This window comes from Oreochromis aureus, linkage group 4 (genome assembly GCF_013358895.1).
Source record: "Oreochromis aureus strain Israel breed Guangdong linkage group 4, ZZ_aureus, whole genome shotgun sequence".
Taxonomy (NCBI): Eukaryota; Metazoa; Chordata; class Actinopteri; order Cichliformes; family Cichlidae; genus Oreochromis; species Oreochromis aureus.
In genome coordinates, this window is record NC_052945.1 from 16410768 (window position 1) to 16554946 (window position 144179).

Here is a 144179-nt window from a genome sequence, read left to right on the forward strand (position 1 = left end):
TAGAGTGGATGGGTTTTCATGTGCGGTTGAATTAAGCTGTTGCCTAGCTGCAGCATAGGGGTCTTGTGGTTTCACAAAGGGATTCTTTGAGACTGGGGGATAAAGTTTTGGTGGTTGCTCACTATCTGGGGGGGCTGAGGCAGGGGGAGGTGGCTGATAAGGAGGGGGGTTTACTGTCTCAGTAGCTGGTTTTTCGCTCTGTTTGTTTTGCTTCTCTTTTCTCTTATCCTCACGCCTTTTACTTTCCTCCTGCCATGGTACAAAAAAGCTCACATATTCAAACATTCGCAAATCCTTTTTCTTTCCGCTAGTTTTCCCTATTTCTTCCTGCAGGCACTTGTGCAGCTGTTGTATTGGGGCGGGGTTGGCAGTCCCGTCCCAGGCAGTGCAATTAGTTTTGTTTTTGGGGTTTCTCCATCTATCTGCACTTATTTGACCTGCACCTGGGTGTTTTCCCTCCATCCACTGTTCGTCGGGTGTTAATTCGGGTTTTGTGGATTTGTTGCCCATTTCTAATTTTATTTAGTCGATGCAATATTTATATTTTTATTTATTTATTAATACTATTTTATTGATTTATTAATACTATTTTTATTGATTTATTAATATATTTTTATTGATTTATTAATACTACCAACACACACACTGTGAGACGTTCTGGCACTAGAGTCAGAGGAGGTTTATTAAGTCAGCCTTCTACCCTGAACTAAATTCAGGGCGGACTTAATTTTTATGCGTTGATGCGCAACCTTTCTCTTCCTCACCATTCAGTACTCACAGGAAAACACTAGGAGTAGTGCAGGAGCCTAGAGTTCCTATTCAATGAAGCACTTACTCCTCAACAAACATTCAGCGCGCTTTAAAAAACAAAAATCCTATTTTTATTTGACACTCTCGTTAGTGAAATAAACCACTAGCTACCAACCTTTACTTTTGTTGCGGAATGGGCCCACACAGGGCGAATTATCCCGTCTTACACAGGCGAGCGTTTACGTGCGGGTCCACACAGGGCCCGGTCCACACAGGACGTTTTACAATGGGACACGTCTGTCCTTTTGGTCCACACAGGACCTTCTACTTTGAGCAGTGTCAGCCTAAAAATCGATTATTCAACGCAAAGTGTTTCTGGCTGCTTTATATTCACCTTCAATGTTGCGCTGTGTTCTTTTTCCCGGCGTCACCGAGTCCTGTCGTCGTGGACCTGTATAAGACACTGGCCAATAGGCGAATTTACGACTCTGGGCTTTTCCTTGCTTCGCTAGAAGCGGTGGTTTACAGTGCAGGTAGTCACGACGTCAGGATCCGGCGGCTCCGTCTGTGAATAGTTAGATGATATAATAATATCAATCAATAAATCCGGCTCAAAGGACCAATTAAATGTCAGTGGTAAGACATTATAAAACACATTGAAGGAATACAAAACAGTCAGAGTTTTGTTCAGAGAACTACGTGCGCACGGGTGAGTGATCGGGCGATACTCACCCCGAGGCTTTGGAGTCAGCTTTATTTATACTCAAGCATGTTTGCGTCACAGACACATGTAGGAAGAGATAACATACCACTCCTTACACAAGCATAAAACATATACGTTCAACTGTCAGTAAGGAACTGGTCAAGCCTATCTTAAGGGCAACAGAAGCCAGTTGGTTCCTGTTCCCAACGGCAGACTCAGCAAACTCAGCAAAGGTGAGGTTTCCTGTGGCACCCTCCTTATGCCAGTCATTTTCAGAAGTCAGCAAGGCTCACGTGCATGTGTAGTGGCAAGATACATGTAGTATAAAATATATGAACATCATTGTACATTCGCAAACCTATTTTAGGGAAAGCATGTTATTTAATAAGACATTAAACAAAATCTCTTAACAGTTAAGAAGCCGGGAGCTTAAGAGAGATCGCACACATGCTTACAAAACACATATATATCACATATAACCTAGAACCAGAGTTAAGCATAGGCCTGAATGTATTGAGCAAACATGTTGCACTGGAGCTTTCTTGACAACAGGTGACGCGGGGAGAGGACCAGCCCCTGGAGACTGCAGAGGCCAGAGTCCATTGCCTTTTTTGGAAGAAGATGCCAAAAAGAGGAACCTCGATGTTGCATTTTATGCTTAAAATACATGAATGTTCTGTACATGCAAATTATGTGCTTGTGGCGCTAGAAGGGGCGTCATAATACCCTGATGCTATAAAAGCAGTCTGAAGTATAATTTTGGTGAAGACCCTTGCTGACATGTGCAGTGACTGTCTTCCCGCGCGAAGACTTCAATAAAAGATCGCTTTGACCCAAATCTTCTGGACTGTCTTGCCTTTGTACTCTCCACCAATTCTGAACCCTTAACACAACCCTTACACTGGTCTTTACCTTCAGTGTATACTGTTTGTAGGTAGTACAGTCTGTTGTACTCATATATTGGGAACCTTGTACCGTCTTTGTGTCGCAGGGTGTCTTTTCCTTGCTTGAAGATCACAGTTGCTCCATTTGAGGTAGCTGCTTTCACAGAGATGTCTTGTGGATACGATGGGATGTACAGTGCCTGTTTCAAGGTTGTTTTGTGGCACTGCCCCCTGCTGTCCATCAAGCAAAACTCTGCCTCCCTTCTTTGCTCTGCAACTCCAGTGCACTTAGTGCCGTCAGCCAACTCTACGTAGTGTGACTTGGGCTGGAAACTGTCGTCGAATCTTCTGAACTTCGTTATATCTGTAACAATATGCGAAGTTGCCCCTGTGTCCACCATCAGACCCTTTTTGTTGATGCCATGCTCTGACTGGAACGCTGCATCCTCGCTGCTTACCCGGAATGCGTAGTTTTTGCTACCCGACTCCTCGGAAACTTTCCGTGCATTGTCCTGCCGCCGTTTCCGTCTGCAGGTTGAGTCCCGATGGGTGGTGCTTTTACACTCGCTACACCACTGCTTGCGCTGACACGTCCTGGCTTTGTGTCCCTTTAGTCCGCATCTGAAACACACTATGTCTGCGTTGCCGGCCCCACGGTCATTCCATTTTTCAAACGTGGGATTGTCGCTCGGTCGTGCACGTGCTTTCATGATGTTGTCATCTGATGCTGCGGCGTGCATTTTCTCTGTGTCTTCATAGCTTCTCAGTTTAGTTTTAAATTCAGCAAAAGTCACTTCAACTTCACTTTGTGTGACATGGATAGCAAACGGTTTGAATGATTCTGGCAGTCCCTTCAAAACCATTGCTACCAATAGTCCATCACTCAATGTTTCTCCAGCATTCCTCAGGGCTGTGATTATTGTCTCTGCTCATATCACATACTCAGTCACACTCTCACTGCTGGGCTTTTGGAGCGAAGTGAGTTCTGTATACAGGCTAATTATACGAGGCTTTCCTTTACCTGCGTAATAGTTTCTTAGAATCCCCAGCACCTTCCGTCCATCATCCGCTGCTTCTCGCATAACAAGAGACAAACTTTTGTCATCCAGAAACTGGATCAGCTCCGCGTAGACCTCTGCATTCTTTGCTCTGTCTTCTTCTCCCTCCGCGTCGGCAGGCTGCTTCAAAATAATGTCTCTTAAACCTTGCAAATGAAGGTGGCCCAAAAATTTCGTCTCCCATAGTTCGTAATTCTTTTCGTCTCCATCAAAAACTAGCCGAGCCCAACGGCTATTTGACTCAGCGGCTCGTAGGCTCATGGCGCTAGCATGGTATGCTAATCCTCACCGAGTGCGCAGTACGTTGTGGCGTTTCTCTTGGTGGCAAAAACACATGGACTCATGGAAAACTTCTTAGCTCCCTGGGCCCATAACCTGTTGGCAGAGATATGAAAATGCGCAGGAAAATCTGATGTGCATGGCAAACTTCACCGAAGATACTTAGGGAGGAATAAACACACATCAGCCTTTGGCCATTTTGATGAACGCGTACGCCCCCTAGAGCGCGCCAACTTTATTAACAGCCACACAAATGTAAAGCACACATCAAACATAGAATAGAATAGAATAGAATAGAATAGAATTCAACTTTATTGTCATTGCACATGCACAGGTACAGGGCAACGAAATGCAGTTTGCATCCATCCAGAAAATGCTTTAACCGTGATATAGATATATTACAATATATATTAGCAATAATATAGATGTGTAAGTATATTACAGAAATGGGTCTATTATGGTATGTTATAATGTACACGGTGTGAAGTATGTTATGAATATTCTATAACTATAAGTATGTACAGGCTGTAGTGAGTACAAGCTATGTACAGGCTATGAACAGGATATAAATATGAAATAAAAACTATACAGAAATCTGAGATATACAGTTATATAGAAATGTGAACTATGCAAGTTATAAACAGTTGTAGGATTAAAAATTATCATATGTACAGAATGATATTTACACAGAACTATACAGTAGTGCAATTAGGATAATTGTGATAGTGATAAAGTGCTAGTGGTTGTGGGTGTGTGTATGTTCAGTCCATGAGTTTAACGTGGGTCAGATGTCAGGAGGCAGAGTTCAGGAGTCTGACAGCTGTGGGAAGAAGCTGTCCGGTACCTGGTGGTCTTAGTCCGGAGGCTCCTGTAGCGCCTCCCAGAGGGCAGGAGGGTGAAGAGTCCATGTGATGGGTGACTGGGGTCTCTGATGATTTTCCCAGCCCTTTTCAGACACCGCTTCCTGTAGATGTCCTTTATGGCAGGAAGTGGTGCTCCGGCGATGCGCTGGGCAGTTTTCACGACCCTCTGCAACGCCTTCCGGTCCGAGGCAGAGCAGTTCCCGCACCAGACTGTTATACAGTTGGTCAGGATGCTCTCGATGGTGCAGCGGTAGAAGTTCACCAGGATGTCTGAGGACAGGTGGTTCTTCCTCAGAGTCCTCAAGAAGAAGAGGCGCTGGTGAGCCTTCTTGACCAGCTTGGAGCAGTTGGTTGTCCAGGTGAGATCCTCGGAGATGTGGACTCCCAGGAACTTGAAGCTGCTCACACGCTCCACAGCCATCCCCTTAATGTGGATGGGTGGATGTGGGTCAGCATTCCTCCTGTAGTCCACGATGAGCTCCTTAGTCTTCTCGGTGTTAAGCAGCAGGTTGTTTGTGTCGCACCACTCAGCCAGACGATCCACCTCCTCCCTGTAGGCGGTCTCATCGTTGTCACTGATGAGGCCAATCACCGTGGTGTCATCTGCAAACTTAATGATGGTGTTGGAACCATCAGCAGGTCTGCAGTCGTGGGTGAAGAGGGAGTAGAGGAAAGGGCTCATCACACAGCCTTGTGGTACACCGGTGTTCATTGTGATTGTTGATGAGCAGCGGTTATCCAGCCGGACATGTTGAGGGCGGTTGGTCAGGAAGTCCAGTAACCATTTGCAGATGAGGGAACTGATGCCCAGGTCTGTCAGTTTCCTGATGAGTTGTGATGGGTGGATTGTATTGAATGCTGAACTGAAGTCTATAAACAGCATTCTGGCGTAGGTGTTGTTGTTGTCCAGGTGTGAGAGGACAGAGTGCAGTGCGATGGAGACTGCATCCTCTGTGCTCCTGTTCTGGCGGTATGCAAATTGGTGGGGGTCCAGGGTGGGGGGGAGACAGGATTTGAAGTGTGCTAAGACCAGCTGCTCTAAGCACTTAGCGATGATGGGGGTGAGTGCTACTGGGCGGTAGTCATTGAGGCTAGATGGGTTGGAGTTTTTGGGTATCGGGACGATGGAGGTGGATTTGAAGCAGACCGGTACCACAGCGTGGGCCAAGGACAGATTGAATATGTCTGTGAGCACTCCTGCAAGCTCCCAGAACACGCTCTGAGAACACGCCTGGGATGCCATCAGGACCTGCAGCCTTGTGGACATTGATCCTACTCAGCACCGCTCCTACATCGGTGGGGGAGAGAGTCAGAGGTTGGTGGTCTGGCGTCATGTCTGTTTTGGTTGTGGGGTTCCCTCGCTCAAAACGAGCATAAAAGTTGTTGAGCTCGTTGAGGAAGGAGATATCAGAGGATGCGGGGGAGGGTTTGGTGGTCCTGTAGTCTGTAATGGTCTGGAGTCCTTGCCACATGCGTCGGGGGTTGGAGTTGGAGAAGTGTTCTTCTACCTTCTTTTTGTAATCGTGTTTGGCTTTTTTGATGCCCTTCTTTAGATTAGCCCTGGCTGTACTGTAGGCGTGTGCATCTCCTGACCTAAAAGCAGTGTTGCGGGCCTTCAGGAGGAGACGAACATCCCGGTTCATCCAAGGTTTCTGGTTGGGGTACATGGTGATCCGTTTCTGGGTGGTGACACTGTCTGTGGTTTCGGAGATGTAATCCAGTACAGATGAGGCGTACTGGTCCAGGTCTGTGTGGGTGAACATATTCCAGTCTGTGTTTTAAATCTGTCCTGGAGCACTGCGTCTGTCCCCTCTGGCCACACTTTAATTGTCCTCACAGCAGGTTTCACACGTTGGATGAGTGGTGAATACCTAGGTGTGAGGAACAGGAGAGATGGTCCGATTGTCCAATGTGGGGGAGGGGTGTTGCTTTGTAGGCTCCAGCCAAGTTGGAATAAACATGGTCTAAAGTCTTGTCTCCTCTGGTGTGGCAGGAGACATGTTGGTGGAATCTGGGGAGGACTGTCTTTAAGTTGGTGTGGTTGAAGTCGCCAGCAACAATAAAAGCAGCCTCGGGGTGTTTATTCTGGTGTTTGTTAATGGCTGCAGAAAGTTCTTTCATGGCCAACCTAGCATTAGCGTCGGGGGGGATATACACTGCAGTGAGTATGATCGAAGTGAGTTCTCTGGGGAGATAATAAGGTCTGCATTTGACCATTAAAAACTCCGCATTAGGTGAGCAGTGACTCTCAGTAGTAGTGGAGTTCATGCACCAAGCATTGTTAATATGCTTGGTGCATGAACCATTTGACTGTCTCCATAATTGAGAGCATTTTCTCTCCTCATGTCAACATGGTTTTTGCTCGATTTCTTTTTTCCCACCTGTTTCCTGTTTGTGTCTCACTGCTTACTTCACATCTCCCTCAGCAGCCTTTTCCTGCATTACTTTCTACAAAAGGTGAGCAGTTTGAACTTTTAATCTGAATTTAATATCAGTGTCTCTGATTATATATGCATTAAAGGAGAAGTTTGTCACAATGTCTAATCTTTAAAGCAGTACTGTCTGGTTAAATGTTACATTTTGAGTTTGAGTTAAATATTACGATGAGGATATAGAATCGCCAATTAACCTAAACACACTAACTGCACGTCTTTGGACTGTGGGAGAAAGCCAGAGTACCTGCAGAGAACCGAGGCAAACATGGAGATAACACGTAAACTCAAAACAAAAAGTCCCCCAGCCAGATGGTGGTGTGAGACAACAGTGCCAAACATGAAACATCGTGCTACCTGTACATGGACCCTTTTGGTTCAATATTCACCAATTTGTTTCTTGTGTCAGATTGTATGATGTGTTGGTTCTTTGTTTAGTTATTATTAAGTTATACTGCTGACATACAGCAGTACAATTATAGATGCTGAAATAATTCAGTAGTAACATTTTTAGGAAGTTTTGGGGAATTTGCTATCTTTTTTTCCTGTTCCTGGTATCTACAAATTCTTGGGGGAAACATTTTCACTTTAGCTGACACAAAAATGAAGGTGTGGATCAAAACAACATACAGTAAACAATTAGTGGAACCAGTGTATAAAACTGAAATATGTAGTAATAATTCATTGAACAATCACTACCATGATTATAACTCTTTTTTAAACTCTCTTATTTAAAGCATGCCTAAAAAATGTTTTCATGACTGAATCAGTTAACCTATATTTAAAATCTTGTTCAACAGGAAATTGTACTGCCTGTTCATGAACCCTTTTGGTTCAATATTCACTAATTTGTTTCTTGTGTCAGTCTGTTTGGTGTGTTGGTTCATTGTCTAGTTATTTTTAAGGTATATCTATCTTCCCTGATTAGCTTCTATGTCCATGTCTAATGTTGTCTGACTCTAACCCTGAGAGAGCTTCTCATTCTTGTTCTTGTTCTCTAAAACTTCAAGAAGAACTATGGATGTGATCAACTGGTCCCTAAATGCAATTGACACTATATTCTCGATGAGAGGCCAGGGTTCAGGAGAGTCCAAGTGTCCTGTAGGGACGTTCCCTGCTGGATACACCATGGACGGGAGGCAGAAATGGCGCATTGTGTGCCTAACGGGACTGTCTATTGAGGACATTGAAGACGCCAACCTATTTGGAACCATGATAACGGGGTTCTTGCTGATCGGAGCTGGCTTGGCCCTGGCTTATCGGAAATTGAAGAAAGCGGTGACAGCTGTTCAAAACCCCCAAGGCTAGCCGCTATGATCGAAGGTCTGGGAAGTGCTGTGAGTACTCAGACTCTTCTTATTGAACGTGATATGGAAAAGATCTTGGAGAAGCTCCCGGCTCTTGAATAAGATAAGATAAGATAAGATAAGATAACCTTTATTAGTCCCACACGTGGGAAATTTGTTTTGTCACAGCAGGAAGTGGACAGTGCAAAAGTTATATAGCAAAATTAGAATACAATAAGAATAAAATACTGTACACAACTGTACAGAATAGAATAAAATAAAATGCTATATACAGTAGAATAAATACAATAAAATATACAATAGGATAAAAATAGAATGCAAATGCTCTATAGAACTGAGTAAAAATACAACTATGTCAGAAAAAGAATATTGCACTTAGTATTATTACACATGTGTGGATGTGTGTGTTTGATCAGTTGAAGTCTTTGTTGTGGAGTCTGACAGCAGTGGGGAGGAAAGACCTGCGAAATCTCTCCGTCCCACACCGTGGGTGCCGCAGCCTGCCACTGAAGGAGCTGCTCAGTGCTGTCAGAGTCTCCTGCATGGGGTGGGAGATGTTGTCCAGCAGTGATGACAGCTTAGCCACCATTCTCCTGTCACTCACCACCTCCACTGGGTCCAGAGGGCATCCTAGAACAGAGCTGGCCCTTCTAATCAGCCTGTTCAGTCTCTTCCTGTCCCCGGCAGAAATGTTGCCACCCCAGCAGACCACACTGTAAAAGATGGCTGAGGCCACCACAGAGTCATAGAAGGTATTCAGGAGTGGGCCCTCCACTCCAAACGACCTGAGTCTCCGCAGCAGGTGATTGATACACCTGGTGACCAGTGATGGACATTAAGAACAGCTGTAAAAGTCAAATGCAGTCTGTTTGTCCTAAAACAATACAACCAACATCTTTCATGCCGCAATGCCACCTGCGCAGGCTGCGGACTGTTGATTTTCGCCTAATCGGGCGACACTTTCTCAGGCTGAACACAGGACAGACATTCTCACACGCACGCACACACGTACACTGCCACTGATACGCGAACTCACCCCCCACCCTTCCCCGAATCCAACACCTCCCATCTGATGTAGACTGCGGCTCAGCTTCGGATGCACGATCGCGGTGTCCCAGATGCAGCTATGCGCATTGGCCTATTCCCCCCCGTTGCTTGTCTTGTGTTTCATGGTGTTAAGGTGGGAAGATATCTGTGATTCTTTTGTGCTCTGGAGTTTTTGTTTTCTTCTCATACTGATTCCCTCTTGGGAACCAATATGAGCTGAGTTTCTGTTTTTTCTCCTCGACTGCCCTTTGTGTTATACATTTCACTGTGTTTCCTTTATGCCACCTAGTCTGACCTGTCTGCCCAATGTGATGTTTGTGTATTGTATGTACGGTCAGCAAGGTCCAATTTTCAATACAGGCAACTGCAAGCGACAAATAAAGACATTCATTCATTCATGATTCGGTAGTAAACTAAAACTATCCAAGTTGAGACCAACAAAGACTGATATTTTTAGAAAGTTTTGGTGACTTAGCTACGTTTTTTTTCCCTGTTCCTGGTATTTACCCATTCTTGGGGGAAACTTTCACTTTAACTGACACAAAAAGGAAGGTGTGGATCAAAACAACATACAGTAAACAATTAGGGGAACAAGTGTATAAAACTGAAATATATAGTGATAATTGATTGGATAATCACTACCATGATCATAACTTGTTACTTTTTGTGGGCTGCTCCACCGGGACCACTGTCCAGGGTGCCGGAAACTGCCTTCCTGTCAGCAGCTCGTAGGGCGTGAAACCTGTGGATTTATGGACCTCTTTGAAACTCTTTTTTAAAGCATGCCTAAAAAATTTTTCATGACTGAAACAATTAACCCATATTTAAAATCCGGTTCAACAGGAAAAAGATCAGTGATTTGGAGACAGACAAGAGGGAGCTGGTTGGCTGGAAAGAGCTCTTTGATAAATGCCATCATCAAAAAGAAGAATCTTTTACCCTCAGGAAGTGTCAATGCCTGCACCTCAGTCATGGTCAAAGTGGAAGCTAACACACGTAGCACAAAGTATGAGGCAGAAAATGAGTTCATCACAAAGGATGAGTTCTCAAAGTTTGATTTGTTCTTGAAGCTAAATCATGTGTTACACTGCAGTTCTTGGGGCTTAAGGTTGGGTACATACTAGAGATGGCACGATACCACTTTTTTTTATGTCCGATACCGATATCATAAATTTGAATATCTGCCGATACCGATATGAATCCGATATAGTGTGTTTTTTAATCAATAAAACTGTTTTTTTAATATCTTGCTGCATTTTGTATAAGTTCATACTCAAGTTTAAATAAACAACAACACTAAAGCTATTCTGTTATACCTGTATGTAAAAAATACACTGCGCCCAAAATATTTCATAGTTCAGCAACACTGATCAATCTAATAAATTTAAACCTATTCCATCCTCCCTATTCTGGTATTTTAAAGAGTACTTAGCAGAAATATTAAGCAACCTAACTAATAGGGTTGCAAATTCCCAACAAAAAAAGAAATAGGGAACCACCCCCCACCCTCTACCTCAAGATGCGTAATCGACGTAATCAACTTTAATTTGATGCAGTGTGAAAAAAAATGCACAGAAATAAATTATTTTTCAAGAATAATTAAATAGATTCAACATCTTTCTTCTACAGAATTGCAGAATTCACAGATGGTACTTTCCCAAAGGAAAAAGTACTATAGCTTACTAGGGTATACAGTTACTATATACAGTAATGGACTTCTGTACATTTTACATCAGATTAAAACTTTGGGTGTAAGATTCAGATAATTATTTATTAAAAGCTCGACATTTTAAATGAGAATAAGAAAGAAAAGTATGTCTCTGTGCCCCCTTTTCCCCGTTCATGCACTATCGGCCCCCCTGGCTAAACTTTGCTAGATCCGCCCCTGCACAGTTACCAGCCGTCAGCTACGTAGAAAACGATCCTGGTGTAGAAAGTAATATTAAATAAATTCTAACAACAGCTTATCAAGGTTAAACGTGCTGCTGTTGTTCAGCCGCTGGTTTCCTCTTTCTGGTGCAAAGTGGGCCAAAAACAAAGAAGAGAGACGGACTCGCGACAGAAAAGCCGATCAGCTGATCATTAAGCAGTTTCATGAAGTAGCGGCAGGAGAGGGAGGGAGAGAGAGGCAGTCGCTCCATATATCGGTTGTTAAGCTTAACATGGGGATGCTTTACAAACATTCAGAGATGAACTTACACACTTGCTTTACTTCTCTCTGCGATAACTTCCTCGGAGATGAAATGCTGGTTTGGTAGTGAGGCTCCAAATACACACAGCCGCTCTATCACGTGAGCACACTGCTCCAACGTGCTACGGTTATGAGCCGAGTTACACCGTGTGGCAAGTTTTGTGAGGTGCTTTTTTGATATTTAATGGATCGGATTACATTTTTTATTTCTGGCCGATATCCGATCCAGTAATTTACGTCAGTATCGGACCGATACCGATACGTAATATAGGATCGGTCCATCTCTAGTACATACTAGAGATGGCACGATACCACTTTTTTATGTCCGATACCGATACCGATATCATAAATTTGGATATCTGCCGATACCGATATGAATCCGATATAGTGTGTTTTTAATCAATAAAACTGTTTTTTAATATCTTGCTGCATTTTGTATAAGTTCATACTCAAGTTTAAATAAACAACAACACTAAAGCTATTCTGTTATACCTGTATGTAAAAAAATACACTGCACCCAAAATATTTCATAGTTCAGGAACACTGATCAATCTAATAAACTTAATCCTCCCTATTCTGGTATTTTAAAGAGTACTTAGCAGAAATATTAAGCAACCTAACTAATAGGGTTGCAAACTCCCAGCAAAAAAAATAGGGAACCACCCCCCACCCTCCACCTCATGATGCTTAATCGATGTAATCAACTTTAATTTGATGCAGGGTGAAAAAAAAATGCACAGAAATAAATTATTTTTCAAGAATAATTAAATAGATTCAACATCTTTCTTCAACAGAATTGCAGACTGCACAGACGGTACCTTCCCAAAGGAAAAAGTACTATAGCTTACTAGGGTATATTAGACTTAACAGTTACTATATACAGTAATGGACTTCTATACATTTTACATCAGATTAAAACTTTGGGTGTAAGATTCAGATAATTATTTATTAAAAGCTAGGCATTTTAAATGAGAATAAGAAAGAAAAGTATGTCTTTGTGCCCCTTTTCCCTGTTCATGCCCTATCGGCCCCCTGGCTACACTTTGCTAGATCCGCCCCTGCACAGTTACCAGCCGTCAGCTACGAGAAAAGGATCCTGGTGTAGAAAGTAATATTAAATAAATTCTAACAACAGCTTATCAAGCTTAAACGTGCTGCTGTTGTTCAGCCGCTGGTTTCCTCTTTCTGGTGCAAAGTGGACCAAAACAAAGAAGAAGAGATGGACTCCCGACAGAAAAGCCGATCAGCTGATCGTTAAGCAGTTTCACGATTGAAGTAGCCGCAGGAAGGTGAGGGAGAGAGAGAGTCAGTCGCTCCATATATCGGTTGTTAAGCTTAACATGGGAACGCTTTACAAACATTCAGAGATAAACTTACACACTTGCTTTACTTCTCTCTGGGATAACTTCCTCGGAGATGAAATGCTGGTTTGGTAGCAGGCTACAAATACACACAGCCGCTCTATCACGTGAGCACACTGCTCCTATGTGCTACGGTTATGAGCCGAGTTACGCCGTGTCGCAAGTTTTGTGAGATTTTTTTTTGATATTTAATGGATCGGATTACATTTTTTATTTCTCGCCGATATCCGATCCAGTAATTTAGGTCAGTATCGGACCGATACCGATACGTAATATCGGATCGGTCCATCTCTAGTACATACCTCAATAAATGGCATGTCATCTATTTTTGTAGGAGTGGAAAGATGAGTTGTGGTCATTTCGTCACTTTCTTGACAATAATGAAAATCAGGAAAAGGAAGATGAGGATTATCATGATGCTGCTGAAAAGCTGTCAGCACTGTACGGATCAGAATGGAGAAAGTCCTTTGAAAACCTCATGGACCGCAAATATTTCAAAGAAATTCCAGAATTTCTCCAATCCAGGCGGAAGATTTTGACATGTGAATCAGTAAGACAACAACTCTCGTATTACTACTATAACAGACAGCCATTATAGACTACACACTGGGGATGCTGGGCAATGCACACAGGTGAAACTAGGACAACCTGGACACAAAAGGGAACTGACCAAATTAACACAAGACTAAGAATTGGAAACATAACTCACTTCTGAAAACAGAATGCAGCACAGATTCAAAAGTCTAAAAAACACAAAACACTGAAAACAGATCCAGTGATTGCAACGAAACAGATCTTACCGAGATCCCATAATCACATTTAGATAATCACATATCCAGAAAAAAAAGATCTGTTCTTGTAATAACTGTGGTTAACAGGACCCAAGACTGGTCCAGGTCCATTATGTAGAGCAGTGTTTCCCATCCACTGTGAGAAATGTTCAGGTGTGCTCTAATTACCAACTGCTAGTAAATCAGAAGAAGAAGAAATTACACAACAGTCATGCTGTGAGTGAGACGACGCAGCGCATAATAACAATAGATAAATATTTGAAAAGAAAAAGTAGTCAATCTGACCCTGGTCCTGGAGAAAATTCCAACCCAGATGAAGGCCCTAGCAAGAGTAAGGCCTTCAGAAGTAAGCTAAAAAGGTATATTGGAGACAAACCGAACCAATTCCGCTATACCAGGTGCGCGGAAAAATTATCAATATGGTTTTTTGTCTTTTTTCCTTTGGTGGTGTGCTGTGTGATTTTTCTGATGTGAAATATGTGCCGTGACTCCAAAAGGTTGGGAAACACTGATGTAGAGCATGATTTATTAATTTTTTTACATCGCAGTAAGAACGCTTACCTCTTCACACAACAGTGATCAGTTCCTTGTTCTAACCTACTCTTACCCTTTTTAAATCGCTCTGTAGAAATTCACTGCTGAGCAAAGTCAGCAAAGATTGAATCAAAGTGGCCACAAACTTTAGTAAATCAGTGTCTGACAGTCAGTTGTGTCAGCAATGGCATAAAGTGGTGTAAAACCCTGACATTCAAAACATGCCAAGTTATCTGCTTTAGTGATCCCTTGTAAGTAAGGGAGCAGCCTAAAGTAACTTATTAATGTCTCAAAGTGGTGGACAACTTTGCAAAATACACAGATCAAGTAGTTTCTGCTAATAGTAATACTAACTGTTTGAGACCAAGAGTGTACTTTTAAATAGAGAATAAAAACTTGAAACTATCAAATGGTTGATTGTTCTAAAAAGGATTTCACATCTGATTTTTTATGTCACTGACTTTTAATGGTTTTTGTAAAGCACTTTGCAAGGACTGAAATTAGACTGCACTGCTTGTATTATTTATTGCAGGCTAATGAACTTTCTGCAAAATTTGTCAACTACACAAGAAGTGATTCAAAACAAGGAGAAGGTAATGAAGGAAAAACATGGTTTTGGCCACTAGTGAAGTGTGTGACTGTCAGGGTGCCAAACAATCCTCTTCTCCAGCATGTCACACTTGTGGACCTTCCTGGAAATGGTGACTGTAACAAGAGCAGAGATCAGATGTGGAAAGGGGTAATTCGCATTTACTGTTCTTTGTTTATGCTGTGTTGTCTGTAAACAGTCATCTTTCTATTAAGCACTGAGACATGTTATTCTCCTTTCAGATAGTTGGAGATTGTTCTACTGTATGGATTGTGACTGAAATTAATCGAGCAGCATCAGAGAAAGAGGCCTGGGAGATCCTGGAAAGTGTCAGTAGTCTGATTGGAAATGGTGGCGAATGCCAGCAAATTCATTTTATCTGCACCAAGTCTGATCTATTCCTGAAACTGCTGGATAAACAGACCCTCACTCAAGAACGAGCTCGCACAGCGCTATTTGTTGCACTTGCCGCAAGGGAAGTAGCTGCCTCCGAACTACTTCAACTAGCTTCCCTCTGCAGGCTGCTTTTATTGGTTACACTCATGAATATGCATTTACAAATACATGTGACATACCTAAGCAGGCATATCTAAACAACATCTGTGTCTGTATTATGTGTGTGTGTGTGTGTGTGTGTGTGTGTGTGCGCGTGTGTGTGACTTCCTGCTCACAAAAGGGTCAACTCCACTAACCCAGTTTATAGAATATTCTTTATTGTCATTGTCATACGTACAATGAAATTGAGAGATGTCTCTGATCAATGCAACATTCACGAAATAAATACTTAAAAACTATGTTGTAAATACTAAAAACTATATTGTAAATACTGTAGAAAAATAAAATAAAATACAATCTTCTCATACAGTAAATGCACCCAAGCAATCCAGGCCTAATGCCACATACAATCATTCGACATAAGTTGATATATCACTCAACAATCAAACACTCAGTCAATTATGTTAGCGTATCCAACAAAACATGTTTAAGACATTCCAACAGCGGGGCATAAATAACAGCAGGGGCAGTGAACGTCATCTACTTTTAGTAGCATTGAGACAGGATATTGCAATTGGGTAGAAACTGTGTTTGAGTCTGTTAGTCCTTGTGTATATTGTTCTATACCGTTTACCTGAAGGTAACAGTTCGAACATGGAGTGTCCAGGGCTTAATTCCTGTAACGGTCTGCTATACACAAGCACAGTTGAGATCATAAAGGGCAGGAAGTTAAACATCCTCACTATACCATCTGACACGCTGGGGAGGGGAACAGAAACAAAGGAATGTCTTTGATCCTGCTGTTTAGGACAAGGCTTACAACTTGAAGCACAACAATGACAACATTTAATGAAATCACTCTAACAAACACAGAGTTGAGCCTTTGTTGTAATGAATTCAGAACATTTGGGTCAAAAGGAGTCTCAGAAGCAGATACAATTTGATAAAGTTTACTGAAGATTGTGGGCTGAGTAACAAAGAGAGAGGGAGGGGAATAGTGGAGAGTGGGACAGGCAGGGGAATTTACACTGTCCTTCATGTGACAGGTGAGACCTGGGTCTGGGAACTGCCCCTGGTACGCATAAGCTCAGGTGTGGGCAATTAGGTATTCTCTAGCAAACCTGAAGCTGCGAGTGCTTGGTCCAAGCCGGGCAAGTTGGCACTTTTAACTTCTTTTTATGAAAGCTTGATGCGGGCCCCCTAGCCTTCTGTTAGAACGGTAGGTCAGGAAATGTACCATTTGAGTTCTGGCTGTTTGGCAGAGATTTACAGTTATTTGCACCCTTGTAGGTGGAAAACATTGCGTTCCTGTGAGAAACGTGTAGTGGACTTCACCGCCACTGACCAACATTTATTAGGGTGTGACCCGAACTTGTGGACAGGTGACGAAAGCAATACAGTTGGAGGGATACTCCCGGTGCATTTTACTGTCCAGTGCGAGTCATCTCCTGCTTTTATTTACAGAGTACCGAGCTGCTGCTTTGCCGAGTGGATTTCTAGCTGCGGGCAAAAGACCCGACACATCAGTGTATTTCAATTTGTTTTAACCTGGTGTAATTCGACAGACTGTGACTTCTGCGGCTTCTGTTGTCGATTTTGTTTGCTTGTTTTATTTTGCTGTATCAGTAGGCACCTCAGATATTGATGGTCTTTTAGTGTTTTACCCTTTTTTTTATATATATATATATATATAAAAAACACCCAGCACGCCCCTGTGGGCGGTTTATCCTTCAAGCTCGGGTCCTCTACCAGAGGCCTGGGAGCTAGAGGGTCCTGCGCAGTATCTTAGCTGTTCCCAGGACTGCGCTCTTCTGGACAGAGATGTCCGATGTTGTTCCCAGGATCTGCTGGAGCCTCTCGCCTAGCTTGGGAGTCACCGCACCTAGTGCTCCGATTACCACGGGGACCACCGTTACCTTCACCCTCCACATCCTCTCGAGCTCTTCTCTGAGCCCTTGGTATTTCTCCAGCTTCTCGTGTTCCTTCTTTCTGATGTTGCTGTCATTCGGAACCGCTACATCGATCACTACGGCCGTCTTCTTCTGTTTGTCTACCACCACTATGTCCGGTTGGTTAGCCACCACCATTTTGTCCGTCTGTATCTTGAAGTCCCACAGGATCTTAGCTCAGTCATTCTCCACCACCCTTGGGGGCATCTCCCATTTTGACCTTGGGACTTCCAGGTTATACTCGGCACAGATGTTCCTGTACACTATGCCGGCCACTTGGTTATGGCGTTCCATGTATGCCTTACCTGCTAGCATCTTGCACCCTGCTGTTATGTGCTGGATTGTCTCTGGGGCATCTTTACACAGCCTGCACCTGGGGTCTTGCCTGGTGTGATAGACCCCAGCCTCTATGGATCTTGTACTCAGAGCTTGTTCTTGTGCTGCCATGATTAGTGCCTCTGTGCTGTCTTTCAGTCCAGCTTTGTCCAGCCACTGGTAGGATTTCTGTATATCAGCCACCTCCTCTATCTGCCGGTGGTACATACCGTGCAGGTATATATATATATATTGTTGCAGACGGTGAAGGCAATGCGTGGAAAACAAATCCTTTTTTTTGTCTTGCCGCGTTTTGCATGTACCGCGGTGGGCCTGAGTGAAGACGGCAGTGAAGATTTGCCTTTTTATAGTGTTTTGCCCAGTTGAGGCTCAGTGTGAGTTGCCATCCCTTTTAACGTGTGTGATATGTTGATTTGTTTTTAACAGGCACACAGTCAGTTAAAATGGGTTTAATTTTAATACAAAATAGAAGTAAACGTGTAACAGCGGCGTGCCTACGGCTCTGTCCTATGTTAAATTGGTACCTATCACAGGTCACAAACTGGCGTTGTCGGACAGGACGAGCCTCTAGGTGTACACAGCGATTAGTCAGTTGGTTTGTATAAAATCCTTCTTTTTTATTTTTATGTGTGTGTGTTTTTAAACTGTTTTACATTTGTATTTATTATTTTTTTTTAGGCAAAGCAGCAGCTGGTAATTCCTGGTGGTAACAAAGTGTAATCTGCATTTAAACACAGTAGGCACACTTACTGGCGAGGGTTTTTTTTTCTTTTACAGTTTTATTATGGAGTCGCAATCAGTCATTTCTAGCCCCCGTAGACCTCATGACTCTACCCCTATGAAGGGCTCTCCTTGGGAGAGGTTGGTTTATATCCCTAGAGAGAGGTCTTGCCCAATGTTTAGTGGAACTGGGGAAATTAGTGTCCAGAGTTGGGTGGAGGAAATCAAATCTGTGATGCGCACTCGTAGACCTGCCCGTATTGATAGAGTCCATTATATCGATGATCATTTGACTGGTGATGCTCGTGAAGAAATAAAATATAGGTCCCGGCAAGTAATAGAAGATCCCTGACCGTATTCTTGATATTCTCCTTAGCCAGTATGGTTGCCCCTGTCTTTTATTGCTGTTAAGGAAGAAACATTAACCAGATTCAGGAATATTATGTGTTGGAAGTCCATGAATTGTTTTGGCCTCGCAATATTTTTTTAAATGGTTTCTAGTTATGCATTAAGCTTGTGCATGTGTGTAAGCAGTCCTGTGTTTCTTCTTGGTAGTCAATGTCTCTTTCAGTATCTGGAGTCCTGAGCTTTAGTGTGCTGTTCTTTCTAACCTTGCGAGTGCAGTTTGTGGATGTAAGTGGAATCAGCTGGCTGGTAACAGGTTGGTAGCTGGATCTCTGATGAAATGGTGTCAGATTCTCTGCAGGGATGGCAGGTCTCTTGCAGTCAGAGTTTTCACTGTAGCTGCCCACTTGGAATTACCACTCATAACGCAGAGAGCTTCGACTGATGCAACTTTATTCTCTCGTCTTTAAACCACTGACAATATGGCACCGTGAAAACTATAAAGATGCACAAACAAATACCATTAAACATTTAAGTAGAAAGTGCAGAAATGTTCACATTTTACTATAGAAACTTATTTTGATTAACTCAAATAGTCACATTGACATAAATCAATAGTTTTTAAACTATTTATGTTATAGCATTTAATAAAATGAATTAACGACAACCTTTCTGCCTCTTAAATACATAAACAATCATTCGCAATCATTAAACCAACCTCTTTCTGCTTCCAAGGGTGCTAATCATGCTGAACCAACTAGCCAACCTCCTCCATGCGCATCTCTTAGCCAGTCTTTCCACACCACAAACAAATGACATGCATATACACAAAAAACGAATTCAACCACATTGTTTAAACTTTCAAAGCTATAGCATGTGACAGGTAAATAAAATACATAGTTTTGCAGTATTTTCAAAAAATAAAGGTTTTTACCCACTCTGAAGCAACGTTTCACTGAGAACAGAACAGGAAGTCTGACGCAATAAAAAAGGAAGTGCTAAGGTACTCTTCAAAATAAAAGCGCAAAGTAAAGTGGCTTTGCCGGCATTTACACATTGTACTTTAGGGTTTACAGTGTAAGGTGGTGGTCTGGGGGAGAGTACTCAATGACTGGCAGGCAGGACACAAAATCAAATATTTAGAGAGAAATTGGGAGTTGTTCTCGGTTTACAAACACGGCTGAGAGGGAGTCTGTAGTGAACAGATAAGTATTTTGGTGAGAGGCTCTGACAACCCAGGTTAGCAAGTAGGAGTATGAGAGGATATTACCCAGACCAGACATTTAAAACTAGAATGCAACAAACTGGAGGACCACCACCATCAGGAAGAGAAACATTGCCACAGCCAGTCTTTAAATACAATTTACATGTTAACAATGAGTTACAGGTGTGCAACAGTGAGGGAAAGCTCAGCTTGGTCAGAAGGGAGATTCCCACATTTTCACCTAAAGGCCAAGAATAAATCAAAATCACCCAGCCTGCCCCAGATTATTGATGGTGATGGTGATGATAATAGTGATGATGGTAACAGTACATATGCACATTTCTTGTAGTTCATCAGCTGATATCCATGATCAGATAATTAAAAGAAACATTCAAGCCAAGGATGGAGTAAGGAAAGAATTCAACAAGAGAAGCAAGATTAAGGTGAGTTTTATAGGCTGACAGAAAATAATACAGACTCTCCACAGTTGTAAGGAATAAAATATTTTTTCTTCAGAAACACTTCAGTGATGACAGTTTCAAAGTGTTCACAGTGAGCTCCAAAGAGTTCCTAAAAGGGAAGCATCTAAGTCCAGAAGAAACTGGTAGGTGAAGTCTTGATGCACATGTTGTTTTAGTTTGCAGTGACTGAAAGAGAATTATGTAATTTGAATCAAAGTATGTAATGTCAAACTGTGGCACTCAAACTTCTCAACAGAAATACCCAAACTTAAAGGATTTTTGCAAGAGCTCAATGACTGTCACTCAGAGACAGTAAACTATGTGAGTGGAGCTTATGGGATTCTGTCTTTGATTGAAGGTGCCAGGCGCAGAAAAGAGGTGAGGTCAAGTTATCTATGTGGAACAATATTTTACTGACAAATTTAAAACTTCAAATGTTTCCATAACTCTGACACCTAACAAAATTTTAGTTTTCAATATTTTGTTTTTTACAGGAACTGAGTGAAAAAAATATCAAAATGATGAATGAAAATAAAAAGTTGTATTTATGTTATTACTGCTTTAATAGAAAATAAATATACTGTTTTCATTTCAGGGTGCTGGAAAAGCAGATGATGTATGTAAAGTTCTCGAGAAAAACATGACAGAACAACTTGATCAAGTGAAAAAAGCAGTTGAAAAAGCGATCAAGGATTTTGAACAGTGTCTTACAGAAGGGGTTAAAAATTCCAAAACCTCTGATGAAAAACTGAAATCCTTTTTGGACCATGATGTATGTATCTGAATTATAATTAACATCATAGCAACAGATTTTGCACTTTATACGAGCATGTGTTTAGAAATGTTTTCCTGATTTGTTTCAGAAACAGCCTAGTTTTTTCAAGACAGTGGAGGCTGTGGTTAGGAAAGACGGCATGCACAAAACAAAAAAAGGGGAACACATAAATCTCAACACAGTATTAGCTTCATGCTTGACTGACAGCATTGATGAAAAATTCAGAAAGACCTTCCCGTAAGAATAAACAAATTTTAAACTGTACACTATACTTAAAATGATTAAAACAAACTTGTCAATACTGCCATCATGAAACATTTTTTTCAGAAATGATGTTAAAGGCGGATCTTTCAATGGAGTCATCAGTAGATTTTCACTTGACACAAAGTCACTGATTCAAAAATACCAAGATGTCAAACTGCAGCTGATATTTCTCCAGACAGAGGTACGACATGAAACAATCCAGTTTATCAGTCCATTATAGCAGAATTGACCTATTCACTCTTCAAATACTAATTTTGTTTATTAACTGATCCATGTTTCATGTTTTTAAGGAGGATAAAATTAAGGCAAAACTCAACAAAATAATCCTAAAGGGGAAGAAAGTAATCTACAACAGTCTAACAGAGACATCTGAGAAAAACATGAAAAAGTGCTATGAAGGTAAGAAGATGGTCAACTTGTCACTATAATAAATCACAATTGTACATAAAAAAATGTTTTGACAAACTTTTTTCTTTTCTTGTAGATGCACGAAAAATTTCAGGGAATGATGCACTGAAAAAAATGAGGAAGACTATTGAGACACATGTATCCTCAAATAGGAACATTTATGAGGACACAAAAGAGACCATGATGAAGAAGATGAATATATTGATGATTTATCAAATTATAACATATAATGAGACCAAGTTGTGGGTTTTCTTTCTATATTTGAGTGTTTTTGCTCAGTCTGAACTTTCTCTAAACATTAGTGAGGTGGCTGTTAACATTTGTATTTTTCAGCATTACAAAGATTTAGTCTGCAATGATGAGCTGAACTGAAGAACTTAAAGCATAAACTGGCCACAAGAACTCTAAACAAGAACAAGAACTCTTCTCATTAATTCAGATTTTTCAGTTGTTTTAAACCTCAATATGTGACTCTGTGAAAAGTAATAAAAGCTCTGATGTTTATTTAGATGATCATCTGCAAGGAACTGAAGGAAACCATGGACCACTCCATTAAACTCTCACTCAAGGCATCAGCTTTGAGTGAGAATCTCCCAGGTAAAGAGAATATAGACTATGAAAGTAAATATTAAACATATGTTTTTATTTATATATTTGTTTGTTTTTCAGATGTTTCAAAGCATCTTGAAACTGTGCAGCAACATTACAATGAAGGTAAGTGTAGTCAAGAGGAAGAAATAACATCATAGTAACCAGGTAAATATATAAATGTTATTTCATGTTACTTTAACAGTTCCTGTGAATTCTCAAAGAAAAAGGGTGAAGTGTTTAGTGTCAATAATAAGTTTTTCATAATTTAAAGATCAGAAATAGCCATTTTAAATTACATATGGCCATTTAAGCTGTCCATTTGTATTTTCATCAGCTAGAAAGAACCCAGCTGGTTCTTATCTAATATCGTACCAGGTAATGTTATGCAGTGTTAAAGTATGACACCACAATGTTAGATCTACTTTAAAAGAAGTTTACAAGAAGCTGCTAAACAACTGCTAACAGTGGTGACACCAGAAGCACTATGAACATAAAAGTTCAGGATATGCTTCCCTGAATATTGTCTACAGTCTTTGGACAGAAGTGATTTATCGACTCCTATTGGACTGACAGCTGAGGTAAACATGCTGAATTTGTTATTGCTGAGCACAGATGAAGTATTTGAATAATTTCACCACTTATATTTTGTATTATTTTACCCTTTTTACATCCGAGTCACCTCAAAAATGTTAAAATAAAATGTTTCCAAGAATGATTTTCTATACAAACAGTAACAGAAACAACAGATATTAAGATTTTCTATTCTAGGGTGAGGAGCTTTCAAGACATTTTAAAGCACATTTTAAGTACTGACACTTGTACTGTTTGCCTGAGTAGCTGAGTGTTAAAAATCTTTGTGCTTATTATTACTGGATGTTTCAGATTTGCTCCACACAGTAACAGCAGAAACCTGATGACCCACTCAACATCTCTGAGGGAACACTGACCAAAAGCACGAGGTCTCTGGATATCACCACAGACATTTTTGTCAAGTTGTGTTGCCTGCTGTCTTTGAATGTTGTGTTTGACTTTTAATGAATTTGATGAAATTAGATTTTTTAGTGCAGGTTAAGTGGTGATTTTGAATATAGATGTGCATCTGAGCAAATATATTATTATTATTATTATCATTATTATTATTATTATTAATTATTAGAATTGTGTTTCTCTGTTAGCCGTGCAACAAAGTTATTATAGTTTTGTATTTTGTCATTCATTTTTATTTTATTTATTTTTGACTTTTTGTTTTTATTCCTGTTTAGTTTCAGTAAGTTTCAAGACTGTTTTTGTTTTAATGTATTTTTTGTTGTTTGAAAATGTTTAGTTTTAGTTCAGTTTTATTACTTTTATAATTTTTTTTAAATTTTTGTTGTATTTAGTGCAAATGTCAGAGGCAAAACTGAGGAAAACCAGTGCAGGTATTACCATAGAAACATTTCACTTTTTGAAAACAGTTGACCCATTTGTCTTGTACATGTCCAGTGTCTTAAACACGTCCATCAATGCAATGTCAGGCACATTGTAATAACATTTTTACCAAACTAACAAATACTAAAACTAAAACTATTTCCTCTATAAACTAATCTGTATTTCAAATTACTTCAGTAATTAATTTCTGTTTGTTGTTTTTATTTTATTTAACTAAAATATTCATATCTAGTTTTAGTTTTAGTTGAGTGGAATAACCTTAGCAACCTGTTCAGGGTGTACTCTGCCTCTCGCCTGACAACTGGGAAAGACTCCAGCAACTCCGAATTGGATAAGCAGAAGAAAATGGATGGATGGAGATTTTTAAGTATTAATTCCTCGCAGGGTTTTTAAGGTTTTAATTATGAGAGTCTAAATCAAATGGCCAGCACTCTGTCCAAAAATGTTTTGGTCTCTTTTTTCCCCCCTTTTGTTGTATTTGTTCATTATTTGTAGACCCTAGTTATACAGAAAATTATACAGCGGTAGAACTACAATATTACAGATTTTAATTTTAGTGCTTTAAACCACAGGAATACTGTGATATTCAGACTCTTTTCAGTTTTAAGGATTCAATTTATGTTTTTCTTTCTATAGCACATTTTATTTCCCTTGTAGTAAATTTGAATATTATAATTTAATGTCTTTAGTCATGATTCATTCATTTTCATGATGTATTTCTCAGTTTTATTGAGATTTCCATAGCACATGACTTATGTATACCATAGTGCAAATGGTATTAATTAATTACATTTCTAACATAAATATTATTTACTGTAATACAATGGTTTAATTTGGTTGTCATTTGAGTAATAAAGCAGCAGCAAAAAATAAGTCTCTGCTTCTGCTTTAGCTATTATATCATATTGTTTTCTGTTGTTTCTATTCTGTATTGATTCTATAGCTGTAAGATGTAAACATGATTTTTCAAACCCTGATCTTATTTTTTCTGAGCCTAAAAATAAGCTGCCTGCCAAAAAGTATTTTGCAGCACCACAGTAGTTTGTAACATACAACAAAATTATCTATGAATTGTAAAGACTGAACCATAAACCAAGTCAAATGATTGTGGATCCTGCTTCCTCTGAAGGTGTTCTTGTCTGGGTGGCCTTACAGGTCATCTACAATCCTCCAGTCACATCTGTTATCAGCAGCTCTCTTCTATAATCTGTGTACCTGGTAACTAACTGGGTTAAAGTTTAGTGGCCTGGAAAATAGGGCCCAAGGATCTGTTAACTTTTATAGCCAAAGTAACCTTTTATAACCTTTTGTGTGATATTAATATAATATAATAGAGGTGTCAGGGACCTGGGTCTGAGCGACCCAGGGTCCATGCGATCCAGGGTCCATGAGCAGTTGGGGTCCATTTATTTTTCTGCACTGTGCTGCCTTTCCCGTGTTCATGCTTGTGTGTATATGGAGGTATGTCTGTGCGCGCGTGTGTTGGTGCAGTTGTGATAGGCACCTTCAGGCTTGGTGGGTGTGGCCCTGCCAGGTGGCTGGCCACACCTGACACTCATCACACACACCTGGAGCTGATCAAGCCTCGTTGGGCAGCTACTTAACAGTGTGGCTGAGTGCTCCTTGACGCGGGATTGTTGTGTGAGACTCCATGTCAGTTTTGTAGAATTACAAGTTCAGTGTGTATATGCCCGCCATTACAAAGTGTCCTGACGGCTGCCTCTATTATTTTCCCCCCAGGAGGAGCGTGGAACGGTAGAGAGCAGCAAGCACGGAGAGTGCAGAGACACGGGAGCGGAGAGCACTAAAACTGACTTTTTGGGAGAAGACACTGCACGGGAGTCGAGGGAACGCACTGGAATTTATTGTTATGTAACATTCTCTTCACTGTAAATAAACGCACTGCTTTCATCGCACCAAGTCCTGCATTTCGGTCCAATTTCCCCACACCTCCACAGTCTGCCACAAAGACCGTGACAACAGGTTTTTACTTTTACTGTTTCAAAAAGGGTTAAAAAGGGAATTTCTGTGGAGGTATGTAAAGACGACAGGAGAGGTCTGAATATGTCTCACTCCAACTTTATTAACAGCACTCCACATACAGAACTCCACATACAAAAAGCGCCAAACCTCCACCCCAGCACTTCCCTTAACCCTGGGTGTGAGTGGAGCCACCTGGTGGTCCGCCACACTTCCACAATTTAGACTTTTTGAATGCAGAATATTAAATTAAAGGCATTTAGTAGGAGTAAAGGAAAAGATCAATCAAGTAATAATAATAATCACTTAATAAAATCACTTGATTTTGTATGCATCTAATTAATGTACTCTACTGTAGATTCCTAATACTGATCTTGGGAGGAATGAGAGAAAGGAGGATGGGCTCATCCAGGCCTGAAGATACATTTCGTTAGCTTCATAGCATAATTGCCTAAGTCACTTTGACCAGACAATGACTTAGGCACTTATGCTATGAAGCTAACGATTTATTTCTGTTCCCTGTCAATATAATCCAATAGGAAGGTAGTAAGTCTATAGTGTTCTCCGATTACTTTGCAATCCAACATTGCAGAAAAAAGCCAAAAGTTATCATTTGTAAGTTCAGAGTGTTCGGCAGCACCTAATCCCTTTGGCGTTTTTTTGCTGTAATTTCCAACTGTGAACTCCCAAGTCTGGATTTACTGATCGTGTTCTCTACCCATTGCTGGAAACTAGAGGAAGAATCCTGAATGCTCCTAAGTGACCTCGAGCATTCTTGGCCATTTGATCATATGCATGATCTCCTCCCCCCTGCCCTTCTTCCTCTTACCAAATGTGGTAAGAAGAAGAAGGAGGGGGGAAGATGGGTATCCCATCCCATTGTTTCTCTCGCATGTGAATACACCTTCCTTCATACACTTCATCTATAATCATATATATTCTATATATTCTATTAATTACACATGAATCTTGTACGTTTACCAATCACAACATACTTAATATAACTTCTTTCTTAATCATACACGGTAAACTCAGAGATTCTCACATCTCTCAGACTTCCACACTCTCACACACACAGAGAGACAGAAGGATGAGCAGCGTAGTCAAAAACACTCCCGCAATCTAGGTGAAAAATTCAGGCATCAAATAATTTTATTACTCAAACTACACTTTCTATTTCATCATATTGATTAAATTTAAACATGATTAACCATTAGCAAAATAACATCTAAGTAAACTCAGTTTTATCACTCTGCCACACAATTCCCATTAAAGGGCTGGATGTTAAGTCCTTCTTTTCCACATTTAGACAGAGATGAACCGAGGGATCTCATTGTCTTTGACTCTTTGAATATGGAAGGAAAATCATTTGTTTCAGTTCTATCACATCACAAACTGCAGATATTTTATGTGGCCCTACAAATGTATGTTTTCATCTGCTGTCCCTTTTTGTGTTTTACAATGTAAATACATTAACATTAAAACGAATAGCGCAGGGAGGAAAAGAAGGCATGTTTGTGTGAACCACAATCATTTTATGTAGCGATACAACATTTGAGCATGTTAAATACGCCATTCTAAAAACACAAACACTGATTAAGCAACAACTTTCAGCCAAGATTTATAAATTATTTTTCCTTCATACTGTCAGTGAATCTACTAGCTATACACCATAATTCAGCAAGTCAAACTTAACAGTTGCATTTATCTATTGTGGGATGGTTGTGGCTGGCCCGATGACTGTGACAGAAAATAGTGGCAATTTCTATTTTTTTGATACTTTTGAGGATTAAAGATGGTATTAATAATTTTTTTGTTCATCACTCAACATCGTTTCACTCCTCTGTTAAAAAGTAAAACAAAAAAGAAAAACAAAACATTTGCTCCGAGGCAGGTTGTTACCTGTCTGCCAGCCACACCCTTCTGCGCTGCACAAACACCTCCTCTTCCTGGTTTTCTCAGTTCACCGTTCTGCTTTTCCCTGCACCCGCTTTACTCATGTTGGATTTACCTTTTCTATTATATGTATAGATGCGGTTTCAATTGTGCAGTCACACAGTTCCAATTTGATTTTAACCGTATCTGTTTGTGGACTTTGCTTTTTGCTCGATTTTTATTTTTATTTTTTCCTGTTTGTGCCTCACTGCTTCCCTCACATCTCCGTCAGCAGCCTTTTCCTGCATTACTTCTAACAAAAGGTGAGCAGTTTGAACTGCTGAATCTGAATTTAATATCATTGTCTCTGATTATATATGCATTAAAGGAGAAGTTGGTCACAAATGTCTAATCTTTAAAGCAGTACTGTCTGGTTAAATATTACATTTTATATTTCAGTTTCAGTTTCATTTCTTGGTCATGGATGATTTCGTAAGAAACAAACTGCTTGAATGGGGGCTAAGTGAGTGGGTGGAGAAATTTAAAGGTAAAGTATTAACGTGAATCCGTGATGGGTACAGATATTGATTCCGATGTGATCTGTTAACTGTAAAACAGCTCATAGATCTGTGCTGATTGCTTTTTCACTCATTAACAAGAATTTCTGAAGCAAGTTGAGAATAAACTTTATCTCTGCAACTTTATTTTTAACTGCAGATGAACAAATCGATGCTGAAAGTCTGTGTGAGCTTGATGATCGAGAAATTGATAATTTGATCACAAAAGCTGGACCAAGAGTGAAATTCAAGAAGAAACTCAAGCTGTTAAAGGTAATTAAGTTTTTTTTTTTAATGTTGCTATATACAGAGGTGAATTTTTGTTAGAATTATCTGTATATTTAAAAATGCACTGGCAGTAATAATCAGTGATGGAAACAACAGTGACAAAAGTAACGCTGTTACTTTTTTCAGTAACTAGTAATCTAACTATTTGCTATTTCTATCGTTACAACGCTGTTACTGTTACTAACAAGAAAATGTGGTGTGGACGTGTTACAGTTTTTCAACACACAGATGGTTGAAGCTGTCTTCAGCTAATTTATAGTGGAGACTTTAAATTAGATAGGTTTTCTCCTAAATACTATTGCTATGTTTGCTGCAGGAAGAAACTGTAAAAGCTGCATTTTCTAAGGAGCAAAAACAAAAAACTCCACCCTTTCTATGGGCTTAAATTGTGGTCATAAATATTTTGTACTTGTAAATCAAATGTGTAGTTGTGAACTCAGTTTTGTAACCTTGTAAACCAGAATATCTGACATTTTTAGGTTTGTGCATCTATTTGTGTGTGTGTACAAAAAAAAAAAAAAAAATATGGATTTTTTTTAAGTAACGTAATAGTGACTTTTCCTAGTAATAATTTACTTTTAAAATATTGTAACTCAGTTACTTCTTCAAAAAACTAATTGAGTTAGTAACTACTAACTATAACGAATTAATTTTTCAAAGTAATTTGCCCAACACTCGTAATAATATCTAGCGCAATTTTTGTTAACTCTTTACTAAGATGGATTTGCAATGTTTTGATCGTGCTAGAAAGAACAAAACACAAATCAAGAAACAGTCATTTCTTTTCAATTAAGTTACAAACTATTTTGTTGCCTTGAGATTCAGTATCTATATGAGAAATACAGTTTTTAGTACATGTTTAAGTGCTCAGTATTGTATTCGGCTTTGCACTTTTTATCTGCAGCTTGAACAGGAGCATGAAGAAGCAGCTGGTCTGGTTCAGGTAAGGATTTTACTGAATTTCAGACATATTAGCCAACTGCCTGAGACAAAGGAAAGCTCCATTTTGTTGCCTGTAGGGTAACATACTGATTTTTATATTAATTTTAGTACCTCCGATTGACATAACCGAATGTCATTACTGCCGACGTAAATTACAGTTTTGCCGAATTTATGTTTACCTTTCAGTTTTACATTTCCCTCAGTGTCACCTGTTCTGGTCGTCTTTGCTGGTGTCTCTAGCTTCAAATGTGTCAGAACAGAATCACCAATTACCAGAGTTTGATGCCTGGCAGGTGTTTCAAAAAGTGGGGAAAAACAGTTAGACACATGAACAGGTTGGTGGTGTGCCAGGGGCTTCTGTTTAAGACTATGCTTCCTCATCATCATCACCCAGTCATCCTGTTTCCCCGGCTGCTCGGGACAATCTGCCAGTGGGAGCTAACTGGGCCTACACTACCTTTGGCTCCACCGGCTAAAGGGGCCTGGCTAGCTATGTGATTTTTGAGGGTGTGAAGCAGTCTCCAATTCTGTGATCCTGGCCTCCTGTGTCTCACTGGCAGTAATTATTTGTAGAGTAATTTTATTAATTCTTAACTAATATAGATTTGAACTGTTTTTACTGTTGTAGGAAGAACAAACCTCAAATCAGGAAACAGTCATTTCTTTTCAAGTCAGTTTAAAACTGTTTTTTCTTTCAGATTTAATGTCCATATGACAAATACAAATTTTAATACATGTTTAAGAGCTTAATATTAAACACTGCTTTGCACTTTTTATCAACAGTGTGAACAGGAGCATGAAGAGGTACCTGATGTGGTTCAGGTAAGGGTTATACTGAATTTCAGACATTTAGGCCAACTACCTGAGACAAAGTAAAGCTCCATTCTCTGGTCTACAGAGACTGACCACACAGAAACCAATAAATGACTGAATCTAAAAACTTAATTCATAGAAGGTTGGAGAATATACATTTTGCCCAGCTCGGGGAATCGCCAACAATCTCTGTAGGTCTTTGTGACTGGGACTTAATAGAATTGTCTCATAGATGTTTACTAAGAAAAAGGTAATTTATAATATATTCTTCATCAGTCTGCTGGTTGAAAACATAACTGCATTTAAGTTTGTTGATTGTAAAACTTGTATGTTAGTGTCCTTTAAATGTTGTTAAAGAGCAATGCCAATGCAAATAGTGATAATTTCCTGTATAACTCATATTCATCCTCAGGTCTTGCCATCCACAAGTGATACAGGTGAGACACATGCATCGTATTTATTGCATCTCATATTAGTCTGTGATTTAAAGGCACCAATATTTTTTTGCAATCGACATAACTTTCCTAAGAATAAATTACAATGCTGAGAGAAACACGTTTTTTGTTCTTATTTTTTGTTGTTTTTATCCAATCAGGAAAGAGAAAATCAGACCTTCAAAGTGATGCCAGCAGGTTGCAGTCACCAGCTAAGCGACAGCGTCAGTCAATGCCAGGATTTGCAGGTATTTATGTTTCTTCTAAACAGTGTCATGGTTTAAGCCACTATAGGGTTAAATTTCTGTGCAGCACAATTTGTCCAACATGTGAGTTTCATCTTTGCTAGAAATTACTTTTTCTTTGGCCTGTTGTCAAAATTTAACAGTCACATGATGCATGGTATAGTAAGTTTGATTGGTAAGTGGTCACATTATGCTCCTCATATACTCTAATTCACACAGGTTTGTTTTGTTTTTTTTAAACATGAGATTTTACATTTTCTGGTTATTCTAGTCTATAATTCCTTCTAAATAGTTTTTTACTTTTTTGTCCACAGAATCAATACTGTCTGATGTAAAAAACATCATGACATTTGTACATGCCAGACTAAATGACCAAGACAAACTCAGTGCTTTCTTGAAGTAAGTATTTAGTTTTTTTCATATTTTGTAATGTATGGGCCTGGTTCCACTCCTGATCATGTGACAGTTTCACAAATAGATCAAAGAGAGATTGTTTTTAAAGAAAGCAAAGATGCACCAAATATCTGTAAAACATCCTCAAAAGCTGTTAGTTATGTGTAATTTAGTCACATACAGAAGATGGTCCCCTTTTCAAGAGTCTTGACACACACAAAAATAAGCAGTATATTCAGATAATCACAGCAATTAAAATAATTCAGTCCAAACAAACTTTCTGAATGTCACACTCGTTACAGCAAGAAACAGTCACAGGAATGAGTAACCACATTGATGAGGATTTAGAATCAATACTAATTGCATGTCTTTGGACTGTGGGAGAAAGCCAGAGTACCGGAAGCGAACTGAGGCAAACATGGAGATAAACTCAAAACAAAAAGGCCCCCAGCCAGATGGTGGTGTGAGACAGTGCTAAATGTCATGCCATCGTGCTGCTAATACTTGATCCCTTTTGGTTCTTTGCTTTCTTGTGTCAGATTGTATGACACAGACTGCTGACATACAGCAGTACAATTATAGATGCTGAAATAATTCAGTAGTAAAATAAAACAACATACAGTTAACAATTTGTGGAACCAGTGTATAAAACTGAAATATCTAGTAATGATTCATTGAATAATCACTACCATGATTATAACTCTCTTTGAAACCTTTTGACGCATGCTTAAAAATGTTTTCATGACTGAATCGTTTAACCATGTTTAAAATATTGTTCAACAGGAAAAAGATCAGTGATTTGGAGACAGACAAGAGGGAGCTGGTTGGTGTCTTTGGTAAAACTGGGGCTGGAAAGAGCTCTTTGATAAATGCCATCATCAAAGAGAAGAATCTTTTACCCTCAGGAAGCATCAATGCCTGCACCTCAGTCATGATAAAACTGGAAGCTAACACACACAGCTCAGAGTATGAAGCAGAAATTGAGTTCATCACAAAGGAGGTAAAATAAATTCTCAAAGTTTGTTTAGTATTTGTGTTACAGTGCAGTTCTTGGAGCTTAAGGCTGGGTACATACCTCAATAAATGGCATGTCATCTATTTTTGTAGGAGTGGAACGATGAGTTGTGGTCATTTCGTCAGTTTCTTCGCAATAAAAAAAATCAGGACAAGGAAGATGAGGATTATCATGATGCTGTTGAAAAGCTGTCAGCACTGTATGGAGAAGACTGGAGAAGGTCCTTTGAAAACCTCATGGATCGCAAATATTTCAAAGAAATTCCAGAATTTCTCGAATCCAGGCGGAAGATTTTGACATGTGAATCAGTAAGACAAAAACTCTGACATTACTACTATAACAGACAGCCATGATAGACCACACACTGGGGATGCTGGAAAGGACACACAGGTGAAACTAGGACAACCTGGACACAAAAGGGAACTGAAAAAATTAACAAAAGACTAAAACTAGAATCATAACTCACTTCTGAAAATAGCATGCAGCATAGATTCAAAAGTCCAAAAAACAAAACACTGAAAACAGATCCAGTGATCGAAACAGATCTTAGTGAGTTTCCACAATGATCTTTAGATGATCGCATTTCCAGAAAAAAATCTATTCTTGTAATAACTGTGATTAACAAGACCCAAGACTGGTCCAGGTCCGTTATGTAGAGCATGGTTTTTATTTTTTTAAATCGCAGTAAGAGCCTTTACCTCTTCACACAACAGTGATCAGTTCCCTATTTTAACCTAGTTTTACACTTTAAATTGCTCCGTAGAAATTCACTGCTGAGCAAACCCATATGTAAAAGATATATATATCTTATAAAGTTTGTATCTGTCTTGTGTGAAACTTGTATGAAAAGCATACAAGAGTGAAAACAGATATAAGATCCCTTGAAAAATTATATAAATGAAACTTGTATGTTTTGGATACTTCCTAAAACAATATATGAAAGTAATGAGAAAGTGGCCACTCTCATGAGTAAATCATATAAGCCTTATATGATTCACTATATGAAGCAAGCCAAATCTGTTTTTTCTATTTCTTTTCCATATGGGAAGTCAGCAAAGACTGAATCAAAGTGGCCACAAACTTAACTAAATCAGTGTAATTAATGTCTCAAAGTGGTGGACAACTGTGCAAAATGCCCACATGCTAATAGTAATACTTACTGTTGAGACCAAAAGTCTACTTAGTGTGATTTAAATAAAAAAATTTTTAAATAAATCATAAAAATCTATTTTCATTTTGGTTTTGAATTAAAAAAACAAAACTATATTGTCCTATACTTCTGTGATACACATGATTGTACATGACACAATCAGATCATTTAAATCTAAAATTGAAAACTAATTATTCAGCTTTTAGTGATTCAATTTCTTTTAGTATTTTTTTATGTCACTGACTTTTTAATGGTTTTTGTAAAGCACTTGCATTGAGGACTGAAATTAAACTGCACTGCTTTTACTATTTATTGCAGGCTAATGAACTTTCTGCAGAATTTGTCAAGTACACAAGAAGTGATTCAAAGCAAGGAGAAGGTAATGAAGGAAAAAAGTGGTTTTGGCCACTAGTGAAGTGTGTGACTGTCAGGGTGCCAACCAATCCTTTTCTCCAGCATGTCACACTTGTGGACCTTCCTGGAAATGGTGACTGTAACAAGAGCAGAGATCAGATGTGGAAAGGGGTAATTCACATTTACTGTTCTTTGCTTATACTGTGTTGTCTGTAAACAGTCATCTTTCTATTAAGCACTGAGACATGTTATTCTCCTTTCAGATAGTTGGAGATTGTTCTACTGTATGGATTGTGACTGAAATTAATCGAGCAGCATCAGAGAAAGAGGCCTGGGATATCCTGGAAAGTGTCAGTAGTCTGATTGGAAATGGTGGCGAATGTCAGCAAATTCACTTTATCTGCACCAAGTCTGATCTTCTTGATGATTCAGATGATCTGTAAGTATTTTTTGAATGCTGATCAATTACATGATGTTTCCATATAAGATCAACGCAGGCTAGAGAAAAAATGAAGCACAGGGTTGAGCCTTTGTTAGAACATTTGGGCCAAAAGGAGTCTCAGAGGCTGATACAATTTTATAAAGTTTACTGAAGATGGTGGACTGAGTAATAAACAGAGAGGGAGCGGAATAGCGGAGAGTGGGAAAGGCAGTGGTAGAGGGACAGCAAGAGAGAAGAGGGTGAGCAATAACTGGAGAGCAGGAGGAGAAAGAGATGAAACTGACATCATAGTAGCTTTAATGTATGTTGCACATAATCTATGAGATTATAGGAAATCATGCATATCCTGGTCCTTACAGTCGAGTAATTCAACAATTTTACATTGTAAAGCAAAAGTGCCATTACACAGTCCTTCAGCAACAAAGTTAAAGTAGTTGCTGTGACAAAAAAAAGAATTTGTATGTAAGCATGTCAGCGTGTGGTGACGTCACGATCCAAGTAGAACATGGTGGTCTCTCTCCGAGTGCTTTAAGAATAAATGCTACCAGTCTCCGATATTTGCGAGTTTGTTTGTTTTTTTAACAGTCAAAATAAATACATTAAACAAATAACGTCATATCATTATAAACTGGATCCGCAAGGCAGACCTGCACAACTAATGTGATGTTTAATAGGTTTATCTACAATGAAAGAAATATATAAAATGAACTGGTGAATTAGTGGAGAGCAGCACCCTAAGGTGGCAGAGAAGCAGTGCCACAGCCAGTTTTTAAACACAATTTAGGCGATGACCATGAGTTACAGGTGTGCGACAGCCTGGGAAAGCTCAGCTTCGTCAGAAAGAGAGCCTCCCATATTTCCGCCTAAAGGCCAAGGCTACGTCCACACCTACATGGGTATTTTTGAAAACGCAGCTTTTTCTATGGGTTTGGGCTTTTCGTCCACACGTAAACTGTGTTTTGTATCACTAATAACTGAGATTTTTTAAAAACTCGTGCCAACATGGAGATTTTTGAAAACTCAGTTTCTGCGTTTAACTGGAATACAGAGATTTCGTCACAATTCCCAGAATTCACAGCGCGGCCCAGCCAATTCCAGTTTCCCACTCTTGCTGGGTCACAAAATAAACTTTCAAGATATTTTCAGGTGAGAATGTAGCTGTGTAAACTTCAAGTATGTGCTTGGTTTATCAAAACATCACATATTTGCAAAAGTGCTCCGACTTTTTCGGAGACGTCTGTTACCCACCAGCTCGATAGCTCGAGAACAGCGAACTCCTGGCACATTGTTTTCAAACCTCCCCTGGTCTTTCGCTACTCAGGTTAAATATGATATATAAGTCACTTAGACGACTGAAATTTTTATTGTTTGTTTTTTTTTATGTTATGTTATGTTATGTTATATTATGTTATTTGTTTGTGAGTAAATCATTTTGGCTGAGATTAAAATTATTAGATTAAATAAAACTTTATTAATCCCTCGGGTGGGTTCCTCCTGGGTTTTTACACAGCTGAATAAACGTCAAACAGAAAACTGATTAAACAGAAGTGTGAGATGATCGAGAATTTACTCCAGTGTCCTGCTATATGTTAGATAGCAAAGACGGCTGAGGTTATTAAACTCCGAGACAGCTGGTGACGCAAAACTGAAGGCTAGATCGTCAAATTTCACAGCCACTCACTTCCGGCCTACCCGGCCTCCTGAGGACCCGGCCCATGTAGACTGCGAAGGCCGTCTACAGCCCATGAATTTGGTGAACTTCGGACATGGCTTCTACATTAAACACAAGCCAAATCCCGATACCAACGCGTCATTGTTTTTGAATAAATTTAATTTTTTAAAATTAAATATTTGTATGCTGTATGCATCTTGTCTATTCCTAAATTGTGAGTCTACACCAGCCATATTTCACTGCGCTGCAATTTATGATTTTGAATCACTCAGACTAATGTGAAATTGTAAACTCCAAGAGAGCCAGTAAGGCAAAATCCAAAATACTGTCTTTAGTTATTAAAATTTCAAATAATGAAGGCACTTGAAAAGTAACACAAAATTAGCTGCCTTTCCAGAAAAACAAAAACTTTTCAGAAGTATTTAAGGTTTTGTGTTTACTCGTTCCCTCCCAGGCTTCTAGACTTCTGATTTGCCAATATTTCTAGAAGGTTAGGATTTGGCATGTTCTTGACAGCGTTTGACTTTGTTTTTGCGTTTACATGTGAACAGAGATATTTTTTTTAAACTGCGGATGTGGATGGGTTTTTTTAAACGAAGACAGAAAATCTCAGTTTTCAAAAATACCTGTGGACATGTGGATATAGCCCAAGAGTAAATCAAAACCACCCAGCCTGCCCCAAATTATGATACTAGTGATGATGGTAACAGTACATATATGCAAATTTCTTGTAGTTCATCAGCTGATATCCATGATCGAATAGTTAAAAGAAACATGCAAGCCAAGGATGGAGTAAAGAAAGCATTCAACAAGCGAACCAGGATTAAGGTGAGTTTTATAGGCTGACAGAAAATAATACAGACTCTCCACAGTTGTAAGGATGCTTTAAAATTAAATCATCTTTCCCCAGAAACACTTCACTGATGACAGTTTCAAAGTGTTCACAGTGAGCTCCAGAGAGTTCCTAAAAGGGAAGCATCTAAGTCCACAAGAGACCGGTAGGTGAAGTCTCAGTGCACATGTTGTTTTAGTTTCCTCTGACTGAAAGAAAAATTATTTATTTTGAATTATAGTGTGTAATGTCAAACTGTGGCACTGAAATTTCTTCTTAACAGAAATAACCAAACTTCAGGGATTTTTGCAAGAGCTCAATGACTGTCACTCTGAGACAGTAAACTATGTGAATGGAGCTTATGGGATTCTGTCTTTGATTCAAGGAGCCAACTCCAGAGGAGTGGTAAGGTCAAGTAAAAGATACACAGCAACATTCTCTTACATTCTGGGATTTCTCAATTGTCTTTGTGTTTCTTATTTAGTTTTTTTTTTTTTATTTAAGAATTTATGGGTTATTAATTGTCTCATGTATTTTTGCTGTTATATTTAGTTTCTCAGGTTCTTATTGCAGAAAAGTGATTTTTAAAACCAACTGAATTCAAAAACCTATAAGAAACGACAAGTAGTTTTTATGGTTTTATTCAAATATTTTTCAGGATAGCAAAAAAGGTGAGGTGTGTGCAGAACTTGAGAGAATCATGAACCTCCAACTTGAAAATGTCCGAAAAGAAATGGAAGAGACCTATATGGCTTTTGAAAAATGTCTTAATGATGGCGTTGAGAAATCCAAACGTTCATATGGAGAAAAACTCAAGAACTTCTTGTATCGTGTATGTATTTTAAATATAGTTACAACAAAACAACAGATTTGACAGGAGTATGTATTTAAATTATTCTGTTTTCTTTTTTGTTTTAGGGAAAGAAGGGTGGTGCTTTTCACAGGGTACTGAAGTGTGTCGTTGAGAATGGTGGCGTCCACAAACCAAAGAACGGGACCCTAATAAACCTTAACATGAAGTTGGCTTCAGGTCTGATTGACAGCATTGATGAAGAATTCAGAAAGACCTTCCCGTAAGAAAAAACAATTTCTAAACAGTCACATAATATTATTCAAGATAATTTATAACATTTAAACTTGCCAATTCTGCCATTAATAACCACAATGTTTATATGTTTTAGAAATGACTCAGAACGCGGAGCATTCAGTGGAGTCATCAATGAATTTTCTCTTAACACTGATTCTCTGACTGAAAAGTACAAAAGTGCTGAACTGCAGTTCAGGTTTCTCAAGACAGAGGTAAGAGATGAAACTTTACTGTCTAAACTAATGGACAGTAAAAGGAAAAATGTTTTATGACTTGATGTGATTTAAAATGATGTTCATCCGTATTTCATGTTTTGTGTCTAAGGAAGAAAAAATTAAGGCAAAACTGAACAGAATGATGCGGAAACAGAAGAAAAGAGTCTACAGCAGTCTGATAGAGACAATTGAAGACATTATGGAAGAAGGCTACAAGAGTAAGAAATAAGATCAGAGATTCACAACTTGGCACTAAAACACATAGTTATATTTATCATTATTCAGTAAGAGAAATCTGATTGGAGCTTTCTGTCTTATTGTAGAGGCTGCAGAATTTGAAGGAGAAGGCGTGCTGTACAACATGAGGGAGACTATTGAGAACCATGTGCACTCAAAGAAGGACATGTTTGAGCTGGCAAAAAATACCATGTTGGAGAAGTTGCACAGTTTGATGGTTTGTCATGTTTTATGAAGAAATATTATGACCGTATTTTGTTATAATTCACCCAAAGGCTTTTTCTATGTTTAGCTGGAATAGAGTTACACAAAAATGTATGTTTCCATTTATATTTTAAATCCAGCCTGAGAAACCGAATTTCCCGGAGGAACCCACCCGAGGGATTAATCAAGTTTTATCTATCTATCTAAACCTGTAAATGTAATTTTATTTGACTTCAACACATTTTGATCTGTGATAAGTAATTACAATTTTTAAAATAGGTAAACATCCTGGAGATTCTGAAGAAAATTATGAAGGAATCCATTGAACGTTCATTTAAAACTGATGGGAGCTCACTCCCAGGTAAACAGGACAGTTTGCTGTAATTACATTTGATAAAACTTCCTTCCTTTTCTCTTTATCTTTACAGTCTTGCAACTGATAGCACAGTCTGTTTACCTATTTGTCTATCTATTTTTAAATTAACTTATAAATTACTGAGTGACACTGTGACTCTGGCGGGAAACAATTAAAAAATGTTTTGTTTTTCAGATGTTTCAACAGAACTTGAGATGGTGAAGAAATATTGTGATCAACTTGCAGCCAGTCTAGACGATGAAACATCACTGGGTAAATCCTTAAATGTCATCATCAGTATTACATTAAATGTTTTAAATTAAAAAAAATGTCCTTAATGGAACCAGTGGAAACCAAAGTTTCTATTTGTTATCGCTCTTTGTTAAACCTTTTTTTCTGTTTTGGATGTTTCAGATTTGCTGACTGGGTAGAAACAGCAGAAGTCTGGACACAAACAGGTTTTCCCAGAGGAAGTGCTGATTAAAACAAAAAATCATCTTTGATTGATTTTGTCTCAATCATTTTCAGTTGTTTTTGTGTGGTCTATTTAAAAGTTGTTTGGTGACATTTGATTTTGATTTTGAGAATGTCTGTATCTTTAATGATTCAAATCTTGAGGCTGACAGAGAAGTTTGAGGAAAAACTGAAAGAGATTTACATTACATCACTCTACATATATTTCAAATCTATTTTAATGTTTTTATTTTATGAATTAAGTTATGGCTCATTCAGATGCCAATGACAATTATATAGCACATTTCATTACATGTAATATCAGTCTACTTGACACAGAAGACAAAAACATGGTAACACTTTATAATACAGCCCACAACTAAGGTGTAATTCCCCTGTAATTAAATGGAATATCAATGTATTTTATCTAAAATTACAATTAAAATTGTGATTGTATTTACCTACAAATATTTAAAGGTAGGGATTTCTGAAATGTTTAGTACTATAATCTAATGAATCCTAAAATTGATCTTGTAAACTTTGAGACAGGATTGGTCAGTTAGGGTAAGTAGCTCCATCTCCATGCAGCTACAGGACTAGTTTTATCCCTCTACATTGTGTCCATCTTTTTCCTCAATTTCAGTAGTTCTTTTCACTGTGGAATTAATTGTCTGATTATGAGATTAAAAATAGTTTTTCATCTCAACCTTTCACACTCAAATATGTGTTTTTGACAGGTTTTCATACATTAGAGCCACAGCAGAGGGTGTTTTTCTTGAAAACAATATCTGAATTAGGATAAGATGGATTTGTGTATGAGAAACACAACTTGTCATAGATTTATTTGTAAAAGTTTTGTTTCAAGGACACATTCATACTTCTTGTCATGCTCTTTAATTGTAAGTTTCTTGCTCACAACAACATTTCTGACCTGTCATCTATGTTTATTCTTCACAAAAAAATATTACATAAACATTGTTTTGGCAGTAACATCAGCAGACTCTGTTGTGATATTTTGACAACATTGTGTGCTGTTAACAGAATTTGACCTCTGTCACACCTAACAGCCATTGTTGTTGTTATGCAGGTCTTTCCAAGTATCCTGTGCCATTTGTGTCCCCACAAAAGAACTGGGTGTATTTTGTATAAAAATATATTAACACATTATTTCTAAAAGCTTGTCTTAAAATGTTAATCCTAATTTTCCTTTGCAATAAATTCTACATTTCAGGAAATATTCTTTTCTTTTTTTAGCATGAGTATCCTAAAACGGCATCATTTTTGTTTAAGTTCAGTTGTTAATATAAGTTATAAAAATCTGACAAAAACATTTGACCTTCTTCATTACAGTTTTACAGCCACACTCATAATATTATAGCCTGATGTTATTTTATTCCACTAAGACATTTTTCAATGCTTAAAGTCATTGAAATAACTCCCTGAATAGTCTTTACTCCCATGATGCCAGGTCTCTCTTGAAAATGAGATTTTTAATCTCAATGAGATTTTTTACCTGGATAAATAAAGGACTAATAATTACTCTTATGGAAATCCTTCTGAATTGGAATTGTTTTTTGTTTTTTGTTGTTTTTGTTTGTTTACTTTCTTTTGTTTTTTGAGGGAAATTGTCAAAACAAAAAGAACCAGAATAAATATCAATCTTTTCTCAACCTTTTCCTCCATTTTTCTGAATGATTCACAAATGTGTTAAAGCATACCCTGTCCACCTTCTTATGGTTATTTACAGTATAAACTGATACTGCATCTCATAAGTCAGTGATTCTTAACCACTGGGCCGTGAGCCACTCCTTGAGGGCTGGAAAAAATTTTTATTTTACACCTGTGTCCCTGTCCATTATAAATAATTTCACTTTCAATACAGCTTCCCACCACTTGTTGGGGGTTGTTTAATCAGCCTCAATAAGCAAGCAGAAGAAGATAGTCTGCCCGCTGTTTACAAATAGCAAAATATATGGAGAAGTTCTTAAAATGCAAAAATGAAGATAAAAGTGACAACCCCCCTTCCCAAAAGGCAACATTTTTGCGCAAGTACAACCTTGACTTCCTGAAGTATGTGTTTGTGAACGGAGGAAACGAGGCGGACCTGAGAGCCCAGTGTGCGAAGTGTGGACTAATGCTACCCAACGAAGCAGTGAACTGATTTTACCTGTTGCTGTATATATGTGCCATGAACTGATCGGAGAGGCTGCTGCAAAGAAGCTACTGACCATCCCACTCTCAAACGACACTGTGAGCCACCGTATTACAGACATGGTCTTAGACATACAGCATCAGCTTCTGGAAAGACTAAAAAGTACTACATTTTTCTCTTTGCAACTAGACGAGTCCCTTTTTTTCTTGTCTCTTTTGCTGTAGTAAAATTGAATTATTATTATTTTTATTATTAAGCTTGATTGAACCTTTCAATTTCTACTTGCAGTTTGATTTGTTTCATGAATTGTTGACCTGTTTGGCATTTTTTTTATGTCCAGGTTCACATACAAGTAATAAATAAATGTCTTTGTGATTATTACATTGCATTACATCATCATCCTGTTTATTTGGTTTTAGTTGTTAAAATGAAGTACATTTGATTTAGTTATTAAATATAAATCAAACCAAAAGCAACCTCAGTTTATTGAATACAGTGTTAACATCTGAATGGGCCCTGGGCCACTTTGTAGTGAAAAAGTTGGGCCCCGAGTAAAAAAAAAAAAAAAAAAAGGTTAAGAACCCCTGACATAAGTAATAATGACTAATTTAAGCATTAAATGTCTTCCTTATGCATGAGCTTCATTTGAAAAATTTGGGTTTGTCAACACCCCCAAAAATCATAAATAAGTAACAAACCAGTATATATATATATATATATCTATATACCTATATATCTATATGTCTATCTCTTTATATCTATATACAGATATAGATAGATACAGATACAGATATATAGATATAGCAGCTGGATGGTGTAGTGTTAAAACTATGCAAACTGTATAAGTGAGCAGATTCCTAACATGTTGAGCTGTCTGTTGTGATGACCTCTTTTTTCTTCTTTTTTAATGTTTTGTTTTCCAGTTTACTGTAAGTATACATAAAACAATGTTTTTGTCTTGTTTTTAACCCATAACATTTGTAAAGTTTTATCCCTTTGGGTTGTGTAAGACAAAAACAAAACACTGTCTGGCAGGTTGCTACCGCTCTTCCAGCCACTCCCATCTGCGCTGCACAAACACCTCCTCTTCCTGCTTTTCTCAGTTCTCCGTTCTGCTTTTCTCTGCTCCCGCGTTACTCATGTTGGATTTACCTTTCTATTATATGTATAGGTGCAGTTGCACCTGAGCAGTCTGAGCCACACAGTTCCAGTTTGTTTTTAATCGTATCTGTTTGTGGACATTGCTCTTTGCTTGATTTTTATTTTTCCCGCCTGTTCCCTGTTTGTGTCTCACTGCTTCCCTCTGTTAAGGGTTCAATATTGAGAGAAGAATCCATAAAAACCACAGATCCAGGCGTGTGCAATTTAGACGGCATTTTAATGAACACATGTGTGAGTTCAACAACCCAATCAGTGTTGAACTGTCTTTCTCATATTCAGACAACTGTTTTATGGGGTTAAGAATTGTACAGCCCCCTTTTCTGTTACTAGGCAGATTTACGTCACACCAAAACCACAATGACTTTTAACATAGAACATCATCTTCGTGTCGACGGCTGATGCTTCCTGTCTCCATTCTCGCTGTCGCTTATCTCCCGGAACATCAGTTGCACTTCCTCTAAGTACTTGACACACTTCTGCATTTCTGCCCTACCAAAATAGACCTGTTATGGTGTGTGTGTGAGTGCGTACACGTGCAAGGGCGCGTGCATGTTGTGTACTGCGTACGTGTCATGACCTCTCACTATTTGTCTGTCTGTGCGTGCAGAGTTTGCATCTGCTTTTCTGATCCTTAGTTGACCTTAAACTGAACTTTCCCCTATCAGTGATTCCTCTAACTAAGTGTGTGTTAATCAACGATACATGCATAACACCCTGCTCTTTGGCTTGCAGTCACTCTGCTTTCGGTTTCACTTCTGCAAAACATGCTCTGCAGACGCGTTTCGTTTCCTGTCTCATTTTAGCCCAGAGAGTATTTTCCTGTCTCTGCCCTCTACACAGAGATCATAAAAGCATTAATAACATTTAAATTATAGATTCAACAGAACCATTTAAAATGGTTCTTCTTTGGACCTGTAATAAAGACTAATATAATACCAATATATTTGAACATCTGAATGCATCTAAATGCAACCTCACTATTAATACTGAAATGTTAATGATGATTATAAAAATAGCAGCAACTAATAGCAGGACAATATTTCTATTCCTGACACTCCCTCTCTTGACCTCTTGACCACAAGAGGTCACCATACTGTGTGTTAGGTCACTCCTTGGCCCATTCAGCTGCTCCCCTGTCCATCCCAGACATCATGGACATTAGGATCACTGTTCTTAGCTCTGACCCTCTCTTGGCATCCTGTGACTTAACAAATCAGACAACCTCATGTCATCTAGGTGGTCTTAGTTATAAAATGCCCGCTCCCACTTGAGAACACTTCATGCTTAAGTGGTCTCTGCTCCTCTTCTGGGTCCCACTCTCTTCTGGGCCTCCTGCAAAGGAAACAGAACCCTTCCTCCCTAGTACGGCTTCCCTGCCTTATGTCCCTCAATTGTCTTCTTCATTCAAACCTAATGTTACTCAAAACATGAACCTAATTTTGTATTTGGTTTTTGACTTTTATTTTCAAATCTTAATCAACCGTACTCAGCATTTGTAAAACTCTTCAAGCACTGCCTTCAAGAGAATCGAAGGAAGCACGTCTCTGCATGTGCTTCCTCTTTGCTCCTTATCTGATCACCAACATCCTGTGCACAAAACTGTCACTGCTGCAAGGGCCTCTCATCTAAAGTCACCTCTCACAAGCAAAATCATCATAAAATCATTATAAGGGCTTATTCTACTAAAAGGATCAAAGAAAAACAACCATTTTAATCAACTAAGTTTAAGCATATAATCAATTACTCCTAAATAACTTTCATCATAGCTAAAAGCTCCCTAGGAACAACTTCTGTGTGTTGACACTAACTTCATTTTAACACTCACAGTTCCTGTGTTATAACCTGTTGTAATATATCATTTTATTTCATTTTACTACTCTTACTGTAATGGTACATTCTAATTATATTTTATCAGTCATTATATTTTATCAGTTTTAACCAAAATACATAAGCTTTTCCCCCCTTGGACCTGGTTTAAAGCAAAAACTTGATCCCTTCAACAAGTATTTGTTATCCTGTAACTGCATTTTATATAAGAGGACTAATTTAGAACTGCATGTGTTATCTCCATATTTTACATGTCACACAGTTTAGTTACAAACAAAACTCCTATTCAGTTAAATGCTAAATGGATTTCAGGCCTTTTGCCTGGAATCAATACTGTCATGTGTCTTAATGAACTCTATATGTCTGTAAGCGTGTGCAATCCTTCAAAACTCAGGTCATTCTCACAGTAGATTGGCTAATCATAACGTTAACCAAAAGTTTATGACCCTCAAGAGACGACTCTCTGAGCCACAACTCCGTCAAAGGCACAAAAATGCAATGTGTATGAAAAATCATTTCTACATATATAATCTCCAATATTATTCATTTGAGTCAGCGAGACTTTTAACATCCTCATATAAAAGCTCTCCTCTACCCTAAAGCCTACCTTATAACAACATTCTAGCATTATGTCACTGTTACAACTTATCCTAAAATCAAAAGAAAAATCCCACATTTTCTACTCATAAAATGTTCACTATTTTCCCAAAGCATATCCTTTATTCCCACAGTTTCCCCTTTAAGTTTTGTATACAACTTCTTATGAACACCGCATTTTATCTTCTAAACCTAATTCAGTTCATTTTAATCCTTTCTTTTAACAAATCCTCAGTTTTACTATATCTAGATTATCAAACAACCCCAATCATTATAAAATCCTAGTAAAACCCTTTCAAATTAAACAAATTAAATCTTAAATCCCTCTCTTTTTGACACATCTCATGTGGCAAAAACTCAACATGCTCCACCCAAGCTTAACAAATTAAAAGGAAAAAAGGTTAGTCATTTCATTTCCCAGAACAGCTCAGCAATTCTCCTCTCCGGTGTTTTGCTTCAGCCCTGAAAACCTGTGTTTAAAGAACAAAATCAATTTAATCATCATGTCAAATCTCCTTCACTCGTTGCTCCATGCAAGGTCTGGATCCTTGGAACTTCCTGAAAACAAAACCTGTAGTTTACATTTCATACTCAACTCTCCCTTTATGATCCCGTCTATGTCATAACAAAAATAAACTTGAACAGAACAGTTATTAATCCTGAGTTACCTCAGTTAATGGTAACTTGAATCTCATCAAACAATGTTTCCCTTTTAGCATTTAGCATTCTCCCAACAATATAATGTAATCCCATAATCTAACCCCGTAAAAGAAATTTTCTCAAAGCAAACATCAGCATCCCAAAATCAGCCTCCCAGATTTAAGTCTCCCACTTGTCCTGCCTATGGCAAAAGCAAAACAAAGCATCCCCTTTCTTTTCCTCACATGATAAATCTGTCCACATTTATTCATTCCCACCTTAGTCCAGTCACTCACATTCACTCACATGCATTCACATGATATTTTTGCTGATCTGCAGCCTCCTGCGCACGTCATCAGATGCTCCACATCAGCAAAATGAGCTCAATCATTTGTTTTATTTCGTTTTCCTTTTTAGGAAAATAGTTCGCTATATACTTTTGACTGGATTGAATCGATCAATCCATTTTTAGACAGAGACTTGCCGCCAATCAGTCTCTGATTGTAATCAATTATAATTCTGTAATGCCCACCTGATTTCCGTACTTGGTAATTTTGTCAACGCCGTCCGTTCACTCTCTTCCAGGCCTGCTTAGAACAAAATGAAAAAGAGAGCTGATTATTAGCTCATCAAAGTACAAAACAAAATCACCTGACAGGTTTTTTCTAAGTGCACTGTTATAAAAACTATGGGCCCTTTTAGACATGTCCATGTTTATCAAAACTCCCTCTATTAAAAATAAAACAACAACCTCAAAAATCTTCAACAATCTGAAATTTCACCCGTTCGACACACTGAAAACCTCGCCAAAAGCTGCACCGTTTCGTACACAACAATAACCCCGGTTAGGCACTTTACCATACTCAGATTCAGCCTAACACCTTACAACAATGTGTCAACACTAATTTATAGACCTCCTAATCAAATTTGCACCTCTGAACAATCTACCCCTCCTTTAAGGCCTCAATCACACACACACACAGGAAGTGTTAAGAAAAAATGAAGAGAGGAAGTGTCTCTGCTCATAGACTCACAGCTCAACTGCCAACTTGACAAGAAAAATACATGTTTACACCTTATCACATTATTGAACGATTTTCATATTCTTTCTATACTAATCACTTACTTTGATCAATCAGTGCAAGAGCACTCCTGAGTCACTCTTATAGACACTTTTCTTTTGTTTTTCCATCTATTTTATGAACCATTCACACCATTCTCTCACTCATACAAGCAGCAAGCAGATCTTCATTGCATATGCTTATGTTCTTAGCCAGGTTTTTAATCAATATCTGTTCATTAAGCTTCAGGAGCTTGTCTTTATAAGGTTAATGCATTTTCTGTTTGTGTGTGTATGGGTATATGTTATTTTGCATCTATGACTTCACAGTCTCCCAGACTTCTTCCCAACTCTCCAGTTAAGCAGTCAGTTTTCTTTTTCCCGAGTTACTAACCCACATTTTGATTTCCCACCTTAAATTACCGCCCTCCTGGTCTTCAGCCAGGAGCTGGGGCTTGCTTTTCAGGTTCCTGGACACATCATGCTGTGAACAATTCAACCAGAAACTTGCCTTAACATATCCATTCATGTTAACCTGTAATTTCTTCAGACTCCTGCATCTGGAGAATTGGCCTGGGTCTGCTTTTACCCTGAAAATAACAAACTAAGACATTTTCATTATTATCACCAGTGGTTAAATAACCCATTTCTCTATCTCTGATCAGAAACACCAATTATGCCATGCATGTAAGCGTGTTCTTCCTGCATTTTATGTTAATTGGGTGTAAACTGCTTCTTCATTAAATTAATTCATTGAGTTCTTCGTTGCCTTGTGATGTATTCATGTTAATGTACACTACGTGTAAGCTGTTTCTTCATTGCATCCTATATATTCATATTTAATTTATGCATTTCACCACTGAGCTTTAGATTCAAACTATCTCACTTCTGATTCATTTCAAAATAATCTCACATGTAACAATTTGTATGTGTGTTTTCTATTCATTAAGGTAATGACAATTATTTCTTTCATTATTCTTACCTTTTCTAATGTTTACCTCTTTGTTATGCTATGGTGGACATCCCTAAACAATTCATGAGTTCAGGTTTCAATTTTCAATCCAATCATCTCCTATCTTCTCGAGTCAAACTCGTCCAGCTTCATCTCTCACTGGTCCTCTCTGCACAATGTCCTGTTCGGGCTTCAAAGCTCCCGCAAACACAGTCTCAACTCAGCTGTTGTCTTCTTCTCTGTTTCTTTACAGTCTTTCTTTCAGATTAAGTCCCAGCATGGCAAAATATCACTCAATGTCCAGTGCTCTTCCACAATTCTTTATCCCACTGTTCAACTGCCCAGCCTGTATTTTCACAGTACATGTTACATTACTCTTACATGCTGCTGCTGGTCGTCAGTCGTCATCAGGGTTAATGGATCAGTGGCACTGCCGTTTGCCTGCTGTATTCAAGTTCACGATGTTCTATCGGTCTTCATCAGGCGATTGACTGTCCTTTGAACTTCTTCTCCGCTTCAGGGACAAAGTGAGAGATCCAGCCGCACAATTTCGAGCCAAAAACTGGCTTATTCTCCCAATTCTTTTAATCTACTTTTCTGCTGCTGAACTCAAGGTTGCAAAGTTGAAAGACGCCCACCTGTATTGACCATATAATTAGTATTATATTCATTTTTTCTTAAAGGCTTCATTTGCTCCCATTTCCTCGTCTGTCTCTCTGTGTTCTTTCTGCACACACTCAGTTCCCATATATGGGCATGCACAGTTCCTGTTCACTATTTCCTGTTGCTGCAGCCCCGATACACAGAGCAATATTTCCTGTTCCTCAAACTAATCTAACTCCTTTGTTTTTTGTTTTCTTGAATTAAAAACACTTTCAAACTTTAGCACATCCTACTTTTTCATCACCCAAGAAATATATTTCACACTCCTTTATTCCATACACACCTTTTAAATGCTCTAACCTCTTTCAGACGCCATAAATCGTCTCACACGCACTGCCTTTCTCTCACTCAGAGAACTCACGCAGAGTCACTCAAATCAAATACTGACAGCATTCACACAGTTAAAATCACACAAAATACGCTTTCATACGAGTATTTTGGACATGCCTTCCATGATCAGAAAGAGCAAGTCAAAAGAAAAAAGAAAAAGAAAACTGAAACCTCTCGTTGTCTCACACACAACTTCTCACCAGACACACATAACTGAAAATAAAACACACCAGCCTTTATGGCTCAAAATATATACCTCTATCAAAATTCAGTCATTTTCTAATCATCCACACTAATATATTCACACTGTATTTACACTCTCATAATAAGCAAAACCAACCTCTTATATACAGGCATTTAGCAAAAAGCTCTCAGTCCTCTCAAAATTGAAACCACCCTCTCTGCGCGTCACTGCTGCTCATTTGCATTTACACACACCATCCGTGCACATCCGGCTGTGCATTACTGACACAGAGACTGATCTTACTCATAGATCTCATATTTTATATTACAGACGTCTTATTAATTACAACTGCACAGATTTCAGGCCTCTTAACACCTATATAATTTTGATAAATTTACGTAACGGCTCCAACCGATAAGTCCTAGACTTTTTGCTCAATTCACCGGACCAGCTCCAACCGTTCCGTCCACATTTCTAGCCCTAACTTAATTTACAGGTAGCCAAAAAAGCGCAAATAGGAGACTCTAACTCCTAGCAATTTCAGAGGTTCCCAAGTTCTCTCCCGCTGTCGACGGTACTATCCCTACTGTCCAGTAGGTCTAAGGTCAGCGTCCTGCCTTAGCGCAAGCGTTACCAAGGAGAAAATGCGCTTCTTAACAGACGCCGCTGTCGTTCTACAAAGATTTAGAATAATTTGAACCAACCATCTACACTCCCACACAGGAGTAAGAATCAGGCAGACCTATCCTTGTGGACATAGGGGCTCCAACCCACAAAATGACCATCACAAAATAGAGTCCATGACCCATAGGGCTCCAACCCTCAAAACAACCAAATTCCTAGCACACTAAATTAGCAGCTCCCACTGCTTTAATTCTCTCAACGGCTCCGACCGTTCTTAATTCTCTCAGCGGCTCCAACCGCTTTTAACTTTCTCAGTACTGTACTTTATTACTTTCATTATCACCAAAATCAAAACAGACTTTCCCCAGTAATTTTCAGTGAGTAGACTTTAATTTCTCATGTCCAATCTGGCACATTTTGGAAAATTCAACAGGTATGTGCCTTACCTTTTGTTTAAGCCGGCTTATGTCCACTCACTTCAGACCACTGACTCCTATCTGCCCATCCAATCACCACAGACCCTGGATCTCTCCATCTACACCAAAATTAATTCCCTCTCTTCACGGAACGAGCCCCCAAATGTTAAGGGTTCAATATTGAGAGAAGAATCCATAAAACCACAGATCCAGGCGTGTGCAATTTAGACGGCATTTTAATGAACACATGTGTGAGTTCAACAACCCAATCAGTGTTGAACTGTCTTTCTCATATTCAGACAACTGTTTTATGGGGTTAAGAATTGTACAGCCCCCTTTTCTGTTACTAGGCAGATTTACGTCACACCAAAACCACAATGACTTTTAACATAGAACATCATCTTCGTGTCGACGGCTGATGCTTCCTGTCTCCATTCTCGCTGTCGCTTATCTCCCGGAACATCAGTTGCACTTCCTCTAAGTACTTCGGCACACTTCTGCATTTCTGCCCTACCAAAATAGACCTGTTATGGTGTGTGTGTGAGTGCGTACACGTGCAAGGGCGCGTGCATGTTGTGTACTGCGTACGTGTCATGACCTCTCACTATTTGTCTGTCTGTGCGTGCAGAGTTTGCATCTGCTTTTCTGATCCTTAGTTGACCTTAAACTGAACTTCCCCTATCAGTGATTCCTCTAACTAAGTGTGTGTTAATCAACGATACATGCATAACACCCTGCTCTTTGGCTTGCAGTCACTCTGCTTTCGGTTTCACTTCTGCAAAACATGCTCTGCAGACAGGCAGTTTCGTTTCCTGTCTCATTTTAGCCCAGAGAGTATTTTCCTGTCTCTGCCCTCTACACAGAGATCATAAAAGCATTAATAACATTTAAATTATAGATTCAACAGAACCATTTAAAATGGTTCTTCTTTGGACCTGTAATAAAGACTAATATAATACCAATATATTTGAACATCTGAATGCATCTAAATGCAACCTCACTATTAATACTGAAATGTTAATGATGATTATAAAATAGCAGCAACTAATAGCAGGACAATATTTCTATTCCTGACACCTCACATCTCCCTCAGCAGCCTTTTCCTGCATTACTTCTAACAAAAGGTGAGCAGTTTGAACTTTTAATTTGAATTTAATATCAGTGTCTCTGATTATATATGCATTAAAGGAGAAGTTGATCACAAAAGTCTAATCTGTAAAGCAGTACTGTCTGGTTAAATATTAAATTTTATATTTCAGTTTCATTTCTTGGTCATGGATGATTTTGTAAGAACCAAACTGCTTGAATGGGGGGCTAAGTGAGTGGGTGGAGAAATTTAAAGGTAAAGTATTAATGTGAATCCCTGATGGGTACAGATATTGATCCTGATGTGATCTGTTGACTCTGAAACAACATCTGATAATATAGATTCTTGTGATTTTGTCCAAACTGCACAAAATCTTTTTAGACATAAAAGTGAGTTAGATTAAAACTGAAGAGCATTCACCTATTTCACTCATTTAACAAGAATTTCTGAAGCAAGTTGAGAATAATCTTTATCTCTTCAATTTTATCTTTAACTGCAGATAAAGAAATTGATGCAGACAGTCTGTATGATCTTGATGATCAAGAAATTGATCATGTGATCACAAAAGCTGGACCAAGAGTGAAATTCAAGAAGAAACTCAGGCTGTTAAAGGTAATTAATTTCTATCATTTCTATTTTAGTGCATAGAGGTTTGAATTATCTAGATATCATATGTAGTGGGATTTTTGTTAATACTTCACTGATTTGGATTTAAAATCTTTTGATTGTGGTAGGCATAACAAAACTCAAATTAGGAAACAGTCATTTCTTTTCAATTGAGTTGTTTTGTTGCCTTGAGATTTAGTATCTATACGACAAATGACATTTTTAATACATGTTTAAGTGCTCAATATTGTACACAGCTTTGCACTTTTATCTGCAGTGTAAACAGGAGCAAGAAGCAGCTGATTTGGCTCAGGTAAGGATTATACTGAATTTCAGACATTTGGGCCAACTGCCTGAGACAAAGTAAAGCTCCTTCTCTGGCTGATAGAGACTGAATCTAAAAACTTAATTCATAGGGGGTTGGTTAATATACATTTTAACCTAGCCTAGCAACTACAACTTGCTGTAGGGGTTCACCGACCTCTACAGGTCTGCATGACTGTGACTTAATTAGGAAAAAGAATTGTCTCATAGGATGAGATGTTTACTAAAAAGCAGGAATGTAATTATAATCTATTCTTCATCAGTCTGCTGGTTGAATAATTATCTGTATAACTCATATTCATCCTCAGGTCTTTCCATCCACAAGTGATACAGGTGAGACACATGCATCATATTTATTGCATCTCATTAATCTGTTTTAAAGGCAGCACTATTTTGTACAATCAAACTTTGAGAACAACTTTCAATGCTGAGAGAAACTTTTTTGTTCTTTCTTTTTGTTTTGGCCAATCAGGAAAGAGAAAATCGGATCTTCAAAGTGACCCCAGCAGGTTACAGTCACCAGCTAGCGACAACGTCTGTCTGTGTCGGGATTTGTAGGTATTTACATCCCTTTCTGAACAATTTTACAGTTGAAGCCACTATAGGGTTAAATTTCTGTGCAGGACAATTTTTCCAAAATATAAAATGCCGGTGTGGCAGGAATGAGGCATGACGTGACCACAATTCTGCATTCTCCAACATATACTTTTATCTATGGTTGCTATTCTAATACACTTCACACATATACCACAACAACAACAACAACAACAACATTACAGGACCCTACACCATTCTTAAGCTAGCGTGAGTGATTACGATGCCACGCAGGTGCGTCTGCCTTCCCTGTCGCGACACCGCCGACCACGCCCCGCCACAGTCGGTTTCTGCTTTGGTGTTAGAAATTACTTTTTCTTTGGGCTGCTATCAAATTTTAACAGTCAGCATGTTGCATTGTATATTAATGTCTGTCGGTAAGTTGTCACATTATGCTCCTGATATACTCTAATTCACACTTTCTGTGAATTTTGTGAACAAAATTTTTGTTGTTGTTATGAGACTTTACATTGACTAAATGCTAGTTTAGAAATCCTGCTAAATAGTTCTTTACTTTCATGCCCACAGAATCAATCATACTGTCTGATGCAAAAAGCATCATGACATTTGTACATGCCAGACTACATCACCAAGACCAACTCTGTGCTTTCTTGAAGTGAGTATTAAGTTTTCATATTTTGTAATGAATGGGCCTCAGTTTTTTATGTTTTGTAATATATGTGCATGGTTCCACTCATGACCATGTGCAGGTTTCACAAACAGATCAGTTTATTTTTACATTCTACTCAAATCCTTTTTGGTTCAATATTCAACCATTTATTTCTAGTGTCAGTCTGTTTGGTATGTTGGTTCTTTATCTATTTTTAATCTCCTCGGACCTGGCGTCCACATATGTGGACATCACATTTTGGGTTGTCTAGACCAAAATACTAAATTCTGCTCTACAAGGGCCTGATATCCACTTACGAGGACATATACATATACTGCCACTGTTCTATCAAAATTAAAACGAATGTCCTTATATGTGGATCACAATTTTTTAGAAACAAAAATCAGGTAAAAAGAAAATATCAGGTAATTCTTTGTTTTTACATTCATCAGGTCCCAATCAGCCCAAATAGCAAAGAGAAATTAAAAATGCATGCCATGAAAGAGTTCGGGTCTTCAGAAGTTAAGTTGTACTTCTGACTAACAACCATACAAATTATAGATGATTTACTGCTTTAGTAGCACTTGAACATCTGAATTTTGATGTGTATCCCACTTAGACTTATAAAATATGTCATCCACTAGCTCTTGGGGAAACATCAGCACTTTTGCTGACAAAGAAGGAAGCTATGGACCAAAACAACAATAAACAATGAGCTGAATAAGTGTATAAAACTGAAACGTCTAATGATAATTCTTTGGATATTCTATAATGACATATATACTATAATGACTATCACTTTTCTTTTATGCATTAGTGATGTCAAAATATTGTTTTAAACCTTTTTAATTACATTTGAAAATGTTTTCATGACTGAATCGTTTCACCATATTTAAAATCTTGTTCAACAGGAAAAAGATCAGTGATTTGGAGACAGACAAGAGGGAGCTGGTTGGTGTCTTTGGTAAAACTGGGGCTGGAAAGAGCTCTTTGATTAATGCCATTATTGAAGAGAAGAATCTTTTACCCTCAGGAAGTATCAATGCCTGCACCTCAGTCATGATTAAATTGGAAGCTAACACCTACAGCTCAAAGTATGAGGCAGAAATTGAGTTCATCACAAAAGAGGTAAATTGAATTATAAAAGTTTCATGTTTACTTAAAACCAAATCATTTGTTACAGTGCAGTTCTGGGGGCTTAAGGCTGGGTACATGCCTCAATAAATAATATGTAAAAATGTTATTTTAGGAGTGGAACGATGAGTTGTGGTCATTTCATCAGTTTTTTTGCAAAAATGGAGATCACGAAACGGAAGATAATGATGATTATCTTGATGCTGTGGAAAAGCTGTCAGCAGTGTATGGAGAAGAATGGAAACAAAAGTCTTCTGAAAACCTCATGGAGAGCAAATATTTCAAAGCAATTCCAGAATTTCTCCAATCCAAGAGGAAGATTTTGACATGTGAATCGGTAAGACAAAAACCCTCATATTGCATTATATCTATCATATATATACAGCAAAATTAATTAAGTAGTTGGCTTTTTCACATGTTAAGTTTTTAACGACTTTTCAATTGTATTCATAGAAATCCACTACTGAGCACCTTTGGCAAAAGGGAATCAAAGGGATAGAAATTTTAGCAAGTTAAGTCTGACAGTTGGTTGCATCAGGAAAGGCAAGGGCGTAAAACCCTGTCAATCAAAACATGCTGAGTTACCCGCAGAGGTGACCCCTTGTAAATAAGGGAGCAGTGTAAAGTAGCTTTTAATGTCTCAAAGTTGTGGACAACTATACAACATGCCCACATGAAGTTGTTTCTGCTAAGAGCAATACTAGTTATAAAGAATGTAAAACTTTTCTTAAATAACTTCTTAAATAAATTTAAATTGTGGCTTGCAATGATCCTTTTCTTAATTATCAAATGGTTGATCGTTTTAAACAGTTCAAGAAAGCAACAATTTCCATAGAATTTCACGTTACCTGAATTTCCCTCAGTACCCCTCAGAGTGGGGAACTGTCTTGGTCCAATATAAAACAAGGGAAGCTACATTATCCTATACTCCTGTGATAGACATACTTGTACAGCTTGTACACAATCTGATCATTTAAATCTAAAATTAAAACTAATTACTCAACCTTTAGTGGTCCAGTTTCTTTAATTAATTGTTCTTTTGTCATCTTTTATGTCACTGGCTTTTTAATGTTTTTTGTAAAGCACTTGCATTGAAGACTGAAATTAAACTGCACCACTTTACTTTTGTTTTTTATTGCAGGCTAATGAACTCTGTGCAAAAGTTGTCAAGTACACGAAGTGATTCAAAACAAGAAGAAGGTAATGAAGCAAAAAGTGGTTTTGGCCACTAGTGAAGTGTGTGACTGTCAGGGTGCCAAACAAGCCTCTTCTCCAGCATGTCACACTTGTGGACCTTCCTGGAAATGGTGACTGTAACAAGAGCAGAGATCAGATGGAAAGGGTAATTCACATTTACTGCTCTTTGCTTATACTGTGTTCTTGTGCAAACAGTACTGTCATCTTTTGATGAAGCACTGAGACATGTTATTCTCCTTAAAGATACTTGGAAATTGTTCTACTGTGTGGATTGTGACTGAAATTAACCGAGCAGCATCAGAGAAAGAGGCCTGGGAGATCCTGGAAAGTGTCAGTAGTCTGATTGGAAATGGTGGCAAATGTCAGCAAATTCATTTTATCTGCACCAAGTCTGATCTTCTTGATGATTCAGATGATCTGTAAGTACATTTTGCATGCTGACCAACTACAGGGTGTTTCCATTTAAAATCAAGCTAGGTGAGACAAACAATAAAGCACAGCGTTGAGCCTTTTTGTAATGAATGCAGAACATTTGGGTCAAAAGAAGCCTCAGATGCTGAGACAATTTTATAAAGTTTACCAAATAAGGTGGACTGAGTAATGAACAGAGAATTGCCCGGTCAGAAGGAAATTGAGTTATTTAAGAGAGGCACAGGCAAGGGTTTGGAACAGCAAGAGGGCTGAAGAATAAAATAAGAGAGGGAGGAGAAAGAGATGCAAAGATGTCATCATGGTAGCTTTATGTATGGGTACAAAATCTATGAGATTATAGGAAACTTCCTAACAAATCATGGTCCAATGAGAACATGCTGACATGTCTCATAATGCTTTAAGATTAATAACAATAATAATAGTGTGCAAAAGCCACCTAGGCAAAGCTCAGCTTGGTCACAAAGGAGTCCCTCACATCTCCACCTAAAAGCCAAAACCACACAACCTCCTACAAACTGATGATGGTGGACAGAACATATATATATATATATATATATATATATATATACATATATATATTTACATTTCTTTTAGTTCATCAGCTGATGTCCATGATCTAATCACTGAAAGAAATGTGCAAGCCACGGATGCAATAAAGAAAGAATTCAACAAGCAAAGCAAAATTAGGGTGAGTTTTGTAGCCTGTCAGAAAATCTAATGCAAAGACTCTCCAAGAATGCTTTCAAATCAAATCACATTTTTCCCTAGAAACACTTCACTGATGACAGTTTCAAAGTGTTCACAGTGAGCTCCAAAGAGTTCCTAAAAGAAAACTACTTAAGTCCAGAAGAAACTGGTAGGTGCAGTCTCCTTTGAAATAACTGAAAAGTATGGGGGCCAGAAGTGACCAAATTAACTAATAAAATATACCATTAGGCCAATAAGCCAAAACAACAATTAATTAAATGCCCAATCATTTCATTTAAAACATGTAATAAATTATTTATTCAAATGTTTATTTAATTAATTATACATTTAATCAGCTAATTATTGACACATTTAATTAATTATTTAATTATGTATTTCTTACATTTATTTTGGCACTCTTGGTCCTGGCACTGTCTTCATGAATTTATTTTAGCTGTCAGTCTCACCCATCAACTTTAGGGGGGCGGGGTTAAGGCTGTTCGAGTCAAAACCATAGCTGTGGCCTGACTATTCTTTAAGTGGGCGTTTCTCTGCGCCAACAAGGACATGTAAAACCTAACTGAGCTGTACTTTGAAAAACCCAGTTTGTGTGTCACCAAATACACTTTAAATATTTTTTAGCCGAGAATGTAATGTTTTAATCTTCAGATATCTGGTTGGTGTGTCAAGATAGAGCCTATTTGCAAAAGTGCTTCAATGATTTGAAAATGTCTGTCCAGCCCAGTCTCACGACAAAGTGTGTGATAGGCCTGCTCGCAAGTGCTCGAGCTGTTATACCGCCGACAAAGCTCAGGTCCTGGTGCACAACTGTCATAACCCCAGCTGACTGGAGGTTGAACACCAACTTCCTTTACTGAGGTTATATCTGTCGGGTCTTTATCTCCTGATGCTCCTATGTGTCATACTTGTTTCAGTCGCCAATTCTTAATTAAAACTAACATTAAAATTATGTTTAAGGAGGAGAGAGAGCAAATAAATCTGATGAACTTTGACTTTTACATTCAATAACCAGTGTCACCTGTGCATAAACGCATAATCTTTTTTTTTTAAAAGAGATAACGGCGTTGGTGTTTCCCTCATATATTAACTGTCAGGTTTAAGTGTATCAGGCTTATTAGACACTGTGAAACATACAGACTTCACAATGTTCAACTAAAATTTTCATTGTGAATATTAATCATGAAGGTAAACAAGCAGTCCAGCTGCTGTCTTTGAGCCCTGTATACCAAGAGCGAGATCAGCATATCCAGGATATTTTTCAGTGTTCTGGAATCACTGACCCTAACACTGGGACCAGGATAAATGCTCACACAAAGCTGGTTGTCAGCTCTCTAAGTTAACCCAGGGTTTCCCAGGGCAGGCACAAAGTGTTGGCAGCATCAAATTAATCTAACGGTCATATACGTCACAGGTCATATCGGTATTCTTTTACAGAAAATCATCTTTATCAGACTATTCCAAAGAGGTGAGAGCTAAAACTTTAAAACTTTAATCAGAGCCGATCCGATTTGCTTAGTTGTAAATGAAACAGTGAAGTAAACATGGCCCGACAGACAGAACCTGAGTAAATTATGTCTGGTGTTTAATCTCCACTGAGAGCTAAAACTCAGCAGAGGTATTAAAGCTGTGTGCCGTTGATTTGATATCAGCTGCTGATAAAGTGGGTTCGCCTATGAGGTGCTCTGTAGTTTTCTAAGTGTCCATCACTCTCTGTAAATCCCGTTTGTCATGTTTAACCCACGTCAGTCACTCTGAGGGAAACAAGCTCCAGCAGCTCTGCGCTCAGGAAAAAAACTACATTTGATTATCTTGTGCAGAATATTGCTCCGACATTACGTTATATCAAGCAGCAGTGCCCACGTTAAACTGTGACGATCACCATTTAACGTGAGTCTGTTCCCGAATCAGCAGCAGGTGCTAAACAGCTGACAGGTGAGCAGCATGTATGCAGGTAAACTGAGGGTCCATCAAGCAGATCGCTGGTGCTGTGAGGAAAAAGTCGGCTTGTTATTTATGTTACAGAAACACAGAGACACAAGACCAGGTGGAATTTTAATTAAAATAATTTCACTGTTGTATGAAGATAATATTGATCCGTGTATGCATTTGTAGGAGCTGGAGAGGATGGAGACCTTTGCTGACTGTTAGCAAAGCTAGCGACTTCTCCAAAAACATCGGAGAACTTTTGCAAACATATTCTACGTTGACAACCTGACCTGATACATGAAGATTACGCCACTAAATTCTCAGCTAAAACAATATTAAAAGTACAGTTTATGACAGAAAAAACGGGGTATTTTAAAACTTTGCTTACAGTTTAGAGCACCACCATTGCCGCTTGTGTTTTGAAATGCATTCTGGGATACCTGGCTGCCCCAAGTCCACACTATCACCACTTCATAGCAGTCAATTATTTAGGATTGAACTGTCTTGACTTACTTTGCACTGTAACAATTCAGATGTTAGACAAGCAGCGTTTGCAGTATTAACCCCGCCCCCTGACTTTGATGGGTGAGGCTGACAGATAAAATAAATTCATGAAGACAGAGGCAGGGCCGAGAGTGCCAAAATGAATTAAATAAATACATCATTAAATAATTAATTAAATATGTCATTAACAAAATAAAATTTGAAATAAATAAATGCTTTAAATGTAATGAATCAACATTTAATTGATTATTGAAATATTTATTTAACTAATTAATTCCAAATTTAATTAAATAATGAAACATATAATTAATTATTTAATTGCATTTTAATTCATTCATTTTGATAATCCTGGTCCTCCATAAGATTGCACTTGTTTTTTTACTTTACCTTGACTGAAAGAAGAATTATTTAATTTCAAATAAGTATCTAATGTAAAAATGTAACATTGAAATTTATTTTACAGAAATACCCAAACTTCAGAGATATATGCAAGATCTCAATGACTGTCACTCAGAGACAGTAAACTATGTGACTCGAGCTCACAGGATTCTGTCTTTGATTCAAGGAGCCATCTCCAGAGGAGTGGTAAGGTCAAGTAAAAGATACACGACAACATTCTCTTACATGTCTCTGCTCATAGACTCACAGCTCAACTGCCAACTTGACAAGAAAAATACATGTTTACACCTTATCACATTATTGAACGATTTTCATATTCTTTCTATACTAATCACTTACTTTGATCAATCAGTGCAAGAGCACTCCTGAGTCACTCTTATAGACACTTTTCTTTTGTTTTTCCATCTATTTTATGAACCATTCACACCATTCTCTCACTCATACAAGCAGCAAGCAGATCTTCATTGCATATGCTTATGTTCTTAGCCAGGTTTTTAATCAATATCTGTTCATTAAGCTTCAGGAGCTTGTCTTTATAAGGTTAATGCATTTTCTGTTTGTGTGTGTATGGGTATATGTTATTTTGCATCTATGACTTCACAGTCTCCCAGACTTCTTCCCAACTCTCCAGTTAAGCAGTCAGTTTTCTTTTTCCCCGAGTTACTAACCCACATTTTGATTTCCCACCTTAAATTACCGCCCTCCTGGTCTTCAGCCAGGAGCTGGGGCTTGCTTTTCAGGTTCCTGGACACATCATGCTGTGAACAATTCAACCAGAAACTTGCCTTAACATATCCATTCATGTTAACCTGTAATTTCTTCAGACTCCTGCATCTGGAGAATTGGCCTGGGTCTGCTTTACCCCTGAAAATAACAAACTAAGACATTTTCATTATTATCACCAGTGGTTAAATAACCCATTTCTCTATCTCTGATCAGAAACACCAATTATGCCATGCATGTAAGCGTGTTCTTCCCTGCATTTTATGTTAATTGGGTGTAAACTGCTTCTTCATTAAATTAATTCATTGAGTTCTTCGTTGCCTTGTGATGTATTCATGTTAATGTACACTACGTGTAAGCTGTTTCTTCATTGCATCCTATATATTCATATTTAATTTATGCATTTCACCACTGAGCTTTAGATTCAAACTATCTCACTTCTGATTCATTTCAAAAATAATCTCACATGTAACAATTTGTATGTGTGTTTTCTATTCATTAAGGTAATGACAATTATTTCTTTCATTATTCTTACCTTTTCTAATGTTTACCTCTTTGTTATGCTATGGTGGACATCCCTAAACAATTCATGAGTTCAGGTTTCAATTTTCAATCCAATCATCTCCTATCTTCTCGCAGTCAAACTCGTCCAGCTTCATCTCTCACTGGTCCTCTCTGCACAATGTCCTGTTCGGGCTTCAAAGCTCCCGCAAACACAGTCTCAACTCAGCTGTTGTCTTCTTCTCTGTTTCTTTACAGTCTTTCTTTCAGATTAAGTCCCAGCATGGCAAAATATCACTCAATGTCCAGTGCTCTTCCACAATTCTTTATCCCACTGTTCAACTGCCCAGCCTGTATTTTCACAGTACATGTTACATTACTCTTACATGCTGCTGCTGGTCGTCAGTCGTCATCAGGGTTAATGGATCAGTGGCACTGCCGTTTGCCTGCTGTATTCAAGTTCACGATGTTCTATCGGTCTTCATCAGGCGATTGACTGTCCTTTGAACTTCTTCTCCGCTTCAGGGACAAAGTGAGAGATCCAGCCGCACAATTTCGAGCCAAAAACTGGCTTATTCTCCCAATTCTTTTAATCTACTTTTCTGCTGCTGAACTCAAGGTTGCAAAGTTGAAAGACGCCCACCTGTATTGACCATATAATTAGTATTATATTCATTTTTTCTTAAAGGCTTCATTTGCTCCCATTTCCTCGTCTGTCTCTCTGTGTTCTTTCTGCACACACTCAGTTCCCATATATGGGCATGCACAGTTCCTGTTCACTATTTCCTGTTGCTGCAGCCCCGATACACAGAGCAATATTTCCTGTTCCTCAAACTAATCTAACTCCTTTGTTTTTGTTTTCTTGAATTAAAAACACTTTCAAACTTTAGCACATCCTACTTTTTCATCACCCAAGAAATATATTTCACACTCCTTTATTCCATACACACCTTTTAAATGCTCTAACCTCTTTCAGACGCCATAAATCGTCTCACACGCACTGCCTTTCTCTCACTCAGAGAACTCACGCAGAGTCACTCAAATCAAATACTGACAGCATTCACACAGTTAAAATCACACAAAATACGCTTTCATACGAGTATTTTGGACATGCCTTCCATGATCAGAAAGAGCAAGTCAAAAGAAAAAGAAAAAGAAAACTGAAACCTCTCGTTGTCTCACACACAACTTCTCACCAGACACACATAACTGAAAATAAAACACACCAGCCTTTATGGCTCAAAATATATACCTCTATCAAAATTCAGTCATTTTCTAATCATCCACACTAATATATTCACACTGTATTTACACTCTCATAATAAGCAAAACCAACCTCTTATATACAGGCATTTAGCAAAAAGCTCTCAGTCCTCTCAAAATTGAAACCACCTCTCTCTGCGCGTCACTGCTGCTCATTTGCATTTACACACACCATCCGTGCACATCCGGCTGTGCATTACTGACACAGAGACTGATCTTACTCATAGATCTCATATTTTATATTACAGACGTCTTATTAATTACAACTGCACAGATTTCAGGCCTCTTAACACCTATATAATTTTGATAAATTTACGTACTTGGCTCCAACCGATAAGTCCTAGACTTTTGCTCAATTCACCGGACCAGCTCCAACCGTTCCGTCCACATTTCTAGCCCTAACTTAATTTACAGGTAGCCAAAAAGCGCAAATAGGAGACTCTAACTCCTAGCAATTTCAGAGGTTCCCAAGTTCTCTCCGCTGTCGACGGTACTATCCCTACTGTCCAGTAGGTCTAAGGTCAGCGTCCTGCCTTAGCGCAAAGCGTTACCAAGGAGAAAATGCGCTTCTTAACAGACGCCGCTGTCGTTCTACAAAGATTTAGAATAATTTGAACCAACCATCTACACTCCCACACAGGAGTAAGAATCAGGCAGACCTATCCTTGTGGACATAGGGGCTCCAACCCACAAAATGACCATCACAAAATAGAGTCCATGACCCATAGGGCTCCAACCCTCAAAACAACCAAATTCCTAGCACACTAAATTAGCAGCTCCCACTGCTTTAATTCTCTCAACGGCTCCGACCGTTCTTAATTCTCTCATGCTCCAACCGCTTTTAACTTTCTCAGTACTGTACTTTATTACTTTCATTATCACCAAAATCAAAACAGACTTTCCCCAGTAATTTTCAGTGAGTAGACTTTAATTTCTCATGTCCAATCTGGCACATTTGGAAAATTCAACAGGTATGTGCCTTACCTTTTGTTTAAGCCGGCTTATGTCCACTCACTTCAGACCACTGACTCCTATCTGCCCATCCAATCACCACAGACCCTGGATCTCTCCATCTACACCAAAATTAATTCCCTCTCTTCACCGGAACGAGCCCCCAAATGTTAAGGGTTCAATATTGAGAGAAGAATCCATAAAAACCACAGATCCAGGCGTGTGCAATTTAGACGGCATTTTAATGAACACATGTGTGAGTTCAACAACCCAATCAGTGTTGAACTGTCTTTCTCATATTCAGACAACTGTTTTATGGGGTTAAGAATTGTACAGCCCCTTTTCTGTTACTAGGCAGATTTACGTCACACCAAAACCACAATGACTTTTAACATAGAACATCATCTTCGTGTCGACGGCTGATGCTTCCTGTCTCCATTCTCGCTGTCGCTTATCTCCCCGGAACATCAGTTGCACTTCCTCTAAGTACTTCGGCACACTTCTGCATTTCTGCCCTACCAAAATAGACCTGTTATGGTGTGTGTGTGAGTGCGTACGTGCAAGGGCGTGCATGTTGTGTACTGCGTACGTGTCATGACCTCTCACTATTTGTCTGTCTGTGCGTGCAGAGTTTGCATCTGCTTTTCTGATCCTTAGTTGACCTTAAACTGAACTTTCCCCTATCAGTGATTCCTCTAACTAAGTGTGTGTTAATCAACGATACATGCATAACACCCTGCTCTTTGGCTTGCAGTCACTCTGCTTTCGGTTTCACTTCTGCAAAACATGCTCTGCAGACGCGTTTCGTTTCCTGTCTCATTTTAGCCCAGAGAGTATTTTCCTGTCTCTGCCCTCTACACAGAGATCATAAAAGCATTAATAACATTTAAATTATAGATTCAACAGAACCATTTAAAATGGTTCTTCTTTGGACCTGTAATAAAGACTAATATAATACCAATATATTTGAACATCTGAATGCATCTAAATGCAACCTCACTATTAATACTGAAATGTTAATGATGATTATAAAAATAGCAGCAACTAATAGCAGGACAATATTTCTATTCCTGACACCTCACATCTCCCTCAGCAGCCTTTTCCTGCATTACTTCTAACAAAAGGTGAGCAGTTTGAACTTTTAATTTGAATTTAATATCAGTGTCTCTGATTATATATGCATTAAAGGAGAAGTTGATCACAAAAGTCTAATCTGTAAAGCAGTACTGTCTGGTTAAATATTAAATTTTATATTTCAGTTTCATTTCTTGGTCATGGATGATTTTGTAAGAACCAAACTGCTTGAATGGGGGCTAAGTGAGTGGGTGGAGAAATTTAAAGGTAAAGTATTAATGTGAATCCCTGATGGGTACAGATATTGATCCTGATGTGATCTGTTGACTCTGAAACAACATCTGATAATATAGATTCTTGTGATTTTTGTCCAAACTGCACAAAATCTTTTTAGACATAAAAGTGAGTTAGATTAAAACTGAAGAGCATTCACCTATTTCACTCATTTAACAAGAATTTCTGAAGCAAGTTGAGAATAATCTTTATCTCTTCAATTTTATCTTTAACTGCAGATAAAGAAATTGATGCAGACAGTCTGTATGATCTTGATGATCAAGAAATTGATCATGTGATCACAAAAGCTGGACCAAGAGTGAAATTCAAGAAGAAACTCAGGCTGTTAAAGGTAATTAATTTCTATCATTTCTATTTTAGTGCATAGAGGTTTGAATTATCTAGATATCATATGTAGTGGGATTTTTGTTAATACTTCACTGATTTGGATTTAAAATCTTTTGATTGTGGTAGGCATAACAAAACTCAAATTAGGAAACAGTCATTTCTTTTCAATTGAGTTGTTTTGTTGCCTTGAGATTTAGTATCTATACGACAAATGACATTTTTAATACATGTTTAAGTGCTCAATATTGTACACAGCTTTGCACTTTTTATCTGCAGTGTAAACAGGAGCAAGAAGCAGCTGATTTGGCTCAGGTAAGGATTATACTGAATTTCAGACATTTGGGCCAACTGCCTGAGACAAAGTAAAGCTCCTTCTCTGGCTGATAGAGACTGAATCTAAAAACTTAATTCATAGGGGGTTGGTTAATATACATTTTAACCTAGCCTAGCAACTACAACTTGCTGTAGGGGTTCACCGACCTCTACAGGTCTGCATGACTGTGACTTAATTAGGAAAAAGAATTGTCTCATAGGATGAGATGTTTACTAAAAAGCAGGAATGTAATTATAATCTATTCTTCATCAGTCTGCTGGTTGAATAATTATCTGTATAACTCATATTCATCCTCAGGTCTTTCCATCCACAAGTGATACAGGTGAGACACATGCATCATATTTATTGCATCTCATTAATCTGTTTTAAAGGCAGCACTATTTTGTACAATCAAACTTTGAGAACAACTTTCAATGCTGAGAGAAACTTTTTTTGTTCTTTCTTTTTTGTTTTTGGCCAATCAGGAAAGAGAAAATCGGATCTTCAAAGTGACCCCAGCAGGTTACAGTCACCAGCTAAGCGACAACGTCTGTCTGTGTCGGGATTTGTAGGTATTTACATCCCTTTCTGAACAATTTTACAGTTGAAGCCACTATAGGGTTAAATTTCTGTGCAGGACAATTTTTCCAAAATATAAAATGCCGGTGTGGCAGGAATGAGGCATGACGTGACCACAATTCTGCATTCTCCAACATACTTTTATCTATGGTTGCTATTCTAATACACTTCCACACATACCCACAACAACAACAACAACAACAACATTACAGGACCCTACACCATTCTTAAGCTAGCGTGAGTGATTACGATGCCACGCAGGTGCGTCTGCCTTCCCTGTCGCGACACCGCCGCCCACGCCCCGCCACAGTCGGTTTCTGCTTTGGTGTTAGAAATTACTTTTTCTTTGGGCTGCTATCAAATTTTAACAGTCAGCATGTTGCATTGTATATTAATGTCTGTCGGTAAGTTGTCACATTATGCTCCTGATATACTCTAATTCACACTTTCTGTGAATTTTGTGAACAAAATTTTTGTTGTTGTTATGAGACTTTACATTGACTAAATGCTAGTTTAGAAATCCTGCTAAATAGTTCTTTACTTTCATGCCCACAGAATCAATCATACTGTCTGATGCAAAAAGCATCATGACATTTGTACATGCCAGACTACATCACCAAGACCAACTCTGTGCTTTCTTGAAGTGAGTATTAAGTTTTCATATTTTGTAATGAATGGGCCTCAGTTTTTTTATGTTTTGTAATATATGTGCATGGTTCCACTCATGACCATGTGCAGGTTTCACAAACAGATCAGTTTATTTTTACATTCTACTCAAATCCTTTTTGGTTCAATATTCAACCATTTATTTCTAGTGTCAGTCTGTTTGGTATGTTGGTTCTTTATCTATTTTTAATCTCCTCGGACCTGGCGTCCACATATGTGGACATCACATTTTGGGTTGTCTAGACCAAAATACTAAATTCTGCTCTACAAGGGCCTGATATCCACTTACGAGGACATATACATATACTGCCACTGTTCTATCAAAATTAAAACGAATGTCCTTATATATGTGGATCACAATTTTTAGAAACAAAAATCAGGTAAAAAGAAAATATCAGGTAATTCTTTGTTTTTACATTCATCAGGTCCCAATCAGCCCAAATAGCAAAGAGAAATTAAAAATGCATGCCATGAAAGAGTTCGGGTCTTCAGAAGTTAAGTTGTACTTCTGACTAACAACCATACAAATTATAGATGATTTACTGCTTTAGTAGCACTTGAACATCTGAATTTTGATGTGTATCCCACTTAGACTTATAAAATATGTCATCCACTAGCTCTTGGGAAACATCAGCACTTTTGCTGACAAAGAAGGAAGCTATGGACCAAAACAACAATAAACAATGAGCTGAATAAGTGTATAAAACTGAAACGTCTAATGATAATTCTTTGGATATTCTATAATGACATATATACTATAATGACTATCACTTTTCTTTTATGCATTAGTGATGTCAAAATATTGTTTTAAACCTTTTTAATTACATTTGAAAATGTTTTCATGACTGAATCGTTTCACCATATTTAAAATCTTGTTCAACAGGAAAAAGATCAGTGATTTGGAGACAGACAAGAGGGAGCTGGTTGGTGTCTTTGGTAAAACTGGGGCTGGAAAGAGCTCTTTGATTAATGCCATTATTGAAGAGAAGAATCTTTTACCCTCAGGAAGTATCAATGCCTGCACCTCAGTCATGATTAAATTGGAAGCTAACACCTACAGCTCAAAGTATGAGGCAGAAATTGAGTTCATCACAAAAGAGGTAAATTGAATTATAAAAGTTTCATGTTTACTTAAAACCAAATCATTTGTTACAGTGCAGTTCTGGGGCTTAAGGCTGGGTACATGCCTCAATAAATAATATGTAAAAATGTTATTTTAGGAGTGGAACGATGAGTTGTGGTCATTTCATCAGTTTTTTGCAAAATGGAGATCACGAAGCGGAAGATAATGATGATTATCTTGATGCTGTGGAAAAGCTGTCAGCAGTGTATGGAGAAGAATGGAAACAAAAGTCTTCTGAAAACCTCATGGAGAGCAAATATTTCAAAGCAATTCCAGAATTTCTCCAATCCAAGAGGAAGATTTTGACATGTGAATCGGTAAGACAAAAACCCTCATATTGCATTATATCTATCATATATATACAGCAAAATTAATTAAGTAGTTGGCTTTTTCACATGTTAAGTTTTTAACGACTTTTCAATTGTATTCATAGAAATCCACTACTGAGCACCTTTGGCAAAAAGGGAATCAAAAGGGATAGAAATTTTAGCAAGTTAAGTCTGACAGTTGGTTGCATCAGGAAAGGCAAAGGGGCGTAAAACCCTGTCAATCAAAACATGCTGAGTTACCCGCAGAGGTGACCCCTTGTAAATAAGGGAGCAGTGTAAAGTAGCTTTTTAATGTCTCAAAGTTGTGGACAACTATACAACATGCCCACATGAAGTTGTTTCTGCTAAGAGCAATACTAGTTATAAAGAATGTAAAACTTTTCTTAAATAACTTCTTAAATAAATTTAAATTGTGGCTTGCAATGATCCTTTTTCTTAATTATCAAATGGTTGATCGTTTTAAACAGTTCAAGAAAGCAACAATTTCCATAGAATTTCACGTTACCTGAATTTCCCCTCAGTACCCCTCAGAGTGGGGAACTGTCTTGGTCCAATATAAAACAAGGGGAAGCTACATTATCCTATACTCCTGTGATAGACATACTTGTACAGCTTGTACACAATCTGATCATTTAAATCTAAAATTAAAAACTAATTACTCAACCTTTAGTGGTCCAGTTTCTTTAATTAATTGTTCTTTTGTCATCTTTTATGTCACTGGCTTTTTAATGTTTTTTGTAAAGCACTTGCATTGAAGACTGAAATTAAACTGCACCACTTTACTTTTGTTTTTTATTGCAGGCTAATGAACTCTGTGCAAAAGTTGTCAAGTACACACGAAGTGATTCAAAACAAGAAGAAGGTAATGAAGCAAAAAAGTGGTTTTGGCCACTAGTGAAGTGTGTGACTGTCAGGGTGCCAAACAAGCCTCTTCTCCAGCATGTCACACTTGTGGACCTTCCTGGAAATGGTGACTGTAACAAGAGCAGAGATCAGATGTGGAAAGGGGTAATTCACATTTACTGCTCTTTGCTTATACTGTGTTCTTGTGCAAACAGTACTGTCATCTTTTGATGAAGCACTGAGACATGTTATTCTCCTTAAAGATACTTGGAAATTGTTCTACTGTGTGGATTGTGACTGAAATTAACCGAGCAGCATCAGAGAAAGAGGCCTGGGAGATCCTGGAAAGTGTCAGTAGTCTGATTGGAAATGGTGGCAAATGTCAGCAAATTCATTTTATCTGCACCAAGTCTGATCTTCTTGATGATTCAGATGATCTGTAAGTACATTTTGCATGCTGACCAACTACAGGGTGTTTCCATTTAAAATCAAGCTAGGTGAGACAAACAATAAAGCACAGCGTTGAGCCTTTTTTGTAATGAATGCAGAACATTTGGGTCAAAAGAAGCCTCAGATGCTGAGACAATTTTATAAAGTTTACCAAATAAGGTGGACTGAGTAATGAACAGAGAATTGCCCGGTCAGAAGGAAATTGAGTTATTTAAGAGAGGCACAGGCAAGGGTTTGGAACAGCAAGAGGGGCTGAAGAATAAAATAAGAGAGGGAGGAGAAAGAGATGCAAAGATGTCATCATGGTAGCTTTATGTATGGGTACAAAATCTATGAGATTATAGGAAACTTCCTAACAAATCATGGTCCAATGAGAACATGCTGACATGTCTCATAATGCTTTAAGATTAATAACAATAATAATAGTGTGCAAAAGCCACCTAGGCAAAGCTCAGCTTGGTCACAAAGGGAGTCCCTCACATCTCCACCTAAAAGCCAAAACCACACAACCTCCTACAAACTGATGATGGTGGACAGAACATATATATATATATATATATATATATATATACATATATACATATATATATTTACATTTCTTTTAGTTCATCAGCTGATGTCCATGATCTAATCACTGAAAGAAATGTGCAAGCCACGGATGCAATAAAGAAAGAATTCAACAAGCAAAGCAAAATTAGGGTGAGTTTTGTAGCCTGTCAGAAAATCTAATGCAAAGACTCTCCAAGAATGCTTTCAAATCAAATCACATTTTTCCCTAGAAACACTTCACTGATGACAGTTTCAAAGTGTTCACAGTGAGCTCCAAAGAGTTCCTAAAAGAAAACTACTTAAGTCCAGAAGAAACTGGTAGGTGCAGTCTCCTTTGAAATAACTGAAAAGTATGGGGGGCCAGAAGTGACCAAATTAACTAATAAAATATACCATTAGGCCAATAAGCCAAAACAACAATTAATTAAATGCCCAATCATTTCATTTAAAACATGTAATAAATTATTTATTCAAATGTTTATTTAATTAATTATACATTTAATCAGCTAATTATTGACACATTTAATTAATTATTTAATTATGTATTTCTTACATTTATTTTGGCACTCTTGGTCCTGGCACTGTCTTCATGAATTTATTTTAGCTGTCAGTCTCACCCATCAACTTTAGGGGGCGGGGTTAAGGCTGTTCGAGTCAAAACCATAGCTGTGGCCTGACTATTCTTTAAGTGGGCGTTTCTCTGCGCCAACAAGGACATGTAAAACCTAACTGAGCTGTACTTTGAAAAACCCAGTTTGTGTGTCACCAAATACACTTTAAATATTTTTTTTAGCCGAGAATGTAATGTTTTAATCTTCAGATATCTGGTTGGTGTGTCAAGATAGAGCCTATTTGCAAAAGTGCTTCAATGATTTGAAAAATGTCTGTCCAGCCCAGTCTCACGACAAAGTGTGTGATAGGCCTGCTCGCAAGTGCTCGAGCTGTTATACCGCCGACAAAGCTCAGGTCCTGGTGCACAACTGTCATAACCCCAGCTGACTGGAGGTTGAACACCAACTTCCTTTACTGAGGTTATATCTGTCGGGTCTTTATCTCCTGATGCTCCTATGTGTCATACTTGTTTCAGTCGCCAATTCTTAATTAAAACTAACATTAAAATTATGTTTAAGGAGGAGAGAGAGCAAATAAATCTGATGAACTTTGACTTTTACATTCAATAACCAGTGTCACCTGTGCATAAACGCATAATCTTTTTTTAAAAGAGATAACGGCGTTGGTGTTTCCCTCATATATTAACTGTCAGGTTTAAGTGTATCAGGCTTATTAGACACTGTGAAACATACAGACTTCACAATGTTCAACTAAAATTTTCATTGTGAATATTAATCATGAAGGTAAACAAGCAGTCCAGCTGCTGTCTTTGAGCCCTGTATACCAAGAGCGAGATCAGCATATCCAGGATATTTTTCAGTGTTCTGGAATCACTGACCCTAACACTGGGACCAGGATAAATGCTCACACAAAGCTGGTTGTCAGCTCTCTAAGTTAACCCAGGGTTTCCCAGGGCAGGCACAAAGTGTTGGCAGCATCAAATTAATCTAACGGTCATATCGTCACAGGTCATATCGGTATTCTTTTACAGAAAATCATCTTTATCAGACTATTCCAAAGAGGTGAGAGCTAAAACTTTAAAACTTTAATCAGAGCCGATCCGATTTGCTTAGTTGTAAATGAAACAGTGAAGTAAACATGGCCCGACAGACAGAACCTGAGTAAATTATGTCTGGTGTTTAATCTCCACTGAGAGCTAAAACTCAGCAGAGGTATTAAAGCTGTGTGCCGTTGATTTGATATCAGCTGCTGATAAAGTGGGTTCGCCTATGAGGTGCTCTGTAGTTTTCTAAGTGTCCATCACTCTCTGTAAATCCCGTTTGTCATGTTTAACCCACGTCAGTCACTCTGAGGGAAACAAGCTCCAGCAGCTCTGCGCTCAGGAAAAAAACTACATTTGATTATCTTGTGCAGAATATTGCTCCGACATTACGTTATATCAAGCAGCAGTGCCCACGTTAAACTGTGACGATCACCATTTAACGTGAGTCTGTTCCCCGAATCAGCAGCAGGTGCTAAACAGCTGACAGGTGAGCAGCATGTATGCAGGTAAACTGAGGGTCCATCAAGCAGATCGCTGGTGCTGTGAGGGAAAAAAAGTCGGCTTGTTATTTATGTTACAGAAACACAGAGACACAAGACCAGGTGGAATTTTAATTAAAATAATTTCACTGTTGTATGAAGATAATATTGATCCGTGTATGCATTTGTAGGAGCTGAGAGGATGGAGACCTTTGCTGACTGTTAGCAAAGCTAGCGACTTCTCCAAAAACATCGGAGAACTTTTGCAAACATATTCTACGTTGACAACCTGACCTGATACATGAAGATTACGCCACTAAATTCTCAGCTAAAACAATATTAAAAGTACAGTTTATGACAGAAAAAACGGGTATTTTAAAACTTTGCTTACAGTTTAGAGCACCACCATTGCCGCTTGTGTTTTGAAATGCATTCTGGGATACCTGGCTGCCCCAAGTCCACACTATCATCACCACTTCATAGCAGTCAATTATTTAGGATTGAACTGTCTTGACTTACTTTGCACTGTAACAATTCAGATGTTAGACAAGCAGCGTTTGCAGTATTAACCCGCCCCCTGACTTTGATGGGTGAGGCTGACAGATAAAATAAATTCATGAAGACAGAGGCAGGGCCGAGAGTGCCAAAATGAATTAAATAAATACATCATTAAATAATTAATTAAATATGTCATTAACAAAATAAAATTTGAAATAAATAAATGCTTTAAATGTAATGAATCAACATTTAATTGATTATTGAAATATTTATTTAACTAATTAATTCCAAATTTAATTAAATAATGAAACATATAATTAATTATTTAATTGCATTTTTAATTCATTCATTTTGATAATCCTGGTCCTCCATAAGATTGCACTTGTTTTTTTTACTTTACCTTGACTGAAAGAAGAATTATTTAATTTCAAATAAGTATCTAATGTAAAAATGTAACATTGAAATTTATTTTACAGAAATACCCAAACTTCAGAGATATATGCAAGATCTCAATGACTGTCACTCAGAGACAGTAAACTATGTGACTCGAGCTCACAGGATTCTGTCTTTGATTCAAGGAGCCATCTCCAGAGGAGTGGTAAGGTCAAGTAAAAGATACACGACAACATTCTCTTACATGTTGGGATTTATGAATTGTGTTTGTGTCTGATTTTGGTTTTGCTATATTTATTTAATTATGAGTTATTGGTTGACTGATTCATAAGGTTTTGATGCTCCATTTTTGTTTCTCAGGTCCTTATTACAGGAGAGTGGCTTTTAAAACCAACTGAATTTCATTAATCTCTTTAAAAAACCCAACAAGTGGTTTTCATGGTTTTATTCCTTCAAATGTTTTTCAGGATAGTGAAAAAGGCGAGGTGTGTGAAGAACTTGAGAGAAACATGAGCCTCCAACTTGATAATGTCAGAAAAGAAATGGAAGACACCTATACGGCTTTTAAAAAATGTCTTGATGATGGTGTTGAGAAATCCAAATGTTCATATGGAGAAAAACTCAAGAACTTCTTGTATGATGTATGTATTTTAATCATAGTTAAAATACATACAGATTTTACATGACAATGTAAAATGCAATAATTCTGTGTTTTCTTTTTTGTTTCAGGGAAAGAATGGTGGTGCTTTTTACAATTTACTGAAGTGTGTTGTTGAGAATGGTGGCGTCTACAAACCAAAAAAGGGGAAACCAATTAACCTTAATATGAAGTTGGCTTCCTGTCTGATTGACAGCATTGGTGCAGAATTCAGAAAGACCTTCCCGTAATAAAAAAAAAATGTTCTAAACAGTCACATAATATTATCCAGGATATGTAATTCATAACATATAAACTTGCCAATTCTGTCATTATAAACCGTAATGTTTACTTGTTTTAGAAATGAAGTAAAATGTGGAGCATTCAGCGGAGTCATCAATACATTTACACTTAACACTGATTCTCTGATTGAAAAGTACCAAAATGCTGAACTACAGCTCAGATTCCTCAAGACAGAGGTAAGAGATGAGACTTTCTATACATTAGCCCATTGATAAACAATAAGTAAAGTTCATCTATACTTCATGTTTTTTCTCTCAGGAAGAAAAGATTAAGGCAAAATTAAACAGAATCATCCAGACGCAGATGAAAAAAGTCTACAGCAGTCTGACAGAGACAGTTGAGAACATTATGGAAGAAGGCTACAAGAGTAAGAAATAAGATCAGAGCTTTACAACTTATCACTTAAACAGATATTTATGTTTGTTATTATTCAGCATAAAAAGTCTGAAGAGTTTTCTGTCTTTTTGTAGAGGCTTTAGCATTTACAGGAGAAGACACACTGTACAACATGAGGGAGACTATTAAAAACCACGTGCACTCAAAGAAGGACATGTTTGAGCAGGCAAAAAATACCATGTTGGAGAAGTTGCACGATTTGATGGTTTGTCGTGTTTTACGAAGAATTACGATGAACATATTTTGTCATAACTCACCTGAAGGCTTTTTCTGTATTTAACTGGAATAGACTTATACAGAAATGTATGTTTCCATTTATATTTTTCATCCAGTCTGAGAACCTTCTAAATACAGCCTTAGCACAATATCTTGGTCTGTGGTAAGTGATGAAAAATTTTACATTTTTAAATTAGGTATACGTCTTGGAGACTCTGGAGAAAACTACGAAAGAATCTATTGGACTTTCATTCAAGGCTGAAGAGTGCTTACTCCCAGGTAAACAGGGCAGTTTGATGTAATTACATTGGTTCTAATTGTTTGCCTTTCCTCTTTATCTTTGCAATCTTGCAGCTGATAACAATAAGGGTGTCTATTTATCTTTTTTTAAAATTAATTCATTACTCATTTAGTCACACATTTACGTATGTGTGTCACTCTGGGAGGAAACAATTCAAAAAAAGTTTTGTTTTTCAGATGTTTCAACAGAGCTTAAGATGGTGAAGAAACATTATGATCTACTTGTAGGCACTCCAGATGATGAAATATAACTGGGTAAATCCTAAGATTTTATCTTCAGTATGAAATTATTGTTGTTAATTTAAAAAAAATGTCAGTGTTTTTGTCTTTAATAGACAATAGATTCTGTTTGCTTGCTTTGGCTCTGATGGAGGCGGACGCATCTCTCTCCCTCTCCCTCCCTTATCTTTCCTGCTTGGCTTCTCATGTCTTATATCTAGTCGTCTCTATCTCTAACCCCAGAAGAGCCTCTCAGTCCTGATCTCTAATACCTAAAGAAGAACTATGAATTTGATCAACTGATCCCTAAAAGCAATTGACACTCACTTCTCGATGAAAAGCCTGGGTTCGGGAGAGTTCAACTGTCCTGGAGGGACGTTCCCTGCCGGATACACGATGGCAGCAGAAGTGGCATGTCGTGTGCCTGGCGGGACTTTCGACTGAGGACATTGAAGACATCTACCTAGTTGGAATCATGATAACAGGATTCTTGCTGATCGGAGATGGCTTGGCCCTGGTTTATTGGAAATTGAAGAAAGCAGTGACACACTCACCTACCCTCACCCATCCCAAACGCCTCCGATGCATGTCACGTGCTTACGTGGTGTACATGTGAATATTCATGTCATGTGCTTTTTTGTGCTAAGGTGTTTTTTTAATGTCCTCAAACTGGTCTCCCAGTTAGGAGCCTGTTTTAAGTCTTTTTTTTTTTTTTTGTCTCCTCTTGTCCCTGATGTGTGTACCTTCACTGATTTTATTTATGGCATGGCTACGTCTGCATTACAGTTTTTGGAACTATGAAATCACTATAATAGTGTAGAAATGTGTATTTAACCTCTGTGGGATTATAATATTACCTTATGCCACGTTAGACCCCTAATTAAAGATTGTGAAATTATTATGTAGTTTTAGTTTGCATTATTCTCCTGAATTAGAAGAAGGTGATAACTATTATATTTGTTAAATTGATTTGTATTAAATTAGACTGCTGATTTATTGTAATAATAATAATGCATTAGATTTATATAGCGCTTTTCAAGGCACCCAAAGCGCTTTACAATGCCATTATTCATTCATACACTGGTGGAGGCAAGCTACGGTTGTAGCCACAGCTGCCCTGGGGCAGACTGACAGAAGCGAGGCTGCCATAACGCACCATCGGCCCCTCTGGCCAACACCAGTAGGCGGTAGGGTAAAGTGTCTTGCCCAAGGACACAACGACCAGGACAGAGAGGCCGGGGATCGAACCGGCGACCTTCCGGTTACAGGTGCCCATCCCAACCCCCTGAGCCACGGTCGCCCCATAATGTAAATGAATGATATTGTCTTATGATGTATTATACTGCTGAGTTATAAGAAATACTGTGTGCAGAGAGTCAGGGCCTCTCTGTTCTGATAGCAGAAAAACAAGGAGCCGAGGTCATAACTTAGGCGCCGTGTGAGAGGAAGAATGTGAATGTTTAGGCTTTTACGACTATGTGGGGGCCACTAGAGGCTATAAGAGTTTGAGTAACCCTCCACCAGTTGGAGATTTGCTGTGACCCTCTGCATGCATGTCTCCCCATCCGGATGGTTTATGCTCATAAAGTGTTGAATTGTATGGAAATAAATAATTGTTGATTGAGCATTTATACACCGCGTATTGTCCTTCCTTGAGCCCAAAGATTAAAAGAATTGGGAGATTTTAACACCTCCTAAGACCCGAACTCTTCCACGGCATGCATTTTTAATTTCTCTTTGATATTTGGGCATATTGGGGCCCGATGAATGTAAAAACGAAGAATTACCAGATTTTTTTTTTTACTTTATTTTTGTTTTTAAGAAAAATGAGAGCCACATATGAGGATATTCGTTTAAAATTTCGATAGAACAGTAGCAGTATAATGTCCTCGTAAGTGGATATCAGGCCCTTGTAGAGCAAAATTGGAGGCCTTGTTATTATTTGGTGGGCCTGTTTTATTTCCTTTTGTTCAGGTCATCATTAGTGGCTCCTCCCATCCATTATGAGAAAAGGAGTTCACCTGTTTGGGAACCTATGTAAGGTGATATTCTTTTAAGATGGCGGCCACCCTCCCCCTCCTCTAAGAAGGCTGGGGCTTTTCTGGCACCCAATTTAGGATTTTTTTTTTTTCCCCCCCGCTTTTGTGGCTTTTGCGGTTATTTCTAGTTTCAGTCACTTGTTGGTTATAGGTAAGCACATAGCTGTTGTTTTTTTCTCCTTTACCTCTGTTTGTGCTTAATAAATGAATATGGTAAAATTATTTGTGTGGAATTCCCTTCTTTGTCATGTCTCTAACAAGCTGTGCATATTAATAATACTACTTACAATAATATTAATAATAATAATGATAATAATAATGATAATGATAATAATGATGATGATGATAATAATGATAATAATAATTCATTTTATTTGAGGGTGCCTTTCTAAAACCCAAGGTCACCTTACAAAGAGAAAAAGATAAACATGGATAAAGATCAATAAAACAGTAGATTAAAATAGATTAAAATTAATTAAAATACAAAAAAAACCCACAAATAAAAAAAACAACCAAGATTTGACAACAAGTAAAATCTGACTTAAATAAGGGAAGGGAATCTATTTTTCTTATAACTGGAGGAAGTGAGTTCCAGAGCCAAGGAGCAGAGCGACTGAAAGCTCTGTTCCCCATTGTGATAAGACGAGCAAAAGGAACAACAAGATGAATGGCAGATGAAGATCTGAGAGAGCGGGAAACAGTGGTGATATGAAGCAGATCACAAAGATAAGGAGTGGCAAGGTTATGGATGCACTTAAATGTGAGAACTAAAATTTTAAAGTTTATCCTAGCTTGTATGGGTAACCAGTGAAGCTGTTGAAGAATTAGGGTGTTATGGTCTCTTAAGGGAGTATGAGTTATGACCCGAGCTGCAGGATTCTGAAGAAGATGAAGTTTATGGAGGGACTTATTGGGGAGACCAAATAAGAGGGAGTTGCAATAATCAATCAGAGAAGTAATAAGACTATTGAGAAGGATGGCAGCAGCATGGGGAGTAGGGAACTAAGCAAACTAAGCAACCAACTTTATTTGACACATACACAATCATACAAAGTACAACATGTATAAAATGCTTGTGTCCGAGCTGTGGACTGGCTGCAGACGTAGCTGCGCCATTCCAGGGCTTGGTTTTAGCATGGGGGGTATAGCCAGGACCCTTACTGGATACCGGGTGGGAAGGGACGAAGTCGATTAATGTTACATAAGTGAAAGTATGCAGACCAGGTTATGTAATTAATGTGAGACTGAAGTGAGAGAGTACTGTTAAATATGGCACCCAAACTCTTTACAGTAATACCTAGTTTAACAATTATTATTCACACCAAATACAAGCTTTATACTGACAAACAATGTGAATGGAATTGTAGGAGAAATAATAATATATTTTAATATTGCATTGTTAATCGCCAATTAATGGCCAATCACATTATATGGTGCTACTATAACTAGTAGCTGCCATCTGAGCAGCTGTTAGAGGTTGGCCACTTACTCAGATGATGTCGTTTGATCAGCCTGGGCCTGGGTGGGCACTTAATAGCTTTAGAGCTTTGTTCGAGTTTTCTTCTGCCCATATCAGTATATATATATATATGTATATCTAATATATATATATATATATATATATATATATATATATATATATATAGATATATATATATATATATAATATGCAAATCAGTATTTCAAAATAAATTATTTATCCAATTAAACACTTTAAATTCAACTTGGATTTTCACAAAAATGGAAAATTAAAAACCTTGATATTTGAATTCATTTACTTATTTCTCTTTTTTTAAATTGTAACTTGAAAATCTGTTTTTTCTAATTTGGAATATAAAAATGATTTTTGAAATGAGGTTTTTATTGAGAGTTAAAAAATTTGTGAAATCTGTTTTAGTTTGAAGTATTTATTAATTGATTAATAATTCATTTTGAAACATTGATTTATAAATTGTTATTAAGTTATTAAGTAATACATTAATTTAGTAATTTTTAAATGAATAAAATAATTTTGTATTTTGTTACACAATTCATTATTTTAACACAGATGCACTTCGATGCACTGGACTCTTCTGGTCCTCCATATTGACATCATTGGTTTCTTGCTCTTCTCCCTAATATCCCGCAACACACACACGCACACACACACGTCTGCCCCGTGCATGATGTAATGTTTGTTTTTTTTGTGACTGTGTGTAAAGCAATGATGGCAGGGAGGAGGGCGTTCCTCCTGAATGAAGTATTTGAATTAGCCTCATACGACTTGCAAATGAATGTGATGCAAATGGCTTGATCATAGTTTTTACTTGCCAGAGTTTCAGTTTCTATTTGTGTAAAATAAATGCAAATAAATGTAAAAATAAATGTCTTCGAAGATATTTATTTTCACACTTGTCCTCGAGACTATCTATTACTCTGGATGACATTACGTTTGCGTCAAATATGTTCTTCAATGTGAATATTAAACAAATATGTGGGACTGCTTTAAAGGGGTTATATCCCCCCCAATCCGGATCTGTTATACCTCGTCAATCTTCGACACAAAATTAAAGAAAGGGGGATTATTTCAGAATAAAAATACTGGTACAATATCACTGGAATCAGGGAATTAGATGCCCTTCCATCTAAGCATCCCTCACTAGCTCACCTGTTGCTGTATACATCCGGGTCTTCGTCACCTGCCTTCTCGAGCTGTTATAGGTAAAAGTCGTGTAAATTTTTCTGCTCCCTCCGACTGAATTGGTTACATTTTGGTTGATTGGTGCTACTCGTGTTTTTGTAGAGATCACCTGCGGATTGTTTCCTCTGAAGTTTCCCTCCATCGACTGCTGGTATGTTTTAATTCTGTGCGTTTATTGATTTTACTTCGCAGTAAACAGGTGTGTTTATAGGTCGTAGCTGCAGAAACCTCCACTCTGAGAATTGGAAGACGCCGTTTGTAACTTTGATTTTTCACGTCTTTTACTGCAAATGCTAATTTTACCGTGTATTAACAGCATGTCTGTCCCTGGGTGGGCGGCTGATAGCATTACAGTGGAGCCGCTACTGTTTCTCTGGCATACACTTACAGAAGTGCTGCTGCTTTGCCTTTATGCTTTGTTTTCTCCCTTCTTTCGTTCGGGTTTTATTCTTCCCACTTCAATAACTGTCTGGCCAGTAATTTGATCTTGATCGTTTGATCTTTGTGCATTGCTCTGGTTTAAGATTTTAGAATAGCCTTTAAGCCGTATGTAGAAGCCTGTTAATGTGTTTTTGATCTATTGAATTATTCAATTCGAGCAGTTTGAGTATATAACAACTTATATTAATTGTGTGTGATCAACAATAACAGTGGAGCTACTCATTACTGAGTTCATGTTTGGAATTTTGATTTCTGTTTGGGGGGTTTACTGGGGTTTTTCGGAGGTGTGGTCCTAAACTTTTGATCAACTGTAAAACAGCCTGTTTCAGTTTAAGCGTTGTTTTCAATAACCTTCTAAAAATGTTTTGTTTCACTCCCATTTCTTCTTTTTGCATGTTCGAGCTCCAGTTGGAACCTTGTTAAAATCCAACCATACAAAATATGATTTTTTTGTGCCATTTTTCAAGTGGTCTTAAACTTTTGTTACACCATTGGAATAGGCCCTTTTTCTGTTTTCTAGCTGCAGCTGCACCAGTGTTTCTGCAGTAGGATTAATCACAGAGGCTTTTTTTTTTTTTAGATGAATATTTTAGATAAATTAATAACTTGTTTCCTTTCATCAGGGGCTGATGCAATAAAATGGAAGTGACTGGATGCCTTAGTGGTGGGACCTTCCATGTGCCTTGATTATTTATGGACCTCTGGTTTAAACTGCACCATAGTGTGTGTGCAAGACAGGGATGGGGAACTCAAAATCTTGTCTTTTTGAGTCTCAGGTTGAAGTAGAAGCTTTGCTAATATTGACCTGTGAATATTTAATGGATTCAGTGCAGCTGCCGAATAGATCACCTTCAGTGTCATTAAAAACACTGATAATGTTACTTAGGACAAAAACACATCATAGTTAATCAAGGCCGTTTTAATAAGGTTAAAGTTTTACCCAGTTATGAAACAGCAAAACTGAGTTTATATTTGGTAAATGCATATATTCCTGTATCTTTTGGAAAGTTTTGTATTAGGCGAAATTGTATATTATTTATATATATTTTTATTTTAAACATAGTTTTGGAAGTGGGTAACCCAGACTGTTTTTGTGCTGTTTTATCAAAATTGTGTTGACATTCTGACAAAATAGTAAAGAATCTGAGTGTCTCCAAAGAGCACATTTGCTTGTCATACCTAACAGTTACTGTTAGTTTTGTTTTTTCTTTATGTATTTGTTTACCAAAGTTATTCCTTTTTACATTTTTCCTAGCTGGGTTTTTTCCCACATTCAAACAAAACTAAATGTCAGTGTTCCTATATTTAGTCTTTCACTCACTCCTTATTTTTACATATCCACTAAGATCCTGTAGTCAAACATCCAGCCATTTCCATCACCTCAGCAATAACACTAGCTCTTCCACCTTTTCGCACTTACCCTTACTCATTCCCTGACTAGCATCTGTTTATGTTCAGATCTGGTTCCACTCACCTCCTTTTGTTCTACTTACCTTCTCTTGCTTTTTGCTTTTTTTTTCAACCTTAATCATCTTCTGTTTTTAAAACTTCTACTTATTTATGGACTTCTCCTTTTTTGTTTTTGTTCCTGACTGTTCCCAGTCTATGCCTTCTTGCTGACTTCACCCTCTCTGAAAGAATCTTTTCTACCACATCTTCAATAGCAGGTAAACTATTTGAACTTTTACTCTAAACGTATTGTCTATATATCTGCCTATTCCTAGCCATTTTGTTGTTCTTTAGAAATTACAATTTGTCTTTCAGTTTCTCTTTTTGGTCATGGATGATTTTGTGCGAGAAAAACTGATTGAATGGGATCTACAAAAGTGGATGGATAAATTTGAAGGTAAGGTATTACTATGCCTCACTGACGAGCACAGATTTTGTACAATATTAATGTGATGTTTAATATGACAATTTGGCAAGCGAAAGGTCACTGGATTGTTTTTGGATTTGGTGCTGTATCAGGAAGAGCATATTGCCTTATGAAGCATTTGGAGCCACCCACTGTGGCAACAACTCGTAGCAAGAGAGTAGCCAAAGAAGCTTTTGTGAATACTGAAAAAGAATCTGTTATTGTAGACATAAATGCTGCAACTTTGTTCTGCAGCAAAGCAGTTAATTTTCCTACTGTACTGGAGTAGTACATATGCACAAACGGCAACACACTGGTACATTTTATACATCTCAATAATAGTTATAATAGTTACTTTTCTGTAGCATCTTGTAGGTTGTTAAATTAACAGAGAAAAGTAAAATATAAATTAATAAAAGAAAACACATCTGACATGCCTTCAATTCAAACAGCCAATGTATTAAATTACCCCTGTGGGGGCAAATTACACTTTAACTGCTGTGTCAATAACTAAACTCTCCTTCCTCAAATGCATATGTGTAGTAATTTTAAAATGATTTGCACTTCTGCATTACTAAGATTTAAATTTTTAATTACAGATGAAGAAATTACACAGGAAAGTTTATATGAACTTAATGATGAACTCATTCATAAGTTGATTCCAAAAGTTGGACCAAGATTAACGTTCAAGAAGAAATTAAAGCAGTTAAAGGTAATTGTACTGGTGTTGTGTTTATTTTGCTGCTCTCTTTTGTTTGCTTGTTTTCTCTTTTTTTTCTCGTAACAGGTGATCTGGGAGATTTTTGTTTTTCTTTTTGAGTGCCCTTTCTCACTGTCCCTCTTCCACTCTGTTTTTTCTTTTCTTTCATCTTTCTTTCTGCCTTTCCTATCCCCCAGCCATGTCTGTCCCATCTGTAACAACTGAAAATAAAAATAAAATAAAATAAATAATAACAACAAAGGTCAATCAAATGGACCAATACAGCAAAGCCGTGATGATCCACTTGATAAAGTAAATCCGTTGGGTATCTTTGTTGGCCTTCAGACAACAATTCTGACGGCTAAAGAACCAAACGGGACAGGCACAGAAATAGATTAATTAATTAATTAATTAAAAAAGGTAATTGTACTGCATGTAATTAGTATTTCTAAAGTTATTTTGCATATTGTTATATTTGGTCTGATAAATCTCAATTTCTGTGAATTTATATTAGAATTGGATTCAAGGGCATAGATTTGGTTTTGGCATTGGTGGGGATGGATGATGCAACCACCGAACCCTGCCCTGTTTCTTTTTTTTTTTTTTTTTAAGTTTCAAATACAGTCATGACAATAAAAGAATATGACTTTAAGGACTTAACAACATTACTTCAGTTATAGTACACCAACATCTCTTACACATTAGCACTAAGGGAACACTGAATGACCTGGTGGTTTTTGTCCATAAAACTACTCATCTAAGATTACCACAAAGTAAAAGACCTCTCAGCAAAATTCTGCAACATTTTAGGCACTATTGCCCCGATCAAATCAGTGAGCTGGGATTTTTTATTCTAAACATGAACTACTCTTACAGCAACAGACATGAACTACTGGTGCCCCACACAACAACTCAATGGCCACTGTGTGAAGGAGCCAAACACATGCCTTCTCCTCTCGTTAACTGAGATGAACTGCTGGCATATCTGTTTTACATCTATACTGTCCAGTCTCTCCTGGTGGACATGGCAACACGTTATTCATGGTTACATACAATTTTAGACAGATGTGGGCCAAAGCCTAGCACATACTTGCCATACTTGAGACCTCAGAATTAGGGAGACATTCTATATATATATATATATATATATATATATATATATATATATATATATATATATATATATATATATATATATATATATATATATATATATATATATATATATATATATATATATATATATATATATATATATATATATATATATATATATATATATATATATATATATATATATATATATATATATATATATATATATATATATATATATATATATATATATATATATATATATATATATATATATATATATATATCTATATATATATATATCTATATATATATATCTATATATACACAAAAACTTACATTTTACAGTGTTTATTTATTGTATAAAATAAGTTAAATGCCACCGTTATTAGAAACAGAAACAGGCCGGGGGTGTGCAAATTCAGAGGCTGCGTCCAGGTGTTGTGACAACAAGTAATCGTCTGCCAAAAACTGATTGCTTGTATTTAAACTGCTACAAATAACTTGTTGGCCTATAATATGTGAAACATATGTCAAATATATCACTCATGAATGATATCAAGTCATCTTGAGCAACAAACAACATTCCTGTAACAAGGTAGAAGCCGCAATCAGTTTTTGGCAGTGACTTTTATGTATCCTTTATTTATGCAGTTAAAAAAAAAATCTTGTTAACTTTAAAAATGTCTCTCTTAAGAGTAATCTGGCGAAGAGGACAGCTGAAATTGCAACAAATGCAAAAATAGTTCTGTAAACATATTTTAAGTGGAGAAAAGGGAGCTGATTGATTATAATGTAAGTACAATAACACAGTTACAAAGATACTTGAGAAACAGGTAATTTTTTAATTTTATATATAACCCCTTTGTAATACCTGTTCACAGAAGTCTATTTAGCATCATACATAACAATATTACACATAAAAAGCACACAGAAACATTGGAAATCACTTTTTGGCACAACACCGGCTCAGATATTTGAAGTTTACACAGCTACATTCTCGCCTGAAAATATGTTTATTTTGCGACCCAGAAAGAGTAATAAGAGTAAATTAAAACTAAGTAGCTGCAGTAGTAGTAGCCATTATTGGAAACTGGAATTGGCTGAACCAATCTGGGATATGCTTCTTCAATTTTGTTGTCCGGGTGGAAACTAAACAGATCTCCAAGAAAGGCACAGCCAATCACATTGGCCATATTTGTCACATGAGGTAGGACTCCAGTAGAGAATGTAATTTAACTCTTTCTGCACCGCTAGGTGAATGAGACGTTGACGGATCGTTTTTTTTTTTTTTTTTTTCCTATCGGGTTTGTTTTTCTTTACTCGAAGAGATCAAATTATTGGTGGGGACAATTCAATAATCGCTGGATATTGGTGGGGACATGTCTCTTCCGTCCATGCCAAATCTACGCCCTTGATTGGATTAGTATCTGCAAATACAGATTAAAACGAAACTATTTACCTGAATTTTTTTGTTCTTCCTAGGAAGAACAAAACATAAATCAGGAAACAGTCAATTTGTCTGTTCAAGTAAGTTAAATACAATTTCATTTAAATGGCCAAGATCAATAATAACAATTACAGAGTTTCAGTTACTTTGCACTATTAACAGGAGCAAAAAGAAGCACCTGATAAAGATCAGGTAAGATTTATATATAATTAAATTCCTATATTTGATTACCTAATTTTTCATGCATTAAATATGTACATTGATCCCCAGGTTTTGGCATCCACAAGTGATAAAGGTAAGATGTATGCCATCTTATATATTACAAGTATTAGCAGTATTTTCAAGACAACAGTGTTTTCACTTGGACAAAATAATACCAGTGAGTTTGAGTATTAAATTTCACTCCTGAGCAAATCCCATTTAACAAAATTATTTATTTGTCCATTTTTATTTTTATTTTGTTTTATTTTTATTAAATTAGGAAAGAGAAGGTTTGAACATCCAGGCGGGTCCAGCAAATTGCAACCACCAGCTAAACGACAACGTAGCTCCCAACCAAGACCATACTTGGGTATTTCTCTATAAACAATGCCATTTAACAAAAAATGCATTTTTTTTTCTAATTATTTTTTTAATTGGTTTATTGATGTAAAAGTATGTTAATAAAATTTAATTTTTAAGAGGCAACGGCACGCATGCCACATATATCATAATTAAATATTTAATGTTTTTGCCAAGTTCCCATATTGTGAGCATGATACATAATGTGCAAACATTTATTACATTTTGCATTGAGTGATAACAATGGTGGGGAGGAGCCTGACTTAGCTGGGCTTACTACAAGACACCATGAGCTCAGAACCAGTCATCTTGAAGGGGGCTGGACTGTTCAAAACCGGAGTTACTCTTGCTGAGACTGGCGGGAGCTGAACCACTCCAGTAGCTTAGTGAGATGTGGTTGGCAGGGCCGGGTTACTCATATTTCCCCAGTTCCAGCCCATTGGTTGGTTAATGGGTCCTGACTGTCATTTGAACTAATCCACATTAATGACAACTGAAAGCTTTTTGGAGTCATGGGGAGGAGGCTTTACTGCCCTACCGAGGGCTTTCAACACTTGACAGTGAGATCTGGGAATATCTGGACAGAGATATCTGCTGTTCTCATATTCTTCCCCTGCCACTTAGCGTACACCTTGGATGATTTAGTAAAGAGCATCTGGCTTGTTCTCCAGGCCTCTCTTTCTCTGGTGTACCTCTTCAGGTGATTAGTGAAGGCTATGAGTCTTTGCCTAGCAGTTTATAAGGCCTTGGGCATGGGTAGCTTCCTGTACTTCTTAAGCATCCCTTTCTTCATCAAACCTTTCTGCATCTCTAATAATTGGTTAACTTCCCTCTGTGCTGCCTTGACCTTGGAATGCAGTTCTTCTAGTAGACTGTCAGAGGATACGTCTCATACTCTTGGTAATCCACCATGGAGGATCCAGGTTTTCAGCGTAGCCACAATCTTTTCTTTAAGCTCAGCTGCTCTCGTACTCAATCCCTTCAATACACCAGTTGTTCTTGGAGCTCTGTGAGATCATGAAGTCCCCTCTGACCTGACGTTACCTGTCCCACCGTTGCCATAGCATTTGTGTTATACAGCATCAGTCTTGAGTTGTGGTAGCAGTTACTTCTCTTGGTTGCTGGAACAATGAGCTACTTGTTGTTTTGCAATTAGTCTAGATGTTAGTCTAAACAGGTTTAATCAGATTGGTACAGCTGTTGTTTGGTTAGCATATCTTAGTTGCACTGCAATGTAGCATGTGACAATTAAAAGCCACACTTTAGAGATTAGATGTGGCATATCATCAAAGTAGCCATTCATTTTACCGGAATCCTTGAAAATCTCCCGAATTATGTCCTTTCATCTATTTTCTTACCGTGGTAATTTCGCCTTTCTCCATTCCTTCCTTACTCTTTTGGGGACTTCTGTCCCTCCTGAACTTGTCCATTGCTGATGCTAGCAACATCAGCCTCCTGTGAGTGTGAGGGCTTCTTACTTGTTGGTGTCGGTGGTGTTGTTGGTACCACTGTTGATGGTGCAGCTGCTAACATGTCAGTTACTTTGACATATTTTGTTGCAGTGTCAGTTAATGATAGAGGTTAATTAATGAATAGGCAGCTGTCAGTGTTTGTGTGGATGGTCCACAGCAGCCATTGGTCTAAAAGCACATTGGCAAAACAGGCAAATGTCTGGTATGCCAGATTACCAGTCAAGCCCTGGTGGGCACTGAAGGTGAAGGGATCAGGTTTGGGGAGGAGTCCTGTCACTCATGGTTTTGAGCTTGTGGGGAGAATCAGCTGGCAGTTAGTGATAGGCCAAGTGGAATGTAGATCTGGCAGTAGCTGAACGAAAAACTCAGAACTGCCAGTGTACTGCAGAGGAGAGTCCAGCTATTAGATGAACCTTTTGAGTCAGGAATGAAAATGCAGCATTCGTAGTTATCACAAAACACTGTACCATCATTTTATGCTGTCAAAGATATTTGAGGTTGCATGGGAGTTTCCCAAACCAATCTATTTGGGTTTTTTGGAATTCAAGAAGGTATTTTATTCTGTGAGAAAAGAATGGAGTGGCCACTCAGGGAAGCACTTTTGCTTCGAGTAAAATATGTCTTTGGGTCCTGTTCACAAGTGAGAGTGGAGTGAGAAATTAGTGATATGGTGAGATGGTCATTCAGAAAGGACTCAGAGTAAGGATCATTGATGGTTTCACTGGTTTATAGCTCCTGCTAAATAATTATTTACTTGTTTGCTTACAGAAGCAATCGTGCTGTCTGATGTAAAAAACATAATGAAATTCGTCCATGCCAGACTACACGAAAAAGACAAGCTCAGTGCTTTCCTGAAGTGAGTATTAAGTTTCCATATTCTGTGTTGTGTTTGTATAGCTATGTTAGAAAGCTGTGCTTGTTTGCCACCAAGTGATTCTAGAATCATAAATAATCATGGTAACATGGACATTCATTCCTTATTTAATTCGTAAGACTCAAGACCTCCATTGTTTGGGAGCACATGAGCTGTCTTTCATTGTTGGGGGATGTTCATTACAAGAAATAACACAGTTTTCTTTTTGCTGATTCTACATGAACCTACATTTTGTGTTAGTATTCACCAATGCATTTCTTGACTGGTGAAGTATTTTTACTATTACTTTCTTTATTAGTTAGTTTAAAGTTGTATTGCTAGCAGACAGGTTAAAACAGAAAATTAATTCTTCCAGTGCTTTTAGTGTGGATCACAGTTAGTCTCACTTGGATTCAATTTAAGTCTGCCAGACTTTTATTCTTGTGAATTTCTGGTAAGTCTGTATAGTACAGCTACTTTTATTTGCTGTTTCTGGTATCCACAAATTTGAGGTAAAAATTTAACTCTTAATCTCATTTAACAGGAAAAAAATTTGTGATTTAGAGACAGACAAGAGGGAGCTGGTTGGTGTCTTTGGTAAAACTGGGGCTGGAAAGAGTTCTCTGATAAATGCCATCATTGAAGAGAAGAACCTTTTGCCTTCTGGAAGTGTCAGTGCATGCACCTCAGTCATGATCAAAGTGGAGGCTAACATGCAAGGCTCTAACTATGAGGCAGACATTGAGTTCATCACACCAGAGGTAAAATTAGTTTTAGCTGTAGAAATATAATTTCTTATTATTCTGGGTTTAGGCCCTTTTAATAAAACTGAAAAGCATTTTTGTTTTTAAGGAGTGGAAAGATGAGTTGTGGTCATCTCATCAATTTCTTGGGGATAATGAAGACTGTGAAATGGATGTTGATAATGACTATCATGACATCAGTGAAAAGTTTTCAGCGCTCTATGGAGAAGAATGGAAAGGAAAGTCTTTTGAAGATCTTATGGATGGAAAATATTTCAGAGAAATTCCAGAATTTCCCCAAAGTAGGAGGAAGATTTTGACATGTGAATCAGTAAGACATCACCGCTCTATTACTAAACAGGAAGTGTGGTCTGTTAAAATTGTATAAATTTGCTGTTATTAAGTATAGTATTTGGTTTCAGTAATTTAGGAACTGTGCAACCTACAGTAAGAGGTGTATGAGACAATTGTCCACTAACAAAAAATTAATCTGTTCTATTTTGTTATATTATCTGTCATTTTCAGACATATTTTCTTTTTAGCCCTGTGACAGACAGGCAACCTGTCCAAGGTCTCCATATGGCAACTGGACAGGTTGCAGCCCCCCTTGAGACCCTATATTAGAAAGTTGAAGAGAATGAATGGATGGATCAGTCATTTTAAACACGGTTTATATTTGAAAAGTTCGTTCAAAATTCAAGTAGTGTGTGTGTGTCATTTTAGGAAAAGTCATCAAATTTCAAGATTTTACTGCTGTTAAATGTGACATTTGATCTGAACAGTATCTAAGGGTTAAATTACACCATTTAACAGTTTGATTCTTGGGTATGATTTCACTATTTGCCATACAGTGATTTATTACTGTTACTGAAGGTTACTCACCATACCAACTAGATTTTAAATCTTAATATAAAATGAGTAACAGTAGGGTGGACATTAGGTAAGGCTGCACTTTTTGCAGCGATCTCCTATAGAAAACTATTCTGCGCGGATATAAAACAGGTCCGCTGATCACATTTAAATCTAAAATTAATGACTCGTGCAAACTTTTACTGAGACCAGAGAATTGCTTTTTTGTCATCTTTTATGGCACTGTAATTCTTTAAAGCAGTCTGTAACACACTTGCAGTGTAGGATTGAAGTTAAACTGTCTTGCATTGCTTTATTTTTGTTATTTATTCCAGGCTGATAAACTTTCTGCAGAATGTGTCAAATACACAAGAAGTGATTCAAAACAAGAAGAAGGTAATGAAGGAAAAAAGTGGTTTTGGCCACTAGTGAAGTGTGTGACTGTCAGGGTGCCAAACAATCCTTTTCTCCAGCATGTCACACTTGTGGACCTTCCTGGAAATGGCGACCGTAACAAGAGCAGAGATCAGATGTGGAAAGGGGTAATTCACATTTACTGTTCTTTGCTTTATTCTGTGCAAACAGTAATGTCATCTTTTGATGAAGCACTGAGACATGTTATTCTCCTTTCAGATACTTGGAGATTGTTCTACTGTGTGGATTGTGACTGAAATTAATCGAGCAGCATCAGAGAAAGAGGCCTGGGAGATCCTGGAAAGTGTCAGTAGTCTGATTGGAAATAGTGGCGAATGTCAGCAAATTCATTTTATTTGCACCAAGTCTGATCTTCTTGATGACTCAGATGATCTGTAAGTAAATGTTGCATGCTGATCAACTGCAGGGTGTTTCCATAGAAGATCAACCCAGGCTAGACAAAGAGTGAAGCAAAGGGTTTGGCCTTTGTTGTAATTAATGCAGAACATTTGGGTCAAAAGGAGCCTCAGATGCTGAGACAATTTTATAAAGTTTACTAAATAAGGTGCACTGTCTCATTTTCCTGTTCAGCACCATGGTTTACCCCCAACCTGCGTCCTCTTAAAGCTAAAGGACGCCAACTTAAACGTCTATTCAAGAAAACTGGACTTGCTATACATAAAGAAATGTATAATGATCATGTTTTGTTCTATAAGGACCGCATTGTTTCAGCCAAATCCGCATACTACTCTGGTTTAATCAGTTCTAATGAAGGTAACTCCAGGTCTCTCTTTTCTTTGTTCAGTAAAATTACAAAACCTCCAGACATATTCCCCTCCCATATGTATTCTGCTGACTTTTGTAATTCTCTTATCTCTTTTTTCACCCGTAAAATCTCAGATATTCACCGTCAACTTAACTCTGCAGGAGCTTCCGACTCTGAAGTAGACTTCCTGTTTCCCCCACTGTCTTCCTGTCACTTATTTTCAAGCTTTACTCTTCCGTCCATAACCGATGTATGTAATCTTATTAAAAAATCTAAATCATCCACCTGTCAACTTGACCCTTTTCCCACTGTGTTAGTTAAAGCCTGTCTTCCCTCATCAGCTCTTCTCATAACCAGTATTATCCATTCCTCCCTGAACACTAGAATCGTTCCTTCATCTCTGAAAAAGGCTTCTGTTATTCCAACTCTCAAAAAGCCTGGTGCAGACCCCAATAACTTTGATAATCTTCGCCCTATATCAAATCTCCCCTTTATTTCAAAATTTTTTGAAAAAGTTGTCGCCTCCCAGCTTCACTTACACCTCAATAACCATAATCTCTATGAACAATTTCAATCTGGTTTCTGCCCCAATCATAGCACAGAAACTGCTTTGTTAAGGATTACCAATGACCTCCTGATGGCAGCTGATTACGGTCTCCTATCCATCCTCATCCTTCTTGATCTTAGTGCGGCGTTTGATACCATTTCTCACAATATCCTCCTGAACCGGTTAGCATCCATTGGCATTACTCATACCACCCTTGCCTGGTTCACCTCCTATCTCTCAGACCACACTCAGTGTATCCAATTTAAATCCCACTCTTCAAGTCTCCTGTTTCTGCTGTTGTGCCTCAGGGTTCATCCCTCCCGCCTACCTCCCTCTCAAACTGTCTTATCAAGATTAGATCATGGTTCTCCTCCAATTTTCTTAAACTTAACAGTAATAAAACAGAAGTTTTACTTGTTGGTACAGCCTCTATCTTATCCAAATCCCACAGTTTTTCCATTAACATTGAAAGTTCTCCCACCCTTCCCTCCCCTCAGATTAAGAGTTTGGGTGTCATACTTGATAATACTCTCTCATTCCAGTCTCACATTAATTACATAACCCGGTCTGAGTGCTTCCACTTACGTAATATTAACCAACTCCGTCCCTTCCTTACTCCCCATGCTGCTGCCATCCTTGTCCATAGTCTTATTACGTCCCGTATAGATTACTGCAATTCCCTCTTATTTGGTCTCCCTTCATAAACCCCAATTCCTTCAAAATTCTGCAGCTCAGGTCATAACTCGTACTCCATCAAGAGCTCATATTACCCCAGTTCTTCAGCAGCTTCACTGGTTGCCCGTAGAAGCCAGGATAAACTTTAAAATCTTACTTCTCACGTACAAGTGTATCCATAAATCTACTCCTTTCTATTTGTGTGTTACCTGCTCCATATCACCACTGTTTCCCGCCCTCTTAGATCCTCATCTGCTATTCGTCTTACTGTTCCGTCTGCACGTCTTACCACTATGGGGAACAGAGCCTTCCCTCACTCTGCTCCTCGGCTCTGGAACTCTCTTCCTCCAGCCATAACAAATATAGACTCTCTTCCCGCATTCAAGTCACAGTTTAAAACACATCTGTTCAAACTGGCTCATTCGCTTTAGTGCTGATTTTATCTGTTGTCAAGTTCTGTTCTGTTTTGCAATTTTACCTTATTGTATGTATGTTATCACTATTGCTTCTTTTATTACTTTTGTTCTTTTGTAAGGTGACCTTGGGCTTTTGAAAGGCGCCCTCAAATAAAATTTATTATTATTATTATTATTATTATTATTATTATTATTATTATTATTCAGTCTCAGCTGACTGCAGGTTTCCCCAATCTTATAAACAGTACATTTGCATAATGACTGAAACCAGCCCAGTGAAGGAACAATAGGCTGGGAGGTCAGTTCCTTAATCTTAATTATTCAAATTCTCATGACCATTGATCAACAACCACTGACCAAAACCCACTGATCAATGGCCATGAGTACCATTCACAGAGAGTTGGGGAATGGCTGCAATCACAGCATTGTATGACATGCTGACATGTCACATAGTGCTTTAAGATTAATAACAATAATAATAATTGTGTGTGTGTGTTACCCCCCCCTTTTTTTAGTTCATCAGCTGATTTCCATGATCTACTAACTGAAAGAAATGTGCAAGCCAAGGATGCAATAAAGAAAGAATTCAACAAGCAAAGCAAGACTAAGGTGAATTTTATAGCCTGACAAGAAGTCTAATGCAAAGACTCTCCACATTTGCATTAAATTGAAATCACATTTTTTCCCTAGAAACACTTCACTGATGACACTTTCAAAGTGTTCACAGTGAGCTCCAAAGAGTTCCTAAAAGAAAACTACTTAAGTCCAGAAGATACTGGTAGGTGAAGTCTCCTTTATGTAAACATAACATGCATAGCTAGAATGCTAATGTATGTATCTCCTTTAAACAGAAATAACCAAACTTCAGAGATTTTTGCAAGATCTCAATGACTGTCACTCAGAGACAGTAAACTATGTGAAGGGAGCTCACGGGATTCTGTCTTTAATTCAAGGCGCCAACTCCAGAGGAGTGGTAAGGTCAAGTAAAAGATACAAAATAATATTCTCTTACATGTTGGGATTTCTCATATGTATTTGTGGTTCTTTTATTGGTTTTTGTTACTAATTTATGAGTTATTATTTGATTGATTCGTGTAGTTTTGCTGTTCTATTTTGTAACATTTTAAACCAACTGAATTTCATTAATCTATAAAGAAACAACAACAAGTAGTTTTTATGGTTTTACTAATAATTTTTTTTTTCAGGATAGTAAAAAAGGCGAGGTGTGTGAAGAACTTGAGATAAACATGAGCCTCCAACTTGATAATGTCAGAAAAGAAATGGAAGACACCTATACAGCTTTTAAAAAATGTCTTGATGATGGTGTTGAGAAATCCAAATGTTCATATGGAGAAAAACTCAAGAACTTCTTGTATGATGTATGTATTTTAATCATAGTTAAAATACATACAGATTTTATATGACAATGTAAAATGCAATAATTCTGTGTTTTCTTTTTTGTTTCAGGGAAAGAATGGTGGTGCTTTTTACAATTTACTGAAGTGTGTCATTGAGAATGGTGGCATCTACAAACCAAAAAAAGGGAAACCAATAAACCTTAATATGAAGTTGGCTTCCTGTCTGATTGACAGCATTGGTGCAGAATTCAGAAAGACCTTTCCGTAATAAAAACATGTTCTAAACAGTCACATAATATTATTCAAGATATGTAATTATAACATATAAACTTGCCAGTTCAGCCATTATGATCGACAATGTTTACATGTTTTAGAAATGAAGTAACATGTGGAGCGTTCAACGGAGTCATCAAGACATTTTCACTTGACATTGATTCTCTAATTGAAAAGTACAAAAATGCTGAACTGCAGCTCAGATTTCTCAAGACAGAGGTAAGAAGTGAAACTTTACTGTCTATCAATGGACTGATGGTAAAGTTCATCCTTATTTCATGTTTTTCTGTAAGGAAGAAAATATTAAGGCAAGACTGAGCAGAATCATCCAGAAACAGAAGAAAAATGTCTACAGCAGTCTGACAGAGACAATTGAGAACATTATGGAAGAAGGCTATTGCAGTAAGAAATAAAATCAGAGATTCACAACTTGGCAGTAAAACAGATACTTTTTTTTTATAATTATTTGGCATAAAAAGTCTGATAAGAGTTTTCTGTCTTATTGTAGAGGCTTTAGCATTTACAGGAGAAGACACACTGTACAACATGAGGGAGACTATTGAGAACCACGTGCACTCAAAGAAGGACATGTTTGAGCAGGCAAAAAATACCATGTTGGGGAAGTTGCACGATTTGATGGTTTGTCATGTTTTATAAAGAATTATGATGAACATATATTCTCATAACTCACCTGAAGCCTTTTTCTGTATTTAACTGGATTAGACTTATACAAAAATGGTTGTTTCCATTTATATTTTTCATCCAGTCTGAGAACCTTCTAAATACAACTTTAACACAATATCTTAGTCTGTGGTAAGTGATGAAAAACTTTTTAAAAAATTTTAATTAGGTATACGTCTTGGAGACTCTGGAGAAAACTATGAAGGAATCTATTGGACTTTCATTCACGGCTGAAGAGTGCTTACTCCCAGGTAAACAGGACAGTTTTCTGTAATTACATTGGTTCAAATTGTTTGATGATGTTTCCCTTCCCTCTTTATCTTTGCAGTCTTGCAGGGGTGTCTATATATTTATCTTAAAAAAAATGAATAAATAACTGATTACTCAGTCACACATATGTGTGTCACTCTGGGGGGAAACAATTCAAAAAATATTTTGTTTTTCAGATGTTTCAACAGAGCTTGAGATGGTGAAGAAATATTATAATCAACTTGTAGGCACTCCAGATAATGAAATATCACTAACTCTGTAAATCCTAATGTTATCAACTGAATTAAATTAATGTTTTTAATTTAAAAAATGTCAATGTTTTTTGTTTTTAAAAATGTTAAAATTTGTTTTAAGTACATATGCTGATCATCTTAGAGGCTGCAATTAGTCCATTTTAGGGATTCGTGTAGTGTGAGGATTGTTAAAAGCAATATTAAGACATAAAATGTAAATAATTCATATCTTCCATTTGTCATTGTTCAGTATCACACCTGTCTTGTTGTGTTTAAGCAGTACTAATTCTAAAACTATTTATGCATTTTGACTGATGCTGTTTAAAAAGCTTGAGAATATATTTTTTATGTCCTTGATCTGCTTACCCTGTGTTACAGTTTTTCTTATTAAATCATTACATGACATTATGGAGTTGTGTAATGTTTAGATTATTTCTTGTATTCTTCCTCTCAGTGCATTTAGTCATGTTGTCTTGTTGGTTTAGAGCTTAATTTCTCCCTTGGTGTTCCTTAGTCCTGTGTTAAGAAAAATTTATTTCCTCTTTGGTTCTTGACTTTTTCTTTAAAGTTTTAGGATCCAAACTTACTAAAAAATCCTGCTCCATAACAAAACAAACATACAAAAACCCATTACATTACAGTTTTTGGAAATATGAAATCACTATAATAGTGTAGAAATGTGTATTTAAACATGTTTACATTGACAGAAATTGGAGTTTCTATGGTTTGACCCATCTGTGATAGAAGTGAGCTGAATGTGGCCTACGATGAAAAATGCGTTTTACATCCTGTGAGGCCTTAAGCCTCGTTAACGTTTGGTGGGCCTGTTTTTATTTCCTTTTTGTTCAGGCCATCATTAGTGGCTCCTCCCATCCATTATGAGAAAAGGAGTTCACCTGTTTGGGAACCTATGTGGTGATATACTTTTAAGATGTCGGCCACCCTCCCCTCCTCTAAGAAGGCTGGGGCTTTTCTGGCACCCAATTTAGGTTGGGTTTTTTTTTTTTCTTGTTGTTTTTTTTTCGCTTTTTTTGTCACATTCCTGGGTCTGTTGACCCAGCGTTTTGAGTTTTAGTTTATTTTGATGTTTATGGTTTGTTTCTACTTCAGTAGGTTATCTAAGCTCATTTGTTTATTTAGATTCCACTTGTGTCTTCTACCCCTGTGTTTTAGTCTCCTTTTTCCCTTTATGTGTTTCACGCTGCATGTGTCTTAGGTTGTCAAGGTTATATTGTCTTGTCTGTGTCTCATGTTTCCTGTTTTATTTTGAAGGTCTGTGTCCTATGTCAGTGTAGTCAGCTTTGCTTCCTTTGTCTCGTTATGTCAGACCAGTGTCAGCTGTTTCCCATGTTTTCCACTTCCCCTAATCACCCTTGTGTGTATTTAGTCTGTGTGTTTCTGTTCAGTCCTTGTCAGGTCGTCTGTTGTCCACGCCATGTTTCTCGCGCCATGTATTCAAGTTTCATGTCTAGGTTTTTCTTGTTGTTTGTTTAGTTCTCCCAGTTTAGGTTATGTTAGTTTTACTTCAGTTTGCCTTGCCCTTTCTTTTGTACCTTTTTACCAGCCTTATTAAACGGCTCGCTTTTGGTTAACATTCAAGTTCTGTTCCCTGTTCCTTCGAGTCTGCATTTTGGGTCCTTTTTGCAATTCTTACAGTCTGTCCCGTCAGACTGTGACAATTTTGTGGCTTTTACGTTTTTTTTCTAGTTTCAGTCACTTGTAGGTAGGTTATAGGTAAGCACACAGTTGTTGTTGCTTTTTGCTTTACCTCTGTGCTTAATAAATGAATATGGTAAAATTGTTTGTGTGGAATTCCTTCTTTGTTGTCTAAGGAGCTTGGAAAGAAAACCGTCTGGACTTTTCTAAATTGCTTGAAGACGTTTCACCTCTCATCCGAGAAGCTTCTTCAGTCATAACTTATCCATGCCTTTGTTACTTCAAGATTAGACTTCTGCAACTCCCTTTACCTGGGCTTCCAATCTGCCCTTCTTCATAAACTACAACTTGTCCAAAATGCAGCAGCACGCCTTTTAACTGGTACTAGAAGGTGTGATTCTATTACCTTGATCCTTGCTGACCTACATTGGCTGCCCATCAAATATCGGATTAATTTTAAGATTTTATTGCTTACATTCAAAATCGTAAATAATATTGCGCCGTGCTATTTAACTGAACTTCTCAGCCTGTATACTCCTAGGAGAGCACTTCGATCATCGAGTCAAATGCTCTTGGTGCAACCTTGGTCCCAGCTGAAAACCAGAGGTGATCGTGCCTTTGCCATTGCTGCACCTAACCTCTGGAACAGTCTTTCAGCTGATATTCGCGTGTTGGAATCTATTCAATCTTTTAAAACACGATTGAAAGGTTATTTATTTGATCTTGCATTTTCGATTAGTTAGTGATTTATTGGATGTACACTTTGTGCTTTGATTGAATTTGTGTGTAATTTTAACCTATTGTGTTACTGTTTTTCCAGTTGATATTTCTGTGTTGATTTTACCTAACTTTTACACCAGGAGTGAAATATTTCTTTTAACATAGTACTCCCGGGTTAATTAGTGCTTTTTTTTTTTTTTGTCTGGCAATGTATTTGTACTCTACTATCGTACTCACATGTAATTAATTTTATTTCATATTTAACTATTGAGAAGCACTTTGGTGTACCTCTGGTCTTTAAATGTGCTATATAAATAAAGTATTGATTGATAAGGTCAAATGGTGGAGAGTCCCAGATTTAAGCCCTATGGGAGTGTCCCCCCCAAGAGGGACAATGGACCCCTAATGATCCTCTACGTATCACAAGAGCCAGGTGTGAAAACAGGTGTGGATCACAATCAACCAAGGTTTCAGGTGAACTTATTGTGAAACCAAGCCCCACCCTATGGGGCAGGATGTGAGTGGGCATTAAGGGGTCTGGGAAGGAATCTCAAAACTGGATTATAGATGGCAAACAGTTGGTGTCGTAAACCACCAGGTGAAGTCGTTTGATCAGCCTGCGCCTGGGTGGGCACTTAATAGCTGTAGAGCTTTGTTCGACTTTTCTTCTGCCCATATCAGTATATATTTATATATATTTATAAAATAAAAATCAATATTTCAAAATAAATTAATCCATTAATAAAAACTTTAAATTAAACATCAATTTCACAAAAAAAGAATTCTCAATTAAAAACCTTGATATTTGAATTCATTTACTTATTTCTCTTTTTTAAATTGTAACTTAAAGATTTTGAAAATGAGATTTTTGTCATCTGGATTTCAAAAATGGTTTTTGAAATGAGGTTTTTATTGAGAGTTAAATTTTTTTGAAGTATTTATTAATGGATTAACAATTCATTTTGAAACATTGATTTCTAAATAGTGTTTTTATTTTAAATTAAATTATTAAATAATAAATTACTTATTTATTTATTTAATTTTTAAATAAATAAAATAATGACAATTTTGTTTTTAAAAATGAATTTACAAATGCATATTTCATTATACAATTAATTATTTCAAAACAGAATTGCCTATTTCGATGCATGTGACTGTTCTGGTCTTCCATATGTGTCATCATTATTGGTTACTTGCTCTTGTCCTTATTATCCCGCCATGCCTCCCACGTCTGTCCCGTGTTGTCACATGATGTAATGTTTGTTTTTGTTGTGACTGTGCATATAGTAAAGTAATAGCAGAAGGGAGGAAGGTGTTCCTCCTGAATACAATATTTGAATTAGCCTTACATGATCTGCAAATGAATATGATGCAAATGGCTTGATCATAGTTTTTATTTGCCAGAGTTTCAGTTTCTATTTATCATGACTACATTTATCTTTACACTTGTGCTTGAGATTATTGTACCCGGTTCTAAAAATCTTAGAAATATGGTATCTAACCAGATGCTTATTTTGGATGACATTACTTTGGCCTCCAGTTGCACTGTAAGGAATCTTGGAGTTGTACATGTCCTTCTACGTGCATATTAAACAAATATGTCGGACTGCTTTCTTCCAAGCTATACATACAAGGTCTCAAATAATCAGGCCTTAACCTAATAACCTTACAGTACAGTAGCACCCCACGCCTTCTTGTAGTTCCTAAAGAATTTAAAAGTAGAATGAGAGGAAGGCCTTTAGTTTTCAGGCCTCTCTTCTGTGAAACCTGCTCCCAATTTGGATTCAGGAGACAGACAATCTCTCTACTATCAAGATTAGCCTTAAAACGTATAATCTGTTTATACATTGATAGCAATTGAATGCAGCGTAATCTATGGTTTTCTTCCACAGCGTGTCTTTGTGTTATCTTCATCCTCTTACCGCAGAGTTTTTCTTTCCCACTGTCCTGAAAGTGCCCGCTCATATGGGGTCACATGGTTTGGGGGTTTTTTACGGTGGCCCTGAAGTGCAAACCACAAAAACAAATCACAAAACGCACAACAAATTGAAAAGCGCAAAAACAAATTCACTAAACGCAAAAACAAATTGAAAAGCGCAAAAACAAATTCACTAAACGCAAAAACAAATTGAAAAGCGCAAAAACAAATCACAAAACGCACAACAAATTGAAAAGCGCAACAACAAATTGAAAAGCGCAACAACAAATTGAAAAGCGCAAAAACAAATTGAAAAGCGCAAAAACAAATTCACTAAACGCAAAAACAAATTGAAAAGCGCAAAAACAAATTCACTAAACGCAAAAACAAATTGAAAAACGCAAAACAAATTGAAAAGCGCAAAACAAATTGAAAAGCGCAACAACAAATTGAAAAGCGCAAAAACAAATTGAAAAGCGCAAAAACAAATTCACTAAACGCAAAAACAAATTGAAAAGCGCAAAAACAAATTGAAAAGCGCAACAACAAATTCACTAAACGCAAAAACAAATTGAAAAGCGCAAAACAAATTGAAAAGCGCAAAAACAAATTCACTAAACGCAACAACAAATTGAAAAGCGCAAAAACAAAAGAAGAATCACAAAAACAAATTGAGAAGCACAATTACATTAAGAAAACCGGAAAGGGTAGGTACCAGTCGGCAACAGGAGACATCACTGATTGGATGTCCGCGCTGTTCGTCTTTGGAACCGGAAGTTACTCTGCCTGTAGCGCATTTCGTTTGAAAAACGGCGGAATGTTTTGTCCTAGCTATGGGAAAAAGCTGGTTGAGGAGTCACCAAACTTTTGCAGCGGCTGTGGCGAGAGGCTTTATCACGCATCTTGCATCGGAGACACTTCACTCCCATTGAGTAAGTTAATAAGCATAATAAAATGTTTGTTATTTATTGATTTATTAGCCTAGCGTTAGCTGTTTCCAGACCGTAGCAGACCAGAGGGCTGTTCCACTAAGCGAGCTCAGAAAATCGAGGCTCATTTGAAAATGCACGCAGCTGTCAAAATGACTGCTCAAGACCTTTCTAGTAGTGAAGGTTTGAGGGCAGTTCTAGTGTTAACAAACCTCACAGCTAGGGTGCCACGGACCAGACTTGTCCACAAGCATATTGCATAATGAATGAGCAGAAAGACTGCAGGTTAGCCTCGTTCCTGGAACCGAATTTGGGGCAATCGAGCCTGGATTTTCAGAGTGAGCCTGGCTTTTGGGATTAGCTTGCTTCGTGGAACAGTCCTCTGAGCATTTCCACAACTGAAACGATAATAAATTAGTTCATTTATTATGTTTGGTTAACTTTAGGAACTAACACTATTATGTGTCTATACATTAAAACTTACTGGTGTAGAATTGTATTGGTCAATAGTATCAGTTACATTGTCATTCCTTGGTAGAAATTTTCTAGTGAGATTATTCAGTGTTGTCCTTATTTGCGTGTTGTGTGGACAATGGAATGTCACATGAATGAATGTCTTTAATGTGTGACATTGTAGTACATTTTTCCTTTGTTTCCCTTTAGCATCACAGACTACCTCAAACTGCCCAACTCCAACCTTCAGCACCTTCTTAGAATACAGAAAAAAGAAAAATGAAGAGAGGCAAAAGTTTTCTGAAGGGAGGAAGGGCTTAAAGAAAAGGAAAAAGAAAGGTTCAGGTAGTTTGGCTAGCTCTGTCTGAAAACAAGTTGAGGTTAATTTTCTAATGACATTCTTTTGTTATTCCTTAGGGAGTTGTGTAAAAATGTTCAGTGTAGTAAAGCTATCCAGAATAAGAACAATTGTTTATGAGTAATTGTACATTTAGGTTGTCAGGAAGATCCCTCTTTTGCAGTTAATAAATATTCAAGTTTGAATAGATCTGCTTAGAGTCATATTAGTATCTACTTGGCCCATTGTTCATGTCTTTTTCCTTACAGATAAATGTCGGCTTGATGACCATTAAAAGGGTGGTTTGAAGCCATACCGTGGAAAACTATTTTCCTAACAACAGACCCTGACGCTACTGCCACAAGTCTGCTCAATCAAGCTGTTAAAAAATGAAGGACTTTAACAAAGATCTAAAAGATGGACCTTTCCTTCTTCTGTATCCGGATGGCACTGAGGTCATTACTGTCCCTGGAACACAAAGACCATTTACACTTGAGGCTTATAAGGCTGAAGTTGGCAAGCCTTATCAAAGAATCAATGTTTTCATCTGCTTGAAGAGTGACTTTGAAGATGGTAAGCTGCTAATGTTTGTTTGGATTTTGACACACATTCCCTTAGTTTCAACAAATGCTAATTTTGAAATTGTGAAATGATAACATTACGCATAAAGCACCCAAGTCAATAGCATACCTACATTAAAATGGTGAATGGCCTGTATTTGATATAGCACCTTCTAGGGTTCTAACCCCCAAGACACTTCACAACAAAACCAGTCATTCACCCACACACATTCACACACTGCTGGTGATTAGCTACAATGTGGACACAACTGTCCTGGGACTCACTGATTGAAGCAAGGCTGCTGTACACAGATGCCACCTATCCCTCCCACTACCACCACCTGGCATGGAGGGTGAAGTGTCTTGCCCAAGGACACAACGACTGTGACAGACTGAGCAGGGCTAAAACCTTCAACCTTTTGATTACAGGGCGGGCTTTTAACTCCTCTGCCACCATTGCTCCCTAAATTAGCTTGTATATGTTATGTTTCTTCCTGGAAACATGAAATTCAGCCATTTTTGGATCTACTGAGTCATGAGTTTTAAATGCTAACTTTATGCCTTTCGTATTAATCTATTATTGATGATCAAATAAAGTTTCATACATTAGTATGAATTTAGTTAGCTTAGCTTAATTTGTTTTCATGTTTTGTAGTTGGAGAAAACTCAGACTTGTCTGACTCTGACCCAGAGATTGTTATTAAAAGGCCCTCTGAGTTTGATCTTGCTGATACATTGGTAAGTACAATTTAAAATTTTTAATAGAGTTTTCTTGTTGTTTAGCCACCACCATTTGCCTCAGTTCAGTAAAACAGTTAATAGTTATATGTGAAATACATTTTTGTGTGTGTGTGTGCGTCCTCGCGCATGCGTGTGTTTGTTTGTTTGTTTCAGCCATGGGAACTTCAACATGAAAGCAGTCCTTTACAGAAAGCAGCAGAATATGAGTAAGTGATATTTGAAGAACATGTAATCTTTTACTGTTTTTGCCTACACTTTGTATTAATGAGATATACACTTTTGTCATTCATTCTGTATATGGTTTTGGAACATGGACTACATAATACTTGTATTGCTTGTTTGTTAATCAAGATGCTTAAATATTTTCAAAGTGTCAATTAATATTTTCACAGTACACAACAAAAATGCTTTTCTTTGTTCTCTAAGGAAGGGTGCTGGGGATCTTGTGCTTGCTAATGAAGTACAACAGGTAAAAACTATTTTATTAGTAAAACAGTGCAGCAGACAATCTCCACCGCCTTTACTTTGCAATTAGATAACGATTCACTGTTTGCTGAGCCCCCAGAAGAACCTGTGTTAGTAATTTAAACATTTGAATCCAATTAACCGCCATCTTGTTTTATACAAGACATCATGCAATCATGAGAGAAGTATATATACCTTTAAAAAAAAAAAAAGTTTCCCTTTTTTTAGAGACACCAATTTGCAGGCACATGGAATTATTGCAAATTTGGCACTGGAACTTGACCACAAGAAGGTCAGCAGGTTCAATATATCAAGGTCAGCTGTATGGGATGGAGCTGTTAGAGGATTTCGACGCAGCACATACTCTGACAACTACGACATGTTCATCAAGTTTAATGATGATGCTGGCAGCTTTGAAGAAGGTTTGGATACAGGTGGCCCGAGGCGTGAATTCCTCACACTTCTTATGGGCAGTTCTGCGAAATCGCCCCATCTTTGATGGACCTCCAGAGAGCCGTTATCTTGTATATAATTCAAGAGGTGGATGTTTTCTCCGTAATTATTACAATGGAAATTTTAATAAAATTGGCGTATTTTTTTCATTAGCATATTTAATAGCAATTAACCATGATAATTATGTGCCCTGTATAACAGCTGCCAGGCAAGATGAGTACTTTTAGCAGGAAAGATGATCGCTGTATCCATTGTGCATGGGGACCAGCACCACATTTCCTCTCCAAGAACCTGGTCAACCACATCACAGGGAATCAGAGTTTCAGCGCCACTGTAGAAGATGTGCAAGATGAGGAGATCACAAAATTTTACATCAGGTAGAAAATTACCTAGGCTCAGGGAATGGGTTTACTTAGAAGACACTTGGGGCCAGTTTAAAAGATTTAATCGGGATAAAAGTTATCCGGGTTGGATCATATCTTGAAAGTAGGTTCAAGGTAGATTCTGTAATCTGAAAGGACGGATTTCCAACTCCCAACAACACAAGTGAAATAACAAATTGATTATTTTTTAATCCAATGTTTGAATGAATCGTAAAAGTAGTAGTGAAAATTATATTTTTGTTTTTCTTACAGTAAACCTTTTTTTAATTTTTTTATAGGTCCTGAAAGCTGAATCAGAGGAGTCTTTGCATAATCTTATTTTGCAAAACAGCACAATCTTCCAAACTGCTGGATGCCTCAGAAACGTCAAGCCTTTTGAGAAACAAGCATTTGTGGAGGAGTACCTCAGATGGTACATCCTTGAAAGAAACCAAAGTGTCATTCAACGGTAAACTCATTACTCCTTTTAAATTCAGGATGGCCAGTTGCTCATCACAGCAGCCACTGACATTTTCAGACCTTCAGATGTATATGAAAAAACTGATTCAGTAGCATCGGTGATCTGATGAACAACTAGTTAATTCCTGAGCCACTGTCGCACGCTATTAACCTTTGACACTAGAACTCTAATTTAGTATACATTTATTGTTCACAATGACCCATAATAATCATAGTCATGCAACATGATTAATTTTTCAGTTATTTATAAAAAGAGGTGATCCCTTGTTTGACACACTTGTTTATTCCAGTGTGAAAGCACTATTTTTTTTTTAAATGCTAAAATCCCAATGAGCTCTTCTTTTTTGCTGTCACAGTTAATTTCTGAGTGCTATGAATTGTTTTTGTGTATGAGTGATTCTATGCATTTGAAATCTGTCCAAATTTATAATGAAAGATCTAGTAGGTAAAGACATTTAAACACAATTTAGAAGACTGCAATAGTTATAGCTATAAACCAATTATTAGTTATTTGTCTATCCTTTGCAGATTTAAAGATGGACTGGAAAGTCTGAATTTTTAAGTGCACTGCAACAAAATTCCAGTGTGCTGGCCCCACTCCTATGCTTCTCTGCCAAGGCCCTGACTGCTTCAGAACTGGAGAGCATGTTCAGACCAGATCTCAGCCCAGCAGGAAGCAACAAGCGGCATAAGGAGGTCCTAACACTTGGCTTTTGGGCAGATTATCTCCTTGATTGTGAAGGTTTGAATGACCATTTTATTTGTTTATAGTTTTATGAAAGGAGAGGTGAGGAAATAAATTTTCTGTAATGTACTACAGTGTTTACTTTCTTCTTTCAGAGAAGGCAACAGCAGTGTGTCTGGAAGATTTGATGATGTTTGCCACAGGGGCTGACGGCAGTTCCACCGGCAGGAATGACACCACCACCACGCATCCAGTTTTTAAGTGTTTCGCCTTTTCCAGTTTCAAACACCTGTGCAAATACTCTGAAGCTACCCATCTGTGACTCATACAGCATCTTTAAGGCCAACGTGGACTTTGGAATTCAAAATGCTCCAGGATTTGGATGTTCTTAAATCAGCAAGGTCATCAAGTTACAGTTACTGAGTTACCCTGTTAGGTTCAGCTGCCGTTGGCATACTACTTAACACACATTTATGTGACAAGCAACTTCCATATTGTTAAACATTTAGTTGTTTTTTCTGAATATTGTGTATGTTGGAAAAGTGACAGAAATGCTGGACACTATTTGTAAATGGTTTTATTAAAGAACATTTTAAATGTTTCCTTGTGGTTAAATGTTAATATTTAAATCCATGCCAGTTGCTGTATATTATGAACAATATTATATTCAATTTAGCAAGAGGAAAGGAAACACTACTAACATTAAAAAATGAAGGAAAAACAGAAGGGCTGGAGCACTCAAGTAAGTCCAAAGGTTTTATTAGGTGCAAAAAGGAAAGAAACTAACGTTTCGACACCGTGTGTGTCTTCATCAGAGTAACTCTGACAAATGTCATTACAAACTGAAGTTCAGTTGGTATCTAAAACCCAGCTATGTCCTTCAGGGCCAAATACAGTTCTGTGGCCGATTCCCAGTCTTGTGGCTGCTGCAGTGTGTTTTGTTGTACAGCCTGTTGTAAATATTCCCCAATGTTTGGATCACCACACAATCCAACCGGTAGCCCCTCCTCGGGAAACACATCCAGTTCCCTCTCCTCAACAGCAAATCCACAGTCTCTTGAACCATATCTGCAAAATGAAAATAGAACAGTGAAGGATTTTTTGCTGACAATATGGAACTATATAAATCAACGCATGCAGTGACATGTTATAAACTGCTCTATCATACTTATGTGTAAAATTATGAATATATATTAACCAACTTAAGCAATAACAACACCTTGCATTTAGTTTGATGCAAAGGTTAATTTTGTTAAGAACTCAAATACCTGTGAGGCAAGAGAGAGTTTGTTTGAATCCCCCTGGACACGATGCAAGTCTGCTTGGCCGGATCCTGTGTTTGTTCCAGAGGTCTTTGCATTCATCCAGGTCTTTCTGTAGAACCCCTGTGAAGCAGAATCTCAGCAAGCATTGGCGTTCGTGGCTTCCATTGAAGTTTCCAGAGTCTCTTAGGCCTCCAAAAAAGTCCATCCAAAACTGAGACCTGGGTATATAATTAATATTTAAGAATCAATTTAGCTTTGTTCTTGGTCATTTTATAGGGTTTGTTACATTTTGGTCCCATTTAAAACATGCCACAAATGGATGTCAAACAAAGTAATGCATATTAGTTTTCCATAAATATTGTAGCGACCCTGCAGTAATGTTCTTGTTAAAAATGCTGTATTCTTTTCACTCTGTTCTGTGTGTTGATTGTGAGGAGTGGAGAGTTTGGTCTGAGTTTTTCATTTTGTATTGGCGTCGTTAAATCTAGTCCCGAAGTCTGTTCGTAATCTCATTGGTATCACACCAAGACTCTTTACACAGTTTATATAATTGTGAGCTATAACAGCCGGGTTGTTGTTTGTTGCTCCACACACAAGCCACATCAGTCTTCTTGAAAAGCCATCTATACATCCTGACAGGGTTTCAGTTTATCATAGCCATCTACATGCCACATGTAATTGGGCCCCATGGAGTGATACGTGCGTCTTGTGAACCTCCTTCGAGTTCTCAAAGCGATTCCTTGAGGATTTAGTTGTCTCAACAGCCTCATAACTACATCACGCTTGACACGCAGCTTGTGTTTTTGTTTGAGAACTTGCCACATGGTCCGATATCCAAACAATTGTCCTGGTCCTCGAAGCTCGGACAAAATGGCACGCCTCACCTCAGGAAGTGGAGAATAGTTGCCTCGTCTGTACAGTCCAGATTCTTTTAAATGTAGTTTCAGTGTATGCATACTAATTGAAATGTCATGATTACACTTGAGCATATCCAGTATCACCTCGTATGTATGTCCTGAATCAAAAATATTCTCGAATAGTGACAGCTATGTTTGGGTCACCGCTAATGTTCATGTTTGAAAATAATGCGCTACAGGCAGAGTAACTTCCGGTTCCAAAGATGAACAGCGCGGACATCCAATCAGTGATGTCTCCTGTTGCCGACTGGTACCTACCCTTTCCGGTTTTCTTAATGTAATTGTGCTTCTCAATTTGTTTTTGTGATTCTTCTTTTGTTTTTGCGCTTTTCAATTTGTTGTTGCGCTTTTCAATTTGTTGTTGCGTTTAGTGAATTTGTTTTTGCGCTTTTCAATTTGTTTTGCGCTTTTCAATTTGTTTTTGCGTTTAGTGAATTTGTTGTTGCGCTTTTCAATTTGTTTTTGCGCTTTTCAATTTGTTTTTGCGCTTTTCAATTTGTTTTGCGCTCTTCAATTTGTTTTGCGTTTTTCAATTTGTTGTGCGGTTTGTGATTTGTTTTTGCGCTTTTCAATTTGTTTTTGCGTTTAGTGAATTTGTTTTTGCGCTTTTCAATTTGTTTTTGCATTTAGTGAATTTGTTTTTGCGCTTTTCAATTTGTTTTTGCGTTTAGTGAATTTGTTTTTGCGCTTTTCAATTTGTTGTTGCGCTTTTCAATTTGTTTTTGCGCTTTTCAATTTGTTTTGCGCTTTTCAATTTGTTTTGCGTTTTTCAATTTGTTTTTGCGTTTAGTGAATTTGTTTTTGCGCTTTTCAATTTGTTTTTGCGTTTAGTGAATTTGTTTTTGCGCTTTTCAATTTGTTGTGCGTTTTGTGATTTGTTTTTGTGGTTTGCACTTCAGGGCCACCGTAGTTTTTCTCTGTTTGCATATTTGCATTATTGTAGTTTCTTTACCTTACAATATAAAGCGCATGAGGCAATTGTTGTCGTGATTTAGCGCTAAATAAATTCAATACTCAAGTATTCTGATGCATTTATAACTTACCTGTTGTGTAAAACATCTCCCAAGATTACCCCTTTCACCAGATTAGCATTAATGTTGCTTTAACTACTCATTAACAGCTAACAGGTGTCACTGTAAGAGAAGATTTAATGCAAATGTTTCATATAGAATTTCACAGAAAAGTGCCACTTGTGAAATGACAACTGATATTTTAAAATTATTTTGAATCTTCTTTTTTTGTAGTAACAATAATAGCAATAATTGTATAATTGGATTGGATACTGTAGTCAAAGGAGTTTGCAAAGAACGTCTGGACTTCTTTAAGTTGCTTGAAGACGTTTCACCTCTCATCCGAGAAGCTTCTTCAGTTCTAAGGTCAAATGGCCGAGAGTCCCAGATTTAAACTCAGTGGGAGTATCCCCCCAAAGAGGGACAAAGGACCCCCTGGTGATCCTCTAATCACGAGCCAAGGTGTGAAAGCGGGTGTGGGACCTAATCTGCCAGGGTTTCGGGTGAGTTCATTTTGAAACCTGGCCCCACCTTGTCATGTGAATTCCTGAGGTCAGATGGCCCAGGATTTGAGTGGGCGTTAAGGCGTCTGGGGAGGGAACTCAAAACTGGATTATAGATGGCAGACAGTCTGCCATCTATAATCCAGTTTTGAGTTCCCTCCCCAGACAGTCTGCCATCCCTGCAGGGACTGCAGGGATAGCATCCTTCACTCGCTTCCGGGTCTTCGTCACCTGCCTTCTAAAGCTGTTACAGGTAGGAGTCGTGAAAATGTTGCTGCTCCCTCCGATTGAATTGGTTACATTTTTGTTGATTCGGTGATACTCATGTTTTTGTAGAGATCACCTGCGGATTGTTTCCTCTGAAGTTTTCCTTCCATCGATTGCTGGTATGTTTTAATTTTGTGCCGTATTTTACGTTTATTTTACAGGTGTATTTATAGGTCGTAGCTGCAGAGAATCGGGAGACGCCGTTTGATCGGTATGTAACTTTGATTTTTCACGGTCTTAGCTTTATTTCTGTCACAATAATCTTTTACTATAAATGCTAAATTTACCGTGCATTCACAGCATGTCTGGCCCTGGGTGGGTGGCTGATAGCATTACAGTGGAGCCGCTACTGTTTCTTTGGCATAGATTTACAGAAGTGCTGCTGCTTTGCCTTTTTACTTTGTATTCTTCCTTCTTTCGTTCGGGAATAATTCGATTCGAGCAGTTTGTGTATATAACAACTTCCCAGTACTGTTGTGTGTATTTGTTGTGTATGTACATTTGGTTTTTGAATGAACGTTTCATTTGTAAATTGATAATATACCGTCCTGATCAAAAGTTTTAGACCACTTGAAAAATGGTTAAAAAAAAATTATTTTTTTTTTAAATTTTTTTGCATGGTTGGATCTTAACAAGGTTCCAAGTGGAGCTTCAACATGCAACAAAAAGAAATGGGAAGGAGACAAAACAGTTTTTGAGCATGCGGTGTATTGAAAACAACAGGCTGTTTTTTAAGGCCAAATCTGTGCAAAAATGTGGATTCATTGTCATTTTTTGGTATGTAACTTTTGAGGTCCCAATCGTCATGCCGTCATTTTAGTGTGTGCGTGTGACACGGAGACTGGTGAGTGTCAGCACCAAAGTCCAGGATGAGACAACGAACATCCAAAAATACATTGGGAAGATGGCCCCAACTGACCGAGTGCTCAGTGAATACCTCAGGCAGCAGAAACCCAAGAAAGAGGAGGGAGACGAGGAACCATCATGGAAGGACAGGCCCCTGCACGGTATGTACCACCGGCAGATAGAGGAGGTGGCTGATATCCAGAAATCCTACCAGTGGCTGGACAAAGCTGGACTGAAAGACAGCACAGAGGCACTAATCATGGCAGCACAAGAACAAGCTCTGAGTACAAGATCCATAGAGGCTGGGGTCTATCACACCAGGCAAGACCCCAGGTGCAGGCTGTGTAAAGATGCCCCAGAGACAATCCAGCACATAACAGCAGGGTGCAAGATGCTAGCAGGCAAGGCATACATGGAACGCCATAACCAAGTGGCCGGCATAGTGTACAGGAACATCTGTGCCGAGTATAACCTGGAAGATGGATGGATGGATGTATGGATGTATGTATGTATGTATGTATGTGTGTATCTGTGTATGTGTAATGGCTATATTCATAGATCACTCCTAAAAGTTCGTCTGCTTGGTTTGCTCCTCTGATGCTGTGACAAGGCCACTTCTCCAGAATTGCAAACCATTCAATGGAGAATATGCTGGTGACTGGTGTTTACACCCTGGCACAGTGGTAACACAAAGCTCTGTATCTGTGAGGTCACAGCGATATGATGAAATGAAACAAACATCAAGATTAATAAATATGTTTGTTGAAAATGTAAGAGAGGCTGAAAAGAACACATCAAAGTACGGAGTAAAAGGAGTATCCTTGCTTTCCAGACTTCCTTTGTTCAACATTGTGTTTCCTTGTGTGGATTTATACCCGAATATTTGCACTCAGTTTTAGTTGGTGTGTGTGTCTTTGGTTAAATGCATGTAGGTAAAATAACAGTCTTCACATGTTAAGGCCTGCATCAACAATGAGCACATCTTCATAGTCTTCATAGCTGCTGTAGATATCCCAGGATAGGAAAGTTCAGATCATTTGCACAGATAATAACTTGTTTGCATGCATGCATGATAAATGGTGTTGGTGGTGGTTGTGCAAGAGGTCGTTGGTTTTGAGGAAAATTAGGAGTTGGTATTCAGACTAGTGTGCAAATCACTTATACCTACTCCTGGATATCAACAGCAACTTTCTGCCTATGCAAATAAGAAACCTGTTTATAAAAAGAAAAAGAAAAAACCCCTCTCGGGGTGTGCCACTTGGCTTCACTCTCTGGTATCTGCATTACTTTCAACACCTTCTGTAACATATCTAACTCCACACATCTAAACTCCATCCATCCAGCCATCTTCATCCACTTCATCCGGGGCCGGGTCGCGGGGGCAGCAGCCTAAGCATAGAAGCCCAGACCTCCCTCTAACTAGCCACCTCGTCAAGCTTATCCGCTGGCCAAGGTGTTCCCAGGCCAGCCGAGAGATATAATCTCTCCAGCATGTCCTGGGTCTGCCCCGGGGCCTCCTCCCGGTGGGACATGCCCGGAACACCTCACCCAGGAGGCGCACAGGAGGCATCCTTGTCAGATGCCCGAACCACCTCAGCTGGCTCCTTTCGATGTGGAGGAGCAGCAGCTCTACTCTGAGCCCCTCCCGGATGGCCAAACCTCTCACCCTATCTCTAAGGGAGATGCCAGCCACCCTTTGGAGGAAGCTCATTTCTGCCGCTTGTATCCGCGATCTCGTTCTTTCGGTCGATACCCACAGCTCGTGGCCATAGGTGGTAGGGACGTAGATCGACCGGTAAATTGAGAGTTTCGCTTTTACACTCAGCTCCCTCTTCACCACGATGGACCGGTGCAGCGTCCGCATCACTGCAGCCGCAGCACCAATCCATCTGTCGATCTCCAGCTCCCTTCTCCCATCACTCGCGAACAAGACCCCGAGATACTTGAACTCCTCCACTTGGGGCAGGAACTCATCCCCGACCCGGAGTGGGCACTCCACCCTTTTCCGGCTGAGAACCATGGCCTCAGATTTGGAGGTGCTGATCCTCATTCCCGCTGCTTCACACTCGGCTGCGAACCGTTCCAGTGCGAGCTGGAGGCCTCCACCCGATGAAGCCAACAGAACCACATCATCCGCAAAAAGCAGAGATGAGATTCTGAGGCCACCGAAGTGAAAGCCCTCCACCACTTGGCTGCGCCTAGAAATCCTGTCCATAAAAATTATGAACAGAACCGGTGACGAACGGCAGCCCTGGCGGAGCCCATCACCCACCGGGAACGAGTCCGACTTATTGCCGGCAATGTGAACCAAGCTCTTGCAACAGTTGTATAGGGATCGAATGGCCTGTAGCAATGGGCCAGACACCCCATACTCCCGCAGCACCTCCCACAGGACACCCCGAGGGACACGGTCGAATGCCTTCTCCAAGTCCACAAAACACATGTAGACTGGTTGGGCAAACTCCCATGCACCCTCAAGTATCCTTGAGAGGATAAAGAGCTGGTCCAGTGTTCCGCGACCAGGACGAAAACCGCATTGTTCCTCCTGTATCCGAGGTTCGACTAGCGAACGAACTCTCCTTTCCACACCCTCCGGTCCCCCTTCTTAAAGATGGGGACCACCACCCCGGTCTGCCAGTCCAGGGGTACTGCCCCTGATCTCCACGCAACATTGTAGAGGCGTGTCAACCAGGACAGCCCTACAACGTCCAGAGCCTTCAGGAACTCGGGGCGGACCTCATCAACACCAGGGGCTCTGCCACCAAGGAGTTGTTTAACTGCCTCAGTGACCTCGCCCCTGGAAATTGGCGGGTCCTTCCCCTCATCCCCAGACTCTGCTTCCTCCTCGGAAGACATGTCAGTGGGATTAAGGAGGTCCTTGAAGTATTCCTTCCACCGCCTGCCAATTTTCTCAGTCGACGTCAGCAGCGCTCTGCCAACACTATACACAGTGCAGGTAGAGCACCGCTTTCCCCTCCGGAGATGCCTGACAGTTTGCCAGAATCTCTTCGAGGCAGTCCGAAAGTCTATTTCCATGGCCTCTCCGAACTCCTCCCACACCCGAGTTTTTGCTTCAGCCACTGCCCGAGCCGCATTCCGCTTTGCCTGTCGATACCTGTCGGCTACCTCCGGACTCCCACAGGCCAACCAAGCCCGATAGGACTCCTTCTTCAGCCTGGTGGCTCCCTTCACCTCTGGTGTCCACCATTTGGTTCGGGGATTACCACCACGGCAGGCACCAACCACCTTGCGGCCGCAGCTCAATGCAGCAGCTTCGGCAATACAGGGAGTGCAGAATTATTAGGCAAATGAGTATTTTGTCCACATCATCCTCTTCATGCATGTTGTCTTACTCCAAGCTGTATAGGCTCGAAAGCCTACTACCAATTAAGCATATTATGTGATGTGCATCTCTGTAATGAGAAGGGGTGTGGTCTAATGACATCAACACCCTATATCAGGTGTGCATAATTATTAGGCAACCTCCTTTCCTTTGGCAAAATGGGTCAAAAGAAGGACTTGACAGGCTCAGAAAAGTCAAAAATAGTGAGATATCTTGCAGAGGGATGCAGCAGTCTTAAAATTGCAAAGCTTCTGAAGTGTGATCATCGAACAATCCAAGCATTTCATTCAAAATAGTCAACAGGGTCGCAAGAAGCGTGTGGAAAAACCAAGGCGCAAAATAACTGCCCATGAACTGAGAAAAGTCAAGCGTGCAGCTGCCAAGATGCCACTTGCCACCAGTTTGGCCATATTTCAGAGCTGCAACATCACTGGAGTGCCCAAAAGCACAAGGTGTGCAATACTCAGAGACATGGCCAAGGTAAGAAAGGCTGAAAGATGACCACCACTGAACAAGACACACAAGCTGAAACGTCAAGACTGGGCCAAGAAATATCTCAAGACTGATTTTTCTAAGGTTTTATGGACTGATGAAATGAGAGTGAATCTTGATGGGCCAGATGGATGGGCCCGTGACTGGATTGGTAAAGGGCAGAGAGCTCCAGTCCGACTCAGACGCCAGCAAGGTGGAGGTGGAGTACTGGTTTGGGCTGGTATCATCAAAGATGAGCTTGTGGGGCCTTTTCGGGTTGAGGATGGAGTCAAGCTCAACTCCCAGTCCTACTGCCAGTTTCTGGAAGACACCTTCTTCAAGCAGTGGTACAGGAAGAAGTCTGCATGCTTCAAGAAAAACATGATTTTCATGCAGGACAATGCTCCATCACACGCGTCCAAGTACTCCACAGCGTGGCTGGCAAGAAAGGGTATAAAAGAAGAAAAACTAATGACATGGCCTCCTTGTTCACCTGATCTGAACCCCATTGAGAACCTGTGGTCCATCATCAAATGTGAGATTTACAAGGAGGAAAACAGTACACCTCTCTGAACAGTGTCTGGGAGGCTGTGGTTGCTGCTGCACGCAATGTTGATGGTGAACAGATCAAAACACTGACAGAATCCATGGATGGCAGGCTTTTGAGTGTCCTTGCAAAGAAAGGTGGCTATATTGGTCGGTGATTTGTTTTTGTTTTGTTTTTGAATGTCAGAAATGTATATTTGTGAATGTGGAGATGTTATATTGGTTTCACTGGTAAAATAAATAATTGAAATGGGTATATATTTGTTTTTGTTAAGTTGCCTAATAATTATGCACAGTAATAGTCACCTGCACACACAGATATCCCCTAAAATAGCTAAAACTAAAAACAAACTAAAACTACTTCCAAAAACATTCAGCTTTGATATTATTAATGAGTTTTTGGGTTCACTGAGAACATGGTTGTTGTTCAATAATAAAATTATTCCTCAAAAATACAACTTGCCTAATAATTCTGCACTCCCTGTAGAGACGCTGAACATGGTCCATTCCGACTCAATGTCCCCAGTCTCCCTCGGAATGCTGTTGAAGCTCTGCCGGAGGTGTGCGTTGAAGACATCGTCTACTGGGGCCTCTGCTAGACGTTCCCAGCACACCCTCACTACGCATTTAGGTGCACCGGGTCTGTCCAGCATCCTCCCCCGCCAACTGATCCAACTCACCACCAGGTGGTGATCAGTTGACAGCTCAGCCCCTCTCTTTACCCGAGTGTCCAGAACATATGGTCGCAGGTCTGGTGATACGATTACAAAATCGATCATCGACCTGCGGCCTAGAGCATCCTGGTGCCACGTGCACTTATGGACACTTATGTTCGAACAAGGTGTTCGTTATGGCCAAACTGTGATTTGCACAGAAGTCCAATAACAAAACACTGCTTGGATTCAGATCAGGGAGGCCGTTCCTCCCAATCACGCCCCTCCAGGTCTCGCTGTTGTTACCCACGTGAGCATTGAAGTCTCCCAGCAGGACAACAGAGGTCGTGTCCAAATTCATGGGCTGCATCCCCCTGAGGCTGCATTTGTAGACCGGTTACGTCACAGCGACGCGCCGAAGGCTGTCCAAATTCGTAGACTCCTCCGAATGCAGCCGACAAATGCGTCCTCCTTTTCCCCGAATTTGAAGGATGGGTCGGGTGTGTCCTTTGTGGCCCACCATATCCCAGAATTCATAGCGCGGCCCAGCCAAACTCCAGTTTCCGGCAATGGCGGCTGCTACTAAGTTTTAAAATTACTTTTATTAATCTTTCTGGGTCACAAAATAAATTTTTAACATATTTTCAGGCGAGAATGTAGCTGTGTAAACTTAAAATATCTGCTCGGTTTATCAAGATATCACATATTTGCAAAAGTGCTTCAGCGTTTTCGGAGACGTCTGTTACCCACCAGCTCGATAGCTAGCCGAGAGCTCGAGGGTCACTGAAGCCGCCGAGAACGGCACAACTCCCGGCACATCATTTTCAGATCACCGCGGACTTTCGCTACTCAGGTTAAACGTAATAAAGTTATTAGATTAGATTAGATAAAATAAAACTTTAATAATCCCCCGGGTGGGTTCCTCCTTGGTTTTCACACAGCTGAATAAATGTCAAACAGAAAACCAATTAAACAGAAGTGTGAGATGGTTGAGAATTTACGCCAGTGTCCTGTTATATTTTAGATAGCAAGGAGGAGACGGCCGAGTTTATTAAACTCCACCGAGACAGCGGTGACGTTAATCAGAAGGCTAGACCGTCCAATTTCACAGCCGTTTACTTCCGGCCTACCCGACCTTCTGAGGACCCGGCCCACGTAGACCGCGAAGGCTGGGTCCTCAGGAGGATGCAGCCCATGAATTTGGACACGACAAGAGTCTCCAGGTGGAGCACCTTCCAGCACCCACCCCCGCCCCAGGGACTCTAAGAAGGCTGGGTACTCTGAACTGCCACTCGGCGCATAAGCGCAGATGACAGTCAGGACCCGTTCCCCGACCCTAATGGGCAGGGAACAAACCCTCTCATCCACCGGGAAAAACCCCAACGTACCGGCAGCAAGCTGAGGGGATAGTAGAATACCCACCCCAGCCCGCCGCGTCTCACCAGGGGCAACTCCAGACTGAGACAGAGTCCAGCCCCTCTCCAGGAGACTGGTTCCAGAGCCCAAGCCATGCGTAGAGGTGAGCCCGACTATATCTAGCCGGTACCTCTCAACCTCACGCATTAACTCAGGCTCCTTCCCCACCAGAGAGGTGACATTCCATGTCCCTATTGCCAGTCTTGGCAGCCGGGGATCAGTCCGCCAGGGCCTCCGCTCCTGGCCGCTGCCCGGCACACAATGCACCCGACCCCTATGGCGCCTCCTGCAGGTGGTGGGCCTGCGGGAGGATGGGCCCATGTCTCCTCTTCAGGCTGTGCCCGGCCGGGCCCCATGGACTAAGGCCCAGCCACCAGACGCTCGCCCTCGGGCACCCTCCCACGGGCCTGGCTCCAGGGCGGGGTCCCGGTATCCCTGGGACACACAAACCCATCCACCATGATAAGGTAGCGATTCACGGAGAGGCACACACATCTAAACTCATCTTGCTAGAATGATTTTTTTTCTATTTCTTCGAATCAACATGAATTAACAGATTTATCTGAGTAATGACACAGTGTTTAAGATCTGCAGTTCTGTTGCGTTTGATTGGTTTCATTTTTGAGTTTAAACTGGAAATGTTATACTATTTATACACACTAAATAAATTAGACTGTAGAAAGTAACACAAAATATGTCACCATGTGACCTGTGTCAGTGGTGGGAGGGGACTATTCATACATAGTGCAAAATACACAGAAGAAACAGACTTCAGTTCAGTAGAAGAGACCACATGTAAGTAGATACTGAATCAGTCTGTATTATATTTGTCATTGTCCTGGGTCTTAGTCCCAGCATTTTTTGTTGTTGTTGTTGTGGACTCATGGTTCCTTCTCTTCCATCTCAGGAATAATTTCACTTGATACTTTGCCTCATGAGCAGAGCACCAGTTTCTGTGCATGAAGATTGACACCGTGTGGTCATTCGGGGAAAGGCAGCAAGTCTACAAATATCCCCATTTGTAGCAGACAAACTGAGAAGTCAGTTCATCATAATCCACACAAAATCGCTCAGTTAACCTTCAGTGTTTTCCAGTGTTAAGTGTAACCGTAGCGGTAACGGTAACACAGCTGCAAGGGAGGATCCTAGATTTGTGAATTAACACAGACAAAATTCAACATATGAGACCGGGTTTGATAAAATATTTCCAGTCTATTTTTATAAAGCCAATGCAAAAAAACCCCAAAACAATTGAAAGCGTGCACTCGTCGAAAAAAAAAAAATCAAGGATGCATGGATGGGTTGGACAGGTGAGTTGGGTACAGTTTTGATGGTAATGAGGTTGACATGTTAAAGTCTGTGAGTACACAGACCATTCATCTTTAATATTTAAATCTCAGTGAAATTAATTACATTACAAGCACAGCTACAGTATAACTCCAGGACTACTCCATATGAAGGGAAAAAGGGGGAAAAAATAAAAATACAAACTTTAAATTTTAAAAAATGTACAGAAATTACAGAAAAATCAGTAGATTTAAAAAGCAATATCTGAAAATGGATTTTTGAGTCAATAATCCTAAGAACAAAATGCACTTGGCTTGGAAGTTGGTATTTACACATTTATACATGCCTGATGCAATCATTTATATACATGACATTTCAGTGATACTGCAGAAAATTGGTAGAAAGGCTTGACACAAAGGTCATGCCCTTTCTTGGCAACATGAGGGAAAACAGAAAAAAAGACAACAGTTGTTCTTTCTTCCACTTTGTTGAGAAAATTTAACTCTGATTTGACAGAAACTGCCATGGTCTCCTTACATAGACAAGATCTCCAAGACTGGACAACCAAAAGCAACAAATAAACAATTTATAGGCAAAAAAAAGGGGAACCACATGAGAACTAAGGCTGATTATGTGCTGGTTAAATCCTCTTTTTTATCCTCTTACCAACTCACAACGAATCGTGGCTGACATCTTTAAAAAAAATCCTCAGAAGTTTGCATCAGCCATAATTTTAGCTTTCTTTATCTTTTTTTTTTTTAAATTTTACAGCAGTGCCATGAGTGTTCATTGATGGCTTTAGTCCAAAACAGTCCAAAATGTGCTTTTGCATAGTCTCAATGCGGTTTGTGTTTCCTTTTCTTGTGTTTTTTAATCTTTCTTCTTCCTGGAACATTTAACGCAGAACCACTGCTGGCCCTCAGGGGGCGCTGTGACGATCCCGACACAAAGCCTGAGCACATAACAGAAGAAGAGAGTTGAGGTTAGTGAGGAAATGGTGAGAATGCAGTCATATTCCAATGAGGCTTTAACCCCATTTGGTTAGAAGACGTTATGTTTGACACTGATGTCAAATTAAAAGGAACACACATATTGTTTATTAAGGCCTCATCCTGTCAGGTTGCTAGCATTTAATAAATTCAACCACCTACAGACTTGCCAAGGAGATTTGAGGGGATGCCATTCATTACTGGAAATCAGGTCATTCAGGCGTTGTTGTACTTTTTGATAATAAAAGATGCATTTAAATAAAAAAACAAAACAAAAACAGATGATACAAACACAGAAACAACTTTTCCCCCCCCTACTGTAATGTGGACCCAGGCCCATTAATTACATACTCATTGGCCACTTTGTTAAGTACACCTATTCAACTACTCATTAACACAAATTTCGAATCGGCCAATCAGGTAGCTGCGACTCATTGCATGCAGACATTGTTAAGATGACCTGCTGAAGTTCAAATGGAGCATCAGAATGCTGATTTTAGTGGCTTTGAATGTGGCATGTTTTTTGGTGACTGATGAGCAGGTCTGAGTGTTTCAGAAAATGTACATCTACTGGGATTTTCCTACACAAGCATCTCTAGGGTTTACAGAGAGTGTTCCAAAAAAACCCCAGAAAATATGAGTGTGAGTTCTCTGGTGCTAGAGATCTGAGGAGAATGGCCAGACGGCTTTTAGCTTCTAGCAGAATAACGTGCCATGTCACAAAGCTCAAATTATTTCAAACTGGTTTCTTGAACATGACAGTGAGTTCACTGTACTCAAATGACCTCCACAGTCACCAGATCTAAATCTAATAGAGCACCGTTGGGATGTGGTGGGGAGATAAATCTGTTGGGAGACAAATCTGAGGCAACTGTGTGATGCTATCGTGTCGACATGGACCATAACCTCTGAGGAATGTTAGCATCAGGACAAAATGATTCAACAGCAGCAACGAATTTTTCTTTGTTTTTTACAATCCAAACACACTATGTCTCAGTCATACAGATACCTTTAATCAGCTGCTGTAAATCATACACAGTATTTCACAGATTTTTAATGGGGGTGTGCTGATATTTTTGATCAAAAGGTCCCGTTACAGATAGAGATGGCACGATACCACTTTTTTATGTCCGATACCGATACCGATATCATAAATTTGGATATCTGCCGATACCAATATGAATCCGATATAGTGTGTTTTTTAATCAATAAAACTGTTTTTTTAATATCTTGCTGCATTTTGTATAAGTTCATACTCAAGTTTAAATAAACAATAACACTAAAGCTATTCTGTTATACCTGTATGTAAAAAATACACTGCACCCAAAATATTTCATAGTTCAGCAATACTGATCAATCTAATAAACTTAATCCTCCCTATTCTGGTATTTTAAAGAGTACTTAGCAGAAATATTAAGCAGCCTAACTAATAGGGTTGCAAACTCCCCCAAAAAAAAATAGGGAACCACCCACCCTCCACCTCATGATGCTTAATCGATGTAATCAACTTTAATTTGATGCAGGGTGAAAAAAATGCACAGAAATAAATTATTTTTCAAGAATAATTAAATAGATTCAACATCTTTCTTCAACAGAATTGCAGAATTCACAGATGGTACCTTCTCAAAGAAAAAGTACTATAGCTTACTAGGGTATATTAGACTTAACAGTTACTATATACAGTAATGGACTTCTATACATTTTACATCAGATTAAAACTTTGGGTGTAAGATTCAGATAATTATTTATTAAAAGCTAGGCATTTTAAATGAGAATAAGAAAGAAAAGTATGTCTTTGTGCCCCTTTTCCTGTTAATGCCCTATCGGCCTCCCTGGCTACACTTTGCTAGATCCGCCCCTGCACAGTTACCAGCCGTCAGCTACGTAGAAAAGGATCCTGGTGTAGAAAGTAATATTAAATAAATTCTAACAACAGCTTATCAAGGTTAAACGTGCTGCTGTTGTTCCGCCGCTGGTTTCCTCTTTCTGGTGCAAAGTGGACCAAAAACAAAGAAGAGAGACGGACTTGCGACAGAAAAGCCGATCAGCTGATCGTTAAGCAGTTTCACGATTGAAGTAGCTGCAGGAAGGTGAGGGAGAGAGAGAGTCAGTCGCTCCATATATCGGTTGTTAAGCTTAACATGGGAACGCTTTACAAACATTCAGAGATGAACTTACACACTTGCTTTACTTCTCTCTGGGATAACTTCCTCGGAGATGAAATGCTGGTTTGGTAGCAGCTACAAATACACACAGCCGCTCTATCACGTGAGGCACACTGCTCCGACATGCTACGGTTATGAGCCGAGTTACGCCTTGTCGCAAGTTTTGTGAGGTGTTTTTTTGATATTTAATGGATCGGATTACATTTTTTATTTCTCGCCGATATCCGATCCAGTAATTTAGGTCAGTATCGGACCGATACCGATACGTAATATCGGATCGGTCCATCTCTAGTTACAGATGCCCAGAAACCACATTTCCCCAGATTAACCAAAGTGACAAGAGTGAATTACATATAAAAGCATTAAAAAAATACAAATAAGAACCCAGAAGTGGAAGAGCTCATTAAGAATTAGTACAAGCACCCATCTTTGTCATGAAAAGCTGAAAAAATACAGGGTTGTAAAGCTCTTACCAGTGATACCAGTCATCACAGCCATCACATCCCATCATGGGACTGCCATCATCAGGGTTGTTACATCTAGGGCAAATCCAGATCTGGTTTCCCCATTCATCTCGAATCTTGATTGATACACACAGGAGAAAACTTTAGTGACATGACAAAGGCAATCAAATGAAAAGAAAATTGCTATGACACAAAAAGATGATGAAAAAAATCCCCCCAAAAAGCCCTGAATAACCCAACAGTCTGTTTTTTCTTGAGTGTAACTACCTTTGCCAAGGAGGATGTGTGTCTGGTTAGTGGGGTTAATCAAAAGACAGATTCATGAAAACAAAAGATGGTGCTTAGGTAACATTAGAAGTGCTTTTGGAGCTTGTGGAGTCCATAAAAAACACTTTTAAAGCCCTCTTTAATATTTGAAGATTAAACTGAAAAAACAAAAACCAAAACAGGAGCAACATCTTTATACTCTTAAGAAACTTTCATGAGCTGGATCCAGGGATTCAACTCATATATAGATTTTGCAGCCTGATATTCAGGTATGTAATTTCAGACTTTTTTTTTATTAATCTGCATTTCATGGACACTAAACAAGCTAAAGCTTTTAAATGCACAAATATTTTTATGGTGAGCACTTACCACGTAAGTACTGACGGCAGGAGGGAGTATAGGGGGCCAGGAAATTAAAGACGATGACGGGGGTAGAGCAGGTGGAAGGGGCAAGGGAGCTGGTGGCAGCGTGGGTATGACCGGCGGCAGCATTGGCGGTGGCGGCGGTGTCCGAGGGCGATTGCCAGGTCCTGACTTGGTAGCAGGGGTCTTGGGTACTGGCGTGCTGGGCTCTGAATTTGGAACCACTTTGCTGATGACACTGTTGATAGAGAGTTACAAGTTAGAGATGTCTTCTGTTCATACTGTCTCTTTGTGTAAGAGATAAAATAAAATAAAATGATTAAAATAGATTTGAAATATATGTAGAGTGATGTGATGTAAATCTCTTTCAGTTTTTCCTCAAACTTCTTTGTCGAGCTCAAGATTTGAAATATTAAAAGATAAATATGTCTTACAGAAATAAAAATCCAAAATCACTTATAATGACATTTACAAAATCAAAGTCAAATGTCACCAAACAACTTTTAAAGAGACCAAATAAAAACAACTGAAAATGACTGAGACAAAATCAGATGTTTTTTTGTTTCAAACATATATATATATATATATATACAGTGGCTTGCAAAAGTGAAAAGTGGGGTGTGCATAATTATTCAGCCCCTGAGTCAATACTTTGTAGAACCACCTTTTGCTGCAATTACAGCTGCCAGTCTTTTAGGGTATGTCTCTACCAGCTTTGCACATCTACAGACTGAAATATATATATATATATATATATATATATATATATATATATATATATATATATATATATATATATATATATATACACATATATATATATTTTTTTTTTTATGTAAAATATTCTATGTAATACTGATGATGACGATAAGGATTTACCCAGTTAGTGATGTTTCATCATCTGGAGTGCCTACAAGTTTATCATAATGTTTCTTCACCATCTCAAGCTCTGTTGAAACATCTGAAAAACAAAACATGTTTTGAATTGTTTCACCCCAGAATGACTCACATAGTAGTGTGTGTGACTGTAAATTATAAGTTAATTTTAAAAATAGAGAGACAAATAGGTAAATAGACTGTGCTATCAGGTGCAAGATTGCAAAGATAAAGAGAAAAGGAAGGAAGCTTTATCAAATGTAAATACAGCAAACTGTCCTGTTTACCTGGGAGTAAGCCCCCATCAGTCTTGAATGAACGTTCAATGGATTCTTTCATAGTTTCCTCCAGAGTCTCCAGGATTTTTTCCTATTTTAAAAATTGTTATTACTTACAACAGATTAAAATATTGTGTTAAAGTAAAATACAATTACATTTAGAAGGTTCTCAGATACTGCATTAAAAACATAAATGGAAACATATATTTTTGTGTAAGTCTATTCCAGTTAAATATGGAAAAAGCCTTCATATGTTCATCACATTTTTTCATAAAACATGACAAACCATCAAACTGTGCAATTTCTCCAACATGGTATTTTTTGCCCTCTCAAACATGGCCTCCTTTGAGTGCACGTGGTCCATAATAGTCTCCCTCATGTTGTACAGCATGCCTTCTCCTTTAAATTCTGCAGCCTCTACAATAAGACAGAAAACTCCAATCAGATTTCTCTTTCTGAATAATGAGAAATATAAATATGTGTTTTTGTAACTCTGATCTTATTTCTTACTCTTGTAGCCTTCTTCCATAATGTTCTCAATTGTCTCTATCAGACTGCTGTAGACTTTTTTCTTCTGTTTCCGCATCATTCTGTTCAGTTTTGCCTTAATTTTTACTTCCTTAGAGAATAAACATGAAATATGGATGAACATAATTTGAAATCACATCAAGCCATAAAATTAAGGTTAATTTTTCATGTTTTCCTTTTACTGTCCATTATTTCAGACAGTAAAGTTTCATCTCTTACCTCTGTCTTGAGAAATCTGAGCTGCAGTTCAGCATTTTTGTACTTTTCAAACAGAGAATCAGTGTTAAGTGAAAATTCATTGATGACTCCATTGAATGCTCCACGTTCTGAGTCATTTCTAAAACATATAAACATTGTGGTTTATAATGGCAGAATTGGTAAGTTTATATGTTATAAATTACATATCTTGAATAATATTATGTGACTGCTTAGAACGTGTTTTTTCTTACTGGAAGGTCTTTCTGAATTCATCATCAATGCTGTCAATCAGACAGGAAGCCAACTTCATGTTAAGGTTTATTAGAGTCCCATTCTTTGGTTTGTGGACGCCACCATTCTTAACAACACACTTCAGTACCTTGTGAAAAGCACCACCCTTCTTTCCCTAAAACAGAAAAGAAAAGAATAATTATTTAAACACATATTCATGTAAAATATGTTGTTTTGTTGTAACTATATTTAAAATACATACACGATACAAGAAGTTCTTGAGTTTTTCTCCGTATGAACCTTTGGATTTCTCAACACCATCATCAAGATATTTTTCAAAAGCCATATAGGTGTCGTCCATTTCTTTGTTGACATTACGAAGTTGGAGGTTCATGTTTCTCTCAAGTTCTGCACACACCTCGGCTTTTTTATCATCCTGAAAATTTTTTGAAGGAATAAAATCATAAAAACAACTTGTTGTTTCATATAGATTTCTGAAATCAATTGATTTTAAAAGTCACTGTCCTGTAATAAGAACCTGAGAAGTAAAATAAAACAGCAAAAATAAAATTAATCAATTAATAAATCATAAATTAATAGATTAAAAAAAAACAAGATACTCGAAAAAATTGGGAAATCCCAACATGTAAGAGAATGTGTATCTTTTAAGCTGGGCATACACTCTGCGATTTTTGGTCCATTTTGAGCCGATTTTTCAGTCGTGTGACCGTTTTGGGGATTGGCCCGAGTTTTCCCTAATCGTGTGTCATGCATTGTGTAGTTTACATGGGGTAACAAGAAGCGATGAATACCTCACGATCAGTTCCCGATCATCAATTGTTTGGTCGTAAGAAAATCAAACCTGTTTGAAATCCTGTCACTCGTTGTGAGGGTGTCACCGCAGCCTCTCACACTGCGCACATGCAAACACAGAAGTGAAAAGATGGAGCAGCACGGCAGTGCGGTGTGTGATCTGGACACAAGTGATGGAGGCACAACTTGTAGAACTTTGGCAAGCTCATCAGAGCCTTTTCGATGTGGCCTCATAAAATTATCACGACAACAACAACCGTGAAAATAGTTGGATGGACATTGCTGCTCCTTTGCAGCTGCTTTTTTCATTAGCAATTTAGTAATGTTGATGGTGGTGGTGTGTGTGTGTGTGTGATCCAAGATGGCGCCGCATATGGATGCCCTGGTGCTTCAGTGCGTTACTTCTGTTTTGTTTTTGTGCGGACTACAACACCTGTGGATTTACTTCCAATATTTATCGCATCTGCGGCAGATTTACTGCAGACTTTGACCAGGAAAGTGAGACGCCGAAGGAGAGGAAAGCGAGCCGGCGCACTCGTGCGTCTGAGGAGACGCGGACTGCGAACTGCTCTTCCTGGGATCTTCCTTTCCAACGTACGCTCACTCAGGAATAAGATGGATGAGCTGGCCCTGATGAGAAGCATGAACAGAGACTTTGCCTCCTCCTGTGTCTTATGTTTTACGGAGTCGTGGCTCTGTGAGGACATCCCGGACTGCGCGCTCAAGCTGGAGGGTTTTCATCTGCTGCGCGCGGACCGGCAGGCCTCTCTCTCTGGTAAGACCACAGGTGGAGGTGTCTGCTTCTACATTAATAGTGGCTGGTGCACAGATGTAACAGTGATTGCTCAGCACTGCTCTTCCTCTCTGGAATACCTTTTTATTCACTGCAAACCGTTTTATTCTCCGCGGGAGTTTGCTTCATTCATCTTGGCCGCTGTTGTGCGCACTCGCGGAGCAGATACTGCACATGGAGCAGACATTCCCAGACTCTCTCATTATTGCTCTTGGGGACTTTAACAAAGCCAATCTGAGCCAAGAGCTTCCCAAATACAAGCAGTATATTAAATGCCCGACCAGAGAGGAGAGGACATTGGACCATTGTTACAGCACGATCAGCGGGGCCTATCGTGCGGTGCCCCGCGCTTCACTCGGCCTTTCTGACCACGTCATGATCCACCTGATCCCCGCATACAGACAGAGGCTGAAGCTCTCCAAACCTGTCGTGAGGACTAAAAAACTGTGGAGCAACGAAGCTGTGGAGGAGCTTCGCACGTGTTTGGAGTCTACAGACTGGGACACAATGAAGGCTGCTTCCAACAGCTTGGACGAGTTTACAGACATTGTCACCTCCTATATCCACTTCTGTGAGGACAGCATTGTGCCATCACGCACCAGGGTGAGTTATAACAATGACAAACCCTGGTTTACTCCTAAACTCAAAAAGCTGTGGCTGGAAAAGAGAAAGGCGTTCAGAAGCGGAGACAGGGACTGCTACAGAGAGGCCAAGTACAGGTTCACTAAAGAAGTGGACATTGCTAAACATCAGCACTCTGAGAAGATGCAGCAGCAGATCTCAGAGAATGACTCGGCCTCTGTGTGGAAAAGTTTTAGGAATATCACCAAGTACAAGCCTAAAACCCCCCACTCCACTGATGACTTGCTCTTGGCCAACACCCTTAACGACTTTTACTGCCATTTTGACGAGCCATCAAGCAACCTTCACACCTCCAACGGCCCCAACAATAGAGACACTTTGGACACTCATTCCCCCACCTCTCCCCGCCATCACCACCATCAAAAACTTCACCTACAACACCTCCCTCCACACCCCACACCAAGGAGGATTTCACACCACCTTCTCCCACCACAACTCTTCATATTCATGAAGCAGATGTGAGGAAGCAGTTTAAGAGTCTGAATGCTCGAAAAGCTCCTGGCCCAGACGGTGTGTCTCCTGCCACCCTCAGACACTGTGCAAACGAGCTGGCCCCAGTGTTTTCTGGCATTTTCAACTCCTCACTGCAGGCATGTCATGTGCCTGCCTGCTTCAAGTCCTCTACCATAATCCCTGTCCCCAAGAAACCTAGGATCACTGGACTAAATGACTACAGACCTGTGGCTCTGACATCTGTGGTCATGAAGTCATTTGAGCGCCTGGTTCTCTCCTACCTCAAGACCCTCACGGCCCCCCTCCTGGACCCCCTGCAGTTTGCATACAGAGCAAACAGGTCTGTAGACGACGCTATCAACATGGCTCTACACTTCATCCTGCAGCATCTGGACTCCCCAGGAACCTACGCCAGGATCCTGTTTGTGGACTTCAGCTCTGCCTTTAACACCATCCTTCCAGACCATCTCCAAGGCAAGCTTTCCCAGATGAATGTGCCTGATCCCATCTGCCGGTGGATCACTGACTTCCTGACGGACAGGAAGCAGCATGTGAGGCTGGGAAAGAATGTCTCGGACTCCCGGACCATCAGCACCGGCTCCCCTCAGGGCTGTGTTCTTCCTCCTCTGCTCTTCTCCCTGTACACCAACTGCTGCACCTCCACCCACCAGTCTGTCAAGCTAATCAAATTTGCAGATGACACCACCGTTATTGGACTCATCTCGGACGGGGATGAGTCTGCCTACAGGAGGGAGGGTGAACGTCTGGTGTCCTGGTGCAGCCACAACAACCTGGTGCTGAATGCCCAGAAGACAGTGGAGATTATTGTGGACTTCAGGAAGCACACAGCCCCACTCCCCCCCATCATCCTGACTGACACCCTCATCACCTCTGTGGACTCATTCCGCTTCCTGGGTACCACCATCACCCAGGACCTGAAGTGGGAGCCCACCATCACCTCCGTCATTAAGAAAGCCCAGCAGAGGATGTACTTCCTGAGTCAGCTGAAGAAATTCAACCTGCCAACACGGACGATGATGCAATTCTACACTGCAATCATCGAGTCCATCCTCACCTCCTCCATCACCGTGTGGTACGCTGGAGCCACTATCAGGGACAAACAGAGACTGCAGCGTGTTGTGCGCTCTGCTGAGAAGGTGATTGGCTGCAGACTCCCATCTCTGCAGGACCTGTACACCTCCAGGACACTGGGGCGTGCAGCTCGGATCACAGCTGACCCTTCTCACCCTGGACACAGTCTGTTTAACCTGCTCCCCTCAGGCAGGAGGCTCCGGTCCATTCGCACCAGAACCTCTCACCACAAGAACAGTTTCTTCCCCTCTGCTGTTGGACTCATGAACAATGACCATATGACTGTTCCCACCACTAACACATGACCCTACACTGTGTTCACTGCATCATTCCATGTTTGGCACTGATCACCACCTGCACTCATGTATATATCTATCTACTTAGCACTTTTAATTCTTATTTTTATGTCTATTTAAGCGTTATATGGCAGTATGTTTGCACTAAGTACCGCAGCAATTTCCTAATGTTGTAAACCTGCTCAACATTTGGCAATAAAACCCTTTCTGATTCTGTGTGAGTAAAAGACAGAGAGGGAGAGACAGATTTTGTGTTATAACCTTGATGTTACTGACGCACAGTGTGAGCACATCAGAGCATCAGGCCATATAGTGTGAGACCCTGCACCGTGACCTACGAACTTCTCACCCCTGCGATTCAATCGTACAGTTTGAGCAGGAGCTGAATAACGCGACTGAAAAAAAATCGCAGTGTATGCCCAGCATTAGTTGACCTTACCACTCCTCTGGAGTTGGCTCCGTGAATCAAAGACAGAATCCCGTGAGCTCCATTCACATAGTTTACTGTCTCAGAGTGACAGTCATTCAGATCTTGCAAAAATCCCTGAAGTTGAGGTATTTCTGTTGAGAAGAAATTTCAGTGCCAGTTTGACATTACTTAAATTCAAATTAAATAATTCTTCTTTCAGTCAGAGCAAACTAAAACAACGTGCATTTCAGCTGTTTATATTCTGTTAGCAAAACGGAGACTTCACCTACCAGTTTCATCTGGACTTAGATGCTTCCCTTTTAGGAACTCTTTGGAGCTCACTGTGAACACTTTGAAACTGTCATCGGTGAAGTGTTTCTGGGGAAAAATGTGATTTAATTTTAAAGCATCCTTGCAACTGTGGAGAGTCTTTACATTAGATTTTCTGTCAGTCTATAAAACTCACCTTAATCTTGGTTCGCTTGTTGAATGCCTTCCTTACTCCATCCTTGGCTTGTATGTTTCTTTTAACTATTCGATCATGGATATCAGCTGATGAACTACAACAAATGTGCATATATGTAATGTTACCATCATCACTATTATCATCACCATCAGTAATTTGGGGTAGGCTGGGTGGTTTTGATTTACTCTTGAGCTGTGTCCACATGTACAAAGGCATTTTTGAAAACTGAAATTTTCTGTTTCCATTTTTTTTAAATCGCACCGACATATGCAGTTTTTAAAAAATATCTCTGTTCACATGTAAAGGCAAAAACAAAGTCAAATGCTGTCAAGAACATGCCAAATCCTAACTTACTAGAATTATTTCCTCTTTTCTTTTCAAGTTCCTTCATTATTTCAAATGTTAATAACTAAAAACTGTATTTTGGATTTTATCTCACTAGCTCTTTTGGCCAGAGTTTATTCAATAAAGAAAGAAACTGACAATTTTACATTTGTCTTAGTGATTCATAATCATGAGTCACAGCTCACTGAAATACGGCTGGTGTAGATTCACAACTAAGAATGGACAAAATGCATGCATACATATATTTAATTTAAAAAAATTAAATTTATTCAAAAATGACAAAGGCATTGGTGTTGGGACTTGGGTTGTGACAGCGTTTGTGTGTAATTCAGTATTTCTCTCTGACACCTCTGTCTTTCTAAATAGAAGGACAGTAACTGCATGTGTATATGCAAGCGTGTAAAAACTGCAGATAGTAAGATTAACAGCAATAATATTTTGTCTCTGTCTCCCATTTTGAAAATTCATCAAATGTAAACAATGACGTGGCACACAGCGTGGCGTCATGTTTGATGTTGAGTGACTAACACCCCGTATTCCTCGTCCACAGGTAAATGCAAAAACTGTGTTTTCGAAAATCTCCACGCTGGCAGTGTGGACGAAAAGCCCAAACCTATAGAAAAAGCTGCATTTTCAAAAATACCAGTGTAGCTGTGGACGTAGCCTTGGCCTTTAGGTGGAAATGTGGGAGTCTCTCTTTCTGACCAAGCAGAACTTTCCCTGGCTGTCGCACACATATAACTCATTGTCATCACCTAGTTTGTATTTAAAGACTGACTGTGGCACAGCATCTCTGCCACCTTAGGGTGGTCTCCACTAATTCACCAGTTCATATTAATTTATTTAGTTTATATATTTATTTCATTGTAAATAAACCTATTAAACTTCACATCAGTTGTGCATACATAAAAGCTGCCATGATGTCATTTGCATCTCTTTCTTCTCCTGCTCTCCTGTTATTGCTCACCTTCTTCTCTTTTGCTGTCCCTCTAGAACTAAAAAAATCTACTACCTTTGCCACTCTCCGCTGTTCCCCTCCCTCTCTCTTTATTACTCAGTCCACCATCTTCAATAAACTTTATAAAATTGTATCTGCATCTGAGACTCCCTTTGACCCAAATGTTCTGTATTATTAAAAAAAAAGGCTCAACTCTGTGTTTCTTTCTTTGTCTAGCCTGGGTTTATCTTACATGGAAACACCCTGTAGCTGATCAGCATGGATAATTTACTTACAGATCATCTGAGTCATCAAGAAGATCAGACTTGGTGCAGATAAAGTGAATTTGCTGACATTCGCCACCATTTCCAATCAGACTACTGACACTTTCCAGGATCTCCCAGGCCTCTTTCTCTGATGCCGCTCGATTAATTTCAGTCACAATCCACACAGTAGAACAATCTCCAACTATCTGAAAGGAGAATAACATGTCTCAGTGCATCTTTGAAAGATGACTGTTTACAGACAACACAGTATAAGCAAAGAACAGTAAATGTGAATTACCCCTTTCCACATCTGATCTCTGCTCTTGTTACAGTCACCATTTCCAGGAAGGTCCACAAGTGTGACATGCTGGAGAAAAGGATTGTTTGGCACCTTGACAGTCACACACTTCACTAGTGGCCAAAACCACTTTTTTCCTTCATTGCCTTCTCCTTGTTTTGAATCACTTCTTGTGTACTTGACAAATTGTGCAGAAAGTTCATTAGCCTGCAATAAATAATAAAAGTAAAGCAGTGCAGTTTAATTTCAGTCCTCACAGAAAGTGCTTTATAGAAATCATTAAAAAGTCAGTGACATAAAAAAAAGTTTGTAAAGAAATTGGATCACTAAAAGTTGAGTAATTAGTGTTTAGTTTTAGATTTAAATGATCAGATTGTGTCATGTACAAGCTTCCCCTTGTGTTATGTTGGACCAAGAAAAACATCAATCAAATCCAAAATGAAAATAGATTTTTATGATTTATTGAATTTTTATTCTCGATTTAAATCACGCTATGAACGCTATGTTCTCAACAGCCAGTATTACTATTAGCAGAAACTACTTCATATTGGCATTTTGCGCAGTTGTCCACTTTACCTGACTGTCAGACACTGATTTACTTTGTGGCCACTTTGATTCAGTCTTTGCTGACTTTGCTCAGCAGTGAATTTCTACGGAGCAATTTAATGTGTAAGAGTAGGTTAAAATAGGGAACTGATCACTGTTGTGTGATAAGGGAAAAGATTCTTACTGCGATTATTTAAAATAAAAACAATCATGCTCTACATCATGGACCTGGACCAGTCTTGGGTCTTGTTAACCACAGTTATTACAAGAATAGATTTATTTTTTCGGATATGTGATCATCTAAAGATCATTGTGGGATCTCAGTAAGATATGCTTTGTTTTGATCACTGGATCTGTTTTCAGTGTTTTGTTTTTTGGACTTTTGAATCTATGCTGCATGCCGTTTTCAGAAGTGAGTTATGTTTCCAATTCGTAGTCTTTTGTTTATTTGGTCAGTTCCCTTTTTGTGTCCAGGTTGTCCTAGTTTCACCTGTGTGCCCTTCCCAGCATCCCCTGTGTGTCCCCCTGTCTGTTATAGTAGTAATATGAGAGTTTGTCTTACTGATTCACATCTCAATATCTTCTGCCTGGATTGGAGAAATTCTGGAATTTCTTTAAAATATTTGTTCTCCATGAGGTTTTCAGAAGACTTTTCTTTCCATTCTTCTCCATAAAGTGCTGACAGCTTTTCAACAGCATCACGATAATCATCATCATCTTCCTTTTCCTGATTTTCATTATTGTCAAGAAGCTGACGAAATGACCACAACTCATCTTTCCACTCCTACAAAAATAGATGACAAGCCATTTATTGAGGCATGTACCCAGCTTTAAGCTCCAAGAACTGCAGTGTAACACATGATTTAGCTTTAAGTACAAATCAAACTTTGAGAATTCATTTTACCTCCTTTGTGATGAACTCAATTTCTGCCTCATACTTGCTGTGTGTGTTGGCTTCCACTTTGATCATGACTGAGGTGCAGGCACTGACACTTCCTGAGGGTAAAAGATTCTTCTCTTTGATGATGGCATTTATCAAAGAGCTCTTTCCAGCCCCGGTTTTACCAAAGACACCAACCAGCTCCCTCTTGTCTGTCTCCAAATCACTGATCTTTTTCCTGTTGAACAAGATTTTAAACATGGGTTAATTGATTCAGTCATGAAAACTTTTTTATGCATGCTTTAAAAAAGAGAGTTTCAAAGAGAGTTATAATCATGGTAGTGATGATCAAATGAAATATCACTAAATATTTTACTTTTATACACATACACCACTAATTGTTTACTGTATGTTGTTTTGATCCGCATCTTCCTTTTTGTGTCAGTTAAAGTGAAAATGTTTCCCCCAAGAGTTGGTAGATAACAGGAACAGCAAAAAATGTAGTTAAGTCACCAAAACTTCCTTAAAATATCAGTCTTTGTTGGTCTTAACTTGGATAGTTTTATTTTACTAATAAATCATTCTGTGATCTATAGTTGTACTGCTGTTAAGTCAAAAGTATAACGTAAAAATAGCTAAACAAAGATCCAACACACCAAATAGATTGACACAAGAAACAAATTGGTGAATATGGAACCAAACCATCATCTGGCTGAGTGGTGCGACACCAACAACCTGCTGCTTAACACAGAGAAGACCAAGGAGCTCATCATGGACTACAGGAGGAATGCTGACCCACATCCACCCATCTACATTAAAGTGACGGCTGTGGATCGTGTGAGCAGCTTCAAGTTCCTTGGAGTCCACATCTCCGAGGATCTCATCTGGACGACCAACTGCTCCAAGATGGTCAAGAAGGCTCACCAGCGCCTCTTCTTCCTGAGGACTCTGAGGAAGAACCACTTGTCCTCAGACATCCTGGTGAACCTCTACCGCTGCACCATCGAGAGCATCCTGACCAACTGTATAACAGTCTGGTACGGGAGCTGGGGTCGTGAAAACTGCCCAGCGCATTGCTGGAGCACCACTTCCTGCCATACAAGACATCTACAGGAAGGTGTCTGAAAAGGGCTGGGAAAATCATCAAAGACCCCAGTCAACCAACACAAGGACTCTTCACCTCCTGCCCTCTGGGAAGCGCTACATGAGCCACAGGACTAAGACCATCAGGTAGCGGAACAGCTTCTTCCCTACAGCTGTCAGACTCCTGACATCTGACCCACATTAAACTCATGGACTGAACATACACACACCTACAACCACCTATAACTGAACACACACACAATGGACAAAACAGACAAGGCCAACTGTACCCTCATACACACAATAATAACATGGACTGAACCACCAACCTTACAACCACTAGCACTTTAGATAACCACTGTAGAAATTACCCACATATCTCACTGATCTGAACTGCACTACTGTAAATGCTGTATAGACAATCATTCTGTACAATACAATAGTTATAGTTCTACAACTGTTTACAACTGTTTATTAATACTCACAATTGTATATCTACAATCAGTATAGTTCATATTTCATATTTCTGTATAGTTTTCATATTTTTAACCATATTTAAATCCTGTTCATAGCCTGTACATAGCTTGTACACTCACTACAGCCTGTACATACTTAAAGTTATAGCATATTCATAAAATACCTTCATACCGTGTACATTGTAACATACACATAATAGATCCATATTTTGTAATAAATTTATATTATGGCTAAAGTACTTTCTGGATGGATGCAAACTGCATTTCGTTGCCTTGTACTTGTGACATGTGCAATGACAATAAAGTTGAATTCTATTCTATTTTATTCTATTCTACTCTATTTAAAAAGGTTCATGTACAGGCAGCACAATGGCATGATGGGTGGCACTGTTATCTCACACCACCATCTAGCTAGGGGCCTTTTTGTTTTGAGTTTACGTGTTCTCTACAAGCCCGTTCTCACTCCTGAGGTGTAATATAGTAACGGTTTGTCAAGTCCTGAGGCGTTCCTGAGGAACGCGAAAAGTGACCTTCCAGGTTCTTATGCTACGCGCCGGGTTATGGATCCATGCAGAATGACGCTTCCGCGGTAATACACGTCCCGGCCATGTATTCCAGCCCTAAACCTAACGTTAACCAGGACTTTATCGATGTTAGATGGTGTTTTCCAAAGTGGTTTAAGTAAAACAAATGTACATGTGTAAATTCATCCCAAACAGTTCCAATGTTTTTTCATTTTTCTGATTTCGTATTATAGGGACGTGTTGGGTGGCCAGAAGCGTAATATACCGACGATTTGTCACATAGTGTAACATGTTACGCTTTGGGAGTGAGTGTTGTCTTTCCATGTTTGCATCGGTTCTCTCCAGGTACTTTGGCTTTCTCCAACAGTCCAAAGACGTGCAATTAGTGCATTTAGGTTCATAGATTCTAAATCCTCATCGATGTAGTTACTCATTCCTGTGACTGTATCTTGGTGTAACGAGTGTGACATCCATAAAGTTTGTTTGGAGTGAATCATTTTAATTGTTGTGATCATGTGAATATACTGCTTATTTTTGCGTGTGTCAAGACTCTTGAAAAGGGACCATCTTCTCTGTGTGACTCAATTACACATAACTAGCAGCTTTTGAGGATGTTTTACAGATATTTTGTGCATTTTTGCTTTCTTTAAAAACAATCTCTCTTTGATCTGTTTGTGAAACTGTCACACGATCAGGAGTGGAACCAGGCCCATACATTACAAATTATGAAAAAACTTAATACTCACTTTAAGAAATCACTGAGTTTGTCTTGGTCATTTAGTATTTTATGTACAGATGTCATGATGCTTTTCACATCAGACAGTATGATTGATTCTGTGGACAAAGAAAGGAAAAAACTATTTAAAACAAATTAAAGACTAGAATAAACAGAAAATGTAAAATCTCATGTTAAAAAAAACAAACAAAACAAACCTGTGTGAATTAGAGTATATCAGGACCATAATGTGACCACTTACCAATCAACCCTAATATACCATGCATCATGTGACTGTTAAATTTTGACAACAGGCCAAAGAAAAAGTAATTTCTAGCATCAAAGATGAAACTGGCATGTTGGACAGATTGTGCTGCACAGAAATTTAACCCTATGGTGGCTTCAACTGTGACACTGTTTAGAAAGAGACGTAAATACCTGCAAATCCTGGCATTGACTGACGCTGTCGCTTAGCTGGTGACTGCAACCTGCTGGCATCACTTTGAAGGTCTGATTTTCTCTTTCCTAATTGGATAAAAACAACAAAAAAATAAGAACAAAAAATGTGTTTCAATCAGCATTGTAATTTATTCTTAGTAAAGTTATGTAGATTGAAAGGCACCAATATTTTATGCAAACACAGAATAATATGAGATGCAATAAATATGATGCATGTCTCACCTGTATCACTTGTGGATGGCAAGACCTGAGAATGAATATGAGTTATACAGGAAATTATTACTATTTGCATTGGCATTGTTCTTTAACAAAATTTGAAGGACACTAGCATACAAGTTTTACAATCAACAAACATAAATGCAGTTATGTTTTCAACTAGCAGACTGATGAAGAATACATTATAAATTACCTTATCACAGAATTGGAGACTTTGCTTTGCACCCTTTAAAATCCCATAGCTAGCCAGGCCCCTTTAGCCTGTCCAGCCAAAGGCTAGCTCCCTCTGGCAAACTGTCCCGAACAGTCGGGGAAACAAGATGACTGGGTGATGGTGAGGAGGAAGCATAGTCTTAAACAGAAGCCTCCGGTACACCACCAACCTGTTCATGTGTCTAACTGTTTTTGCCCACTTGGCAAAACACTCGCCGGGAATCAAACTCTGGTAATTGGTGATTCCATTCTGACCTGAATCGAGGAGGGGGCCTAAAGGTACACCTTTCGGCATCTTAAAATGCTGTGTTTGCAGCCATTCCCCAACTCTCTGTGAATGGTACTCATGGCCATTGATCAGTGGGTTTTGGTCAGTGGCTGTTGATCAATGGTCATGAGAATTTGCATAATTAACATTAAGGAACTGACCTCCCAGCCCATTGTTCCTTCACTGGACTGGTTTCAGTCATTATGCAAATGTACTGCAGTCAACTGAAACTGAAGAAGTCACTTGGATGAGTGACGAAACGGTTCTCCCACAAAACGCTACGTCCAGATGAACAGAATCGACTATTGGAGATTTACTTACCTGCATGATTGAGCATGCATCACGCATGAACGCACGCAAAGCTACTGGTCCGGACGGGATTTCCGGCCGCGTCCTCAAGTCATGCGCGGCTCAGCTGGCTGGAGTGTTTACACACATCTTCAACCTTTCCCTCTCTCTGTCTGTAGTCCCAGCCTGCTTCAAAATGGCCACCATCGTCCCTGTACCCAAATCCTCCACCATCTCCTCATTGAATGACTGGCAACCTGTAGCCCTGACCCCCATCGTGAGCAAATGCTTCGAGAAGCTGGTCAGGGACTTCGTTTGCTCTGCACTACCCAACTCACTGGACCCTCTACAATTTGCATACCGCCACAACAGGTACACTGATGATGCCATAGCCCTGACACTACATACTGCCCTGTCACACCTGGAGAAGAGAGACACATATGTGAGAATGCTGTTTGTAGATTACAGCTCAGCATTCAATACCATCGTTCCCTCAAAGCTGGACAGGAAACTGCAGGATCTAGGACTGAGCAGCTCCCTCTGCAGCTGGATCCTTAACTTCCTGTCTGACAGACACCAAGTGGTCAGACTGGGCAGCATCACCTCATCCCCCATCACACTGAACACTGGTGCTCCACAGGGGTGTGTACTGAGCCCTCTCCTGTACTCACCTACGACTGCACGGCCACTAGAAACTCCAACATCATTGTGAAGTTTGCGGATGACACTACAGTGGTGGGTCTTATCACCAACGGTGATAAGACCTCCACCCTACAGGGAGGAGGTCAGCGCCCTGACCCACTGGTGTCAAGACAACCATCTCACCCTCAACGTCGCAAAGACAAAGGAGTTGATAGTGGACTTCCGGAGGTGCAGAGAAGTACACACCCCCATCACCATCAACGCCGCTGCTGTTGAGAGAGTGAGAAGCTTCTGCTTCCTTGGTGTACATCTGGCTGAGGATCTTACATGGTCAGTACACACAAACAAAACAGTGAAGAAGGCGCAATAGCGCCTCTTTTTTCTCAGGAGACTGAAAAGATTCGGCATGAGCCCCCGCATCCTCAGGACCTTCTATCGCTGTGCCATTCAGAGCATCCTCACTGGATGCATCACCACCTGGTACGGCAACAGCACCGCTTACAACTGCAAAGCTCTCCAGAGAGTAGTGCGGTGTTCTGAACGGATAATTGGAGGTGAGCTTCCCTCCCTCCAGGACATCTACAGGAAGCGGTGCCTGAGGAAAGCGGGGAGGATCATCAAGGACTCCAGTCACCCCAGTCATAAACTGTTCAGACTACTTCCATCAGGAAGGAGGTTCTGCAGCATCCGGTCCCGTACCAGCAGACTGAGAGACAGCTTTTTCCACCAGGCCATCAGACTGCTGAATACTTCATAGACACCTCACCTTCACTACTGGAACTTCAACATTATGCACTCCATACTGTATATAAATGCCACTTGTTTTGCACAATATCCAACTACCAACCTCTGTATATTTTATATATTTATTTTATTTTTACTCTATTTAATTTGTAAAATATGTATACACACACACACACATATATACACACACGTAGACATACATATTTAGTATACACATTCAGTAATATGCATACACTCTTATATTGTACATATATTTATTCATATAATTCTCAGATTTAGCCATTCTTATATTTGCTTGTTCTTATGTTATTGTACTTTGCACACCTCTGTTGCTTGTGAAGCTCGCACACAAGAATTTCACTCACATGTACTGTACCAGTGTACCTGCACATGTGATGTGACAATAAAAGTGATTTGATTTGATCAAGACAAAATGATAGAAATAGTAATTACTTAGATTACCAGTTACAGAAAAAAAAGTAAAAGAGTTGCTTTTAACGCCGTTTTTCCCATCACTGATTATTACTGCCAATGCATTTTTAAATATCCAGATAAAGTCACCTCTGTTCACTAAAATAGCAATGATTGTCAAAGAACTTAATTACCTTTAACAGCTTGAGGTTCTTCTTGAATCTCATTCTTGGTCCAGCTTTTGTGATCAAATTCTCAATTTCTCGATCATCAAGATCAAAAATATTTTCTTTATCAATTTCTTGATCTGTAATTAAAAATAAAGTTGAAGAGATAAAGATTATTCTTAACTTACTTCACAGATCACATCAGGATCAATATCTGTACCCATCAGGGATTCACGTTAATACTTTACCTTTAAATTTCTCCACCCACTCACTTAGCCCCCATTCAACCAGTTTGGTTCTTACGAAATCATCCATGACCAAGAAATGAAACTGTAAGATAAAGTTTAATATTTAACCAGACAGTACTGCTTTACAGATTAGACATTTGTGATCAACTTCTCCTTTAATGCATATATAATCACTGATATTAAATTCAGATTAAAAGTTCAAACTGCTCACCTTTTGTTAGAAGTAATGCAGGAAAAGGCTGCTGAGGGAGATGCGAAGTAAGCAGTGAGACACAAACAGGAAACAGGCGGGAAGAAAGAAATCGAGCAAAAAGCAAAGTCCACAAACAGATTCGGTTAAAAACAAAATGGAACTGTGTGGCTCAGACTGCACAATTGCAACTGCATCTATACATAAAATAGAAAGGTAAATCCAACATGAGTAACGCGAGTGCACGGAAAGGCAGAACGAAGAACTGAGAAAGGCAGGAAGAGGAGGTGTTTGTGCAGCGCAGAACCAGGGGCGATTTTAGCCCAAAGATTTCTTACTTTTTTTTGACAATATTTGCTGTTTGTGTGACACACTACTAAATATATAAAAAGCATACAGTACTTGGTTGAGACGGAACATTTTAACAACAAAAGTATAGAGAACCTCTCCCCCTCCCAAAATGGTTTGTTCCAGCTCGCCCCCACTATGGCTAGAGATCCCAGTGTTGCCAACTTAGCGACTTTGTCGCTATATTTAGCGAGTTTTCAGACCCCTTAGCGACTTTTTTTTTCTAAAAAGCGACTAGCGACAAATCTGGCGACTTTTTCTGGTGTTATTGGAGACTTATTTATGACGACTTTTTGACGTGAAAACGCGTATCACTCTTACTCTCAACAAGCAGCGGGTGCTGCCATGGGCACCTCACCCGTGCCAAAGCACTCACGGGCGGAGGATAGTCCTCCCCCAGCTGCTATCAGGGCAGGAGACGTTCACACCCATGCCTCCAAACGGCAAATGAATCGCGCATGAGCGAAGCCGCTGCTCCCGCACTGACTGTAACGCAGTCAGTTCTTCTTTTACTGTTATGCTGTTTTGTGGATCACAAGGTTTAAAACTACTTATAAACACACACTCACACACACAAAGTAACTCCACACACACAAAGTGCCAATTTCGGGTCACTTTTGCCGGTCCAAACCCGGATAAAGGAGCAGGGTTGGAATTGTGACATTAAAAAACAATAATTACTAAAAGAAATTTAATTTGTAGTTCTAAATAAATTCTAACTGCATTTAGGACGTTTTTTACTCACTTTATGTCTCTTCCACGATGTTATTTCTCTCTCCAACAATGTAGGTTACAATTACATTAGCATGACCAATTATGCAAATTAGGCGATGACGTCATTTAGCGACTTCTAGCGACTTTTAGGACAACCAATAGCGATTTTCCTTACTGAGGAGTTGGCAACACTGGATCCAGCAAACATTGTTCAGACTTGTTATGATGGGGCTTGTGGTCACATTCTTATGGGTACCGGCGCATCATGGTGTTAAAGGAAATGAAATGGCAGATAGGACAGCAAAAGTCGCAACAGGGAGACCACTGATAGATGTGGTTATTAGTGTGAGTAGGACGGAGCTCAAGAGCAGAATACGACACAAAATGAAGGAAAGGTGGCAAAAGCAATGGGAGGAGGAGAGGAAAGGGCGATGGTTGTACAACATCCAAAGGAAAGTGGGGGAAATGAGAAGTACAGGACGAAACAGGAGAGAGGAGACGATTATATCTCGACTGAGATTTGGACACACTGGCTTAAATAGCACATTATTTTAAACAGGTAAACACAGTACAGGGGAGTGTGACTGCAGTAGGGAACAGGAAACAATAGAACATGTTTTATTGCATTGTCAGAAGTATGATGTGGAGAGGAGACAGCTGGTCAAAGCTGGACGATATGAAAGTGAAGTTGGACTTGTTTGATTTATTTCGCGTGAGCTCTATGAGTAAAAGTTATCAAACTGTATTTTGGTTTTTAAGACAGACCCATTTGTTCGGGAGAATTTGAATATTTTCTTTTCTTTTAATTAATTAATTTATTTGTTTAATTATTTATTCATTTATTTATTAAGTGTGCCTATGCCAAGAGGCACACTTATTACTATTCCTCGGATTTATTAAGTGTGCCTATGCCAAGAGGCACACTTATTACTATTCCTCGGATTTATTATTCTTATTAAGTGTGCCTATGCCAAGAGGCACACTTATTACTATTCCTCGGATTTATTCTTCTTCTTATTATTATTATTAAGTGTGCCTATGCCAAGAGGCACACTTATTACTATTCCTCGGATTTATTAAGTGTGCCTATGCCAAGAGGCACACTTATTACTATTCCTCGGATTTATGAGACAAGCTTCATATATGTTACCTCATTTTGTGCAGCTGGATCTGGAATGGTGTGCTATGACTTTTGGTGTTTATGACTTTTATAGTTTTTTAAATATTTTGATTTTAGTGCAAATTTGGGCCAATTTCTAGGCTCCTGAGAAAGATTCTACTTTTGGCCCCATAGAAACAGACTTCATTTGTGGTGTGTGGGCTCTCTCTAGTGGTATACCGGGAGTAGTACGGCCTAAAAGGCGTATGCTTGGGGGAAAACACCATATCCCACAATTCATAGCACGCCTCTACAGAGTAAACAATGGCGGCCACCACTTCGTTTTATATGTCTTTTATTAGTGTTTCTAGGTCACAAAATCAACTTTTAAGATATTTTCAGGCGAGAGTGTAGGTGTGTAAACTTCAAATATCTGCTCGTTTTATCAAGACATCCCCTATTAGCAACAGTGCTCTGACAACGTAGGTCCTGCCTGACAGCTAGCCGGCTACCTAGCTAGCTACCACACTTGGCTGCAAATGGACAGCGAGGGCGACTCTATCTCTCGTTTCACCTCCCCGGTCTCTCGCAAATGCTCGCACAGACTCGGAGTTACAGCTGGATGTGGAAAAAATAACTGAGTTGTTTGGTGGTGCTATAACCCGGAGCTACAACCGAGGGCAGCTATCCACCGGTGTATGACAGAAAGAACATGCGGAACTCAATCGTGGATCAGGGAAACCGAAGGCAGGAGCGTGAGGTGAACTGAATTTCAGGTAAGAAGTTATAAACTGCACTCTATTTGGGTCAGATATAAACCAAGTTTAGGTGTAGTTTATTTTCGTTGTGCTGACCTTTTACAATCGTACTGCGTGCTAGCCAGTGTTGGGGAGTAACGGAATACATGTACCGCCGTTACGTATTTAGAATACAAAATATGAGTAACTGTATTCCGTTACAGTTACCGTTTAAAAAGGTGGTATTCAGAATACAGTTACTTTGTTAAAATAAATGGAATACACGGCGGTACTTTCCTGTTTCATATTGTCGCGGATTGTTGTTCCAGGCGGCAGCGTTATGGTTGCCATGGTTACAGGGTGACGCTCTCTCTCTGCGTGTTTCCTGGGTGAGAGAGCGCTTTTTTGTTGTTGTTGTTGTGCTAAGCTAAAAGGCAGAATGCTACAGGCATGGCCCTAAAGAATGTAGCCTCATGGGCAGTGTAGTCCGTGCTGCAGGGAGAATGGACTGCCATACACGTTATGTGACTGCGGTCAAGTGAGCCCTCACTTGCGAAGTCACAGTCAAGCTAGCCGCCCCGCCAGCCGCACCTAAAATGTGGTTGCACTACTCTTACGCATATTACGGTATGGATGCCGACTGCCTTAGAAACGCAGTCTTTTGTGTCCTGACACTATTTAACTTCACAATCCACTCCATTTTGGTTCATCTCCACTTTTCCCCTTGTGATCCACAGCCAAGATTACTGTACGAATCAGAGAAAATTAACAATAAAATTTGCCTAATATACAGTACTGTACTTTTAATATCTTCATCTTTGACCTCAGATTACATATAAACTGTACGAGGTGCCGCAGATATTTCACTGGATTCTGACTCTAGGCCGTCTCCACTCTTCACCCTGTCATCCACAGACAAATTTACTGTATGGTTTTCCAGAAAATTGATAGTAAACTTTGCACAATTTACTCTACTGTACTCGACATATTCTCATTTTGACCTCAGATTACAGGAAAACTGTACGAGGTGCCGCAGATATTTCACTGGATTCTGACTCTAGGCAACCCCCACTCTTCACCCTGTGATCCACAGACAAATTTACTGTACGGTTTTTGAGAAAATTGATATTAAACTTTGCTCAATTTACTCTACTGTACTCTATATATTCCCAACTTTGAGCTCAGATTACAGGAAAACTGTGAGAGGTGCCGCAGATATTTCACTGGATTCTGACTCTAGGCCGTCTTCACTGTTCACCCTGTGATCCACAGACAAATTTACTGTACGGTTTTTGAGAAAATTGATATTAAACTTTGCTCAATTTACTCTACTGTACTCTATATATTCCCAACTTTGACCTCAGATTACAGGAAAACTGTAAGAGGTGCCGCAGATATTTCACTGGATTCTGACTGTAGGCCATCTCCACTCTTCACCCTGTGATCCAAAGACAAATTTACTGTACGGTTTCTGAGATTGCTGTGTTAACAGAGTATGACAGAGGCTAAGAAAATATACTGCCTAAAATATTATCAAATTTAAACAAGAAATTACAAAATTTCCACATTTGTTGTCATTGCCGTGTGTTCAGTAGAGCATTATTTAGTCATAAAAAATACATATCATTGAAATATCATCAGTAAAAGAAATACTCTCCCTATGTAAGACATGTTAGCAAATTCAGTTAATAAATATTGTGTCAAATCTATACAGATGTTTAAAGGCATAATGCAAAGCATGTTTGTTTCTTATGGCTTACAAATGTGTTTGCCTTTAACATAATTTACATTTCATTTATACAGTTTCACAGACGAAACAATAAAATAAGTTTCCTGAACTGTTCTTCATGGCCAAGATTTTGAATCCTTTTGAGGGTGATGCATTATCCATGAAGGTGAGCAATTTGTTCATTGATCTCTGACCCTCGCTGACTCTGACGCCTCCCAATTCTGCTTCCAGCCTTGATGATTAATTTGTTCTTCCTTTTGGCATCCCTGTCACTGATGCTGTCACCAGTTGTCCACCAGTCTAATCTGCAATTCCGGTGAACCCAGAATTACCTGTATCTTTGTAATGTTTCCAAAAATATACACTATATGTTGATGGGCATTGTCCCACTTTTTTTCCTTTACAAGTAATAATCTCTATGGTTTTAATGACAATTCATATACAGATTGTGGAGGACTTTTTATTCAACACTAAAAATAGTTCCTCATCAGCAGACTGTAGTACAATTTCAGCCTACCGTTAATAAACCCATCCAATGCAGGGTTAGGGTTAGGGTTAGGTTAACCCTAACGCCGTTAGTAACGCCGTTACTTGTAACGCTGTTATTCCCATCACTGCAGAGGATACATCTCATACTCTTGGTAATCAACCATGGAGGATCCAGGTTTCTAGCTTAGCCACGATCTTTTCTTTAAGCTCAGCTGCTCTCGTACTCAATCCCTTCAATACACCAGTTGTTCTTGGAGCTCTGTGAGATCTGGTGATCATAAAATCCCCTCCAACCTGACGTGACCTGTCCCACCGTTGCCATAGCATTTGTGTTATACAGCATCAGTCTTGAGTTGTGGTAGCAGTTACTTCTCTTGGATGCTGGAACAATGAGCTACTTGTTGTTTTGCAATTAGTCTAGATGTTAGTCTAAACAGGTTTAATCAGATTGGTAAAGCTGTTGTTTGGTTAGCATATCTTAGTTGCACTGCAATGTAGCATGTGACAATTAAAAGCCACACTTTAGAGATTAGGTGACATATCGTCAAAGTAGCCATTCATTTTACCGGAATCCTTGAATCTCTCCCAAATTATGTCCTTTCATCTATTTTCTTACCATGGTAATTTCACCTTTCTCCATTCCTTTCTCACTCTTTTGGGGACTGCTGTCCCTCCTGTACTTCTCCATTGCTGAT

At 38.8% G+C, this 144179-nt stretch overlaps 7 protein-coding genes, 4 long non-coding RNA genes and 1 pseudogene across 14 annotated transcripts; 11 read left to right on the forward strand and 1 right to left on the reverse strand.

The window, feature by feature from the left end:
* Positions 1-14784: 14784 nt before the first annotated feature.
* Positions 14785-15111, forward strand: LOC120440076. Its single transcript, XR_005612952.1, has 2 exons — positions 14785-14939; positions 15032-15111. It is a non-coding gene; the product is annotated as an uncharacterized LOC120440076 (long non-coding RNA).
* Positions 15112-20155: 5044 nt separating this feature from the next.
* On the forward strand, positions 20156-22118 carry LOC116332134 (nuclear GTPase SLIP-GC-like). Its single transcript, XM_039611116.1, has 9 exons — positions 20156-20281; positions 20355-20442; positions 20556-20677; positions 20895-21071; positions 21163-21311; positions 21402-21519; positions 21629-21737; positions 21823-21992; positions 22080-22118. Exons 1-9 carry the CDS (start codon positions 20156-20158, stop codon positions 22116-22118), a joined length of 1098 nt encoding a protein of 365 aa, XP_039467050.1.
* A 139-nt stretch (positions 22119-22257) lies between these two features.
* LOC116332135 lies at positions 22258-23392 on the forward strand. Its single transcript, XR_004200363.2, has 3 exons — positions 22258-22343; positions 22416-22460; positions 23220-23392. It is a non-coding gene; the product is annotated as an uncharacterized LOC116332135 (long non-coding RNA).
* Positions 23393-27707: 4315 nt separating this feature from the next.
* LOC116332132 (nuclear GTPase SLIP-GC-like) lies at positions 27708-40978 on the forward strand. Of its 3 annotated transcripts, none has more exons than XM_039611681.1 (24): positions 27708-27943; positions 28080-28167; positions 28338-28450; positions 29370-29408; positions 30036-30077; positions 30191-30229; positions 30633-30657; positions 30816-30902; positions 31214-31298; positions 32076-32292; positions 32400-32615; positions 33776-33982; positions 34075-34250; positions 36660-36753; positions 36836-36923; positions 37041-37162; positions 37416-37589; positions 37676-37830; positions 37939-38056; positions 38169-38277; positions 38383-38513; positions 38780-38861; positions 39051-39128; positions 39270-40978. In XM_039611681.1, exons 2-24 carry the CDS (start codon positions 28101-28103, stop codon positions 39284-39286), a joined length of 2481 nt encoding a protein of 826 aa, XP_039467615.1. In that variant the 5' UTR covers positions 27708-27943; positions 28080-28100; the 3' UTR covers positions 39287-40978. The 3 variants fall into 3 exon arrangements, with proteins under 3 accessions (XP_039467615.1, XP_039467616.1, XP_039467617.1); XM_039611682.1 differs by having other exon boundaries at positions 28086-28167; XM_039611683.1 differs by lacking the exon at positions 30036-30077.
* A 12102-nt stretch (positions 40979-53080) lies between these two features.
* LOC120439843 (nuclear GTPase SLIP-GC-like) lies at positions 53081-55451 on the forward strand. The gene is made up of 4 exons (XM_039611117.1): positions 53081-53140; positions 54046-54262; positions 54384-54605; positions 55410-55451. Exons 1-4 carry the CDS (start codon positions 53085-53087, stop codon positions 55449-55451), a joined length of 537 nt encoding a protein of 178 aa, XP_039467051.1. The 5' UTR covers positions 53081-53084.
* Positions 55452-55632: 181 nt separating this feature from the next.
* On the forward strand, positions 55633-59826 carry LOC120440074. The gene is made up of 4 exons (XM_039611707.1): positions 55633-55884; positions 56492-56585; positions 56666-56753; positions 59499-59826. The coding sequence occupies exons 1-4, from the start codon at positions 55691-55693 to the stop codon at positions 59801-59803; spliced, it is 681 nt and encodes a 226-aa protein (XP_039467641.1). The 5' UTR covers positions 55633-55690; the 3' UTR covers positions 59804-59826.
* A 4122-nt stretch (positions 59827-63948) lies between these two features.
* Positions 63949-64875, forward strand: LOC116332138. The gene is made up of 4 exons (XR_004200366.2): positions 63949-63996; positions 64132-64213; positions 64459-64571; positions 64844-64875. It is a non-coding gene; the product is annotated as an uncharacterized LOC116332138 (long non-coding RNA).
* Positions 64876-65370: 495 nt separating this feature from the next.
* Positions 65371-67205, forward strand: LOC120440078. Its single transcript, XR_005612954.1, has 3 exons — positions 65371-65452; positions 66015-66102; positions 67009-67205. It is a non-coding gene; the product is annotated as an uncharacterized LOC120440078 (long non-coding RNA).
* Positions 67206-67424: 219 nt separating this feature from the next.
* Positions 67425-74737, forward strand: LOC116332130 (nuclear GTPase SLIP-GC-like). Its single transcript, XM_031754989.2, has 14 exons — positions 67425-67565; positions 68379-68585; positions 68684-68859; positions 69476-69569; positions 69650-69737; positions 72488-72609; positions 72872-73045; positions 73134-73288; positions 73403-73520; positions 73603-73711; positions 73815-73945; positions 74154-74235; positions 74434-74511; positions 74697-74737. Exons 1-13 carry the CDS (start codon positions 67494-67496, stop codon positions 74505-74507), a joined length of 1602 nt encoding a protein of 533 aa, XP_031610849.2. The 5' UTR covers positions 67425-67493; the 3' UTR covers positions 74508-74511; positions 74697-74737.
* Positions 74738-79261: 4524 nt separating this feature from the next.
* On the forward strand, positions 79262-95747 carry LOC120440073 (nuclear GTPase SLIP-GC-like). Of its 2 annotated transcripts, XM_039611684.1 has the most exons (23): positions 79262-79345; positions 81238-81302; positions 81400-81481; positions 82090-82202; positions 84771-84815; positions 84898-84927; positions 85006-85030; positions 85217-85306; positions 87537-87624; positions 88166-88382; positions 88474-88695; positions 89549-89755; positions 89847-90022; positions 92547-92640; positions 92722-92809; positions 92883-93004; positions 93237-93410; positions 93499-93653; positions 93764-93881; positions 93956-94064; positions 94171-94301; positions 94513-94594; positions 94790-95747. In XM_039611684.1, exons 3-23 carry the CDS (start codon positions 81415-81417, stop codon positions 94873-94875), a joined length of 2439 nt encoding a protein of 812 aa, XP_039467618.1. In that variant the 5' UTR covers positions 79262-79345; positions 81238-81302; positions 81400-81414; the 3' UTR covers positions 94876-95747. The 2 variants fall into 2 exon arrangements, with proteins under 2 accessions (XP_039467618.1, XP_039467620.1); XM_039611686.1 differs by lacking the exons at positions 82090-82202; positions 84771-84815; positions 84898-84927; positions 85006-85030; positions 85217-85306.
* A 5440-nt stretch (positions 95748-101187) lies between these two features.
* On the forward strand, positions 101188-104927 carry LOC120439844 (annotated as a pseudogene).
* Positions 104928-117179: 12252 nt separating this feature from the next.
* On the reverse strand, positions 117180-138767 carry LOC116313920 (nuclear GTPase SLIP-GC-like). Its single transcript, XM_039611669.1, has 23 exons — positions 138390-138767; positions 138179-138260; positions 137958-138070; positions 135204-135228; positions 134961-135047; positions 134554-134641; positions 131749-131962; positions 131407-131628; positions 130299-130505; positions 130031-130206; positions 128453-128546; positions 128277-128364; positions 128017-128138; positions 123751-123924; positions 123509-123663; positions 123279-123396; positions 123042-123150; positions 122818-122948; positions 122541-122622; positions 122257-122338; positions 121384-121615; positions 120757-120863; positions 117180-118081 (listed from the first exon to the last, which is right to left on the reverse strand). The coding sequence occupies exons 2-23, from the start codon at positions 138243-138245 to the stop codon at positions 118000-118002; spliced, it is 2775 nt and encodes a 924-aa protein (XP_039467603.1). The 5' UTR covers positions 138246-138260; positions 138390-138767; the 3' UTR covers positions 117180-117999.
* Positions 138768-144179: the final 5412 nt, after the last annotated feature.

Bases quoted from the DNA above. Each gene is read 5' to 3' on its own strand.
- LOC116332132 (XM_039611681.1), top strand. From the start codon at position 28,101: ATGGATGATTTCGTAAGAAACAAACTGCTTGAATGGGGGCTAAGTGAG. The intron at 38,057-38,168 runs GTAAGAGATGAA...TTTGTGTCTAAG, and splicing joins TCAGGTTTCTCAAGACAGAG to GAAGAAAAAATTAAGGCAAA. The intron at 38,862-39,050 runs GTAAACAGGACA...TTTGTTTTTCAG, and splicing joins TGATGGGAGCTCACTCCCAG to ATGTTTCAACAGAACTTGAG.
- LOC116332134 (XM_039611116.1), top strand. From the start codon at position 20,156: ATGGTAACAGTACATATGCACATTTCTTGTAGTTCATCAGCTGATATC. The intron at 21,072-21,162 runs GTATGTATCTGA...GATTTGTTTCAG, and splicing joins AATCCTTTTTGGACCATGAT to AAACAGCCTAGTTTTTTCAA. The intron at 21,993-22,079 runs GTTTTCTTTCTA...TGTATTTTTCAG, and splicing joins ATAATGAGACCAAGTTGTGG to CATTACAAAGATTTAGTCTG.
- LOC120440073 (XM_039611684.1), top strand. From the start codon at position 81,415: ATGGATGATTTTGTGCGAGAAAAACTGATTGAATGGGATCTACAAAAG. The intron at 87,625-88,165 runs GTGAGTATTAAG...CTCATTTAACAG, and splicing joins AAGCTCAGTGCTTTCCTGAA to GAAAAAAATTTGTGATTTAG. The intron at 92,641-92,721 runs GTGAATTTTATA...TTTTTTCCCTAG, and splicing joins ACAAGCAAAGCAAGACTAAG to AAACACTTCACTGATGACAC.
- LOC120439843 (XM_039611117.1), top strand. From the start codon at position 53,085: ATGACATTTGTACATGCCAGACTACATCACCAAGACCAACTCTGTGCT. The intron at 53,141-54,045 runs GTGAGTATTAAG...CTTGTTCAACAG, and splicing joins CAACTCTGTGCTTTCTTGAA to GAAAAAGATCAGTGATTTGG. The intron at 54,263-54,383 runs GTAAATTGAATT...ATGTTATTTTAG, and splicing joins TTGAGTTCATCACAAAAGAG to GAGTGGAACGATGAGTTGTG.
- LOC116313920 (XM_039611669.1), bottom strand. From the start codon at position 138,245: ATGGATGATTTCGTAAGAACCAAACTGGTTGAATGGGGGCTAAGTGAG. The intron at 130,506-131,406 runs GTAAGACAAACT...TATTTATTGCAG, and splicing joins AGATATTGAGATGTGAATCA to GCTAATGAACTTTCTGCACA. The intron at 121,616-122,256 runs GTAAATCCTTAT...CTCTATCAACAG, and splicing joins GATGAAACATCACTAACTGG to TGTCATCAGCAAAGTGGTTC.
- LOC116332130 (XM_031754989.2), top strand. From the start codon at position 67,494: ATGGAGAGCAAATATTTCAAAGCAATTCCAGAATTTCTCCAATCCAAG. The intron at 67,566-68,378 runs GTAAGACAAAAA...TTTTTATTGCAG, and splicing joins AGATTTTGACATGTGAATCG to GCTAATGAACTCTGTGCAAA. The intron at 73,046-73,133 runs GTATGTATTTTA...TTTTTGTTTCAG, and splicing joins TCAAGAACTTCTTGTATGAT to GGAAAGAATGGTGGTGCTTT.
- LOC120440074 (XM_039611707.1), top strand. From the start codon at position 55,691: ATGTTATTCTCCTTAAAGATACTTGGAAATTGTTCTACTGTGTGGATT. The intron at 55,885-56,491 runs GTAAGTACATTT...CATTTCTTTTAG, and splicing joins CTTGATGATTCAGATGATCT to TTCATCAGCTGATGTCCATG. The intron at 56,586-56,665 runs GTGAGTTTTGTA...ATTTTTCCCTAG, and splicing joins ACAAGCAAAGCAAAATTAGG to AAACACTTCACTGATGACAG.